Source organism: Micrasema longulum, unplaced genomic scaffold (genome assembly GCF_059751315.1).
Source record: "Micrasema longulum isolate JH-2025_06_02 unplaced genomic scaffold, ASM5975131v1 h1tg000786l, whole genome shotgun sequence".
Lineage (NCBI taxonomy): Eukaryota > Metazoa > Arthropoda > Insecta > Trichoptera > Brachycentridae > Micrasema > Micrasema longulum.
Genome location: NW_028277978.1, coordinates 191,186 through 335,364, shown reverse-complemented (window position 1 = coordinate 335,364; position 144,179 = coordinate 191,186). Strand labels below are relative to the sequence as shown.

Sequence of the window (144,179 nt, the reverse complement as noted above, 5' to 3'; positions counted from 1 at the left end):
GTGTTTATATTGCTGTGTGAAGGACGCAACGCAGAGAAGCATATAGTGACCGATTTTACTTCGATACAAATGTCCACTTTATTTTATTTTTTTATACATTAAAACGACTAATTTATCTTTGGGATTGTTTCGTTCCGACTTACCGACAATCTTAGTGACTTATGGAAGTTTATATCATTTCATAAATAAATAAAAACATTTGTATGATGACCTGATCTGACCTTATAAAAATTATATCATTATCTTATTTATCAAAGTGCATTTGTTTGTTTGCTTTTTTTCAATCTAATAATGACTCATTTAATAAATATCTTGTTCGAACTTATAATACTTTATTTTTATTGGGCTTTTTTTTCATAAATTCACAGCGGAATGCCTTTGATAAAATTTTTACCCAAAATTTGGTGCTTACTTTAAAATTTGAAACCACCGACGAAAGAATACGAAGGTGTCACAATTTACATTCTTCTTTTGCAGTTTCCCAAAAACATGATTTTTTGAGTTAAATCGTTTTCGTCCTAAAAGTGTGATATGTGGACGGAATCTTTCATACTTTCCCTATCCATAGCCAATCATGCATGGGCACTGCGTGTTTGGTGATGCTTAGTGAAATTTAAATATGTAAAAGAAATAAGAAAGAATTACCTAATGTTTCTGGAACTGTCAGATGTGATTAGTTTAGTCGGCATACGATAGGCGAAATTCTCGTAATCCAAATTACTTAATATTTATTTTAAGATTAATTTAAATGAGGTTCTGAAAAAATACAAAACTCACGACGCTCGCCATACAAGTTAAGAATTTTTTTTTATGTAAAATAGATCGATATACCATGAAATTAATTAAAAATATCATGGCTACTTAAAGATAATATTTAAGAATATTAACAAATAATAGTATACACACCCCTTGTGTGGACTTCAAAAACATAGATATGACTCATACAAAGTTAAAAAGTTGGTCAAATCATAAAATCAGACGAAGAATGGGAAACATTTAAAAAATTAGAAATGCAGTATGTCTGACTATAATAACTTACAATATATTTATTTTTTTATCTATCAACGGTTTAAAGAACATTTTACAATAAAAAGTTTAACAAGAATAATCACATCAGTGAACAATTCATTATGTTATATATATACTTTGAAATATTACTATATAGTTCAACTGAATAATTTAAAACCAAACAAATCAGTCAATGTAAAATATTAAAAAAAAAAACTGCAAAAAAGTAAAAAAGAAACATAACATATCTAAGATGACAAATAAAAGATAACAATTAAAGTGAGAATATCTTATGTTCTAAATATAAATATAACAAAGTAAAATAAGAATAATTTAACATAAACATAAAGTGACTAGGATTTAGCTAGGTAATAATAAAAGAGAAATGATGCTACAATAATACTTGATAAATAATACGTTTTTTAGATCAATATGAAAGCTTAAATAATTTTAATAACACCTTTATTTTATCAGTTGGTTGGAAGAAGTTGGAATTCGGCCATAAATCCACTAATTTAAAATTTATATTTAAAGAAATAAACAAAAATACGTATTAAAAAAAACAAAGTTAAATTCAATAATATTTTTTAAAATAAATTCATTCTTTTTCTAAAAAATAACGAGTGAGATTACGTTTAACGGCATTAACAGAGTTTGTATTGAAAATATAAAATATTTTTATAACTTATTTCCATACCCATGTATTTTGGATATAGGTGAATGCATTTCGAAGTAGGTACGAGAATTGTTACAATACAATACTTCTTTACTTCTAGTGCACCTACCAGGTATTGTTATTTGAATTAGTTCAAGTAAAGCAAGGCTGTCAATTATTGATTTCATTATTTTAAATAAAAAAAACAAATCACCCATAACTCTTCGGTCTAATAATTCAAGTAGTCTCATTTCACTTCTAAGAAAATCATAATTTAAGGCTTCAACAGGAATTTTAATTTATAGTTTATAAAGTGCAAGAATTTATTTTGGACCCTTTCAATAGCGTACGAATGAATTTCATAATAGGGTGACCAAACTGAAAAATTGTATTCAAGTCTACTCCTTACTAAAGTGCATTACAATTGTTTAACAGTAAACACATTTGTAAAATTTGACGCTTCTCCCAAAACAAACCCAAGCAGCTTCATTCCATCATTAGCAATCTAATTAATATGAAAGTTAAACTGTAGTTTTTCATCAAGCAAAATAGCTAGATCTTTTATTTGAGATCAGTCTTATTAAATCTATACTATTTAAAAAATAAGTGAATTTAATCGGGTTCTTACATCTACAAAAGGTTGTATTTTGACATTTACCTATTTTTAACTGAAGTTTATTTAAACCACACCAATTGTACAATCTATTTATATAATATAATATATTATCAGAAACATAAAAATAGATTGTACTTTATTTTTTTATAGTTTTATATATTTATTAGTCATCAGCAAACACTAGAATATTAACATCTACGAAAACTTTTATTACGTCATTTACTAAAATACTAAACAAAATCGGTTCTAAGTGGGATCCTTGAGGAACCCCACTTATAGCCAAAATCGGCTGTGACATAAAATCATTAAATTTCAGTATCATATTTCTACCAGTTAAATAATTTTGAAACCAATTCAGCATATTACCTGTAACTACCAACAAATTTAACTTTTTTACCAAAACTTTATCACAAATCTTGTCAAATGCTTTACTAAAATCGGTGTAAATCAAATCTACTTGACAATCTATATGACAGTAATTGAAATGATTTTCGTACATATTGATTTTTTTAGTTGCAGAATTATACGATTTTGTACAACTGTCCAAAAAAGACAGATTACAATACAATTGGCGCTCTGTATATTTCCACAAAAAATATCATGTATTTGTAAATTTTTCAAACTGAACGGTTTGGGTAGGTTGGAAGAAATTGCGTTAAGGCAATACACCCGCCCTTATACATTATGTATATAAATTGTTTATGTAAAAAAAATCTCAATAAATATATAAATCATTATTCGCAGCGTATCTCAATAAATTTGTTACATGGAAGGTAAGGTGATCAGACTTATGCTTCAGGTGCCAGTCCAGGGACAATGAGATATTGCAATTCAATTACTCATATTAAATGACTTTTTTTTATCTACTCTGTTGTGTCAATTAATGTTTCCGCGTGCACAATACAATTTAAGAGAAATAAACAGATTGCTTTTTTTTTACCTCACATTTGTGTTATGATTTTTATTTTCCCATAAAGCAACATTGCGCGGCGACGTCACGAATGCGCGCGGCAAAAGTGAGGCGTAGTGGAGGAATTATTGGACACAGTCCGATGTCTTCAAATATAATTTTACGCTCTTTCTGGACTATTATTAATTCTATGAAAATACTCGTACCTTTTCTTTTTGAATTTCAAATTCTTTTGATAATGATAATATTTTTTAAATCTTTTACAAAGGTTGTCTTTTGTTTAGTTTTGTCTGGTAGTTCAGTCCCTTGTTTATTCGTCTCGACCGTCCTCGTCTCATTTTAGCATATTGTATATTTATGATATTGTTCTGATATCCTCGTATCGTGTCCATGTTTACTATTTTTTTTTTCAAGATTTAGTTCTTCGTCTACTATTTATTTATTTATTTATTTAAATCTTAAAGTAGGGCACACATATCATACATATTGTTATGTGTGTTCTAATAATAACATTGCAAATATATTTAATTTATAAATTGTTTATCACATATGTCTTGACCATTATTTTAAATTTTGATATGTTTTTTTCTTCATAAATATTTTTTTCCGTTTCGTAATACTTTTTAATTGCTTTAAATAAAATTGAATTTTGTGACTTTGCCTTTTTCCTAAATGGAAGTCTAATTTTGTTCTTTTCTCTAGTGTTGTGATCGTGTTCATGCTGGTTCCGATCAATTTTTTTCCAAATTCTGTTTTTTTATTAGAGTTTATAATTTTATGAACAAATATCATTGTATTGTAAAATATTCTTTGTTTATATGTTAATAATTTCATTTCATTTACCATCGACTTTACCCTCGTATATCTGTTTTTTTTCAAAATTATTCTATAGGCTTTATATTGTAATACAGTTAGTTTATCTATGTTTTCTTTGTTTGATAAAAATAAAATGCTACTACATCAGTAACTTATTTATGAATACATTTTATGGATTCTAGTTAAAAGAGTTCAGTTATATTTCATTGTTTCGTTTGTTGAAAGAGTTTTTTAGTTACTGTTAGACACAGGAGGTCATAAACTAACATTGATTTTTAATTTTGCTATCTTTGTAGTCTGTTTATGTCATTTTAATTTCGTGTTCCCCATAATAGTTGCATAACACATAATCTAGCTTTTCCATACATTTATTGTTTTAACCAACATTCCCTTTATTAATCGTATAATTCATACAAGTATAATGGAATGAGATTATATTCCCAGGCGTTCATACAACTTAATTCAGGACTAAAGTAAATGTAATAATTTTTAAGTACATTTTGAGAACAATTAATAAATGAACCAAGTGAAACATCTTTAGTGTTTCCTGGTAGGTGAAATAATTTAGCAGAAAAATCTCACTCACATCAATACTAACAAGGTTTTCACTCTTTAATAAATAAATAAATCACAAAAAACAACGGATGTTTAATTATGTTTATGAGTAAGCCGGTGAACGCTAGGCGCATGTATTTTTATTTTTTTATTTTCTTTTATTTAGGAAACATACAGTACAGTTACAAAGTTTAATATTTTACACAATTAGACTTAATTCTAATGGACCAGTGAAGTTTCCATATTATAGAGCAATTATGTGTAAGGTTAATTATGAAAGTATAAAAAAGAGAAGGAAAAAGAAAAACATAAATGAAACTTGTTTAAAAATTCAAATTTAAGTGAAAAAAAAATATTTTGAAGTTTGTAGTTTGTAGTGAGTATTTACAAATGGAAATAATATTAAAAATGAAGAAAATTTGTAAGAGTAATTAAAAATTAAGAATTGAAATAAAGAATGAAAAACATGCTCAGATGTAAAAATAAAATAAAATAGTAATTACATTTTTAAAAAAAAAAGGAAAAACATAAATATACACATATTTATTTTAAGGGATTCAAAGAAACGATGAGAAGAATATTTAAGTGAAATATAAGACAATAAATTTAAGTCAATTTAAAAAAAACATCTTCAAAATTAATGACACATTATAGTAAGAGCAGCAATATATTGATTTTATTTACATAAATAATATAAGTAATTAAAAGTAGTTTAAAAGTATAAAAACATGCTAATGCAGCAGAAAAAAAAGAAAAAATAAATAGTGGCCAATCAAATCAACCAACGACGCGCGATGGGTTGAAAACAATGTAAATGCGTAGCATTTCTTATTCGAAAATATTAAAATGTGTCAAAGGGTCGGAAAATTATTAAATACGATTAAATTTATTACCTACCGTTACCAGTAGATTTCTTGTTCCAAATTGACTAGAAAATCAATTACATGTAGTGAATTCACATGAACATACGTGTTTACATTTGTGACGAAAATTAATTATGTTTATTTTATTTCGTTAGCATGCTAAAGAAAATAGCTAAGCGTGTTTATTGCTATTGCTAAATGCGTAATGGGGTTTTAGGAAGGTTTGCTAGATTTTGCAAAAAAGTCAACAGATGGAAGAGTTGAGGAAATGTAGATGTTTAAACATGTGGAATCATCTTCCATCCACCATCAAAGATGTTACTACATTATCTTTGTTTAAATCACGTCTGAAGAAACCTCTCCTTTCTCTTTTTTAATCGTTCCTCCTTTCCTCCTTTCTTCTATCTCCGTTTTTTCCTTTTTCCCATTGAGTAATAGTTTTTGATTTAAGGTTATTTATAACGTTTATTTCTATTTTAATATATCTTTGGCTTTTTAATATTTTTTCCTATTGAATATGTTCTGTAACTTGAATTGTAAAAATAAAACTTTTATTTTATTGGTTGGTTGGAAGAAATTGCCATTTGGCAATAAGCCCGCCAATGTTCAAATAACATTACGTACAAAAAGTTAAATAAATGAACATGGGCAGAATGGTGAATGTTACACAGTGTGTAAAGTGGTCACTTAAACCATGAAATAAGCCCTGTTAATCCTAGACTCTTAAATTCCCTTCTCAATAATATTTTCCTTCTCTGTTGCAATAAATTTAAATATGAATAACTCCCTAAGGAAGAAATCCAGCCAGTCTGCAAGCATTTGGACATACTCAGACATTGTTCAAATAGTTTATTTAGTACGCAAATGCTAATTATTTCATTCCTCGTATTATATGTAAATGTATATATTATATACGCGTACATAATGCATAAACTTCCTGATAAATTATGTTTGTGGCTCTGTGCTTACTCTCCCTTTCGTCACACTAAAATATATTAATTGATATGTATACATAGTCGTGAGAGAACCGACACAAGTTTGTAATATTATGATTGCCTATAATATGTTTAATCTACAGGATTACCCAAAAATTGATAACACTGTATCTTGAATTTGAAAATCACGTTTTTAAAAATATATTATTTTACTCTAAGGCTAGCGTCTCATTCATTTACACCATACGCCACTATTCCGTCGCGGTAAATCCGCAACCAAATGAGCACCCACACTACATTTTCCGTGGTGGATTATCAGTCGACTACCGGTTATATGCTTTATACATTCAAAAGTGACGAGGGCAAAATAATAGACTGGCTATTCGATCAGGAGTTTATTTATTAATAAAATTGAATATTTGTAAATATTGATATATATAAAATAGAATTTATGACTATGTAATATTCCCATGAATGTTTATATATGTATGTGCATATGTATGTATATATATATATATATATATATAGTTGGATAATTTATAAAGCTCCATTTTTGTGAAAATCACCTCAAGGGCGCTGTACAATTAATAAATATCCCAGTACGTCTTGCAGCTACAGAGCGCATGGACGGTTGGGATTCTAGTTCCTCGTTTTCAATTAAGATCAATCAAAAATTATAATAGATAGGAGCTAGATTACAGGACGTCTTGCAGCTACAGAGCGCATAGACAGTTAGAAATTTAGCCCCCATTTACACATTTTAAAAATTTACAAATAAATTTAGTGTATTACAAAATAATAATAATATGAATAGTAAAAAGGAGTAAGATTACAACACGCCTTGCTGCTACTAAGCGCATAGACGATTGGAATTCTAGACCCCGTTTACAAAATTAAGGTATTTTAAAGTTGATATATTAAAGCTAGATAACCAATCATCGTGCAGCTACAAAGCGCATGGATGAGAGGAATTCCAGCAAAGTTAAAACAATATCAATAAATTTATAAAAAATAGAGTATAGTAGTAAATTGGTCAAGTGTTCATACCAAGAAGTAAGCAATAAAAAACTAAATAAATCAAACACTGTTTCAACTCCATGGTTAACAAAGGGAGATAGATGTCCGAAGAGAAGCTTTTGTAGACAGTAGGTAGATATCGTCGCCATGTGGCCCGCTGGCTAGTAGATAGTTTCTGGAAACGCACGTGTATAGTACTATTATGCCTTTTGTTCCAATGACTTGGTGTCCATTTTGGTCCGTATTATTTCGTTTTATGAGACGCAACATTCCTGTTCAAATTCACTTCTTTACATGAATATTACACAAACGCGTGTATAAGCGGTTTGATTTATAATTTTGTATATTATTAGAAGGTATGTATGTGTATATGTGTGTATATATGTATGTATGGATATGTATGTGTGCATGTACAGGTATATACATGAATGAATATGGATGAGGATGTGATATAGATATAGACTTAGATATAGATATGGATATGTTAATAAATAATGTTTTTAATAAAATGCTTTGTGCCTATTAAATATGTACACACTTTACACACTGTTTTAAATTTTGGTACTCCGGTTCTGTATTTATTTATTTTTTATCTTATAATTGCGTTATCATTCACTTATTTGTTGCTTTTTTTAAAAAAAATTCTAAATATATTTTTTGAAAGCATAAATTATATATACTTTTTTTCACTCTTTATATTTCAGTTAGTAGTTATTATTATTATACAACTATGTAAGACTATCATACGATTTGATGTAAAGGATCTTTACCGATAAGCCATATTAATTTCCTTGGTGAGTCCTGTAAAAAAAAAAAAAATCTAAAAATGTTTTAAAATAACTAAAATGGAATATTGTATGTAAATAATAAAAAAATAAAATAAATAAATGGTTTCAGTGCTGCAGAACAGCGTTTATTAAATAATTTAAAATACATTTAACAATTTGTTACCCACTAGTTTAAAGACTTTTCGGTGGGACACATTTTTTTTAATGACATGTTTATTTAAAATTATTTTATTTATCTTTGTATATATAATTCCCCTGTTCGTTTGATGTCGCTGAACTCCTTCTAAACGGCTTAACCGATTTACGTGTGGTTTTCAAAGAAGTATAGATCTTTGCGCTGTGCGTGTTCCCAGATATTAAAATCTTCAATATAATGTTTAAAAAAGAAGTAAACAGCATAGATGTTTTATTCATCGATCTACCAGGGTTGCATTCGAGGAGAATGCATTTACAAAAAAAAATAAAGATGTTGTTTTTTTGTTTGTAAAAAAATATTGTTTTTGAATGTTTAAACAACATTTGTTTTTTGTGGATCTCAATTAGATTATTTCCTTAAATTCTCTATAATTTCTACCCATTTATTTCTTTTTACTGGATTTTTGGTAATACTAAAGTGATATAAAATTGAATAAATTTGTAAAAATCGTATTCCTACATAAGTACACCCCTCCGTTGGTGAAAAGACCGGAGTTTGACGTTTGCAAAAAAAATGCTATTTTGAAAAATATTTATTTAATGTTTTGGAACTCAGCCATAAACAAGTACCTACTTAAATTTAAAATTTGAATATTTGAATATTAACAACTTAAAATTTTGGAATTTATTCAAAAGCAAGTACCTAGGCACCTATTTATCAATAAATAGTATTTTTTCAAGGCAAGCCAACGTTTGGGCAGGACAACGTCTGTGGGGTCAGGTAGTATTATATAAAAAAAATTATTAACAGGCACAAAAGTATTTAAAATATGTTTCTTCAGATCTTTTTTTTCATTTGAAGATATTTCATGTTAATGATGATTTGTGGGAGATCATTCAACAACCTTGGATTAACGCAATTTAATGTTCGCTCTCCGAAGTTATTTGTAATTTGAGGAATGATCAAAGAGCCCTTTGTTTTTAATCTAGTGTTGTGAGTGTGGGAAACTCTTTTTTATATTCCGGTTCAACAAAGTGATCTACAATCAATTTGTAGTCGAAAATTTGTTTTCCCGGCAGGACATTACAGCGTTAAAAATATACACTTTCTCCCATATGTTTCGCTTAACGGTTTATTCTATAAGGTACAATTTCCTTTAACAGTCTCACTTGAATATCATAAAGTTTACCCAGATGAGACTGGAAGGTGAGACCCCAAACACGCATTCCGTAAGATATAATTGATTTGATGAGAAAGGTATCTTAACGTTTTGAAAGGTAGAGTGCTTTTGATTTCATAAATCACCTTAAGCCAGTACCTTAATCTGTCGCAGATTTCATCAATATGAACACCCCAGCTAAATTTAGAACCAATAATTAATCCTAGATATTTATGATTATTTACAACATCTATAAAAGGACAATAACATTTATCTGATTTAATATTTGAATTTGAATGAAGGTTAAAAAATTATATGAGCTATTGTGTAAACATTAATAATAATAATGAAAAAAAACTTTTCTGAGCATAATTTATATAATGTGAGAAATACAAAAAAAGGAATTTCTTACAGTCTGACAATCTGAAAACAAATAAAAAATACAATAATAAAAAGAGAAAAAATAAACAGTTGAAAAAAAAAGTTAAGAAAAAAAATTGACGTTGGAATGTTCGCCAAATGATGTGCATCTCATTAGAAAACATGCAATCCAGCTTTGCCGATCGGACGCTGAGGGGAAATCCGCGCAGAATGGAACGGACGCTAAAAGCGAGCGGTCTGACCATGTCTGCCGACGGAACAACCCAACATCCACGTAGTGTGATAACGTCAAAAATATCAATGCAATAAAATGTGTTGGCGTTCCGCAGCGAAAGATCGGCAACGGAATTTCCGCTGCGTTTAGCGCTATCTATAAACACAAAAGTTAATCTTAGTACGAGTATACACATAGAGAAACCCACAAAATTCAAATTTATGTGCCTTATACTCGTAACGATTGTAGATTGACCAATTAAGACAAACGATATATCATGGTGTTTCCATGTAAAAGTAAACAGAGAGTATAGAACACCAAATTACTCTGTTTTTTCACACAGACCTTAATTTTTCGGTATCTATAAGGACAATGTCTGTTTTAAGGAACCGATATGTTGCGGTAAATAATCAATCACTATTTGAGAAAAATAAAATAAATGAATATGAAATTATGATTCTTAATTGTTTTTAGGAACTTGATGAATTTAAGTTACATATTACAACAGATATGAAGATTATTTTAAACGAATTAATGTTTTATTTTTTATTTGTTTTTTTATCGTTTGTAAACCACGAAATACAATGTATTTAAGAAAGTATATAACAAATGAATCACATTGCCAGAAGTTTCTATAACTCAATTTGGGATATAAATATGAACATTTTTTTAAAGTACATATTCAAAACAACAAAAAAACAAAGCAATTAAAACACCGTTTATTTTTTTCTATGTAATTAATATGTTATACCAAAAATATTATTCATTTAAAATCAAATAAAGAAATTGCTGAGAGACGTCATTCCCTATAATGTACACAAGAATTGTTTTTTATTTTTACCTAATGGGAAACGTTAATGTAAATATATGTATTAGTTTTAATTAAAAAAATATATTTATAACCAAATATATCACAACAATAGATAAACCAAAAAAACTTTTCTTACACGGATAAAATAAATACATAAATTGCTTTCAAGAACAAAGAAAGTGGTAAATCTGAAACTAAGGGAGATAAGGTCGTTAACATCACATGCGGTAGACGATGCAAAGACGGTGGCAGAATCAGAAGATGAATTAGAACATAAGTTTTATATAGCATAGTAGATTGGAACATTAAAAAACACATAAAACATTTACTCGTATGTCTTAAATTTCTGTTGAAGTATATTTTTTCTTATTATTTTATAATTCATGTCGAATCTGTGATCGTAGTAAATAAATAAAAAAAGTAAAATTATAAAAAGGTCTAGAATTTTTTTTCGATAGCGATAAAAATAGCTTAGGATTTCTCCCCTTGCCTACAAAAGCTTTTACTTTCAGTGTAATGACGTCATTAGGGCGAGTAAAATTTACGTTTCTTTCTTAAAAAGATTTTCAATAAGTGCTTCCAAAATTTTCCTTATTAAATTGGGAATTATTTTATACTCCAGGATAATCGTTGGGAAAATTCTCTGAAATAAATTTGTTTCATTATTTTAACATATTAGTGAGAATAATTAAGAGTAATTATAGAATGTATGTAGTGACCTGTCAGTGTCTATGTAGATTAAAAATACAGTTTTGGGTGTAAAACATAATCAGAACCCTGAAAACATTTTAGAAAAATCAATCAAACGGAGATTTTCTGCATAGTTGCGTACTAATTAGTACTCGCTGAAGCTTGACGTTCCGGCTTCGGTTCCCAGCAAGGTTAAAGATAAATATATTATACTTATGTTTGTAAATATTAGTATTTAATTACTTATCGACTTTTTATATATTCCGTACTTGAGGCGTACTCATCTCTTCGTCAGGACACTCACAACACAAACATACAAATACTAAAATTCAGTTTCGTCTTTATCGCAGTATACATAGTATTTACTAAAAAATACATAAATTTCATGCATAGTTAACGGGTATGCTAACACCGCCGTGTTTGAACATGCACTAAAAATTCATCGTCGTTCTCTTTCTGCACCTAATGGTACATATGGCACTTCAAACAACAAACGTACATAGGGCACTGAAAACACCCTTTTAAATAAATATTTAATTTCAATTATGTCGGAATTCAAACCTGAGACCTCCTGCATGATAGGCAAACACGCTGACCATTACATCACAAAAGCATCAAAGCCGAAGTCTTATTTGTATATTTTCCCACATGTAAAAAAAAGTAAATTAAGTTTTCTCAGCATGGTTAACGGTGAGGTCGGATTATTTTTTAAATTTATTGTTGTTAATAATGTGAAAAAAATAAAAATAAATAGTATCGGTATTTATAAAAAATATGTAGTGCTTGTCACAAGCCACTTGGCCAAATTATTAGCTGGCGCAGGCAAGTGAAGGCAAGTCAAATGTCAGTGTCTGCTGTAATACCAATATTTAAATGTAAATATACTTTTTTACAATTTGTGTTTTATATAAAATTGTTTTTATTTACTTAAAATAAATGAATAAGTAGCTCAAAAGATCATCATAAAACATCTGCATTGCCAGAAGCACGAAATTAATCCCCTCAAACTGACACTTTTTAAATCAGCTCATCATTTTCATCAGTCAAAACTTATGTCCCCCATAGAAAAATGACAGAATACTCATTACGAAGTCATGATCTATTATAACTCATTATTTGGTAATGAATCAAAACCCATTATTTGCCAGCAGATAATTTAGCATATTTTTTGTTTTGTTTAATACAGCTTTTTTGCAATTCCTTTTTTTAAATCTAACTGGAAAACACGTACTTTTATTTGACGGTAACTTTAACAAAGCGCAAATCATTAGTTAATACTGTGTTTAGTGGTTTTATTTTTTATTTTATTCCGAAAACGTACAGCCATACATAATAAGTTAAAAAAACAAAAATTTTCAATCGTAAAAAAGACCAATAATTAAGTTTTCATAAATTATGTAAATGATATAAACATTAAATGAGTAAAAAAAAACCCAAGCGAGTAAAGAATGATTTAACAATTAACATTTGGGATTTCTATGGAGGTTATTATTGGTAACAAATAGAAATACCGAATGCACACATATATGAACGCATACATATACACACATGCATACGCACATCTACATTCATCTACATAGACTCGTAGAACATGCACAAACACATAAATTACTTGCGATACATATATATAGCATAAACCGCTCAGGATGTACACTCAGCAACTATCCTAAATAATCAATTCTATGAAAAAAAAATTGTAAAAATGTAAAATACATTTAAAAATATCTACATTAATACTGAGTTCATCATATTTTTTACAGGTTCGTCTAATAAATGAATTTGAGGTTAAATTGTTTTTACAATTTGGTACAAAAAAAAGGTAATTTAATCTAGTAAAAGGAAGACGACTACGGAAACAAATATTTTGTAAAAGGTGCGTTGAATAAACCATATTATTTTGAATATTGAAAAGAAAAAAATAATTCACATGTAAGAACCCTTTTTTGTAATTATTCTATATCAAATTTAAGATTCGCCGCAAAAATTTTCAGTGTTTTCAGTGTTTTCGATTTGATTAATATATACATTATACTGAGGAGACAATACTAGTGAAGCGAATTCGAGTTGACCACGTACATAAGTATAGTAGAAAAGTTTGAGTGTATCTGGTGATGAGAATGGCTTAGAGGTTTGTAAGATAAACCCTAGAAGTCCATACGCCTTAGCTGCTATTGTATTTATGTGATCTCTAAATAAAAGCTTATTATCCATCAGTACAGCCAAATTTTTCGGTTATTTGCTAATTTCAATACTGATTATTTTATTTAAAATCTTGTGGTTTAAATATCATAACAAAGAAATGAAATGAAAATAATGACTTGAAAAACAAATATTCACATATATGTCTTTATTACAATTATTTTGGACTTCATTTTTGAAAAACATGAGTTTGCTTTATTATCTTAACTAATAATATCTATGATTCAACACACTTTTAAAAAAAATGTTTTAGCCAATAGACAGGCTTAAGTAAGTCCTAATTGATTGACATGATTGAGTAAAACTTAATCTAAACATTCTTAAAATCTACTTAAATTCACAAAGTCTATAATTCACAAAAGGTATGTATATAGCATAATCTAGGCGGAAATGGCAAGTGTGACATCGCGAGTCAGGAGAGACAACACCACTTGCTTCTTAAATGCCTGCCTTTGCTGTAGGAACACATCGACAGTACCGTTTAGTGAGATTTCGTTCACTGTTCTGAGGATTCCTGGCAGAGGGGAAAATAATCCGATGTTAGTTTTATACTTTCCCACAGCAAAAACAGGATTGGTACGCAAGTTACGGCGAGGTACATTAAGGTTTATCTGAGCAAGGATATCATGGGCATCTATACAGTAAGATACTAATTTATTCAAGAATAACAAACCAGCCAAAATCCCTCTGAATTTTAAACTAAATATATGAAAGTACTCTAGACGATCACGATAGCTGAGTATGAAAGTATTTGATCCGATTCTAAATATTAACGATTTTAAAAATTTATGTTGCATCGATTCAATGCGCGTTATATGAATTTTATAATAAGAAAAACATATTACACAATTAACCTCAAGTACACTTATTGTACAAGTGAAAAAAAACTAGATTGTATCATTTTATTTTAAAACAATATTTAATGTAAGGATTGTGGATAACATTAACTTGTCAAAAATCACGTATTCATGAAGTATGGTAGAGTTTTCTTTAAAGACTAACGCGATAAAAAACACGAAAACCCTTCTGTTTTGAATAATAAAGTAATTAAAACGAAAGAGTCCATCTTTTCCGGGTACCCTGTACCGCTACCGGGTACAAGTAGTGTGAGATTAAGCTATAATGAAGCGAAATTTGTTCAGGCGGATTAAATTTAAATTATACACCCCTTTGACGGAGAAATCCCGCTGAAATATTTCATATTAATGGGCAAGAAGTCCCATAATTATGTTACTTTTGTAACTTAATTAAACCCTCATCATTTATCCTTTCTTTACGATGGCTTTCAGTGATTTTTCTTGATACTTAGGAACCTCGTGGTTGATTTACGATATAAATCTCGCGCACGGGCGTACAGTGACTTTTCACCCTTGTACACAAAGTTTATAAAAATACACAGCTCATTTTACGCTTCGCATTAAAGAATCAAAAAAAAGAAAAGAAAAGAAAAAATGAACATGAAAATAGTATTGTTTAAAATAACTCGCTTTTTAACGCTTGATTATTTATTCCATTATAACTCGGTTTCAAAACTAATCCTTCCTTCTCAAGGTTTAAATAATATCATTTAAATATTTTATTTTTTTTTTATTAAAAAAAAAAAAAGAAATATTTGCGTTTATATAACTAACCCAAATATTTCAATTTTGGGGCTATTTTCAACGAGTTGAAAATAGCTCACTATTAGAAAATGGGAACCAAGTTGATGTAGAGCGGGGTGCGAACCTTGGACCTCTGATCCGTGAGTCTGCGACACTAGGCACGGGATCACAACCCGGTTCAATAATTATAAATGAGAATGGAATAGACTTTAATAAAACAACAATATTTTTTTGTTTTTTCGCAAGTATTATGCACGTAAAACCTGTATTGTACACGTATTATTTTTAATGTATTAAATTGTTATTTTTTCTGAAAATCTTTAAAATTTAACATTTTACGCTGCATTTTCTGGTGAAAAACGTATTTGAAGAATAATGTTGAGTTTATAACTGAGAAACACAAACTAAGTAAATAATGCTGGATTGTCTTAGGACGAAACAAAAGATCTAGAAGTTGAATTAAAAGAGTGGTAGCCATATACCTTACTAGAGGAAGAACTATTTATTGCAGGGTAAAAAGTATTATACAATGGACTGTTCAATGACTTCCTTGACTACTTAGAAAATTGTATTGAACATAAATAAAAAAGTACATGATCTATCAACCAGACGAGACGTTATATGCCTTGCCTTTATTACATGTATCTTTACATAACTTGGGATTTTATTAAATAAACAAATAAATACAAATGAGAAGAAAAATGATTAAAAGAGAAGAATGCACGTTTTAATATAAAACACGATTTTTCGTTTTGACAGCTTTTAATTTCAAAACTAAAAACCGCAGAGTCAAAATGCGATGTCAAACGCGAGGTTAAATCTCCTTAATATAGGCACGCCTTTGGTTACAGGTTAAACCCCCTAAAACTAATGTTTAATGAAATGACAAAGTTAAATTATTCTAAGAAGAAATGTCCTTAACGATTAAATAAATCAAACGCATGAATAACTCACTGAAAGCATTGTAAAGTGATTTTTAATTTACTTATTTATTTTCCCATTTATTTATTAAATAATAGCTTAATCAATAATTTTTTGAGTATGTCCAAATGTTTATTGCTGAATTTCATCCTCTGGGAGTTATTAAGATATAAATTTGTTGCAACAGAGAGGGAAAACATTTTTTAAAAGGGAATATGGAAGTGAACATAAATGCCTAGACTTCCATGTTCCATTATCAAAAATATTTGTCTTATCTGTTGCAACAAATAAAGAATTATTGATTGTTGAATTTTTATTTCCTTTTAATATTATTTTATTTAGTTTTTTCGTAATACGGGAATACGTGTTAATGAAGAAAAATCAGACTACGTTTAACCCTGAGCCTTCTAACATTATGATACTCAACTCATGCTCAACGCGAATTTAGTCATTCTTCAACCACCAGCCGTGTTTTGACGTGAGCTTGACATTCAATTTGAAACCAAAATAAATGAAAAGAAAAATGCCTGATTGTGTCGTGAAAGCGTGCAAAAACTATTTAGACAAAAGGAAAAAGTTTTTTCATCGATAATAAGGTACCTTGGTACTTGTCATAAATATTTAAATATTTTTTTATGATAAGTAAGATCTTACTTGAATAAAAAAAAATGGTATTAAAAATAATTTTTTTTGTATGTTCTTCAGAGTGATATTTTTAACGGATTTGACCCGTAAATTAGAGTGGTTAATGAATATTTAGATGGGTTTTAGGTTTGATTCAGAATTGGTTTAAAAATGTTAATTAGTATCATTGAGTTACGAAATATGCTCATGTAAATATATCGTTATCTAGTTTGCATATTTAAGGTTTTGTGGTTTATTTTACATGGTATTTGTTATCAAATTGTTTGTGTGTATTTCCAATATCCAAATTTTAATATACACTCAAATATATGGTACATGTATACAAACCATCAAACATATTCATGTACCTACAAATACACACACGCATATATTATGTAAACTGCAGTAAAATGTAAAGCGCATAACTTTACTTTAATATAATAAATAAAAGACTCCGTAAATTATGCTGAAACATAAAATAACAAAACTTTCACACACTCATTTTAAGATTATAACTTAAACGTAATAATCAAAATAAAAGGCTACAAACAGAATCATTCCTCTTGATTTGATTCTTCAAATTGTATTATCACGTTATTTATTTTCAAAAACTTATATGGGATTTCAAAACACGTGAAAAGTTCATATTTTCTCAAACGTTTGTAGTAAGGCGATAAAAATGACACCCTAAAGCTGAGTCTCTTTAAATTTATGGAATTTATTAAAACTTATATCGTCGCTACAAGACAAAAAATCTCCCTTTTTGACGGGGCGATATTCCAGGAAAAGAAAATAAAAATTTTCATTTTCCGTTTTGAATATAACGAAGGGTAATTGATGATAGCCTATTTAAGTCAGAGAAGTTGACAACTAAACATGCATGTTTAAATTTCAAATTCCTGGGAGATGAGAATGAACTTATATTAATATTAAAGTAACAAGCATTGCACAAACTACTGATTTGTTTTTAGAGGATATGTTGAGTAGTCTTGCAGTTTTATTAGATTCCCACGTTTTAACAAAGAGATGGAAAGTTGGTTTTGTGCAACTGCTGTGGAGAAGGTGAATAGTGGAATTTGCATGAAGCTTAATTAGTTATCTGACAAAGAGACGTCTACGTCTTGAAACCAGCAGACATATAACAGTCAGTAGGTAGCAGTGGCGAACGGTGGTTTTATTTACAGGTAAGCTATTAAAAATATCATAAATTTATAATATAATATAAAATATATTATTAGTAATACACACATACTATAAATTGCTATTTTTTTGTGGTTCTGTGTAATGTACAACAACATCTCTCTTCTATAAAATCAACTCAAACGGCGGTTATGATTAAATTCGTGATTTATTATATTTTGTAGATAGATTAACTTATATTTAATATGATTGAAAAGGCAACGGACCGATTTGTTCTACAAATGAATAATGTCAAAACAGCTGCGTCAAGCACCACATGTCCTACGATGTGACTGCATGAAAAGAATGGTGGTCATATGCCAACTGTATCATCTCAAAATAAAATAGCTCTTAAAATATGATGTTCGAAAAACTGTTTTACGAATCACGAATCTTCAAATAATGTATGTAATTAACAAGCATACTCTAGGACAAAAATACCAGGATAGGTTTAAGATGATCAAAATGAAGTATACTTATTTTTATGAAAAATTAAGCTGGAACAATCGGCTAGTTTTTTAACTTCCTGCTGGCGCTAAGCACGTTTTATTAATTTTTTTATTTGTGTTTTGAGAAAAATACAAACGGTGGCAATGATTTAATTAAGAAAAAAAAATATTTATCTGTTTTTCTGAAAATGATGTTACCATAAATTGAACTGGATAGGAATAAAGAAAAGACTATTGTATAATGTATTTGTATTTATATATAAAGTGTTAAATAATCTCATGCCAAAGTATTTTATAAGTGAAATTATATTAAATAGAAATGTACATAAATATAGGACAAGAAATAGAAATAGGATAAGACTACCACTTAAGAAAAAAACAAAATCACAAAATAGCTTAATGTATAAAGGGTTAAAACTGTATAATGAGATGCCTGAAAGTATGAAGAATGAAAGAAAACTTACGGATTTAAAAAAAAAATGTTATGTTTATTGTAATAATGTAGTTATGTAAGAAATATTTAATAAGTATTTGTTATAATTGTAAATATATTAGTTAATATACAATGTTATATTAACTAACTTAAGTAAATAAATAAAAATAAAAATAAATAAAACATTATTATTAATGTTTGAGCACAAAATTCATCCTTTAAATTTTAATTATATCCCATATTCAATTTATGTATTGAATCAGTAAACAATGAACTTGTAAAATTCCAAATTATTTATAAAATCCAAAAGATCTTGCTTTTGTCAGACAAAATCGCCGTTACATAATCTAAAATATATCTAGAGAATATTTATTTTGTACATAATGTATATGTAAATTTCCATTTTTCTATAATTTATGAAATATTTCATAATGCAGTTTTTTAAGGTCAATTATTAGTTTCATACTTTGAACGCTTATGGTGCAATTATGGGACAGTTGCATAAAAAAAAGTAAAATTATACTATGTTTTTGTTTTATATGGTAGAATTGGCTCTGCACTTTTTAGTCATTTTAATGGAATAAAAATATATGTATTTTTTTTTTAATGTTCACATTATAGTACATTCCATACGAGTATATGACTGTTTATTTAAACCGGAAAATCCCAGACAGGCATGGCATGGACATTTTACTAATCATTACTTGCATTTGGAAGCAATGAGTCAAGTTTTTGTGTCTTGTAGTATTTTGTCTTTGCGCAATATCTGTTCAGTAACATTTTGAAAATTGATAAGAAGAATAATAAAAAATAAACCCTTTGATAATGAAGTTTTTTATAGCATGTTTTTTTATTAATAACAAAAAGCAAAAATAATTTGATTGATTTGTATTTTGTTAAAACAAAATTGGGTTATCTTAATGAAAAATAAAAAATACATTTAAAAAAGAAAAATCATTATAAATATTGTCTGTGGTATAGATTAAGGAGTAGTAGGGAAGATTAAAATTTGATCATTTGCACTGCTAAAACTAGACAGTAGTGGGCTTTTATTAATTTTATTGTTTAAATGCAAACAAAATTATATCATTAATATTGTCAGCATTTAAATGTCAATTTCTAAAACGTATTTCAATAATTTTTCGTGTCGTTTTTACACTTGAAGCGTAGTCTCGTTATAAATTGCTGTCAAACTAATTAACTATCATCACGCTATTTCCCTAGGGAGGTAAGTAGACAAAGGGAAGAGCAAAATTTGGCGAGTATGCGGCATTCCACCCCCGAACAAGGGTGGTAAAACATTGAGCTACAATAATTGATTTCTGGCGTATTTCATGATAGCTTTTATATTACATTGTCTATTTTTCATATAAGAAACATTGAAAAGAAACTCTTTTTATTATTTTTTTTCAATTTGTTGCAACAGAGAAGGAAATCATTTTTGAGATGGGAATATGGGAGTCTAGGCATTTACAGGGCTTATGACCTCTCATTAGCTGGTTTAAGTGGACACTTTACACACTGTTAGACAGTTTGTAAAGACTTGAAGAAATATAAATGTTCAAACATAGGCAAAATAGTGAATGTTACACAGTGTGTAAAGTGGCCACTTAAACCAGCCAATGATATCATAAGCCCTATAAATGCCTAGACTCCCATGTTCCCATCTCAAAAATGTTTTCGCTCTCTGTTGCAACAAATTAAAATATGAACAACTCCCTAGGGAGAAAATCCAGCCAGTCTGCAAGCGTTTGGGCATACTCAAAATATTGCTGACCTTTTTTTCTATTTGAAAAATAATATTTTAAGACCATTAATTAAAATTGTAATGTTTAAATTAAGTTTTCCAATTACAAACCACATATGTAAAAAAAAAGTAAAAAAGTAAAATATAAAACGTGTACATTAGGGATATCGTTTATAGGAACAATTATATAGGTTGGGATAGTGTCAAAGACATAAAATTTTCAATGTACGAACCCTGCTCTATATATTTTAAAATACTGTATTTTAAGAGAATAGCCAAATATTTTAAACATCTGTTTTTGTATTTGGGACTGGCATTTTTACACACGGTGTTTAAGGGCCAGAACGCGAAACTTAAGAGGAATATTTCTCATGGTAAACGAAAAAACAACCAAATACAAGCTTTAAAAAAATTATCTATATCATAATTTGAAAATGGAGACATTTCTTAATGTCTCGGACATGCACCCTTGTACAAACTCCTTCCCCTATCGCTCTATTGGTCAAATACGTTTTTAATCTCAAGTTTTAAAAAATATGTAAAACAAATGATTATCCACAAAAATCAGTAGGATATTTTTTTAAATACCTATATTAAAAAAAATGAGCCGTACCGTGTATATGGATAATTTTTTAACAATTGTGTTCATGAATATATACATTATGCCTTATACATTATTGTTATAAGAAGTTCATTTCCACCAACGAAAAACAGAGTGTTGTTAGTTGGTTGAGGTTACTACTTCCTGTTTTTTATAGAGAGCAGATAGTGATTGAACATGGAATTGATGATTCACAAATACCCTTTTAACATTTCATAAAATGATATTTTTTATTAAAATAGTTCTTTATCGGATGAAATATTTATACTACGGGTTTTTTTAGGAACCTTTTTGGATTTGATCTAACGTCGATAGTCCACCATGGCATGACCAAATCCAACAAATACTTAAAGATGGACATGTCAAAAGTCGGAATAATCGGCGCGCGTGCATGAGAAGATGTATGAATGTAGAGGAAGCGAGATCTGTATGCAAAGATAGAGTGTTGTGGCGTTCTATCCTCTCTGCCTACCCTTACGGGGAAACGGCGTGATGGTTTGTTTTCGATAGTCCACCAGGAGAAGGCGGACTACTTACGTTAGATCTAGTTTTAAAATGCCAACATTGTAGGATTTCCCAACTTTTTGTCACACTTCAGCCTTCAACGAATTAACCATCATATTTTTACAAAACACCACCTTGCAATGATTCCTTACTTGGATTTAATTTGAAAAGGTTTGTCCTTTTAATAAATTGTCATGTTTGCATGCCAAGATGCCTTCCAGATTCAGTTAAATAAAAAATAAATAAATAATATTTTAGGATTATCTTTTAAAATAAATAAATCTACCTTTTAAAAAACAGATAAATGACTGTATTGAAAAGTACCTACCCTGTCTTTAAAGTTTGAAAAATGAAATCACGTGGACAAAATAAAGGGTAGTCATGCTGTTCACCGGTTGGCAATGCAGTTTTCTGTTTATACAGCTGACATTTCCCGCCGGGGATAACCTCGATCGTAAATTCTCAATGTTTATTTTGGCGGTATATTATCTAACAAATCTGGTTTGGTAACTATTATATACCATTATATTTGACTTTCAATAAAAATGTTTTAGAGTAGTTTTAAATATGGGAAAATAAATAAAATAATCTATATCTATTGTAAAATAACGTCACGGTTTATATATTCCTCAAAAAATAAATATAAACACATAAAAGCGCACCCAACAATAGCCCGTTTCCAGTGGGAGAATAAAATGGCCGATTACTGCAGCTTATTTCTCTGTACAAAATGTATACTGTATTTTGACATCTCAAAACCCAGTAGGTATATTTAGGCATTTCGAACAATGTTTCCAAAATAAAATTCATTAACAATATTTTGAGTTTGTCCAATTTTTTGTAGACAAGGACTAGATTCAACTAACTTAACCAACCAACTTAACTAAACTAACTTAACTAACTTAACTTAACTAACTTAATTTCACAAACATCAACAGATGAAAGAATTGAAGGAATATAGATGTTCAAATATAGGAAGAATGGTGAATGTTACACAGTGTGTAAAGTGGCTACTTAAACCAGTCATTGACAGGTCATAAGCCCTGTAGATGCCTAGACTTCTATATTACCTTCTCTTAAATGTTCTTCATCTCCGTTGTAATATGTTAATATAAACAGCTCCACAGGGAGATGAATCCAGTCCTTGTCTACAAAAAAAATTGGACAAACTCAAAATATTGTTGATAAATTACCTGGTGCATGAAGAAGTATAGAAATTGAAAAAATAATATTTTCAGGCGTTGCCTAGTATGTAGGTGAAATAATTCAATTAGATGAATCTCACCCGCATAAATAAAGGTTTCAGCTCTTTAACTTTACAAACATCAACAGATGAAAGAATTGAAGCAATATAGATGTTCAAATATAGGCAGAATGGTGAATGTTACACAGTGTGTAGAGTGGCCACTTATACCAGCCATTGACAGGTCATAAGCCTTGTAGATGCCTAGACTTCCATACTACTTTCTCTTAAATGTTCTTCATCTCTGTTGTAATATGTTAAAATTTTCATTTGAAAGTATTCAGTTGACATAATATGACGCCAGTTCTTTCGTCTTCCCGCCTTAGTAAGTAGCGCTCCACCCGGTGCTGTGTCAATTGTTGGCATTATTCACTTTTAAATTAAACAAAACGGACGGCGACTGTCACGTTACATTTTGCATTGTTGCAATATTATAGCTAATGTGTCTAATGAATGACAATGTTTTTTAAAAAGTTATTCAGAAAAAAAATATATGTGTCAACGTTTTACATAAAATTGAATTTAATATTCTGTTTATATTGTATTTTAAAACATTATAAACCTAGCTGCTTTAAACCTTTAAACTCCATTTCTTTGATATGTTTGTATTTTATTTGTTTATCTATTTTTACAAAAAATATTTAGCTTCTACATCTTTTTATATATATTTTTTAAACCAACCATACTTCTAAATACAGTTCTGTATTTTATTTCTTCATATTGTATTGTTTTATATTTATGTTGTTTATACAATAAATCTTTATATTTTTATTTTTATACCAAATAAACTTCTTAACACTGTTGCTACCTTTTATTTCTTTTAATTGTATTTTTTAAAATTTGTGTTATTTATATACTCATGTATTTTATAACTTCCAAGTATGGAAAAGCCTTATTGGCGTGAAAAATTAATAATAAAAAAAAAATTACGGAAAAGAAAAAAACAATTTTTGTATAGGTACATAATGAGGAGTGACGTTATAAAATATGTTTATTTTATTTTTAATTAGTAAATAATTTTAGTATATAATGTAAATTACAAAAAAAAAATATACGTGTTTTCAACCAGTGCTACACAAAAATAAATTATAAATATATTTTATACTTATTTTTTAATACATTTTGTGAAAATCCTTTGCATTTATGTACTGTATTAAAATAGTGGAGAATATACCAACATATCTCGCAAAGTTACGATTTCTTTTTTAAGTTAAATTAGTGGATTATTGGTAATAAGTATTTTCATAAAGAATAAGTAGGTATTCCGTCTTCTGTTGTCAGTAGGTAAAGCTGGAGCTGAAGAGATAAAGTTGTTTTCACAGAAAGCCGTATCCATACCTTATTACTTTTATGTATGTATGTATGTACAAATGTACATGCTGTACAAATTATGAAAAAAAAATTGAGCTTATTTATAAAAAAAGTCACCGTTCTTAACTGATCCCTACCCAATAGCGTACGATGCACTGCATTAGTACTTCAGTAGTAGCGTATTTTGATCATTCTGTGGCTTGGTTGACAAATGTCAGATTTCATTTCATAATTTTCGCCACCATTTTGTAGAGGGTCGATGTCAATTAAAAAACTCGTATATTTAACTATTTTATACAAACTTACTCTTACATACATGGGTAGTGATGTTTTTTTATCAAAGACGTCAAATTTTAATGCCACGAAATAGCTATATAATGGCTTTCCTGTTAAGATCCAGTCCAGATTCAAGCCACATATTTTTTTACTTTGAATATTTTTGATGTTTAAAGCACGTACTTTGTGGCACATTATTATTTAATATATTAAAATAAAATCACTTTATGTACCACTTATATTTTTATAATTTGACAACCAACTAGTTTTGGCAATACCATGGCTTCTTCAGGGTTAATTACAAACTAACATAACACATATAAAATCTGTACATAAAAAGTGGTAAATAAAAACAAAGTGATTTTATTTTGATTTAGTTTATTTCGAATCTTAAAATAATTTTTTTCTTCTTAAATTTTTTTATCCTATATTGGAGTATTTTTTTAGTGCCTTAGATAACATTTAATTTTGTGACTTCTCATTTTTTAAATAGGAGTATAATTTTTAAGTTTTCTCTAGTATTGTGATGATGTTCATTTTTGATATGTTTTTTTCAAAATTGTGTTTTTTTTGTTGATAATATTAAACACAAATATTTTCGTATTATAAAGTACTATTTGCTTGAATGTTAGTTCTTTTAATTCATTTTACACCTTATTTGTGTTTTTTTCAAATTAATTCTTAAAGATTTATTTTGTCATATTAACTGGGTGGGATTCCATTGAACTATTTCAGCTACTAAGAGACACCTGCATACGCTTAACTTGTTTGATGGCGTATATACGAGCATGCTAAAATGTTTATTGACCTGTAGTAAATTTTACCTCTATTCATGGTGGTAAAATTTGTATCTACTTGCTTTCAGGCATTCCAAAGTAGCCAGATAAACATAGACGACAGCATTCGGTTCAACGAACTACCCTCAATTACTATCTAAGCTCTCTATTAATGTTCCTCCGAAAGTTCATAAAAATAGCCCTCTATTTCAAACTTCTCCTTTTTCATCTAATTATTGGCAAAAATCAAATATGTAGTAATCTATCACTAATTCTAATACAATCATAAAATAATAACCCAAATTTATTTGAAAATATTCATAATAACGTGACGCGTTTGCTTTCAAAGTAATATGACTTTTTTTTCAATATTGGATTTAGTTTACCCTTTGCTCCCAGACATAATTTATAATTTTATATTTTTTTTTATTAATTTATTAATAAATTAATTGATATTGTTTTAACTTTGCTGGAATTTCACTCGTCCATGCGCTTTGTAGCTGCACGATGGTTGGTTATCTAGCTTTCATATATCAACTTTAAAAATACCTAAATTTTGTAAAAGGGGTCTAGAATTTCAATCGTCTATGCGTTTAGTAGCTGCAGGACGTGTTGTTTCATATTTGTTATTTTTTAAAATATCATTAATACACTAAATTTATTTGTCAATTTTTAAAATGTGTAAATGGGGGCTAAATTTCTAACTGTCTATGCGCTCTGTAGCTGCAAGACGTACTGGGATATTTATTGATTGTACAGCGCCCCTGAGGTGATTTTCACAAAAATGGCGCTGTATAAATTATCCAACTATATATATATATATATAATTTAGTTCCAAAAAGTAGCTTTTGGGAGGTGTTACTTGTAAAGTTGCTGAAAATTACTACTTCTTTAGAACCCTTAATATTAAACTTATGATGCAAGGTAAGTTATTTATTTTGGTAATATTTTTGTTGTTTGATTATGATGTTGGTTTTCTATTTATTTTTGTAAATATATCGTATTGTTAAAATTAAAAATTTTCATATTACAAATCCCCGAGGGCATGAAGTTTAAAAACTAAAAAATCATTATATCATTATTGAAAAATAAAAAGTTCAAATACTCTAAATCTGTGTTTACAGTTTATCATTTTTATGTTCGAGAATATACAATTATTTTTCTGTGGTGATACTCATAAGAAGTAAAATGTGGTTTTTTATACGAGAATACAGTTTTGTATGTGAAATTGAACCAGATCGCTGGACGAGTTTTTCCGACTCGATGGTTGCTCTTAAGTAAAAATTTTAAGAAATCAAGTGCAGATTAGTCCACCTCGTTACGATTTTTTTTTGTGATAAATACTTGCGTTTTTATGATTTACCCAAACAAAACAATTTTGGGGGGCATTTTCAACGAGTTCTTGAGGTCTTGGGTCCGATTCCTGGTAAGGTAGACGTGAAAAACTGATTTTCAAAGTTTTTCAAATTGCGATGATTCATTGTTTCTAAACTGGCGCCTGAAGCATAGGATCAACTTACCCTCATGTAACATATGATTTAAATACACTGCATTTGGTTTAGAAATCCAGTACCATATGGACCACTGGATGTGGAAAGGGGAATAATGAAGATGATAATATAATATATCATTAAAGAAGCTGTCGGTTGTCTAAATAAATCATCTAAAAAAAACAAAAAAAGCCTATATGGGCGTTTCCTAGTTGGTTAAATAGATCGATAAAATAGTTTACTGAATTCATTATTTTATTAACTCAATAATTTGGTTACTAACATAAAAACACAAAAAATAAATAACGTACCAATATCAGTTTTTGTAATAGGAATAACGTGGGTACGTTATATTGAAATATAAAAAAAAGCATACATTTTGTGAAAAACACTTATTTTTATATCAGGATTCAGGTTGTCACCAGTCAGTGTTATTACTACCCCTTCATGAGTGGGTTTTTAAGTTGAAAACCTTTGTTTTTATACGCTCGAACAATATTTTTTCAAAATTAAAAAATACAAGACGGTTGCTTTAATACTTCACCAAATGATCGACAGATGCTACCATGAGAAAGACTTTATTAATGTGAAAGCACGCATACTTTAACCAGACGAAAGAGTAGAGGAAGCGTAAGATTGATCACCTTAATCAACAATCTTTTGAGTATCCGTGAAAGTAAGGTGATCAATCTCAATTTGTTGCAACAGAGAATTTTTTTTTCTTTATTTTGTCATATTAATATAAAGATACATATTACAAAAACAATAAAAGTAACGTATCTCTAACTATGAGGCCAAGAGCATTGTGTTGAGTTGGCATACAACATTATGGAAAATTGAAGCATACATATTATTAAAGAATACTGAAAACAAAAATTATAAACATAAATTTTAATAAACATCCGGACAAAATGCCTAATAGTTTATTAATATATGCAATGTTTCGCAGCAGTCTCCTGAAATGGTCTCTTCCCTTAGGCAAAATCCAAATTTGTACACCTCTCCTGAAAATGTTAGTTTTGGAGAACTTTATATGTTCATCCAAGAATTTAAACACTCGTGGGGCCATAAAAGAGGAAAACCTCGTACAGGCATTCAGCTGAGATTTCTAATTGTGACCGCATGATCAGAAATGTGCCAGTGACTCTTTTAAAAAAAATGTCTAATGTCCAGTACTTTCATAAATTCAAATAAGTCTTACAAGGGAAAGTTAGAGGACATCGAAGCATCGCTCTAAGTATCAATTTTTATATACTTACTATGAGGTTTTTGATAGACGTCGTGCAACCTCCCCAGCCCGCTAAACCGTAGGTTGCTACTGACTGGAAACGAGGAAATACACAGTTTCGAGAGTGTTTTTGTCCAGGATGTTCCTAAGTGAGCAGAATACCTGACACAGAAAGTAATATGGAAGTCTTGGCATTGACAGGGCTCATAACCTGTCCTCGGCTGGTTTATGTGGCCACTTTACACACTGTGTAACATTTACTATTTTGTTTAAGTTAAAGCATCCACATTTTCTGAACTCTTCCATTTGTCGACTTTTTTTAAATGAAAGAGTTGAAACCCTTATCACGTGGGTGAGATTCATCCAGCTGAACCATTTTACCTACTAGGCAACGCCTAAAAAAAATTTCACACCAACTATAAGCGACGTTTTGAGTATGGATTAATGTCAATAAACTGGCTTAATTTCCTCCCTAGGTAGTTATTTGGTGAATTTTACACAGCGTGTAATGTGGCCATTTAAACCAGCCAATGAAAGGTCATAAGTTTTGTTAATGCATATACTTCCTTATCACCTTCTCTAAATGTTTTTCTTTTCTCTTGCAACAAATAAAGATTGATCGCCTCCATACAACAAATGAATGAGATTCGGTGCATTTGGTGTTTTAATTCAGTGCCCTTTGCACCATCAAGTGCGGATAGTGGTTCGATGATGATGATCCATACGTATTTATAAACGTAGGTTTGTATTTATTAAATGTGTTCAGACGTTCGTGCTTACTTAATAAATCTATACCCACGCACAGGCTAGTCTAGGTGTTTTTTTTCCTTTATCTGTACTAAGAATTGGGTGTTACATTTTATGTCCGTTTTTACCTAATAAAGAGTAGAAGATGACACATAAAAATATAATTCCATCAAAATTAGTCATTAATGAGTTTTCTTTTAATATTTAGGAAGTAAGACAATAATTCATAGCATCTTTACCATACACTGCGCAAGTATTGAGAGCTGCATGGGCGGCTCTATTTCCTCAATTATACGCAAACAGAAGAAAGTGTCGATTATGCTTATGTTTGTCTACACGACGTTTCATTTTAAAGGGTAAAATATAAATAAACATATTTATATTTGGATGATTATTATAGTGCCATTTTTGTCAAAATCGTCTCAAAGGCGCTGTATAATAAATCAATATCCCAGCACGTCTTGTAGCTCTGAGTTGACGGACAATTGAAAGTATAGATCTTCGTCTCCACTTATGATAAATTATAATTATAAAAGATACAAGATATATTATATCACGTCTTGCAGCTACAGAGCGCATGGGCGGTTGGGAGTACAGATCCTCGTATTCAATTACGATACATTTCAATTATAAGAGACAGGAGCTAGATTATAACACGTCTTGCAGCTATAAAGCGCATGAACGATAAGAAATATAACCAGCATTTACAATATTTTTTTATCTGTCAAAAAAAATCTCGCAGCTACTGATTGCACGGGTGGTTGCAATTTTAGACTACATTTACAAAATTGAGATATTTGATAGTTAATTTTATATTAAAACTAGATTACATATCGTCTTGTAGTAACAAAGCGCACGAATGAGTGGAATTCTAACAACTAAAAATTAAATCAACAAATTTACAAAAATAAACATTATTGAGCATAAAAGAAAATTTATCAAGTTTTTCATGCTAGAAAGTAAACAATGAAAAAAGTAAACAAATAAAGCATTGTTTCAACTCTATAGTTAACAAACAAAGAAAAATATAGTTTTCGTAGATTTTAGGCAGTTATACCGCACATGCGGCTAACAGGCTGCTTAATAATTCCTGGAAGATGGTAGATGCCCATGAGATGTTACCAAAGGGAGGGATGATGCCTATTGTTCAAATAACTTGGTGTCCATTTACATCTGCATTTTTTCGTTTTACGATGGGTGCGCTAAATTCTCGTAGTTTTTTTTTTTTTTAATTTTTTTTTTCAAACGGGTGTATAAGAGTGGTATAAGGATTGATGTATTATTTTGTATTTTATAAGACAATAGATTTTTATTGTGTTTTTTTATTGGATTGTTGTAATTTTTTGGGGGAGATATGATGTTCCAGATATTGTTATCAAATAAAATAATATATGTAACGCAAAAACAAACACCTAAAAACCTGACTTGGGAGGACGCACAGGAGTTGGCAGCCAACATAGATGCTCGGAGGCTCTTTGTGGACACCATATTCTCCATGATGAAAAACAAACGCACTTTCATCTTGTGGGGCAAAAAAAATTCATTTGGCTGACGTTTGAGCTTTTATTTTTTTAAATTATTTTTTTTACTTTGGGTGCTTATTTTTACATTTGAAAAAAAGCGGACTCAACTTGTGTTTGCACTTAATATAAGAAAAAAAATCAACGAATAAAAAAAATCTACAAATGCTTGGACAGACTAAAATATTCAACCTGAAATGTGCCAGCGAGGAGTGCAAATTGCATATTATTTCGAGATAAAACAATATGGTTCTACACAAATTCCAACTTATTATTCATGCTGCTGTATACGTAATTCCTGGATAGTAATTTCCATTTATAATGGCCAGACTGGGTTGTAATATGTTCCATCTCGCCAGGGGGAGATGGAACATAAAACAGTGTGCGGGAGTTGCATCTTGGTGGAACTTGATGTTAATTAATAAAGACGAGTAGTTGAGAAGCGAAAGGCGGTAAGAGAAGCTGGTTCATCATCATCATATTAGTGACATATGGCAATTGAAAAGAGGAATGTTGAACAAATGATAAGAAAAAAATTACTAAATATATTTAATCTTTTCATGTCGAGTATTCATTCAACTATACGTGGAATTTAAGATTTATTTACTTCCGCACCTACCTAAATTAAAAAGCGGTGAGATAATTTTTTACTTACTGGTATCCCTAAGCTAAGTATATTTAATTTTTTTTCTATCTATGTTGGTACTCGGGATCACACAAAAAATTTGTACACACCGTAAAATACACAATTCTGCTTGCACAATTTTCTCCAATATCGTGTATACTGTGATCATGGTGAAATTAAATTGTATTTTTTATTGATTTATTTGCGAAATAAAACAACACTGTTTACATACAATACATATGAGAAAGTTGGAATGATTGCAGAATGTTTGTATACGTTATATTTTTTATCTTCTCAAATCCGACCACATAGACGAATATCGCACGCATCTACGTTGGCTCAGTATTCGGCATAGAAGAAACATTTACATTCTATCACATATTCGCAATAAATAAAATAATCCCATTTCGCATATTTATCCGAGAGAGCTCTTCTAACCTCTATTGCAGCATGGGCTATCTTTTCGTTCTAGCAAAGAGAGAACACTTTTAATACCCATTCACCGCTCTAATTTTTTTGCTCCCTTTTTCACATTATTAGCTGCTCGATGGAATAATCTACCCACTAATGTTAGAGACGCCCCCTTCTTTATTGACATTCAAATCAAGTATGAAATAAATAAGCTTTTCCTTTCTCCTCCATCTTTTCTTCCCTCTTTACCCCTTCATCTCTTCATAGTATAGTGGAGATTTTAAGAATATTTAAAAAAATATATGTATATAAATATAAATATTGTAATGTACTAACAATATGTTCATATTTAAATTTATTGCAACAGAGTGGGAAAACATTTTTTGAAGGAAATCCAGCCAGTCTGCAAGCATTTGGACATACTCAAAATATTTTTGAATATGTTCATATACCACTGATTTTCTCAAATTGAACGGTTTGGGTAGGTAGAAAGAAATTGTCTTAAGGCAATGTGCCCGCCCTTATGCATATGTTTGTAAACTGTATACATATATAAAGCGTTTAAATAAGTATATTAAATGGGAAAAAACAGAAAACAAAATTGTGAAAACAGTCAATATACATTTTTTCATCATCATCATTTCATTTCCGCACCAAATAGTGCATAGAGCACTGCATTGGTTCACCAATCGCAGCGTATCTTGATCATTTTTATTACACGAATGAAAGATGATCAGTCTTACGCTTCAGATACCAGTCCAGGGACTATGAAATATTGTGTGTAAAAAAAACGCATTTTAAATTAATATTTCATACCAATCATATCAGGAATCGAACTCATGACCTCTTACATAGCAGGCTAATGCGCTAACCGTCATACCACGAGGCCGGTAAACGCGCTGACAATCACACCACATTTTTTACAAAGGTATGAGTTACTAATTACGCCCATTTTAAGTAATAACACAGTAATAATTAAAGATAACTCAGTAAATTTAAAAATTATGAATAAACAATATTTTGAGTTTGTCCAAATTTTTGTAGACAAGGACTGGATTCAACTCCCTGGGGTTACACAGTAATGTTACACAGTGTGTAAAGTGGCCACTTAAACCAGCCTTTGACAGGTCATAAGCCCTGTAGATGCCTAGACTTCTATATTACCTTTTCTTAAATGTTCTTCATCTCTGTTGTAATATGTTAATTATGAATAAGTAAATAAAAATTAGAAATAAATTTGTTGAGTACTAAATTTACATTTTTTCATTTTTGCAACTCATATACTCGTGAGGCTGTAAATATTTTGTTCATCCTTCCTTATTCAAATTGTTATTATTCTACCGTCCTGTGAGCAAGTCACATTATGAAAAGTGTTATTCTGATAAATTATATACCTGCATTTGCATGCTTCTGACAAAGTGCAATTAGTTCTACATAAACAGTTTAAAATATACGTCTTAGCAACATTTACACGATACCGGTATGCGTACAAAACAAGTGAGGTGCTTCATAAAAGAAACAATCGGAAAAATTTAAAGTGAGTAAATAATTTCTATACAGTCCACAAAACTCCTGCTGTTATCAGTATACAGAGCCTCAAGGGTGACGAAATGACCAAAAAATAATAAAGTAAGTGAAAGTAATAAATATATTTACATGTTGATGCTGTGGGTGTCCTGGTGAAAGAACGCATAGGTACGTATCCAAACAGTTAAAAGCAAGTTGAAAGTAGTTATAGGTATATTGATATTAATAATAATTATAATTTTTTGTATTAATTATACTGCTCATAACAAAAAAAACTATAAGATATGTAGCTAAATAGCGAATTTATTGCCTCTGTCTAATCTCTAACATTCAAACCAAACTACTAGCCGTTTTAACAAAAGGGTAAAGGTGTTTATTTTTAATTCTGTAATGTCTTGCCAGTAAAACAATTTTGTGACTACAAATTTATTGTAGATCACTTAGTTGATCCGAAATATAAAAAAAGAGTTTCCCACACTCACAACACTAGATTAAAAACTAAGGGCTCTCTGTTTGTTCCCCGAATTACAAATTACTTCGGAGAGCGAACATTAAATTGCGTTATTCCAAGGTTGTTCAATGATCTTACACAAACCATCATAAACATAAAAGATCTTCAAACGAAAAAAAAGAACTGAAGAAATATCTTCTAGATACTTTATAGTGCCTGTTTATGAATAAATTTGTCAAATATAAATAAAATAAATGTAATACAAACCTGTCATAAAAAAAAATTGTGTTCCAACAAAAAGTCTTTAGACTAAGTGGGTAATCTTCATTCTTGTATGTATTTTTTAATTATTAAATAAACGCTGCTCTGCAGCACTGAAACTGAAACTGTACACAGGACTTTGGTTCTATGGAGTTGGGATTTATGTCTCAATAAATGCAAAGTAAGTTAATTATAAATAAAATGAATAAATTAATAAAAAAATAAACACGCACACCCTTCTTTATTTACATTTAAGTCAAGATTGAAATGTCACTATCTAAATATTTAGATTGTTCTTTTATCCTCCTTTTTTCCGTTACATCTCTTCTCCTCTCTTCATTTAAAAGTGTTATTTTTTTTAAATATTTTTATTTTGTTAATCTTCGTTTTAAATTTTTGTATAAAATTGTAAGATTCAATAAGTCCATGTATTTGTAATTTTCTCAAACTGATCGGTTTGGTTAGGTAGGAAGAAATTACCTTAAGGCAATTTGCCTGCCCATATATTGTATATGTATATAAAGTGTCAAATGAAAATGAAATATTTTCAGTTTTATAAAATAAATATTGGCGAATTATACAAAAATCAATTGGAATAACCCTGCAATAATTAGTACACAGGTACATATTTAAAAGTATTTACAATGCAAATTAATATCCATTTGGCAATTCTCGACCTGAGTACAGCCTATTGTTTTGCTGTGAACTGTAGCTAACTTAAAACCCAATAGTCAAATGGTTTTCCTGCGTTTGGGCTCTTCTATAGCTTAGGGCATTATTACTCTGAGTAATTTTCCTTTATTTTTTGCATACTCTGTTTTACCTCTTATGTACATTATAAAAAAACAGAAAAAACATCATAATAAATAAAAAAAAAAAAAAAATAATAATGAAATACAGTTACGTCTTCCAAATATCCATTTTCAGATAGTATAATAACATGTTTCAATGCGCTTATAAACACTTTTTTTTGTTAGCTTGTTTTATACTTTTATTTTCTGACGGATAATTAAATCTACAAATTTCTAGCCCTAAGAAAATGGCACTGTAATTTGTGGGTTTCGTGTCTTCTAACGGACTTTCATAATGTTACGCAGGAGTATACCACTGTTTGATTAAAAAAATGCCTCATTGAAAAAGTTGAGCACAACGGGAAACAGGAAACAAAAAATGTTTTCTTGCGCGCGGTAAAAATTAGTGCATTAAATTGTACAGCGAAGTCTCTTAAAAATGTAGTAACAATGTAATAAAAATGATTTTAATAAAAAAAAAAACACTTTGCACAACATTAATTGTTCTTCCGGATCAACTAATGATAGGCGAGTTCTGATAGGTATCCGGTTTACGGTAAACCAACTGACAAATCAGCAAAACTCATCAAGAATAACGGGAAGAGAACTGAAAACGTCTCACGCGAAGTAATTTTAAAAATTCAAAACTTTAAAAAATCATTGTGCTGACAATAGTTGAGCTTGGCTGTTAAGTTTAATAAATTAAAAGTACGAAATATATAAAAAAACGGTGATACAATTTTTGTATTCATTGTCTTTTAATATGAAAATTAAGCAAAAAAGGGGGAAAACCCTTTTTAACAGAAGAAATATATAACTTTAATCGTTTTAATAAGAATAACGCCAAAATCTTTTAAAAATGTTACTTAAAAAAAAAAAAGGTATGTCGATATTTTTTTTGAATGTATAATTATCAATAGCGTGTATTTTTCTGTGGTAGAAAATTTTAAGCAAAAAATTTAAATAAAAGCTTCATGTTCTCAATGAGACGTCAAAAATACATTGGGATTTACTATCAATATGAATCCCCAAATTACAAAAAAGTTTGCTGCCGTTTGTAACAAACAAAACTTGTTGGCAATTCTGACAAAGAAAGCACCTTTTGCGGTGTTAACATATTTTTGCAATATTGTTATCATGTTAGCCATCTATTGATCTTAATTCGCCACAATACGTTAAGCTTTTTAAAATAGCGTTACACTGCTTTCATTCCAGTTGCACTGTTTTTGTTAACACATCTATTAGGAAAAATTTGTAAGTTCATCAAACAATTTTTTCAAAGTAAGAATATCACTTTTGGATTTGACACTTTTTTTCGATTTTGGCTTCATAAATTTTTGTACAACACCATCGATATATTTATGTGTTATTTTTTCGGCTTAAAAATTGAATTAACGTGTCATCTTTTGATTAATGTAACACGACGTTTCAGCGTCGTCTCTAAAGGGATTTTTCAGAACAGCTGTTTTTTATATAATTAATTTACTAATATTATTTAAAATATTTGACAACGATTAAAGAGCTTTAAACATAAATGTACATATATTGCACTAGTACATATTTTTATTAAAACTAGTAAAAATATGTAAGTGTAAATGAATAACCACAAAGTTTTATTGTATACCTTTGTAAATAAAAACCGAAACTAATGTTTTTTCCTGTAATCTGTGACTTATAAAATGCTTCAGAAGGGTAATAAAAAATGGAAAAGAAACCGGATGTGGAGAGGAAGTTGTTTTACGAAATGCGAATTCTCGATCTGTATCGGTACCGGAAGTACCCACTAGAGGCACATCTGTATTGGTTCTTGTGGTGGCGTCAATTTACTCTGTCAGGTTGTACGAATATAATAGTATTATCCATTTTCCTTGCTATAATGACAAAAATATTACGGTCGTTTGTCCAAAAAAATATTTGATCATTAAAATAATTAGCTGTCAAACGCAAGCAACAACTATTAATAATATATATTTTGATATATTCGACATTTCTATGCCTTTCGGTACGTCTCTAAACCGGTTGACATTGAAATTAAGATTATTAATCGAAATCTTTTTCTGAAAAATCAATGCTTCAAATATTATTAAAATAATAAATATGAATATTTAATATTACTTACGCAGATTTAACTAAAGACTTCCCTTCAAATGGTAAATTGGCTTATTCCCTGTACCCCTGACGTGAGGACGGGAGTTTTAAACAGCGCTGGTATTAAAATTACCATGAAGTTCAAATGATTTATTTTTCTCGGGTAAATTTACCTATTTATTAATAATTATTTTTGTTTATCGGCTTCGTGGTGTAAGGGTCAGCGCGTTAGCCTGCCATGCAAGAGGTTTCGGGTTCGATTCCTGACATGGTTGATATGAAATATTTATTTAAAGGGGTGTTTTCACACTAAAATATTTCATAATCCCTGGACTGGTACCTGAAGCGTAAGACTGATCATCTTATTTTCATGTAACAAAAACGATCAAGATACGCTGAGATTTTTGTACAAATGCAGTGCCCTATATACCATAAGGTGCGGAAAGGGAATGATGATGATGATCATTTATGTAAATCTTGTTTCGGTTGGTCACTATTTATTTTACTTTTTCGACTCTTTTGTTCATTTTGACGAAAACGCAACAATTATTTAACTGACTTTTTTTATGCAACTGGCCCTAAAAGGCAAAGCGAGGCAAAACAAAAGTTAAGTTAGAAAAAAAAGTGTTTTGGTCAAAAGGGGCAATATTTTTTGATTAATCTTACTTTTTTTATTTTATCTATTTTTCATTCCGTTTTTTATTTGCATTTTTTGTCTACTATGACAAAACGTTTCAAATTAATACGAAATATTGAATTAAAAATGTGTTATTTCATCACTATGTTGTTTATGGATATTTCATTGAGATTCAATAATATTATTTTATTTATGACAACGTAAGATGAAGATGAAGAAAATAATAAGACATACCCTTAAGCGGGTTGTCTTTTCCGCAGTCGCGCAGCGCGAATGTCAAAGCATACCTTGTCAGGTCCTGAAACAAGCTTACCTTTTGTTATCAACCGTTTGTTCACCCTCTCACTATTTCCTTGTTCCGCTGACACGGTCTATCTTTTGTGCTCCTGATCCTCGGTCAACAATAGATCTGAGAACTTCGTAGTAATATTCAGCCCATGAACTTCAAAGAACTGGTATTACCGTCAAAAGGCAAACACGCAAAGAAAGCTAAAGATTTTCTGACGCTTCAAGACTTAATAGGTTATAATTTTGTTTAAAGTTTGAATTTGGCGGGGAGTAATCGATAATTTAATTAATGAGTCTAATTTGATTTTGAAGGTATGTGAGTATGGTAATTTTTTTAATAAATAAACAAGTATTAGTATAATAATAATAATAAAAAACAATTATTAGTTCAACTATTACTAAAGTAGATTATAAAAATAAACAGGTATTGTAAGAAGGAATGTAATATACAAATACTTACATGGTATTTTCAACGAAGGTGTGATAGAATTTTAAAAATAGGCTTGCATTTCATATTATAAATGAAGATTTTTAAACTGCATTTTATACATCACATCAAGATCACCCATTATAAATAATACGGAGTTCATTTTAAGATAAAAATGAATTAATATGTTGTATTTAAAAACGTAAAATATTAATATTTTTACATATTCTTCTTTTTCATTCCCTTTCTACACCAAATGGTGCATAAGTCACTACATTGGTACACCAATAGCAGCATATTTTGATCATTTTTGTTACATAAAGGAAATATATGATTAGTCTTATGCTTCAGGTGCCAGCCCAGGGACTATGAAATATTCTAGTGTCGAAACACCGTTTAAAATAAATATTTCACATATTTTTTTTATATTCAATAATATAATTCAATGAAATGACATTATTTGAATTGTCTGATCGTAGAATAGAAGCTGATTTGTTATTCTTATTTAAAATAATGAAATCGATAATTGACAGCCCTACTTTGCTTGAACTAATTCAATTTCGAATACCTGGTAGGTGCACCAGAAGTAAGGAATTATTTTTTTGCAACAATTCACGGACCAACTTCAAAATCCACTCTCCTACACCCAGGTTACATAAGTATGGAAATGATTTAGAACAAATATTCGATATTTTCAGTACAAATTTAGTTCATAAATTCAAACTTATTCTCACTTGTTATTTTTTAGAAAAGTAATGGATTTATTTTTAAATATTTTATAAAATATTTTTTTTTTCCTGGAATACGTCATTTTTTATTTCTTTATTTTAAAATTTTAGACATAATTTAAATTGGACATTGGTGGATTTATTGTTAAATGGAAACTTCTTCCAACTAACTGATGATGATGATTTTACTAAATAAAGGTGTTTAAGTTAATTAATTTTTAATTTAAGTTTTTTAATTTTTAAAATTTTATTTCTCGAAAAACTTATAATTTTATACGTATTAGTACTAATGTTGTAATATTTTTTTTAATTATTATTATCTGGTTATTCTCAACTTTACTTTATTATATTAATATTTAGAACATAAGAATTTTTCATGGTTATTGTTATCTTTTATATAGAAACGTTATGTTTCCTTTTTTACTTTTTTGTTTTTTTGTATCAGTTCACTAATTTTTTTAGTATTATTTATTCTATTATTTTATACCATGTACTTCATAGTTATTGTGCACTGCTGTGATTATTTCTGTAAATTAATATTTTTTTGTAAAAGGTTCTTTGAACCGTTTATGTATGAACAAACAAGTAAACATTCAAAGCATTTACTTTCAAAAATTTAAATGAACATTACTAAATATTTGTGAATAACTAACTACTTGCCAACTTTTTCATCTCTATTGGTTTCGAGACATACCCGGGTTTTTGTCAAGACACTTATTATACTAACTGGCAAATTTCAACAGTTATTTTCTCAAGGGAAAATATTTTACAGGAAGAACGAAAATCAATACATTTTTCCATATTAAGCTGAACGTGTATTTTGTCCATCACATTTTAATATGAAAAAGATAACACGTATGGCCAAAAAGCATTTTTTTAATAAACGTTTTTAAATAAAAATATTTCTTAAATAAAATTAAAGGAATATTTTATCACGTGTTTTTGAAACTGAACGATTTAAAAACAAATATTGTAAATTAATTTAATAAAATGGAAGAACATTTTAAATTGACCAAAATGAAAAAAAAAATAATAACTGGAAGTAGTAGAATTATATTCTTTTAAAACTTGATAGTAAAAATATTAAAAAATCGTACCGCAAATGAAAAATGATGTGTAAATGTTTAAATTTTGGCCATTTATTCAATTTTATATATCTTTGCAAGAATTGGTAAGGAACCCACGTAAATATTACATTTGGTATTTTTCATTATTCTTCCTTTCGCGTCGAGCATTTAAATGACTAGGATTAACATAAAAAACAGTGGGTGGAACAAAAAAATTAAGTATGTCTGCAAAGTGTAAATAAGGATTTAAGGGTTGAACCTCCAGTAAATGGGAAGGGTTAGGGTGAATTATTAAAATCTTTGGCTTTGTTTTGGTAGCAAAACAGCCGTTCCATTTGTATTATGAATTCATAGGCACCTGTACCGCGGTGTTTTATAATATTTCACACAACTTGCCAAACTAAATAATTAGTTTTCGGTTTCCGGTGACGTCAGTACTATTTTTATTGAATTATTTCTGAAAGAAATTAAGCCTGTCTGCAAACATTAAGACATACTCAAAACATTGTTTAATTAACTAACTGGTAAAAGAAGAAGTAAAAAAGAAAAGGTCCCTAGGAGGTGAATTGGTTCAGCCGGATGAATCTTATCCACATGATAAATGTTTCAGCACTTCTATGTCACAAAAGTCAACCGATGGAAGAGTAAGGGAAATGTGAACGTTCAAACATATGCAGAATGGTGAGTGTTACACAGTGTGTTATGTGGCTACTCAATCCAGTTAATGACTGGTCATAAGCCTTTTCAATGCCTCAACTTCCATATTCCCTTCTCAAAAATGTTTTCTCTCCCTTTCGCAACAAATTCAAAATGTTATTTATGTTTAAATCAGTCACTTTAACCAACTGATCATAAGCCCTATTAATACGTAAACGCCCATTTTTTATTTAAAATTGTTTTTGGTCTTGAATCTGAATCAGTTTGTGGTGGCTAGTGTCGTAGATTCATAGATCAGAGATTCGAGATTCAAACCCCTCTCAACTATAAATTGATTCCCATGAACGAGTTGTGAGTTATTTACCAAACATTAAAAAAAAATATTAAAAAAAAATATCTGAGTAAATCATTAGAACGCAAACATTTCTTTAAAAAAAAGATTTTGTCTATTTATTAATAAATTACACTGTACAATCTTCAGAAGAACAAAGAACTTTCCCTTAAATTAATTTCATTTGTAAATATTTTCATGCAGTAGAGTAAAAAATATTATGGTTTATTAAAAATGTGTTACTGGAATTATACATAAATATAAAAGCAATTTTAACGCTTTATTCAGAGAATTATTTTCAGATATCCGTGACCCAAAAATTAAAAGGAAAATAATAAGTCCACCTGACCTAAAAAGCAGCATAAAAAGGTTTTAGAAAATATGTTACACGCTTACAAAACACTCTCGTCAAAATAACAAATATCCCTTAAAAACCAAATCTCTACACACAATAATGAACTGAGAAATTTTTATTTCTCTTTTTAATTACTATAAAAAAAATACCATATTATCTTTTACAGAATATTTTATTTTTTACTTCTTATGCCATACAAAAATATAATAACTGTCCTTTATTTATTAAAGGAGCAGAAATTCATTAACATTTTCTTGTATACCCACAAACAGGCCATGCCTTTGTGGGATTTTTTTGCTTACTATTTTTTTTATTAATATGTATTTTATTGATATGTAATTATGCTTTATTTTTTAAAACTCTGTTTTATTATTATGTTTATTGTAAAAAAAATTAAAAAATTAAATTAAAAAAATAATAATAAAATAAAATAATATGCATATGTACTCTATTAAGTACAACTGTATTGGTGCTCGAGTTTTTGATCAAAAAATATTTTGTATGAAGCCGAAGACGAAAGCAAATGTGTCTTTGTTTCTCAAATGTGTCTTTTTATATGTATTTCATTGTTTTTATAAATGTAAATAATATTATTAAGTCAGTATAAATATAATCTTCACCAACAAGCTACAAAAAGTGGCTTGGTGGGATTTTAGTTTTAGTAAAAATATAACAAGTGAATTTTTTTTTAATTGTAAAAATGTATAATTATGCTATTAAATCAAATAAATAAAAAAAAATAAAAAAAAATATTCACAAGTTTGTTTGCGTTTCAAAACAATGAATATCATAAATTATTATATAGCGTACTTGACCAGTCGCTTAAGACATTAATGGTTCACTAGCAAATGCTATGGAAAAATCGTTTGACTGGACCTGTGTAAGGTGTCAACATTTAGGTAGAAATAATATTTTGTTTTCTTTTTTGTAATGAATGTTGGTACTTTATATATTATAAACAAAAATAAAGTCAATCCAATTTATTGAAAAAGCAGAGTACAACGGTTTTTTTGGAATGAATACTTATATGGGTTTTAGATTTTTCGATTTTTTTGATTTTCAAGTTTTGTTTCAAGGATGAGTGTATTAAATAAAAGATTTAACTTATCGTTTTTACTTAAGGTTTTATTATTGACATACTTGACTATCCAAAAGAAAAATTCAAAAAAGTAAATGCCGACAAGATTGGCTGAACTAACTGTGATACATGAATTTAATTTACGATAAATATTAAAAGTTGTTTTTTTATAATTTAATTAAATCTTTTTTTTTTGTACTCCCAGGAGTTACAACAAACTAATTTTGGCACAAAATAATATTTACATAAAGGTTTGGTTATGATAATAATAATATAGTAACAAGTAATAATACGTACATAAAACTGAAATAAGATAGCAAGTTAAGTATATAATACAAAGAAATCAAAACAAATCAAAATATAAATTAATATTAAACATTTAAATACAGTAAGAAAGAAATATCCGAGGAAAAAGAAGAACTTAAAACTAAATTTCACTTTCCACGTACTTCCTCAAGTAGTAATTTTTAAAATTAATATAATCATTTTTTGGCATTCTATAGGACTCCGGTAGGCTGTTGTACTCACTACAAGCAAGGTACAGAAGAGACCTTAGACCATACTTTGTCGTGCGTGATCCAGGTTTGTGAATATTTTGACTATGTCGCGTATTATACTTTGATTGAAGGTATAGCCAATATTAGTGAGAGAGTCTTTATTTACGCCTTGAAGCACCGTTTTTGCAATCTCATTATACGGTATGACCAAAATTGGGACAATGTCAGTAAATTTATAAATATCTTTGACATGCGTTTCCATTGGTATGCCGTATATGTTTCTTATAGCTCTATTTTGTATTACTTGTATTTCTGATCCACACTTTTTTGTGGCAAATCCCCAGATGCACGACAAATATACAAATGAGAGTGTATCATTGAATAGTACACTGCACGGCGTAATTACGTCGTGTTAAAGCAATCGAAATCAGTGTGGGGCGAGGATCTGAATTAGGCTTTGTAGCTGCTGGTATCGTGTTGTGTTGCGTATTGGTAGGCCTGGCACTTGCAAGTGTTACTAGTGTCCATAGTTAAAATCATTGAGTTTGCAATAAAATAACTTTGATAAAGTGTGTTATGTAATAAGAACACATCGGCACAAAATAATTAGTTAATTTTTTCAAACGTGAAAAAAACAAGGAAATCTCACATATGCACGGTCTGTGCGTGATTTTTATGTTCTTACTATGAAGTGGACATTTAGAAAATTACGTTACGAAAATAAAACCCGAAAATGTACTATCTTTCCATGTACAACTGTTTGTATTGACGATCGCAAAAACGTTCGTTTAATTCAATTAAATCATAGAAGGAGCCTTGTGGTAAATATTTCTGCCATAAATCCATGTAATATCAACTTACAGCTTTCTCTTATATCGTATATACAAAGAAATTTGTGCTAGGATAATCGTGGGTTTCTCGATAATAATCTAGCCACTATTAAAGCGATCCTACATTCTGCCCGACAGTATTACTATTTTGTAGGAACTACCAAATCTATCACATCACGCCCATAATAAACAAACAACACGTTATAATAATGAAGCAGGTCGCTTAGTCAATACCCTAGCACAATGTATTTATGTGGCGAATACATTAGGTAATATATTTCAATACTGACTCATTTGATTAACAGGTCGTATTAAAACAAAACAAGATGTGTAGACGGATTTTTATTTATGAAAGAACTTTATGGTGTAAGAATAGGAGCAAAAATGGGAGATTTAACTGTCAATTTTCTTTTGTATGCTGATGACACCGTGTTTTTTGTTAGCAACAAAGAGAACCTGCAATTTTTGGTAACAAAAATCTGCTATGTATGTAATAAAAGCAATTCGCTGTTGAATGTCGTTGAATTGAATGTGATGGATTTTGAAAGAAATGAAAGTACGAATAAATGTAAAAGCGCCTTGAATGGGGTTAAACTAAAATAGGAAGACGAATTTGTGTATCTGGGAAGTGTGTTAATTAGGGATGGACGGACTTAGAAATATATTGAAAGAAGGGTGAGTGCCGGGAACAGAGTGAACAGTGCACTTAAATCAACCTGCGCAAATATTTTTTTGTTGCAAGAGCTAAAATTAGCAGTTCACAATGGAATCCAGCTGTCGACTCTGATGTATGAGTGCGAAGTATGGACTTGGAAAAACAGGGATAAAAGTAGGCTAAATGCTGGTGTAATGCGATTTCTAAGACAAATAAGTGGTAAAACTATATACGATAGATGCGCATATGTCGAGATTTGTACATTATGTAAGACTGAAATACGCATTATAAACGAAATCAAGAAAAGGGTTCTGCGTTGGTTAGAACAGCTAGAACGAATGAACAGTGAAAGGACGGCTAAATATATTTACAATGCGAATGTTGATGGGTGCAAAAGTAATGAAAGACCGAAAAAGACATGGCATTACCAAATCTAACAAATATTAGAAGATGGACATGTCAAAAGTCAGAATAATCGGCACACGTGCGTGAGAAGATGCATGAATATATGAGAAGTGATATCTGTAGGCATGCAAAGACAGAGTGATATAGCGTTTGATCCTCTCGGCCTACCCTTACGGGGAAACGACGTGATGGCTTGTTGTTGTTATTTTATTTCTAAGTACTGTTTTTTTTGTATTGGTAACATCGAATTTGCGATGATGTTTATAGTAAATTATCTAAATTTATTTCAACAGAGAGGGAAAACGTTTTTGAGAAGGGAATATGGAAATCTAGGCATTTACAGAGTTATGAACTGTCATTGGCTGGTTTAAGTAGCCACTTTACACACTATGTAACATTCACCATTCTGCCCATGTTTGAACATCCACATTTCCTCAACTCTTCCATCTGTTGACTTTTGTGAAGTAAAGGAGCTGAAACCTTTATGATGTTGGTGAGATTCATCCGGCTGAACCAAATCACCTACTAGGCAACGCCTGAAAACAATTTTCCAATTTTTATACTTGGACATACTCAAACATTAGTAATTTATCTTTGTGCAAATTCTCTTATAAGTTTGAAGTTCCTCGATTTTAACTATTGCGCCAGACAAAGTAAACCACTATTTTTAATTGTATTTTAACTATACCTACCAAGAATTAAAGTCAAATTTCTCACTAAATCATTATAACGTTACAAATCGTAAATTCAAACATTAAGAATTCGAATCAAAATGATAGGCGTATTTATTTTAGCAAAATCAAGCAGTTCACACTTCACCAATGTGTTTAGAGAAATCATAAAAAAAACTAACATAATTTTATAGTATCGTGTTAGTTGTTTTTTAAGCAACATCAAATATTCGTTTTTTTATTTGTAGACTATGATTTCACGATTACTAATTGGAATCCAAAAGCTCCACATTTTCGTAAAAAAATCAATTTTACTTGATAGACAATATTGAAGATAACTCTCCAAAAACACAAACTTCTTAAATATTATATCTTTAAATTTCCGACAAGGTTAAGATGAAATTTTAACAAAACAATATTATTTTTATGCCCTAGGCTCATATTACGGTAAAAAGTTAACAGAGTTATCCCCAATTATCCATAAAGTAAAATTGAATTTTCTGTACGAAAAATATAATATTCATATAAAACTGTATATTTAACACGTTACATTACAGGTTATCGACAAAAGTATTTAAAAGTTTCATAAAAATATTTACATAAGAACATAAAATTTGATTTTTCTTTAGAGAAAAAGGAATAAAAATGTTGACTTCCTATCGAAATATGGGCCCTGACGTCACTACGACAAATAAAATTCTATTGTGAAGTATGTTAACATTAAAAACGCTTAATTTGACAATTAATCATTCTTAATCAAAAAAACAGTCACTCACAAAAAAATTTCTTGATTCTTGAGATTCGACTTTTTTACTACGATTTGACAAAAGCATAGGTTTTTTTTCGAATTATTTTTTTTTTCACTTTTGAACTCTTGCAAAATAAACTTGTATTTATTGTAAAAGACATATTAAGAACAAATGTTATATTTTTATTTATTAAATGCGTTAGACTACAAGATTTATTTTTAAAAACTGGTAATAATATCAATAAATAACATTTTACAAACCTTCTGAAATACGGAATACATTAAGTAAAGCGTGTATAACAGACATTACATTGTAGTATAAAATATTTAATGTTTTAATTTAAAAAACGCACAACGCAAAGTGTTTTTGATTTTAGATCCAATTGGAAAAGATGAAATAAATAAAGGTATTTTTTACTGAAATTCTTTTATTCACCCGGTGACGCGGCGTTCGATCAATATTCTCAATTTTCTGCCAAAACTCAACGTTATTTGATTAGTATTTTTCCATGTTTTCTTAAACTCTTTTTGAAGGGCTCTTGTAAACGAAAATATAGACTCTTAATTTATGTTAATAATTTAAGCATATCGGTTCGTTTCTTTGGTAAAAACCTCGAGAAAAAAATGTAAATAAAGCTAAAATTAAAATAATCTGGAATTAATGAAAAGTTTTTCTATGATTACATTCGGAGTTTGGATAAAAAAAAATATTTCATGGTCGGTTGAAAGTAAGGGACTAAAAAAATGGTTTATTTTTTGTAACATTAAACCTTTTTTGGATAGAGCTCAGCTACGTATTATGATGTTATCTTTTTTCTCATAAGAGACCTTTCGAATCTGACGCAACAAGGATCGGGGGAGGGTTTGAGATTACCCGGAGGTGAAATATGTTTGTAAGGGATGAATGATAAGCATTACTTACCTTGGATATGAAGAAGCGGGGTTATTTTCATATTTATGCGTGGTTTCAGCAAAATGGTACTTATATTAGGAGGTTAATGAAATAAAAATGCGCTATCATGTAACTTATGAACATATTAGGATAAAAAAGGTGAATGTACGGCAAAAAACACACTTTTACTACAGTTTTAAAAAATGAAACGTATTTATTTATCTCTGGTTTAGAATAATAACACTTTTATCTTGTGCCTTATCAGGTATCACCAACGCATAGTGAGCTCAAGATCGCAAAACACGAAATAAATGTTTTCTTGATAATTTATTGCTGAAAATATATTTAAAATATTATTTTGATCATTTTTAGTTTCTGTCATAAAAATAGGCTACAAGTGTAAGTATAAATGAATTATTTTTGGTTTATTAATTAAGCGTTATTGATATTGTTTCAAATTGTTTTTTATTCAATTTCTGTTACATCAGATTCAACACTAGTCTCCATTATTTATCATTTACATATATTGTTACCTCCATTTTGCGCTTCTTCTTCACAACTCCGTAATATGTGAAATATTAGGAAGCACAAGCAACTCTGGCGCTTCCGATGATAACTCTTCCTTTTTTTACTTTGGTAAGTTTTAGAGTTAATTTTTGAACTTTGTTCTTAGCCATGAAAATTTTTATAAAACATCGTCACGAATTTTGACGTCACAATTATCAATGCCATGCAGGCCGCGTTTTTCTAGTGACATATTTTTAAAAAAAATATTTTTTTGTAATTTATAATTTATTTTTTAATATACAATTAATTTTTCTTAATTCGTTTCATATATTTTTATCTGTATTCGTAGTATGTGATATTTACCTATTTTTTGACAATATTTTTCACTTTTATCTTCAAAATTAGGAACAAAGTTCAAAATTAACATGTTTTTGCCGGAATTCCAAATTCCAAATTTGAAAATATTTTTTTCTGCTCCTTAGTAGCAAAACATTTTGTAAAGGAATGTTATTCTTTTATCATCATCATTACTTATTTATTTCTTGTAAACCTCGTGGTGTTATGGTCAGTGCGCTAGCCTGCCATGCAAGAGGTCTCGGGTTTAATTGATATGAAATATTTATTTAAAAGGGTGTTTTCACACTAAAATATTTCATAGTCCCTGGACTGGTACCTGAAGCGAAAAACTGATCATCTTACCTGAATGTAGCAAAAATAATCGAGATACGCTGCGATTGGTGTACCAATGCAGTATCCTATGCACTAGCAGGTGCGGAAAGGGAATGTTGAAGTTTTGCAGTTAAGAAACATAGAGATCAGAACGTCCATGAAACGTTTGGCGTCTTTATTTATTGCATCTTACTTGCTTCTTCCGAAAGTTCTCCATTAGGTAACAAAGTAATTTTATGACTTCGGGACTATGAGAAAATATGAATAAAATATAAAAATAAAAAGCTGTATAAATGAAGAAGAAAAATTCCATAATAACCGATTATGTAAACACATCGTTCATAGGAAAACTGGTGAATGTTACACAAACCAGCCAATGACAGGTCATAAGCCTTGTGAATGCATAAACCTACACATTTTCTTCTCTAAAATGTTCTCAATCTAAATTACTTCCTAGGGGTAGAAAGAAATCTTTGTTTGAAAAAATTTGGATAGACTAAAAATGTCAACAATATTTTGAGTTTTTTCTAATGTTTGTAGACAAGAAATAAATTTGACTCCTTGGGGAGCTGTTAATATTAACATATTACAACAAAGATGAAGAACGTTTTAGAGAATGTAATATTAAAGTCTAGAAATTCTAAAAGTCTAAAAATTCTAAAAAATTAAAAATATTCCATATTCTTTTCTAAATATGTTCTCAAAAATTTATTAAAAAAATCACAAAATTCGAAAAAGTCTAAAAATTAAGCTCTTTAACTTCACAAACATTAATATTGAAAGCCTCCACATACCCAAATTCGTTTTAAAAACTAAATGTCTTTCTTCATACTCACTCTTACAAGCAAGCAATTTTTATAACGAATTGATTATATTTCATCCTTTACTTTAACCAAATTCAGTAAGGAAAAGCGCGAACAAATATTTACATTTACAACTTTCAATGTCCCTTTCACTGTCGCTCTAACCCCCCCCCCCTTATCGTCTACGTAAACATCAACAGATGAAAGAATTGAAAGAATATATATGTTTAAATATGAGCAGAATGGTGTATGTTACACAGAGTTTAAAGTGGCTACTTAAACCAGCCAATGATAGGTCATAAGCCCTGTAGATGCCCAGACTTCTATATTACAATCAAAACCCTTTATTGCTCAACTGTTCGCCCTCTTCTAGAATATGCCTCCGTGGTCTGATCTCCATTCTATGTCAATCGCATAAATCACATTGAATCAGTCCAACATTGCTTGTTTCGAAAAATAGCGTGGATGCTTGGACTAGAGAGAGATAACTATTCTTATCCTGACATAGAGTCAATGTTAAATATTCCTAGTCTACAAAAACGTAGAACTAATATTGACTCCATATATAAGTTCGGCATACTAAATGGTATAATCGATGTTCCATTTTTACTGGGACAAGTAAAATTTCATATTTCGACTCGTAGGTTAAGAAACAATGAAGTACTGTTCATCAATCAGCATAGAACAAACTATGGCCTTAATTCTCCAATGTCTTTGTCGTAATGTTAACTCAAGACAAGATCTGTTTTTTTTGGTTTAAGTTTACAACGATTTAAACGAGCACTAAATAAATAGTCCAGATCTTGTCTTGTTGTCCCTTATGTTTGTCAATGCTTTTTTAAAAAATGTTTTAAACTTTTATTTTATTGTAATATTTAAACCCTATAAATTTTATATATGAACAACGTCCGTTAATAAATAAATTACCTTCACTTAAATATTCTTTATATTTGTTGTAATATGTTAAGACTAAAAATATTGAAGATAAATTTTCGTTTAAGTATATCGACGGATCTATCCGTGTTAGCTTACCCCTTGGGTAATATTGCTGAAGTAACGGAGGTGTTAGTGTTGTGTAGAATGTTCACGTGGTTCAGGACCGAACTGGGATAATGTGCCCTTATAAGTCACGCCTGGTACCCGAGAGACATTCATTACTTCTGACGCCCCGTTGGTACTGATTGCCATGCGATACGTTACGGTTTTCATCCTTAAACCCGTTTCATCAAACTATCGGCCTGATCGCGCAAGCTGAATGAAATTTATTTCGCCAGATATTACGAATGAGACTGATAACATCATTGAGAAAGGATTTAAATGACTTATCATTTACGGGGCTTTTAATAAAATACCGTATGGTAACAAAAGTCTTCGATGTACGCGAGAAAAGTTGTTTTGTAATTACAGTTGAAAAATCGAATGTAATGATTATTAAAATCGATGAAAGTATAACTTAATGTGAAATCAGTGTGAACAAAAATATTCTAAATCAGGTAGAAGGGTTTGTATAAAATATAAGAATGTTTACAAGGGATGGAAAGACTAAGGAGGATATTGTAAGGTAAACTATAATCCTAACCGTCCATGCGCTCTGTAGCTGCAAGCCGTGCTGAGATATTTATCTATTGTACAGCGCCCTTGAGATGATTGAAGTGATTGAGGTGATATAAAGAGAATGAGTGCCGGAAATAGGGTGAACGAAGCACTTAAATCAATTTTAGCAAGAAAATGTTCGTCGCTGGAGGCAAAACTAGCAGTTCACAATAGAGTTCCGGTGCCAACCCTAATGTATAGAAGCAAAGTATAGAATTCGAAAAATTATGACGAAAAGAGGTAGAGTGCTGCCGAATTGCGATCTCTCAGGCAAATGTGTGGTAAAATGATTTATGATAGGTGCACAAATGTCGAGATCCGTGCACTTTGTAAGGTTGAGACAAGCATTATCGATTGGTTTGGTCACGTAAAACGAATAGACAGCGGAAGAACGGCTTAAAGAATTTACGATGCGAATGTTGATGAATGTAGAAAACGAGGAAGGCCCAGAAAGACAAGGTACTATAAAATCCAACTTATACTTGCAGATGGGGGCAGCGTGATATGGCGTTTTATTTTCTCTGCTTACTCCTACAGGGAAACGTTGGGATGGTTTGTTTGTTTTGAGACCTTTTATAGGTATATGTTCACACAAACACTAATTTTGCGATTTTATTTTTCTCTAATAAATCACCTAATCATGTCGGCTTTTTGTTTTATTTTATTCCTGGCCATTTTCTCTTTGGCATTTTGGCATTCACATTTTGCAGTTCAACTCTTGTTAGAACATCTGATTCCTCGCGTTATTATTTGCATTCTTTTAAATAACTATTCGTCTGTGACCTAAAATGCTTAAATTTATTTATGTTATATGTCTTTTCTTTGTATTTCTTATTGATTATTTAATAAAATGGATTCTGGCCACTATTTACTTATCTCACTGATAAAAAAAAAACCCTTTAAAACCAAATGTACCTTCAAACCAATATATAAATAATTTCTAAACTATAAGAAAAAAAACAACGAGTATTTTCAATTAATTCTCTTATATTTTGTATTTTTTTATTTTTGAATTTTTTTTTATTATTATTATTATTTTTTTATATATTTTTTTTGCACCACAACAGGCCAGGAAGCCCAATTACAGTGGTGAATTACATCACAGAACACCCAGGCTTGAGAAAAATCACATTTTATTTTTGTGTTTGCCAGATTTAATTCAGGTTTCAGAGGGTTATCAGTAGAAATAAGATTGCACAATGAAGTTTTAGTCCCAACACTTGTGTATGGAAGTGAAACATGGTATTGGCAAAGGGAAGGTGAAAGTAGATTGAACGCGGTTGAAATGTAAATGTGTAAAAAGTAAATGTACTACAGGGTCACGAATGATAAAATCTCTACGAAAGTGCAAATCTGAGACAGGCATAATTGATAGAATCAAAAAAAGGTCACTGAGCAAAGTTTTCCTTTTGAGCAAGTAAAGCTCAGCCGAAATCAAGTGAGGGTTATCACTAGAGCCCGCCCAGGTTACTGCAAATTTAACAAACACCGCGCTAGAATGAACCTTTCCGAAATTTCTAGATGTAGGTTCTGCAGTGCATACGAAGAAACATCTTTAAACATTTTATATAAATGGAAAGTTTTATATCATTAAAAGAGTCTCATTCTCGGGAGACCACTGGTGAAACTTCAGGGTGTAAAAGAACTCGCCTTTCACCAAATAGCCAGATACTTTACGGATCTGGACTTGGAGGGGAAGATTTAGCAAAACTTAAACTCTCGCCTTTCACTCAGTAGCCAGGCTCTTTATTGATCTGGGCTTGAAAGGCGAGACCTTTTCACGGGGACCCGTCACAATAGATCTTCACAGGTCCCAGTGACATCAGGAGCTTGCATAGTATTGACCGCTACCACTAAGAATGAGAATAAGGGTCACTGAAATGGTATGTTCATGCAAAATTGATGAATAACGATAGAATTGTAAAAATGGTCACTTTAAACTATGTCTTTGTAAAAAACTAATGAATGTTTAATTTTTTAAATAAATAATAAATATTTATAAAGCGAGAATAAATAGTAGCGTAGAATGACTACTAAAAAAGACGTGGCTTGGTCAGATAAACTTAAATTACAAATCTGGTCATGTTGTATGGATGGGTGTGCGTGAATTGATTTGAGGTTAAATGAGAAAGATGGATTACAATTGAAGTTATTTATTGAGTAGATAAAAGCGAGTTACATCCTTACAATTTTCGTACAGAAGAAATTTATAAAAGTGCACACTGGACGGAGATTTTTGGTGAGCGGCACAAAATGTCAAGACCAAATATGAAATGTTCTTCCTGTGCACGACGTTTAATATCTTGTCCGGGCTGACGTTGTAGTGGATTACGCGTTGCGGATCAAAGCGGGATTTGGGTTTCGCCTACCACACGGCTTTTGATGTTGCTCTCCACAGTGTCAAAGGCATGATTTTCTTTGCCCAAGGGTCTGGACACATCAGTACGGCGCGGCAGCGCACCCTGTTACGACGCCGTGTACGGTACGCCATGACACCGATTTTAATATTTAGGTAAATTATAAGAACTCTTTTAAATACCTTTTTTTTAAAAAAAAAATAGAAATATTATATTTTTGATAAATGTAGATATAATTAAAACATCAAACATTTATTTGCATACGATATTTTGTTAGGTACTGCACTGTTAAATTTACACAGCGAATCCCGATCAATGATTACAAGAGTTCAAGGAAATCAGTCTTTTTTTGTATGTTAGTGAGATATTTTAGTGTAAAACCGCCCTTCGAACTGATATATCGACCTTTGCAGGAATCGAATCCAGACCCGGAAAGCGAATGCGCTAGTCACTTCTTAACGAGGTGGACTTTTCTCCTCTTGATTTCGAGTCGAAAACACTCGTCTAGGTTTTTTTTTATTCGGGAAAAAACTACAGTTATTACATATTATTCAAATAGAAGATAAAGGTACATTGGAACTTTAAAAAAATATATATTTAAGAAGGTAAACACGAACAGAAGATATAAAGGAAAAATAATGAAACCCACATAAATTGTAAAGCCAGTCCATTATAAGTTTTCACAGCTATGTAAGTTATTTATCAAGGGTACATATTAAAATAACCCAGTAATAAAATAAAATAAATTCAAAAGTTAAGAAATGTTAGTAATGTAGAAACTGTAAATAAAATATGTAAATATTATTTAACAAATTATAATAAAAAAGTAAACAAAAGTAAAAAAAAATAAAATAAATACAATAAACGAGTACATTTATAAATTTATTTTAAAAGTAAGAAAATAAAAAAACAAAATAACAACTAATGTTGTAATATTGAAGAAGATACTAAACATAAACATGAATAAACGTGACTACATACAGTGTCCTTATGCTGTAACTAATTCGTTTCGTAAATTCATTCGTATTGTATGAGAGGGAACGAGAGCGAAATATGGTTTGGATTATGTTAGAATAAGATGGATATATGGCGAACGAAAAAACTTACGAATCGAAATTGTGACAAAATAAGGCTGGTGTATTTGTAAATGAATCAATAAAACAGTTCTTCACAAAACGTATTTAACGTGTTGTCGAATGACAATTTTCTTTATGAAATCACTTAAAATATTCAATACTCGGCGATATGGGTCAATGGTTATTTGGGTCCATTTTATTTTCAACTTGGTAATTGGAACTTTGTTGGACACTTCAAACTGTTTCAGAAATTTGACCATTACTTTGTTTTAATAATTAAACACACCGCAGACAGGTGTCGTAATACACATATGGACATTTGGAGACAAAAAGACGTTTATATTTATCTATAACTTTAACTTCACAAACATCAACAAATGAAAGAATTGAAGGAATATAGATGTGAAAATATGGGCAAAATGGTGAATGTTACACAGTGTGTAAAGTGGACACTTAAACCAGCCATTAACAGGTCATAAGCCCTGTAGATGCCTAGACTTCTATATTACCTTCTCTTAAATGTTCTTCATATATGTTGTAATATGTTAATATAATAATATATTCTAGAAAAATGTTTCACAAACTTTTTATGCCCATGGACCCCTCTTAAACCAAAAACCTGACCATGGAAGCAATAGGGAAATATCCTTAGAATATATACATCTTAGAGTCCGTACTACTCCAAAGTTTGTAAGAATTTTTGAAAAGGGGGCGTGGTCGTTTGTTTAGTGAAGACGTTTTTCGTTTCTAGATGTTTATAAAACAGGGTTGTCACAAATGCACGACTTGAGGCAATTTTTACAGAGATAGGTGGAAGGGAGTATTTAGTACAATAAAAACGTTTATTTTAATTTAGTAACAAGTTTACTAAAAACATTTTTAATAAATAAAAGTAAGCAACAATAAACATTACAAACGACATTTTTGGGTACATAAAGTAATTTAATTAACAGATTTGTATTTACATAGATTAAAAAAGTAAAACTGCAATAAAGTAAATTTATTGAGTTTTTAAATTAACCAATTGGTTAAAATGTTGTGTTACTCTGACGGCAGGTTGTAACTTACATCTTTAAAAACTAGTTAAACGGGGTCTCTAATATTAAAATATTTTCCGAATTCGTTGTTTGATTTGAGAACTGAAAACAGAAATAGAAATGAAATTTTAGATTTAAACTTGTATATTTGGATAGAGTGAAGATGCCACTTTCAATTTGGCGATTTGGAGAAATAACGCCATTTCACCGAAGAGGTAGACAGAGAGGATAGATCGCCATATCCCTCTGTCTTTGCATGTTGACCTAGCTTCCTCTACATTTATTAATCTTCTTATGCACGTACACTGATTTTTCCGACTTTATGGTATATAAATATGAAATAAATGTATATTTAACCATAGCGAGTTAGGTTTTTGATGTAATTAGTACTAAATACGTTAAACAATATTATTTATTTGTATACATATCTCGCTTCCTCTACATTCATACATCTTCTCAAGCACGCGCGCCGATAATTCCGACTTTTGACATGTCCATCTTCAAGTATTTGTTGAATTTTGTCATGCCATGTCTTTCTCAGTCTCTCTCTATTTCTGCATTCATCAACATTAGCGTTATAAATATTCTAAGCCGTTCTTTCGCGGTCTATTTGTTCTACATGTCCAAACCAGCGCAGAGCTCCTTTCTTGATTTTGTCGATAGTGCTTGCCTCAACCTTACATAATGTACAATTTGTTTAAAACAACACTGAAATTTGTGATATATCTCTGAAACATATGTTATTGTTATGATATCCAATAATTAGATTTATGATAGTGTACTTCTGCGGGTACGAAATATTCTGATCTCGAACACCCTAAAAAAATATGAAAATAATGTATTATTTATTACGGCGTGACACGGGCACAGCCTAAAAACCCTTAATAAGTTTATTTAAACAAGTGTAATTTTAAATGAATGAATAAATAAATAAAACAAATTTGGCTGAGGCATATTCTTATGAAAAACATACAATAAAAAATGTAAGGTGAACGATTTTGTATTCGAGAACACAAAAGGTAGATTCATAAATACATTACGCGATGATGTAAGAAAAACATTTCTCTATTTTTATAAGTGATTTTGTGAAAGCGAAGCAGTAATGGACTTTGTGAAACAATATTGTGTTTAGTTGTAGTTTGAACGATTAACGGTACCTTGTTTCTAAAGTGGCCCAAGCTTTAAACAAGAACAAGTTAGTTGTTTATACGAAAACATTGTTACTTACAAAATACGAGCTAAATTAGATTGTATCCCATGCTAGTAAACAAATTATGGCCACCATTTGAAACTATTAAAATCTTTGAATGAAATTCGCATAATTTATTTTGTATTTTTGAGGTGTTGTCAACATAAGTTGCGTCCGTTTTTTTCCAAATTTAAAGATGAGCATCGAAAAAAACAAAATGATGATAGTCATTCAAATGCAAATTTTCAGCCATACAATATTTCATATTTGCTTTTATGTTATTTATTTTAATTTGTTTTGTTTTAAGCTTTTAAAATGGAATGTCAAATTTGCGTTCAATCAATTCAATCAATTCGTGGGAATAAAAATGCTCAAGATGCTTACAACATTTGTGAAGTGTACGATGAAGATGCTATGGATTGTTGACTATTTTTTTTGTTTTTGGGTCATCTTGTGTTCTTGATTTGGAGAACAACAAGACTGAATTTATGTTAAAATCCAAAAACATATGCAAAAAAAATAATATTTGACATAAAATTCATCGAAATTATATTTACAGTTTTTATCAAGTTTGTGCTTAAATTGCAAGAAAACCCTATTTTATTTTTTTACGGTAAATCAAATAAATTTTTGATTTCATCGTTTCCTTTACACCTAATGGCGGTTAGGGGATAGGAATGATCTCATCTTACCGAAATCTTTTTTGTTACATGAAAGTAAGATGATCAGTCTTACTCTTCAGGTTTCAGTCCAGAGACTGTGTAATATTTTAGTGTAAAAACATTTTTTCAGATATACGTATAAATAAATTATAAACAATCTTTGCAAAAAAATTATTTCAACAGTCATGAAATTTAATAAATACTGATTTATTTTTCAGGGTGGCATGAACGAAAAAAACATTTTTATTGTATATAATACAATTGCAATGATATTAAGTAGTAATATTAAATAAAAAATATTATAAAATTTACGCTGTGTAAATAGAGGGAGAAAAAAATAGTTATAATAAATCAATTAAGAAAGAAATACACTGAAAAATATTACAAAATTAAGAAATGGTAGAAACTCTAAATAACTTTAAAAAAATATGTTAACAAAAATTTGTTCAAAAACAAATCAAATTAAAGCATTGTAAAAAGTAACAAAACGTAATTATAAACATTCGTTAAACACTTCTTGGAACGCGGTTTCCATAATACGCGTTTTTCGTACAAGACAATTTTTCAACAACGTAAACGACTTATAAATTTTATCTAATACCCTATATAAAGAGGTTTTGGCAGAATTACAAAATAAAATTGCTTTTGAAAAACCAAGATGAAAATTTCGAAAGTAAATTGGATTTTCAGCCTTTTAGAAAAAAAAAAACGGGTGGGCCGATCTGAATCAATTAAATTAATTAATAATCCTACCGTAAAAAATGTAAAATGAATAATATTAATTGCTAGTTGAATTATGTTTTAATACAGTTTTATTTTTTGCACGTAATATTGCACTAGAAAATGACACGACAATGACATAAAATTAACCAACAATGCTGACGTACACAAGTATAATATCTGACAACAACAATACTACCACTTTTGAAAAGCAATGACAAACTTAGGGCACTCAAAAATACTACACAATGGACTTAAACACAACAGCGTCTTACTTTACCACTTGAAATATTAAAGTGCATACAAATTTAAACAGTACATAAATAATTTACTTTGTTTTCAAGGGCTTGTGCCTTGTGCAAAAGCCACATCGCCACAGCTTTTGAAAATCTCTATAGTGATTTTATATCTCAAATTGATGAAAGTATTATGTTATTCAATTTGGTTCTAATAGAGCAATGAACAACAAATCGGTCTGATTTATGAACAATTATTTCTGAAATTCACTTAACGTGGTTACTATATAACGCGGTACGAATTAATCGCGTTATAAGAGGGTTGACCGTATTTATCATAAATATATAAGTAGAAGGCGCCCCCATCAAAACTCATGAAAAATCTTTTATATTTAGTATGGAAAAAACGAAAACGTGACCGTAGTAAGCGGTATAAAGATAATTTATAAAATTAAATAAATTTTAAGAACTGTCCTTTTTATATTTGTCGTGAGTTTCCGCGGTGTAATAAAACGCTTGTCTCAGGCTCAGAAGTTTTGAATATACTCTCTGTGGCTAACAATAATTAATTTAATTGTGCACTTTCACTTAATAATTAATTAATTAACCAGTATATCTACATTTTTTTAGTCACGATTTAAAAGTTGTCTGCACCTAGGCAGATGCAAAGTACAATTCTGTCTGTGAAATAGAACCTGAATCATGGAAACGTGACGCAAATGCCCAACCACTACACTACGAGATGAACGTTTCTCCGTTTGATTGACTTCTTCAAGATGGCTAAGAGTAGTTCGAGTCGAAAATACTCGTCCAGAGTTCTTATTCTATTTTACACTCTGTACTGTATTCTTCATACACTCGGAAACGGGGTGAAATACTGAAATACACTATCCTTAGATTGGAACGTGTGACATACATGTATTTAATTACGAATATTCTTACCTACTTTTGGACATTAAGGCATTCTTTAAACTCAATCTTCCATATAGAGCTGATGCGTAATTAAATCATTACCTTATGTATAATAACATTGATATATTGGGATTAGAGTACTTATGCAATACTCTATGCACAAAGAAATTGGCTTGCTTACAGTAATACAACAAATTAAATATAATGTGGCAATTTTCAAACATAAAATAATTAAGGGGATAAATAAAATAAAAACAATAATAAAATTTAACCAACAATGTCACACATATGAAACAAGGGGTAAAAAAAAGATAAGATTACCAATGAGGAAAAAAACAGAATCCCAAAACTCACTGTACAAGGGATCGAAGCTGTATGAGTTACCTGAAGAAATAAAGGAAATAGAAAAATTATAAATATTTAAAATTAATTTGAAAAAATATATTATTGAGAAAAGTTTATATTAATTCTTAAGATGTTATGAGCTTACTTAAAAAAAGCATAAATAAATAAATAAACAGGTTTGGAAAAAGAAGTGACGAATATGATTAATTTATTTATCATTCTATTTTTACAATGGGCATGGGTTATTATTTGTTTTTAATAGCTATGAATTTCTTGTGTTAAGGCAGGACCTTTTGAGCTTGCTGGCAGTTCGTTTTTTAATTGTATGATGCTAAAACAATTAAAATCGGTATGAATAATAATAAAAAATCTTGCAGTTCAAAATTTTTTATCAAACAACATGCCTCAAACAAAACAATCCAAAAGAGACACGCATGGGACGTTTATTCTTTTTTACATCTACACCTGAGTTGTTTTATTTTTACTGTAACAGCCAACATTACTCCTACGCAATATACTTTCCTTTACATTGGCAACCCACGTGAGTAAGCAATTTACCAAAGGGATACTTCATTCTGCCGTCTTGGCTATTTGGTGTCATGTTGTGCCAGGAGAGGAGGTATTTATATACATTTTTAATATTTTCCGGACCGTTTTGATGACCGGAATCGAACAGGAAACCGATGGCATTCCGGAACATATACTGCATATTTTATCTGATAGCTTGTAATAGGTGAAATACGTTTATATTGAAAAGCACGACCTCAAAATACACGAATATGGGGGAAAAACACCCATCCTCGGATATCTTATAATATCTTAAAAATAATATCTCTCAACCATAGATTTGTCGATAAAAACAATCAATAAATGCTAAGAAAGCCATAAGGAGACACAATCGATTTTATTTCATTTCTTTCCTGTACTCATTCATTTTTTTTTCCTTTTCTTAATGCTTGGTCATAGTGGAGAGCGTTTTGCGGCACGACACGGCACGGTAAACCAACAGTAAAATAAATTATTCATTCATGCATTTCTTCTTTTTTTCTTGTCTCTATTATACAAACACTGGCCATAGAACAGCGTCTCTGTCTTCTTTGTTATAAGTTATATTCTTGTACTGTTTTTTACACAGTAAAACAGATGTATTGTGGTATTGTGATCACTTTCATTCGTATAATTGAACGTAGTTATGCAGAAAGCAGCCAGATATAGAAAAATGAAACAGAGATAATTGTACTTTTTAAGAGAGTGAATATACAAATTTACACAACAGTTGGAATGTTTTTGACTCTAACCAATGATAGACAATGAAAAAAATAGTTTTTTTTTTATTTAACAAACAAGAATCTAATTATATAATTGACCTGTTTTAATGTTTTTTAAAGTACCGTAAAATTTTTCTTGTGCTGTGGGTGTTTTTTGCAAATTGAAAAATACCGCTTTTGTGATCGACATCATTTTCAAAAGGAGATTAATACAGTTTCGTGTATGAAAACGATCTGCCTGTTTTTAGCAGAACATAGAATTGACTTTACTACACCCGATAATATCAATATTTTTTTTTTTCAATTGTGGACTGCATAACTACGTTTAATTATTTTTCGTATAGTAAGGATAAATATTTTTTTATTAAAATTCAGCAAATTTACAAAACAAATCATTTTACAAGTTCGATATAAAAATGTCTATTTGTATATTACAAATAAATACAGCTTTATCATTTTAATAAAAAAGAAAGATATATCAAGTCATGTGTTCTATGTAGACTCGTGTTACATTATAGCCACACAAGAGTTAAAAGCCTATGTTAATGTGTTAGTTAACATACGCAAACCAAGTAAACATACATTTTTTGCTTGTGTAAGTATGCATGCTTTAATTTTTTTATATTTTTTATGTCTACTTAGTTCATTAATAGGTATTAATAGGTACTCGCACAATAATATAGGCCATTCAAAATTCGATCTAATTGAAATTGCATTTTTAATTTTACATGATTAAATATTATTTGAATATGCCAAAATTTCATACTAAACATTTTGAAAAAAGTTATGTATATCAGGCAATAAAATTCTGCACCAATTTGCCTGACGAAATAAAAATTAATAATGTCTTTACACAATTCAAACTAAAGGTAAAAATATTTGTTTATCAACCCCCTGAATTAAATGTTGCTTTTTTACATTGAAATCTTATTTATGTTTTTTATTTTAAAATTAAGGATATATGTTTTTTTTTGTTTTTTTTTTCAATGTATTTGTTTACAGTACTTAAAGTTCTTCTGTTAAACAACTGTAAAACTTTATTTTATAATTTTCTTCACCATGTTATAATATGTATGTGGGTGAATGTGTATGTGCGTGTGAGTTAGTTTGCGTGCACGTTTTCACAAACTGATTAACCTTGAAAAAAGGAGAACATTAATAGAACTCACATTCCTCTGTAAAATTATTAACAGTCTAGCTGATTCGTCCTAGCTCCTAAATAAAATTCAAATTAACTGTCCATCACGTGCCCTACGAAATCACCCAACCTTTAGAATACCTAGTGTCAATACGAACTATTGCCAGAATTCGTTTTTACACAGATTGTGTTCCACTTTAAACAGCTTTTTTAACCATATCTATCATACTGGATTACAATTATTTAAAAATAGTGTATTGAAAACTTTTGAATAAAACTCCCGTTGGTCCATTATTCTCTTATATCACTCAAATTACATACATTAATATTATTATAAATCAAATTTCTCTTTTGAAATTTGTATTACTACTAAAATCGCTTTAATGAAATTTTATCGACTTCTCTTGGTTTAAAATCTTCTCCTTATATTGATTTTTCAAATTTTAAAGATTACTTGCTATACTTGTTATTCCTATTTTATTTTTTCTTTTTTCTCTGCTGCATTGGCATGTTTTTATACTTTTTAATTACTTTTAATTACTTTTATTATATATGTAAATAAAATCAATATATTGCTGCTCTTACTATAATGTGTCATTAATTTTGAAGATGTTTTTTAAATTGACCTAAATTTATTGTCTTATATTTCACTTAAAGATTCTTCTCATCGTTTCTTTGAATCCCTTAAAATAAGTATGTGTATATTTATGTTTTTCCTTTTCTTTACAATATGTTATTACTATTTTTTTAAATTTTTACATCTGAGCATGTTTTTCATTCTTTATTTCAATTCTTAATTTTAAATTACTCTTACAAATTTTCTTCATCTTTAATATTATACCCATTTGTAAATACTCACTATAAACTACAAACTTTAAAATATCTTTTTCCACTTAAATTTTAATTTTTAAACAACTTTCATTTATGTTTTTCTTTTTCCTTCTCTTTTTTATACTTTCATAATTAGCCTTACATATAATTGCTTTATAATATGGAAACTTCTAAAGTCTAGTTGTGTAAAATATTAAACTTTGTAACTGTACTGTATGTTTCCTGAATAAAAGAAAAAAATAAATATATTTATTTATTTATATATATATATATATATATATATATATATGTGTGTGGATATTTATACATGCGTGCGCACGCATGCGCATTTGCATGCATATGTACATGCACTTATTTTTTTAAAATGTTTTAAAAACCTTCATTTATTTTTTGAAATATATGTTAATTGCGTACTAAAATTATTAATATTGTAATCCCACAGCAAGCACAAGAGGTTGTTTTTTTTTTTGGTGAGGTATTTCATTTCGTTTTTTTGTTTCTGTACTTTTGCTTTATTATGTATTTCTTTTTGTTAACATGTTGTAACTTTTTAATTTTATTAAAAAATAAATAAAGAAATATTTTCACGAAGACACAAATCATCAGTTTATTCATCGTAAAGATTCTTATATGAACAACGAACTTAAAATTATAACAATATCATAATATTTTCCAAATATTTGACAAACTACAGCACACGGGCTCATAGTCTAAAGAGGGTGCTAATTTACTATGCCTTTCATGAAATGCAGCAGAATCCCGCAGTGTAGGGTATCTGCAGTTACGAACCATTCACAGGCTCTATCTTCCGCCTCCCTTCAATGCACATTGACAATGGAAAGCTAAGACGTTAATTAGACGCATTCACAGGTAGAAGGCTGAAGAATATTCAGGAGTGGTAAACGTGAACCAAAAAGGATAAAATTGAGGATCTCCTTTTACTAAAGTGAATTCCATGACCTGGAATTGCAACGTCTTTAATTAAACAATATTCAATATTTGTCCAAATGTTTATATTTATATTTTTTATTATTTTTTTTAATTCATACATTTCATAAAAAGTACATGTTTTTGTAAAATTCTAAACATATCTACTTTTACAAATTTAGTAAATGTTATCACTGTAACTCTCCAAAAAAAGAGACTAACTCTTGTGCTTGGAGAGTGACTTACACTGTTTTAGTTGTTTATTTATAAAAGTTTATATAATTTTAAATACGAGTACATGAAAAGAAAAATGAAAACATAGGATATTTAAAGAAAAAACATTTAAAAAAATTACATTCATACTTATTAAAATTAAATGTTGTTTTTACACGAGTTCCCAAAATTTCTTTAGATTAACTTTAAATTTATTGATATATTAATTTTAATTGTTTTTAGTTCATTAGAAAGATTATTATATTTTTTTTACACCTTTATATACAAAGTTATTTTGACAATGACTTGTATGGAATTTAGGGATTTTAAAATTATGTTGGTATCTGAGTGACTTATTAATTTCAAAATCTTTTTTTTTTTTTAAATTTATTTTATAAAGAGTGTCCACTGTATGAACCTTAAATATTTTATGTAGACTTTCCATATTTATATCTGTATTTTCTCTCCAGGGAGTTATCAAGTTTGAAATGCAATTGTACCATATAAAAATATATGTGTATTTTCAGGCATTGCCTAGTAGGTGAAATAATTCACCATCATAATTCCCTCAACCCACATAAAAGTGCATAGGGCATAGCATTGGTACACCAACCTCAGAGTGTCTTGATTCTTTTTTGTAACATGAAGGTAAAGTGATCAGTCTTACGCTTCAGTTCCCAATCTAGGGACTATACATTATTCAAGTGTAAAGACGACCTTTCCAATAATATTTTATATCTAATATGTCGGGAATCGAACCCGATACCTCTTGCATGGTAGACAAATGCCTCGATCTTTATATCACGAGGCCGACTGAAATAATTCAGCTAAATGATTGTCACCTACATCAATAAAGGTTTTAGCTCACATACACATTTTTTAAATCACGCGTTGCCTACTATTTATTTATTTATTTGGTTTTCAAAAAACAAAATATAATCACTTTGTACAGAAATATTAAAATAGTTTTTTAAATGACACTATCTATTTTTCATCAAATACACGTGAACACAAATAAAACACATATTATTTTTTTTTTTTTATTTAAATTAAATAATTGTAAAGATTAATTCATAATTAATTAATCAATTCAAATAAATTAGTTGTAAGTAGAATGATTCGGTCAAATGAATTTCACAAATGAGTTTTGGCTCAATATCTCCAAAATAATTAAAAGACGGAATAATTTAAGAAATACGTATTTTCAAACAGTGGCGAAGTGATAAATTTTACTCAGTGTGTATTGTGGCTACTTATAAAAGCCAATAAAGCCATGTAAATGTCTACATTTTCATGTTCCCTTTTATTCTTAAATCTGTTTCCCCACTGGCACTGTTGAGATAAATTTCGGTCCGTAATTCAATTGTATGTATTATTTATTGAAATTGCTATACCTACTTAAAAATTTAGATGCGTTTTTTTATATTTACTTTTTTATTACATTGTATTGAGTAATATACCTGATATTTTTTGTTCAATTTACCAGTCTTGAAGATGCCTATTGAAGTGAAAGCGCTCGTTGGTCAATACAAACATTGGTAATACTTAAAAACATTGGTAATACGAAAGTCACAAATAACCTATGTACAGCAGGCATTTGACGTTGGGTCACACCAACTAGACAATGTCAACTCCTTTAAATATTTAAGTACTGAAATGATAAATGATAACAATTATGGAACCGAGATTAGAACACGGCTATCGGCAGCAAACGTATGTTATTATGGCTTGTTTAAACATCTGGGATCCAAATTACTCACTAGAAAAACTAAGACCATTATTTACAAAGTTATTCTCAAGCCGGTCATTGTATATGGTGCTGAATGCTGGGTTATGACCAAAAAATATGAAAATATGGTATTAGTATTTTTAAAAAAAATATAAAGAAATATATTTGGTGCTGTCAGCTGAAAGAAAGTGTGGAGAAGACGGTTAAATCATGAATTAGAGGCACTTTATGGCGAACTCAACATTGCTCAATTCATCAATTAAATAAGAAGATTACAATAGTTGGGTCATGTGCCCAGAATGAATGATAAACGCACCCCAAAAAAGATTCTTTATACCACTCCGGAAGGCAGACAAAGCAGAGGCAGACCAAAATTAAGATGGCTGGATAATGTGGAAAGTGATATGAGAGCAATTGGCTTGACGAACTGGAGAAGAGCCGCAGGGCGCAGGAAGGAATGGAGACATATTCTGGAGAAGACCAGGGCCCACAAAGGACTGTAGCGCCATTGATGATGATAAATACTAAACCAATAAGTTTGATTAACATTTTTTTTAGTACGTTAAATCTTCATAATACAATTACGAGTATACTGGAACCTGGTTTTACACATTCATTTTTTAACGGTTTCAAAGTAAGACACTCAAAAAATAAAATAATAGAATTTATCATTAATTTGACAATGTGTAATAGTAACATAATAGAGAAACAAGACTTTAAATATTTTAAAATAATAAGAGTCTCTGAAATACTGTCAAGTAAAAAAATTAATTTGTCGGCCACGTGGTGTAATGGTCAGCGCATTAGCCTGCCATGCAAGAGGTCTCGGGTTCGATTTCCGACATGGTTGATATTAGATATTTGTTTATATAGGGTGTTTTCACAGTAGAATATTTCATTGTCCCTGAACTCGTAACTGAGGCGTAAGACTGATCACCTTACCTTCATGTAACAAAAATGATCAAGAAACGCTGCGATTGGTGTACCAATGCAGAGTCCTATGCACCATTAGATGCGGAAAGGAAATGATGATGATGAAAAAAAAAAAAAAATAGTACTAATTAGTGGCATAAAAAAATATTTATCGATTTAACTTTTCATTCCCGTGAAAACAGTAAATTGCATTGGCTACGCCCCTAATACATCAATATTTGGCCAAATGATGTGCTTTGTTTGTGACAGTTTAAATTTAAATAGAACATCGTCACGAATATTGACGTCACAATTTTCAAGGCAAAAAATGACGCGTTTTAGTAAAGACATTTTTAAAATTAATTTTATCTTTAAAACAATGCATAAAAACATTTATTTTCAATATCCATATTGATTTTGAAAGTACAATAATTTTTCTAAATCTATTTCGTATGTTTCAATCGGTATTCGTAGTATGTGATATTTCCCTATTATACTATTTGATCTTGGAATGTCCTACATCACTCTTTCATTTACTTGACAAATAATATATATTAGTGATTGGGAATAATTTATTTAACGACTTTTAAACCATTTTGATATCTTGTTATAATTGAGTTGAAAAAATGGTACGGTAAAAAAGAAACAGTTATTTAAAAAAAAAAATCGAATTAATTTTTATACAAGGAAACCAATTTAGCGTTGTTCTCTTTTTAGTCTACTTTTTTTATACGTTACTGTATAAAACGTATCAGGAAATTTCAAATCATAAATAAAATTTTTAAGATAATATTCATAATACCGTTCAAACATTTTTTAATCAGAAGATAAATTGAAAAAAATAATTGTTTTTAAAGTTAAAGATGACAGTGAATTTGTTCGTAATATTTATTTTGCACCACTTTAGGAAACTCCTTTCACCCTGCATTACCTAAAAGGACATGCGATGCTAGATAATTTTGATAAACCGGTATTTGAACATTGTTTTTCCGTCACTCTCTCCCAAATGCCTTGCCGATACTGCGTGAAAAAGAAAACTACATGTCGAGCTAATTTTTCCTAGCTGAAATCGACAAAATCGATGTATAGCTGTTTCGTTTTCCGCACCCCATTGCTGAACTGATCTGGTTATTTTTTTAAGTAAAGTATTATAATAAAATTTCCTGTGTTGGTATTTTCCCCGTCACTTTTTTATTTTATTATATTTGTACACCGTACGTCCGAAGACGATAGATAAAACTAAGCGCCTTTTTCGGTTATCGGATTGTTCTGGTTCTCAAAAGAAACAATGTATCAAAAAAAGCAAAACGATAGAGACACGCATTGGTGTTGTATCATTGGGTAATTATCCATACTACAAAAATAAATCATTGGCCTTATGCCCTAATCCAGGGAGAAAATACTGAAATGTTAAGTATACAGAAAAATGATACTGCATTTTCTCTTAATTTATTTTAAAACATGTTATTTTACAATCGTGTCTGTTTGTATAAAAAAAAATATTAACGTACTTTTTTATTTTTATGTGTGTTACAAAAACGAGGAACGTTATCAATGTTCCTCTAGGCCCCGACGAGATTCGAACTCGTGATCTCCTGTTTACTAGACAGGCGCTTTAACCAACTAAGCCACGGCGCCTCTTTTATGGTCTGTAAAATAAACAATGTGTTGCAAATCAGTATTTTTATCGATATTTACGTGAGGTGAAGTAGTGCAGAGCTAATTTTATTGAAGCGCGTAAATTCTTATCTTCTTGGCGATAAAACATTATGCCGAAACAATACATGTATTTTTACAATCGGAAAATATTTTTTAATTGATATATTTATTTACAGTAGCGAAATATTACATGATACGAATGAAATGGGTTTTAGAAAAAATAATCCAAAATCATAACTTTGAAAAAATATATTAAAAAAATATGTCCCGAAAATTTCTTCATTGAGTTAATTATTTGGGATAGTCGCTAAATGTGCATCTTGAGTGGTTTGTGCTATGTATAAGTGCCGCATGTAATGTATGTATATTTATGTTTGTGTATGTTTTATATGTGCGTTCATGTGTGTGCGTGGATAACTCGGGTGTACATTCGGTATTTTTATTTATTACCAATGAAAAAAAGATAATAAAACATATGAAATAAAACTCTATGAAAAAAAAAAGGTAAACAATTATTCTTTTCTCACTTGAATTTCTTATTAATTAATTTTTTTGTTACATTTAGTGTATAAATCTTTTGCTTAATTTATGAAAACTAAATTGGTCTTTTTATGTAAGAAAATCGTTGTTTTTAATACTTTTTATGTATGACTGTATGTTTTCTGAATAAAATAAAAGTTTTAAAAAATCCACAGAAAATTGTTTTCACGCGATGCGTAGAAGGTGAATTGGTTAAGCTGGATGAATTTCACCCTCCATGATAAAGCTTTCAGATCTTCAGAAAAGTCAACAGAACAAAATTGCCTTAAGGCAATATGCCCGCCCTTATATTTTGATAAATTGTACTATAAAGAGACGGCCTCCATAGTGTGGTGGTTAAGATACTCGAGTCACGCACGGATGGTTCCGGGTTCGATTCCCAACCATAACACAAAAATTTAAAAGTGGGTTTTCTCAATCTTGGGTGTTCTGCACTGTAATTCACCACTGTAATTGGGCTTTCTGGCCTATTGTGGTGCTAAAAAGATGTTGAGTCAAAATTAAGTGTGAAATGAATAAACAGATGCAAGAGTTGAGGAAATGTGGGTTATTTAACATTGGCAGAATGGTGAAAGTTACACGGTGTGTAAAATGGCCACTTAAACCTGCCAATTACAGGTCACAAGCCCTGCAAATGCCTAGACTTCCATATTGCCTTCTAGAAATGTTTTTCTTCTCTGTTGCAACAAATTTAGAAAAAAAAGTTTAACTCGCAGGCTAAACAAGCACATAAAAATATTATGGTAAAACAACGAATGAATTAAAATAATATTTATTTATTAATTATCATTATATAACATACACAAAATTATAATTTATGCAAAGTTGCTTTGACTGTCTAACTAGGGTTATTTAACCCGTTCTAAGACAGTCAACAAAATATAAAAAAACAGTAATCAATATATAGAAACAGTTATAAAGATACAGGACAAAGTGAAAAACAAAGAAAAAAATGCAGTAAAAACATAGTAAAATGTAATAAAAACATAGTAAAATTGTAGTAAAAACAAAGTAAAAATGTAGTTAAAACATAATTAAAATGTAGTAAAAACATGGTAAAAATGTATCAAAAAAATAATAAAAACAAAGTAATAAATGCAGTAAAAACAAAGTAAAAACCACTTTAACCAGCTATTGATAGGTCATCATGCCTAAACTATATATTACCTTATCTAAAATGTTTTTCATCTCTGTTGTAATATGTTAATATTAACAGCTCCCCAGGGTATTAAATCCAGTCCTTGTCTACGAAAATTCGGACAAACTCAAAATATTGTTGATAAATTACCTGGTCCATGAAGAAGTATAGAAATTTAAAAAATAATATTTTCAGGCGTTGCCTAGTATGTAGGTGAAATAATTCAATTAGATGAATCTCACCCGCATAAATAAAGGTTTCAGCTCTTTAACTTCACAAACATCAACATATGAAAAAATTGAAGCAATATAGATGTTCAAATATAGGCGGAATGGTGAATGTTACACAGTGTGTAGAGTGGCCACTTAAACCAGCCATTGACAGGTCATAAGCTCTGTAGATGCCTAGACTTATGTATTACCTTATCTTAAATGTTCTTCATCTCTGTTGTAATATGTTAGTAGTAAAAACCATTAAAATATATAAATATTTCAATGAAAATATTTTGAAACTCAGTAAAATGCAAAATAAAAAATATGAACTCTCATTCAATACCAACTATTCAGTTGTGAAGTAGTCAGTTTTGCCTTAAACCATCAATTTAAATTAGTTCTTGGATATAAGTTATGAGAAGATTAATTTAAATCTCATTTAAATTCGCGGCTTGAGCAAAGTTCGACGTCAATTAATGTTCGAGTTGGTTCCTCTACCTGCCGAGTGGAGTTGGGTGAAGATTTGCCCCTAGTTACGTGTACTCCCTCAACTCGAGAAGCTCTATGAAAACTCAATCAGAGCTGTGCTGTGCTATGTTGTGCTGTTGTCTCCTAGCGCAAGATGTGTCGTGTACTCAATGTACTGTACAGCTATTTGAAGCCTAGCAAACATTACACTTCAGTTCAAGCGTTGAAAACATGCCACTTAAACGACGTATTTAGATCGACACGCATTTTAACAGAGATGGGAAAGGGGGAATTTTAACAAAATACAGCCTAAACAATGTTTTGAGTATGTGCAAATGCTTGCAGACAGGCTAGATTTCCTCCCTAGGGAGTTATTTAGATCTAAATTTGTCGCAACAGAGAAAAAAAACATTTTTTAGGAGGTAGTATGAAAGTCTAGGCATTTACAGGGCTTATGACCTTTCATTGGCTGGTCTAAGTAGCCACTCACCATTCTGCCTATGTTTTAACATCCACATTTCCCTAACTCTTCCATCTGTTGACTTAAGTGAAAAAAAAGAGCTGAAACCTTTATTATGTGGGTGCGATTCATCCGGCTGAACCATTTCACCTACTAGGCAACGCTTGAAAATATTTTTTCAATTTATTAAATTATTTTTCCGGTTAGTTTAATCAAGAAGAAGAATTAGGTAAATGTGGATGTTTAAACATAGGCAGAATGGTAAATGTTACACTGTGTGTAAAGTGGTCACTTAAACAAACCAATGACGGGTCATGAGCCCTTAAAATGCGTTGATTTATTTATTACCATCTCAAAAATGTTTTCTCTTTCTGTTGCAACAAATTTAAGTCTGAATAACTACCAAGGTAGAAAATCCATCCTGTCTACATACATTTGGACATACTCAAAACATTGTCGATGGAATTTGTAGATTAGACTATTTCATATAATCCGATCGGTATGCTCCAAGGCTCTAAGCAATAAACACTCAGATTTAGGAGACCTGCAATTTCAATTATATAAACAATTGCTAATAAAATATTTTAATGCTACTATAGAATTGTTTTTCTGTTATTTTACTTGTATTTTTTTTTCTTTGCATTATTCATTTGGTATACATTAGTTACAAATACAAAAAAAATTGTTACATAAGCACAAAAAAAACATACCATAACGGCATGGCATGTGTGTGGGTACATATTTTATTAATTTTAAATTTAAATAAAGGCTACTGGAAGAATACGATAGATATAAAAAAATAAGTGCAAGAACACAAGTTTTTGTCAATAAAAAGGAGAAAACTAAAGTTAAACTATATGCTAACAACTAAAAAATTAACATTTTTAATTTTTGTAAGTTTTTTTATAAGTTTATCGAAACAAATCCAAATAATTCATCTCTCTTATATTGTCTTTATGAAATGCATTGAACAGTTTTGCACCTATAAAACATCTTCAAATTAAGTGTGCCAGAGTCTTGATTTAGAATAAGAGATTTTAATTTAACTATGTAATCTTTTAATAGATCTTTTACATTTTTTAGAAAAAACATGTTTTAAACATAGCTTGTAATAATGTGATGGTGAATATCGTAGGCAACTGAAATGGCTCAAAATTAGACAGCGGAGAGACCATCACTCCCTCTCACCTCTGTTCAATGTACTTCATAGTCCTAACGCTCCTATATACCTGCGTGAACAATTTCAACGCTTATCAGTTCATGGTTTACCTCTTCGTTCTTATTCTCAAGGCACTCTCTTAATACCCATCCACAACTCCTCTTTCTTCTCTAACTCATATAGTGTCCATGCGGCTCGACTGTGGTATCATCTCTCATCCACCATCAAAGATGTTACTACATTATCTCTGTTTAAATCACATCTGAAGAAACATCTCCTTTCTCTTCCTTAATCTCTCCTCCTTTCCTTTTCCCTCTTTTTTTCTTTTTACACTAAGTAATAGTTCTGATTGAAGTTAATTTATAAACAAATACGTTAATTTCTATTTTTATATATCTTTGGCTTTTTAATATTTTTTTTTCTATTGAATGGTCTGTAATTTGAATTATAAAAATGAAACTTTTTTTTTATTGGTTGGTTGGAAGAAATTACCATTTGGCAATAAGCTCGCCAATGTACAAATAACATTATGTACAAAAGTCAAATAAATATTAGATTTCTCGTAGCTTTAAAAGTTTAGCTTCTTGAAATAATTGGTTGGAGGGAAAACTTGAAATTTTATAAAGTATAATTTTAATAATTAGTTTTTGTATGGTTTCTAACGGTTGAGTTATTTTAGGCTCCTTACCATGCCATTATTTAATAAAAAAGATAAGACTCTACAAGAGCATGTTTTACCAGTTTTCTACTGTTTGGATGAACATAACTAGTATAACGTTTGAACACATAGGTCAAATATCTCAATTCGTTAACAATTATTTCAATATGATTAGTCCATTTAAGTCTAGCGTTACTCCCAAAATACTGTTTCAACTTTTCAGTTTTAATTTTTTCACATTAATAATATAAATCAAGGTAACAGTATTTATTATAAAGCAAAGTTAAGGTCTGATTTGAAGTACGTTCATAAAATCAATATTTGAAGTACATTCTCAGTAAGTCTTTAATGTTTTATGGTAGTACCGTTTATTCCAGAGCGTATTTTTTATTATTATTATCTATTACCGTAGAATTAAGAATAATCTAGAAACCGCATACGCACATCAAATACAAGGCGACTAAACTACTCATAAATGAGTAGGTTTACGTTTTGACCCATTAGTTTCTTTGTAGACGTCGCTCAGTACGTAACTCCTGATTTGAATTCAACTATGCCGTGTTGTGTCCTTTTCAAATGTAGAAATACTGCAAGGATGTTAAAAAAACAGGATGGTAGCATATTCTGTATTTAGCGGACGAATGTTTAAGTAGCAAATGCACTACTTAAAAATTGAATTATTTTTTTAAAGTTTTTTTGGCCCTGAAAAACCGTGTATATCAATCTGTCGATTTCACAAACTAAATTACACTCTTCTCATTTTAAAGAAGTATAAAAAACTTAAAAGAAATACGAAAATACTTTCCATTGAAGACATATATATATATATATATATATATATATAAAGAACATTGATTCCCCAAAAAAGAAAATCTTCTCGTATGAAAACTAAAATTTCATGATTTTCCGAAAAAAATATTTCCAAATAATTACCGTGAGTAAAGCTTGCTTCTTTTCAAATCTCAATCAAGAAGAAATAACGAATAAAAGTTATCAAATCAGATTTTTAACTCAAATTGGCTCTATTCATCCAGAAAAATAATATTTCTTCCTTCGTTAGAAATACAAGGGAAGTTGAATAATAAAAGACGTACATTTCTCTCCGAGAAAAATGACTGTTATTTTGTATCTGTTCTAGCGCAGGTTAAGCATCTTACAAAAGTTCAACCGTCCTACTCGCCCTTCTTTATCTTTCTTCAAGGATTCTAATGTCTTTGAATATAATATTTAAGGAAATCCCGTAGATTTTGGAATACCGAGAAATTTCCGTTACAAAACTAAGGTTTAATTATCGCCTGATTTATGTGAAATTATTTCCATATCCGGGCTGATTAAGGGTAAAAATCTATAAATAAAACCAGCATGAGCGTTTTTTTCTGAAAAAAAACTCACAAAAGATAATCGAGTAAAGTCCACCTCGTAATCGTCAGTTGGCGCGTTCACCTACCATGTTTAATAAAAACATAAATATAGTTCTTTTGATTCCTTTTCTTTTTGTACCCATCAGATGTATCTGACGTTGGTAATCACTTCTCTCTGGAATGCTTGTAAGAGCGGCAAAACCAACATGGGGGTGCTCTCCTGCGTTAATGCATCAAATATATTATGGTGCTATTGAACCTCTTGTTACCTATGCGGACAGCTTATGGGGTGAAGCGGTAAAAAAGAAATGCAATAAGAAAAAACTTGACAGCTTACAAAGACAATTTGCTATAAGATCTTGTAGAGGGTACATAACCATTTCACTCATCTCTGCTCAAACTCTAACAGGGTTTACACCGTTAGACCTTAAAATTCAAGAAAGGAAGGACATTTATAATGTCAAGAAATTTGGTAAGCTGTATTCCATTCCAGATGATCGCAAGTATTAAGGAACTGCAAACTATTTCGATTTACCTCACCCGACTATTGCATGATCTAGTTTCTATATTGATCACTGCACAACGTTCAATTACAAAGATCAAACATTGGTATTTAAGTAAATTGTTTTTAGTATTGTAAGCATTATTTATGAACACCCTTGTGAAAGAATTCCCGAAAGTATTCTTTAACTTGACAAAGATATACCTCCTTATGCTCCCAATGAAATTAGAATCTTTGTGGATGGTAGCCTGCTCGACGGCAAAGTGGGAGTGGCATTCGTTCCTTTTGAGAGTGGTAAAAATTAACAGGCAGAACATTTAAATTAGATAATTTCTGCTCAGTTTTCCAGGCTGAACTACTTGCAATACCAAAAGCTCTCAAATGGTTGTTAAAAAAACCATCAGAGAGATGGGTTGTGGCAAAAATATTATCAGATTGTCGTTCGGGCGTTCAAGCTATAACGGATACTCGGTCGATAAATCCATTCATTGTAGATATTCAGAATAAAATTAAGCATCTAAAAATAAGAAGGATGAACATTCAAATATGCTGGATAAAAGGACATGCTGGTATCAAAGGAAATGAGAGAGCGAAAGAACGAGCAAGAGCCGCAACTTGTAAAAGAACGTCACATTTCTTCTCAGAATTCCCCTTAGTTTTGCTAAACGCTGTTTAAAACAAAATACGCAGCAGCGTTGGTAGGATCATTACCGCGTTTCTTCTACAGGTAAAATCACTAAAATATTTTTCCCAACGCTGGCTGATGCAACAAACTTCCGTCATCATCACCAAAGTACTTTCGAAACGACCCAAATTTTTACCGGACACGGAGCTATGAGAAGTTATCTATATAGGTTTAAATTAAGGAATGATGACTATTGTCCATGCGATGATATTTTTTCACAGAGTATCAAACATCTGTTATTTCAATGCCCATTTTTCAGTTTGCAACGCCATAATCTTGAAGCAGAATGCAGAAAAGATGGAATATCCTTAACAGATATCCACACTGTAGTTAAAAGTAGTTATCACGCGCCATTGTTCTTGAACTTTGCAACAATGGTGATTGGACTCATAAAGGTAATAAACCAAAATCAGTAATCGAACATCCCATTTCCAAGACAAACAAAAACGATTTTTCCGATTACTTTAGCCCTGTACATGACACGTAAGGCTACTAAATACAAGAGTCCAAATATATAATAAAAAAATAAAAAAATAAAAATCGCTTCTAAAAAGGCCTGTTTTGCGCTGGCCGGAACAACTCTTCCACACGTCTCATTTCGGCCTAGTCTTTTATGTTGCGCAGCCAAGACGTTTGCCTTTTGTCAGGTTCACGTTGTTCCTCAATCTTGCCCATAAGTATATGTTGAATGATTTTATATTTGTCACCGCGCGGGATGTGACCCAAATAAGAGATCTTAAAGACCTCAATACATTTTAATAATTGTCCGTTGTCATTAGCTCTCCTCAGGACCTCTATAGTGTTGACCAAGTTTGTCAGCGGCAGGCGGAACATTCTTCTGTAAATCTACATCTAGAATGCCCCCAACCAGTTCATAGTGTGTTCTTTCAAAGTCCAGGTTTCTGAGCCATACAATAGAACAGATCAAATATAACACATCAACGTTTTTTTGATGAAGGTACTTTAATAGTTAAATTTTAAAGACCATTTTCAAGGAGTTGTTAAAAACAAAGTGTGTTTCGAACTTAGGAACTCTAATCTGTGGGTCCACGACACTGGAGCCACGTGACCCCAATCCAATTCTTAAATTTGATCTTGACCTCCCGGGTTTTGATTCATTGCAAAGTTGATTTATTTGTTTTGAAGGTGGTTTAACACTACAATATTTCATTGTCCCTGGACTAGAACCTGGGGTGTAAGACTAATCATCTCGCCTTTACGCAACAGATAATCGAGATATGTTGCATTTGGTTTAAAATTGGTTTTAAGGTTTTTAATGGTTCTTTTTGCCTATGCCAAGAATCTTCAGAACAGTTAACAAAATCTCAAATTTATTTCAAATGAAACATTTTGTAATTTTTGCCACTTACAAATTTAATATATTATAACACAACTAGTTTCAGGTATTCTGAATTACCCATCATCAGGTGTAAGTATAAACTTGACTAAAAAATATATACACAGATTAGTACTTAAGTACTGATAGGATCGAGTGGAAGGAGCAAAGCAATGTGAGGTGGAGGGTGTGGGGTTTTTTAATTATGGGGAATATTGATAGCAGGGGTAAAGAATTTTAGAATATTCCCCCCTGCTATCAATATTCCCCATAATAAAAAAAAACCCACACCCTCCACCACACATTGCCTTGCTCCTTTCACCCGACCCTATCAGTACCTTAGTTAAGTTTATATATATTTAAGTTAAGTTTATATTTACACCTGATGATGGGTAATTCAGAATACCTGAAATTAGTTGTGTTTTAATGTATGAAACTCTTATGTGGTAAAAGTTACAAAGTGTTTTATTTTAAATAAATCCAAAATGTTTTTCCAAAAAACAAATGCTGAAACAATAAATTATATAACAAAATCTCACTTTACAGTATTGTTAATGTTTTGCCACAGCAAGGGCAAGTACTTGAAAAGCAAGCGATGTTATCGCTCCTTTCTTAAAGATGACACGCTTTCCAAGTCTGTCAAGATCTTGCCATGACCATGCCTACTGTATTTTAAAATCTTTTCTCTGATAGTTTCTACGATTCCAAGATTGTAAAGATTGTTTAGGTAGAGATTCTTTAAATTATTTAGGCTTAGTTTAATTGAACACGTTTTTTGTGAATAATTGCAATCTATAAGAGGCTCTCTATGTCTGTTGATAGGCTCGATTAAAAAATGCATCAGATGTGCAAAGGTGTTTGATAATGATGCATCAAAAAATCATCATGGATCATCATTCATATTAGTTAGACTGCAAATTAGTAAATATATTGTACGACAATAATGTTAATTTACAAAATTATTATGATAGAGATGCACTGCATGTCACTGCCCTAGTTCTTGTATGTTAAATATACCATTTTTATAAAATTGAGTTATGAATGCCAACATGTTCATTATCATATCACGCGTCCATGCGGCAAAATAATTATTATTAATTCCGCAACTAAATAGTATTTTTAGCATTTTTTGAGTGCTAATCTCCTCTTACTGAATTTACTTATTTGACTTTGAACACAAATAAAATGCCTTTTGTAAAATTTTCAAAATGGTCTATTGAACATACAAACGTTAAACATTTGCGCAAGAACAATAATAATTATTAAAATCGTGTTGTAGTAGAGTGGAATTCGAACCTCAGACGTTGAATCTGTAAGCCCTAATACTACAACGAGACCACAGCGTAGTTCGTACACAATATTAAATATCATTTATTTTGTGTTATCATTGAATAAATCCATTATATTTGAAATTTAAATAGTGAAAATATTAAAATTTATTTCAACAGAGAGGGAAAAACTTTCTGAGAAGGGAATATGGAAGTTTAGGCTTTTACAGGGCTTATGACCTGTCATTGGCTGGTTTAAGTGGCCACTTTACACCCTGTGTAACATTCACCATTCTGCTTGTTTGTTTTCAGGCGTTGCCTAGTAGGTGATTTGGTTCAGCCGGATGAATCTCACCCACGTGATAAAGGTTTCAGCTCTTTTACTTTACAAAAGTCAACAGATGGAAGAGTTTAGGAAATGTGGATGTTCAAACATGGGCAGAATGGTGAATGTTACACAAGGTGTAAAGTGGCCACTTAAACCAGCCAATGACTGGTCATAAGCTCTGTATATGCCTAGACTTCTATATTCCCTTCTCAGAATTTTTTTCCCTCTCTGTTGAAATAAATTTAAATATGAACAACTTCCTAGGGAGGAAACCCAGCCAGTCTGCAAGCTTTTGGACATAATCAAACATTGTAGTAAGAATATATTATTTTTTAATACAATTTTAAAAACATACAATAAACGTTTATGAACAAAATTATGCTGAATTCGAAACCTTTTCAGAATTATCGAAGTTAACGGTTTTGGCATAAAGCTTACCAAGTCCTTGAAGAAAAAGGTTTCTTGTGATATAACTACTGTTGAAATACTATTATCATCTTATAAATCTAAGAATGGCTTAATATTCCAATCACGTGGCCACAGGACGATAAAATCAATAATCTGTTTTGTAAAGTTATGTTCCAAGTGCTTTTACAAATTGCCAACTTCTTAACTGCGAGTTATATTAAAGAGCAAAATTCAAACTGTGAAAAACATATGCTTAACATTTTAAAGCAGAATAAATTTTGCTCATTTAATTAACTTAAATATTACAATTCGAAATATTTTTACAGCACGAAATGAAAAACTTATCATACTCCAAAAATTGTAAAATTAATGTACACTAGATTAAAAACTAAGGGCTCCCTGTCTGTTCCCCGAATAACAAATTACTTCGGAGAGCGAAGATTGAATTGCAATATTCCAAGATTGTTCAATGATCTCCCACAAACCATCATTAACATGAAAAATCTTCAAATGAAAAAAAAAGAACTGAAGAAATATCTTCTAGATACTTTATAGTGCCTGTTTTTAAATAAATCGGTAAAATATAAATAAAATAAATGTAATATAAACCTGTCATAAAAACAATGTGTCCCACCGAAAAGTCTTTAGACTTAGTGGGTAAAGAATTATTATATGTATTTTTTAATTATAAAATAAACGCTGCTCTGCAGCATTGAAACTGAAAAGTTTTTTTAGACAAATGAAAATACATACAATAAATTATACTGAAAAACATCCCTGACACGTATTAATGCATATTTATTTTCACAATTTCATATCTAAAGGGTAATGAATATAAAAGAAGGGCGTCAATTTTTATGTGTTAAACTAATAGTGTCATTGATCTATATACGTTATACCCACAAATACACTCAACACTATCCTATGAAATTGCCATGCTTCGATTGATTCAAGAGCTTTTCTTTAAAAACTTTTAACAATCCCTTCTTTTGTACTTACGCTTTTAGTATTTTTAACATTATAAATAACAAAAAAATGATATGCATTTGATGTATGGAAAACAAAACCTCGCCAAAAATAAAAATACAACACAATTTGCTTTATAATAAAGACGTCGACAGCAATAAAAACCATGTTTGTGCACTAAATCACTCGAAAACAAAATACGTAACATTTAAAATTAGTAATAAAACTATATGTAATTTAAATTTTTCCTTAATTATTCACAGCTGTAATTAAATTGACCAAATTTTGAATATTGAACGTATTTTTCAATCGTTGAGAAGATTCAATTAAATATTTAGGAATTTATATAGATGGGAATTTAAGATGGACTTATCAAATTGATCATATTATAAATAAATTGAAAAAGCAAATTTACTTTTTTAAAACTATGAGAAATATAATAAGCCTAAAAGAACTTGTAAAAATGGATAACGCAATAACTCAATCAGTTTAGGAATATGGGATAATTGGATGGGGATGTGCAAATGACACACTGATCAAGCAAATAATAATTGCACAAAAACCTTTAATAAAAAATATCTTTTGAGTCGCAATCAGAACTAGTTCCCTCGGTATATTTGAAAATGTTAATGTAAAATCTATAAAACAACTTTATGTAAAGCTTTGTTACTATACGCACGTAAATATTATTCTCTACCTTCCGTTACAAATACAAGATTTACTAGATACTCCACCCTGATGCTGCAAAAAATAAATAAATAAATACAACCTTCGGTCAAAGAGGATTGGCCTACTATTCTGTTAAAGTGTACAATCTATTTCCATTATCCATAAGGAAAACTAGTTAGTTCTCACAAAATGAAATTGCTATTAAGAAATGGATAGTAGAGGTGGGTTGCGCATGGATCGATGTGTGGATCAAGCCAAATAGGTAAAACGTGTGTACTGTTTATAAAATTTGTTCTATTTGTCTATATAAATTGGTTATGATTTTTAAGATTTTTTTAGTTTTTATTGTTTATTATGTTAATGATAATTTGATTAATTGGATTGATTACGTTTTATTTATTGTTATTTTTATGTTAAATGTGTTTAATAGCTAATCTAAGGCATGTTTCACATTTTTTTTAAATGTTTCCCTCGGCACGGGACACCCCAGTGAGGGAACATTATTCTGGATAAAAAAAAGAATACAAGCAATGTAAAAGTAAAAATTAATAAATAAATAAGGAAATATTTCTAAGCTATGACAAGTTCCCTACGACCCACCAAACTAAAATAATAAACACACCAGAGTATTGTTGCTTTAGAGGGTACTCTTTGTATAGTAAGACTTTGTATAGTAAGATTAGATAGCGCAAAGGCTATAATGGTCTTTCTATTTCGATTTTTCTCAAAGTCTTCGGTCGTTGCTGAGCGCAGTTATACAGTCCACTAGTTACACAGATCCTTTATTTAGTAGACATCGACAGCCTTAATTTTATTGAATTGGCTGCAGCACCAGCACACATTTTTCCAATTATTTTTGCACAGACCTAATATTTTTTTTATTTTTTTTTATTTTATTTTTTTTATTTTATTTTTAATTTTTTTTTTATTTCAGTAAAATGGCTATAAAGTGCAGAGCCAATTCTACAATATAAACATAAAAACATGAACATAAATATAAATATAAACAAAAATATAACAATAAACATAAATATAACAATAAACATAAATATAACAATAAACATAAATATTAACATTAAAAAAAATATATATATTGCAGCACTTATGGTGGTCTTAACATATCGCGCCATCCCTTGAACAAGGGTGATTGGATCCACTCTGCAGTGGCTTGGAGAATTTCGTTATTAGACTTTTTTAGGCGTTCCCATAGGCTCCAGGCTCTTTGGCGAAGCAGGGCAGCGAAGGTGTTTATTCGTCCAGCTGTAAACATTTCAGAGGCACTGCAGTACCTAGGCAATCCGAATAATTGTCGGTATGAGTTGTTATACGTGATCCTTAATTTATTCCACGCTCCTTGCGTATAGTTGTTCCAAAGTTCCGCTGTATACATGGACGTCAAATACGAAGTAAAAATGATTTTCTTCACTTCGTCACTGCATTGAAAGAAGCGTCTCGCTAGCATAGAGGCCCTGACATTAATGGCTCTTCTCTGTCTCTCTATGTCCTGATCGTCTTTACAATTATCAGTCAGTATGTGCCCTAGATATTTGACTTTTGCAGTTACCGTTAAACTGTTGTTGTCTAGGAATACAGGTGGTGATGGGTGCACGAACTCAGAACGTGACGTCTTGTGTTTAAATATAAGTACGGCAGATTTTTTTGCATTGTATATCATATTATGGTCAATTGCATACTTTTCGCAAATATTGAGCAACGATCTCATACTATTAATAGATGGAGTCAATAATACCATATCATCTGCATAACTAATATTGTTAGCGCAGACGCCGTTAACATGACATCCGACTTTGGATAAATTAAGAAGCACGGTGAGATCATCCATGTATAAATTAAAAAGTGCCGGAGACAGACAACCTCCTTCTAATGTTATATGCCTTATTATGCCTTAGTTATAAAACACGAATCTACGACTCTATGCCAAAGAGTTATCCACAAATTCTTCCGAGAGACCAGCGATTGTATCCAAATTTAATCATACCCTATCATAAATTCGCACCCCCGGAACGTAAAAAACTATACCTAAATTTATCTGCGTACGGAAAGGATTCACAGGGTCCTTGACATGTTTGAAAATATTAAAACATATTCCAGTCACTTGCTACGTGACGCCAAGATGATTCTTCCGACGCTTTGCTGATTTGCGATCTGCAAGTCCAGGGGCTTGCAGGAATCACAAATTAAATATACTTAACCAACAAACAACAAACAAACAAACCATCACGCCGTTTCTCCAAAAGGGTAGGCAGAGAGGATAGAACGCCATATCACTCTATCTTTGTTTCTATTCCTACTTTTGACATGTCCGTCTTCAAGTATTTGACAGACTTGATCGTGCCAGTTCTTTCTCGGCCTTCCTCGTTTTCTGCATCCATCGAAATTCGCATCGTAGATCCTTTTATTAGTAAGGATTAGTATATAACCACTTACCGACTTTTTTAGTCTACCGGTATCGAGCCGTACTCGTCTCTTCGTCGGGACACTCAATTCACCAACATGCAAATACTAATGATGTAATGGTGCAGGTATATTTAAGTATTTACATGTTGGTGTAGTGAGTGTCCTGACAAAGAGACGGGTAGGTTTTGAAACCGGTAGGCTAAAAAAGTCAAGAAAAAGGCAAGAAGTCATATACTTATATTTACTAACATTACTTAAAATGTTTCACCGCAAAGTGAATATAAATAATAAATATAATTAAATCAATGAATATTTGCTCTTCCAGTATCAGAAATCAGACCCGTTTCTCATGTCGGGAGTAACACAGAGGGCTGACCTCCAGTTGTTGTTATTATTAATATTTAATGTTTTTATTGTACGTACAAATATGTTATATTTGTACTAAGGTTTATTTTATTAAGTGACTGTAAGTCAACTATAACTATTTTTGTCGTTTTGTTAGAAATAAGTTTGGATTTCAGATTGTGTGGTAATAAGGGTTGAAAATGACAATCAACCAATCGTCGCATAAGTGTGAGGGGAAAGAGAGAAGGACACGCTCGGGTAACTCCATTAAAAGGGCCGCAGCCCTTAGAATTAAGTGAGTTGTCAATCAGTTGTCAATAAGTCATTGGTAAGTAGTTATTAGGTGAGTTGTCGGTTAATTACGCCTACGTCGTTTCTACACACGCGGCGCCATACTGTGGATGAAATTTCAAAAAACCCTCAGTAATAACGCGTAACCTAGAGAGGAGCCCAAACGTAGGAAAACCATTCTATGACTATTGGGTATTAAGTAAGCTACAGTTTGCAGCAAAAAAATGGGCCGTACTCAGTTCGAAAATTGCCAAATGGATAATAATTTGCATTGTAAATACTTTTAATTATATAGATGTGTATTTATTATTGCAAGGAAATTTCAATTTATTTTTCTATAATTCGCCTGTATTTATTTTATAAAACTGAAAATACATGTTAGTGTTTATTTTTTTTATTACTCTTTTTTTTCACAATATACTTATGTTACATTTATTGATACATAAATCCCAACTCCATGGAACCAAAGTCCTGTGTTGAGTTTGTTTGTTTGTCAGTCACATCTCTGAAACGGCGAGTCATAGCGGCCTGAAATTTTAACACGTCATTTGAGATGCGATTTCAAGGTTAACGTTGCTATTTTCGAGTTAAATTTAAATCGATCTCTACTCCATAAAAACTCAAACTTTAAATAGATGCCTAGTGCGGCTCTGAATATATTGCCTCAAATCAACTGTCATTTTCAACAGTAAACATACATTCATTCAAAAATTTATCCCCTAAATTGAGAAAAAATAGTATTATAAGTAAATACGTTGATATAAGGAAAAATTTTGAGCAACATAATACACTGTCGGGACAATAAATGCCAAAAATCAATGTAAATCAATTACCTGTGAAAACTGTCTCCTTTAACACATTTGATGCTCCTACTGCTGCAACCAAACATACTGCAATTCGCCATAGTCGATTTTTATTTATTATAACGTAAATATCCAAGTTATTTACAAACAAAGCCAAGCACAGCTACAAAAGCCTCCGATCGCACCGTTATGTTTATGTTGTCAAAAAAAACAAAATGGCCACCAATTGGTTGCTAACAAACAAACCAACATCGCTTGCGTTCTATGAAACATAGTGATAGGGCGTCTCTCTAGGTTAAGCATAATTACCCTGGGAAAAAAACCGAATTAAGTGGTTTTTAAAACTTTCATTTTAAAAAAATAAAAAAGTTTTTTAGTGTAGTATTATAGCCTATGTAATTAAAAGTATATGTTTGCCTATGTGTTTATTTATTTCGGTCAATAGCGCATAATGGCAGCTTGACAGCTACGCAAAATGGGTCGTACACTAAATGTTTGGTATTGCATTTTTAGTTCGCTCTGACGCTTGGGCAAATACAGTTGTGTATTAAGTAACTTTTGGAGAAATTTACAAAAACTGGTTATGGCTGACGTTGTTCTATGTATTCTTCATTAAATTTATTTAACTATATCAAATTATCATAAGCTAGTGAGATTTAAACCTCCATTAAACGAATTTATTTGCAAGTTCAACAAAGATACATTAAAAAATTAACAAACCATCGCTTACATTCATTAAACATATCCTCAATTATAGAACTCCAGCATCTTTCATTAATTATATAAAATAAGTGTGTTGCTAAATTAAATCAATTTAAGTAATAATAAAGATTCAGTTAAAGAAAAGAAAAAAAAGGAACATATAAGATGTTATAAAATAAACTGAAATTAATTGACCTACACAAAAATTAAGACAAGCCGTTGGATTTAAGAAAAACAATTATATTTTATTAATATCATTTGCTCTATCATGATAAATGTTAATGTAAGCTTTTTTTCTATTTTGTTATAGTTATATGTTTAAAAAAAATATTATACCTGCAAATTTCTATCGTAAAAATTGTCTTCATTAAGGAATCCTTCCTTCAAACCTTATTTTATATCGCAATACCATCCATCTGTCCTATATAATTCACCAAATACAAATTTCAATTTTTTTATTTTATTTTATTTTTTTCAAATAAAATTTCACGCAATAGTTAATAAATAGACCAACTAACAGTTTAAAAACTTATAATTTGTAACAGTATACAAGTAGCCTGTTACATGAAAGTAGAAAGAACTCCGTAGAAAAAATATACAAGATGGCATTCTTCCACTTCTGCTAGTAGCTTGCGCAATAGCCACTAAGAAACTTATCCGACAGTAAGTTACACAATTACTTGGAACGTTTTCCCCCTCTTCAGAAATAAAAAACCGGATATGATTATTTCATTTCCGTCGATTGTATACAGATTTATATCCTGGCGTAAAACTTGCAATCGTTATTACGAGCTATGGGTTCCATAAAACATGACCTGAGTTATCAAAATAAATCAAAATGTTCACTTAACCACAGGCGTTTTTAAACGAACATTAAAGACATTTTTTTCTCCAAACTAGGTTGTAGTCCTGTGATAATATTGTGGACTCATAGACCAAAGGTCTAGGCTCACATCCAACCGTACCACAACTCGTACATAATAATTATATGATAATTCAAATATTTCGGAAAATAATGAGAACTCTAGCAGATTTTTCTATTTTTTAATGCGTACTGTACATCCAATAAAATATAGTCATAACTCAAAAATAAGAATTTCCAGGAGAGATAAAATCCTTAAGTAATGCGTTGTCATCATGGAGTTTTTTACGTTTATATTCTCAACGTTTAAAGCAATATTGATGTATCATATACATGTATGTAAATTTGACTTAAAAATGCTACAAACGTTGTTAAAGAAAAAAATTAAAATATAACGCTGTTCGAGAAAGGCGGCATTCAATTGCGTATTGGTAAATGTGTGTATGTCATATAGTCATCAAGCGGGTAAATTACAAAGCTAAAATTTGGTCCATTTTTCAGCGTATTTTTCTTTATCTCCTGAGGTATCAACCTTGTTGGGTCCGCGACGTTGGCGGTCACTGCTTCAAAACCATTTCTGTCCTGCTCTTCTCTTATATTCCGCAGCCAGGACGACTGCTTATTGATGTACTCAGCGTAGTGATGCGTGGTTTCCCGTTGCCTTCTCTGGTGATTTTTTTTGTCGGGGTAATCTTTCCTTAGCTGGTTAGGAGGCGTCAGAAACTCGCCTTTCATTCTCTCGTTATCTGCTGCGATCATACTTTTATAAGTGTAATCCCATTGCCTAGGATTCGCGACCTGGACGCTAATGAGTTGGACTAGTTAGTAGTGTTGCCGGTGGAATGCAACTGGGCGGTCGCAGCATTATATATAATGACATCCTCCAGCAAAATGTAACTCACTGCGATCCTACTGACAGCTCAAATCCCATGCATTTGAGATTTTTTTATCATACTTTCTATTTATCTTAAATCATTTTTATTATTTATGACTATTTTATTAGATGTTTGGTATATTTAATTTTTCTAAATATCGAAACTAAACGTCAAATCGTTTACAAGTAAGGTTTTGTTATTCAAGTAAAAATGCTTGACACCTTGAAAGTAACACGATTTGTTAGACCATAATCATTTTTTTTTTTAAATTTCATTAAAATAAATTGTTTTGGTTTGCGTAAAAAATAATTTTCTATGCGAAAAAATAATAATTTTAGTATTAAGAATCAACCTGAAATATTTGTTCATTTTTTGTACCTTACTTCAGGTTCATTGATTTTAATTAAGCCATTTCATTAATCCTTGTGTAATAATTCAAATAAGACACAATTATCGCAGGAGTTAATCTCCCTGAAGACGGAAATTGGGACTGTCATTCTATAAGATTAGACTATTAAAAGAAAGTGTTGGTTCGGGAAATTGGTTTTAATCAGCTTCATTCTCATTTCATCTTGACGTTTATATCTCTGGAATTCAAATAAGCACTTCTGCCGGACGAATATTTCAAACTTTTAATGAAAAAATATCGGGAGGCGATGAAAGAAAATGTTAATTACGCGTCAGAATTATAGATAAAAGAGATGTTATATCAGTTATGAACACAACCGAATAACTTAAAATAAATGTAACCTTGAAATAAAAACAAAATAAAGAAATTGGTCACAAATATTTAAAACAGCAATCTCATCATTTGATATTAAGGTGATTCTAAACGAAAATAGATGGCTCGGCCCTTTTATCATTTATCTTATTTTTTGTTTTGTAGACCATTTTTTAAAAAGGACCTAAATTATATTGTTATCGTATTTGTTACAATTAATATAGTGTAAAGTTTTTGCAAACTAAGTTTTGTAAAATTCCCATTGAAAATAAAGGTAAAACTGGCATTCTTCAATAAAAAAAAATTAAATGCGCCATCTATGAATAATTAAATTCTTATTTTCGTTTTAAATCACCTTTATCATTACTAGTAAAAATTCGTCACCTTTAAGTATATTTTTTACATTCAGTTAAATAAATTGTTATGATTTCAAAAGTATAATTCTCATTTATATTAAAAGAATTAAATTTGTGGTCAAATAATTTATTAAATGTAACTTAAAACTGAATTAAACCAATTATCGACATTTCTATGTCTTCCGGCTTCTAGACGTTTCCGTCTCTTTGTCAGGACACAAACTAAACTTACATGCAAATCCCATTATATACCTTTGCTATAGTAGTTTCAGAAAAATATAAAACCAACGTGCTGATATGATATATGCTTTTGGTAACTAACACTAACCTGCACCGATTATAATTTATGAAAATGATTGATATTGTTAGAGAGATAGTTCAAATGAAGAGATGGGGAGAATTGTTCCATTGTTATGGTCATTATATATCTAGTAAACTCATACTTGCCCCTTATCTCTCACAAAAAACATTTAAAACAAAAATTAATAATACATTTTTCATTAAGTCATGTATGAGTTTTTTATAGGCGTTTTCAATAACAAACGTTGAACTAAAATAATGACTTGGCTTAAGTATTTTCTTTATTTACGAAGTTCTTAACAACATGTTTATTTTCATAAACCCTTATTGTTTCAAAGTTTATTTTTTCGAAGAGAAATAATCAATTTATGAAGACAGAAACAGTATTATTAATTTATTAGTCAAACAAACAACTTACATAAAGCGATAAGCGGCGGTGATAAAGACAACTTGGTAGCAGTGACGAATGGTGGTTTTAATTACAGGCAAGCTGTAAAAAAATAAAATATTTGTACCTACATAGAAGGTACATAATATAATGTAAGTAATAGATAATATAAATTGATGTTTTTCTGTATTTCTGTGTCATACAACAACTCTCATTCATGAAACGACGTAACTTTGTGATATATTATATTATATAGATATATTATCCATTACTTTAATACATAACTAATTTCAAAATAAATAAAAAAAAGCACTGCGAATTCAGTCGATATTAAATATTAAATTGAAATGTCAACTCGCCGAATTGTTCAAAAATTAATAGTGCTAAAAATAGCCGCGTCGAGTGCCATATGTCCTGCAATATGACGCATGATAGTAAATGGTCTTATGTCGAAAATACCATCACAAAGAAAAATGGCCCTTTAGAAATAATTGAAATTCTGTTTTCCAAATCAAGAATCTTCAAATAATTTGTGTAATCTGCAAGTTTAATCTAGGAGAAAAAATCCGTACTGGGGTTAAGACATTAAAAATATAGTATACTTATTTGTGTGAAAAAATAAGCTGGAATAATCGGTTAGTTTTTTGGCTCACCGCAGGCAGTGGGCGCGTTTTATTATTATTTATATTTATATTAGGATAAAGATACAAACGGTGGAAATGATTTAAAATTACAGTAAAACATTATTATGGTTAGTCAAATATTATGGTAAGCTGCGCATAATCGCTTCTATACGCGATTTGCCCCTGCTCGGTGGTCAATTTTTAGCTAACTACTGGGGGGATAAGTACTGGTGCGGGTGAGAAAATTAATGTTAAATAAGGGTGGTAAAAATATATGTAAAATTATGAATAAAAATATACAAGTACATAACATCGGCGCAACCAATATTAGTTTTATTTGTTGCGTGAATTAACATGCCAAGCTTTCCTTTTCAATAATAAAAAAATAATAATATTTTGCTTTAAACTCAGTTTTGTACCTATATATAAACAGAATCATTTCCACAGTTTAAGGAAACCACCCCTTCTACCAAAGGGCTAAAAGCTTATTATAATGAATATGGAATCCCTACAAGACGGAGAATATGAAATTTAAGGTGAAGCCAATATTGTGAGAAAAAACAGACAATTTGCGTAATGTTGAAAATGGTAAATAAAATGGTTATAGTGGGTCAACAGGATAAAAAAAACGAAAGGAGGGTGGAATGGAAAAAGAAAATAATACAGAACGCAATATTGACGCAATCGTAAATACTGGTAAAATGATAATTATTTTTCAAATAATGAGATATTTATAGGTAAATTTAATTAAAATTATTATGACAAAAACAGCGTTTAAAGTCAAAGTTTTTTTGTTCAACATTGAGTATCAACATAAGTTTTCTCCCTTTTTTTCAAATTTAAAAATAAGTACCAAAAGGAAAACAGATTGGTAAAATGGTACACTTTTCGAAAAAAAAATTCTGCTCTACAAGAGTATCAATTTGTTTTTACGTTACATGGATTATTTTATTTGATTGTAAGCCTTCGAAATGGAATGTCATGTAGACAAATAGGGGGTTTTTGATACCCTGTCAGTTCGCGTTCAATCGAGGGAACATTTATATACATTTTTTTAAATATTAGAGTTGCTTATTTTTTGGTTTACTTTTATGCACAAGGCTTATATTAACTGCAAAAGGTATGTTCCTTCTAATTACTCTGACTGTAGTGTGAGGATCTGGTGGAATAATGAGTTGTGGCATTGTTAAGGAACTTCTTTGCATTTGTTTAAGAAGAGAAAATCACAGAATACTCATTTAAAAGAAGCCGGACTATTGACAGGCATCAACAGACCTTCCGTTCCACTTTGAGAGCGTCCGGCATTTTGTGTCCTATTTTTATTTATTCCAACAATTACCTTTGCTATTTTTACCAGGTATGATATAACCTAATGCGATAAGTCCTTATTGCTGTTACCATATCTTCTAGGTCCTTATCCAGACTTCTACATTGCGCCTCTAGCTGCATTCGCTCTAAGCTGAAAATGGGACATCAACAAATGAGGGACATCTTGGGGTATCTCGTCATCACAAAGATAGCTATTATAATCAAAGGAATAAAGGAGACAGCGAACAAGGAGACAAAATTAGAATAGATTAATGACTGATATTTTGTAAAATGATGAAAGAGAATTATCGGGGTTAGAATTAAATAAGAATGCCTTTCTCGAAAATCACCAGGAAAGTTTTATTATAAAACTTTAACCCAGGTATAGAAGTGAACATTAGTTGCGTCTGTTTTGAGAACAAGATGACAGATTACAACAATTTCTTCAATCAAATATTCTACGTGAAAAAATTTGTAAGTTATTGTTTACGTTTATTTAAAACGCCGTGAGTAAAGACTCTCATATACATATTTATGGAAACAGGTGGTTACAGCGCAGCGTTTCGAAATATTTCAAAAATTTGATCGAATTAGAGTAAAAAATTAATAACGATGTGATTTAACTTATTTTAAGACATTATTTCATCTGGGATTACGAAATATTTTTTTAATGAAAAGTATGTAACAGGCGCACGGAACAAGATAAGAAGGCGAGTTTTTACCAAAGTTTTTGCATTTATTTCTCATGGAATTTTAAAGGTTTTAATTTGAGGTATCAATAGTTAGGCACCATGGCGCAGTTGATTAGAAGGCTTACTGTAAAACTGGCGTCACGAGATTCCCTGCTAGTTGCAAGATAAAAAATTCAAAAAAGATTTTTTTCTCAATTGGTCTGGGTGTTGTGGTCTATTTTTTATAGATATATATTTCCTCACTTTAAACAAATTTAAAGAAAATGTTAGAACCCTAATTAAAAATAATAAACATAATTCAATCTAACTGTACCCAACAAATATAATTTTTGTACACTTTATAACTGTAATTATTTTCTCTTGTTTGAAAGAAGAAAAAAGGGAGGACTGATAGCTCTGTATTACTCTGTACGGATCCGCCGGCGAAAAGATTTTTAAGTCAAGTAAACAAAAAACTTTTTCTTTAATTTTTTATATTATTCAATTATTATTGTAATATTTTATTTATTTTTTAGGTGTGGAATGATGCGGAGTGCCTATTTCAATGTACGCTTTTTTTATTTTGTGATGTAAAGAAAACTATAATTGCCCTATAATTTTGGTTTATTTGAAAATATTTATTTTTTGTTGTAATGGTTGTTGTTTTATATCAATAAATAAAATAAATAAATAACCTCCTTCCATATTCCCTCTTTCCCACCTGCTAACAAGCCTCTGAATAAAGACTTATTGGGTTAATTCTTTAAAATTAAAAAAAAACATTTAATGTTTTAGGAATTTACCTAACTCTCCGCTTAAATAATTAAAAGTTCAATCATCGGTAATATTGCTTCTGTCGAAATTATTCTGAGTGATGTTTTTGACTAAGATGGTGCATGAATTATAATAAAAAAAACGAAATGGGATACTCAACGTGAATGCTTATATGATAAGTGAGTAACATAAAAAAAATTCACGACGTTTGAATTAAATGTTAAGTTTTATATCGACTGTAAAAGCGGTATCTTCTTTACGTTTCATAAGCAAAATTAAGGTAGTATAATATATGTATGTTTTGGGTAAGTGGTTCGTAAAGCGAACCGATCGTTAACCCCCCGAGGGCGGTTTATTTAATAGTAGTTTAAAACAATTATGTGTTAAAGGTCGTTCTACATATATATGCTGAATAAGACCGTCTTTGTATTGCTCCAAGGGTGAACAATGTTCTGACAGAAAGCATGAATTTGCCAAGACGAGATCAATTTTCAAAAATAAGATTAATGGGACGATGTTTTAAAGAAACATTTTTAATTGGCTTTATGTATTTCATTTTAAAGTTATTTTATTTATTTTTTTGCCTTCGTTATGTAGTGTTCAAGAAGTATAAATTATTCACAGAAGGTTCCGGGCTTGATTTTCGGTGAGAACACAGAATTCATGTGTTTTTTTTCAATTCTAGGAGTTCTGTGCTGTAATTGTTTTTCAATACTGTTATTGGACCTCCTGATCTATTTGGTGAAAAACTATGATAGTTTATAAAGAAATATACATGTTGCATAAAAATTAAAATCAACACATGTCATTTTATAATAAACTAACGGGCCTGACAGACGTTGTCCTGCCCGGCTTGCCTTCATTCATCTTGGAAAAATAATTTTCATCTAGGTACTTTTCTGTGATTAAATTCCAAAACTAAAAATTGTTGATATTCAAAAAATATTGAATTAAAGTAGGTACTTGTTTATGGTTGAATTCCAAAACATAAAATAGATATTTTTTTCAAATATGGCATTCTTTTTGCAAACGTCAAACTCCGGTCGTCTCACCAACAAAGTGGTGTACTTATGTAGGAATACAATTTTTTTAAATGTATTGAATTTAATATTATATTAGTGTTGCCAAAAATCTAATAAAAATAAATAAATGTGAAGAAATTATAAGGAATTTAAGGAAAGAATTTGATTGAGATCCACAAAAAACAAATGCTGTTTGTAAACATTAAAAAACGAACTTTTTTTACACACAAAAAAACAACATCTTTATATTTTATCATCTTTGTATTCTCCTCGAATGCAACCTTGATAGATCGCTGAATAAAACATTTATGCTCCTAATTTTTTTTTACTTATTCGATTGAAGATTTTAATATCTACGAACACGCACAGCGCAAATATCTATATTTCTCTGAAAACCGCAAGTAAATCAGTTAAGCCGTTTAGGAGGAGTACGGCGACATTACGCGTACAGAGGAATTAAATATACAAAGATATTAAAATTACTACAGTGAGCATGGAAGTTTGCATTTATACTACTTTTCATCTTCATATTTTTAACATTAAAAAACTTCATCCAATGACGTTTAATTAAATACAGAAGTTCTAAGCGCATGATCATCAGCATTTCAATTGGTGGGGACAAACCTTTTTTATCGTCTTTTTTTGAGTACATTTTTCATGATCGGATGTAACGATACGTAAAAAAATGCCGCCGCGTCAAGGTGTTTAATTTCATGTAAGCTAGATGTAAATTTTTTTTAAAGGTCTTGAAACCCACTTGTGTTATGTAGGTATTTTTTCTTGCCATGATGTAAAATCTTGTGGAATATTGAAAAAAATAATCATATTTTAATGTCGAGAAGTTGAAATCTTCGTAAAAGTATGTGTTGAAAGCGTAAAATATTTTTTTTTAGCTAGAATTTATTCATAAGATCATACATTGCCACAGACTTATCTTGCTTCGATAAACTTTTCAAAAAATCTCTTGCCTGAAAATAATTATCATCATCATTTCAATCCACACCCAGCGGTGTAGAGGGCATTATATTGGTACACTAAGCGTAGCGTATTTTGATCACGTTTCTTATTTGAAGGTAAGATGATCAGTATTATGCTTTAGGTACTAGTCCAGAGAATATGACATATTCTAGTGAAAAAACACATTTTAAATCAATATTTCATGTCAACGATATCAAAAAGTTAACTCAAGACCTCTTGCATGGTGGCCAAGCTTACTGACAGCAAGTTTTGTAACTATGATAACGAGCTAAAAAGAAGTATGGACAAAGCTTTTTTTACAAAAATACCGAGTATCGCGATTTGTCGTATCTTTTTTTTTGGTGTTGACACTATTGCTAAATATGAGGAGCAACTTGTGAAGTTAATGTGCGGTTAACGCATCTGTTCACCGTCATAGATCTCATGGTACTTTTTTATTAATGTTATAGAAAATGTAAAAAATATTCAATTTCGGCAGCTGTTAGTAGTTATTTGAAAAACTGTGCCTAATTGAACACGCTCAGGGCGTATTTGATACTTGTCATAAATGTTCGTATAATAATGTTCGTAAATATCACACCTTAGTAAAATGTGACGCAACGTTACTTCTTAAATTTACCACCCAAGACAAATTAACAGTAGAAATGATTTCCGTGGTACAAGAACACTTCAACAAAGTTAATTTCCTTCGTAAAAACTCCAAGAGATTATTTCAAAAGCTGTAATAGATAGAAATTGTATTTTATTATTGATTTGTAAACAAATATCACTGAAAATTAATTTTTGTAACACAATTTTTTTATCGTACCATACGACATTTCTAAGGCATTCAGTTGCTGACAAGACAATTTGTTTGTCCTCACTTTGTGATATCAAAAAATATTTAAACTTATTTTACTGAGATAGATATGTTCCAATCATCAGGAGTTTCCACTTCTACTATGACTGTATCGCCTCATCCATAATGAGAAACTGAATGAAGTTGGTGATATTAAATATAAGGGGTAATGGTGGATTTAAAACGTAAATAGAAATACTTAAGGTAAGAAATTTTTATTTTTTTTTATATTGGGGAGAATAAAAAGATTTGTTCCTAAGGATTCGTACAATTTTTTTATAACACAATTATTGAACCACACATTAACTACTGTAGCAGCATATTATTTTTATTAAAACTTTGAAAATTTAAAAAAAATCCCCATATTTAAAACAAAGCGTTTAGAATCTTTTTTTAAAAAAATAATACAAAAGTGATAATTAAATGTTGAATTAATTAAAAGTACTAACATAAAAGCAAATAATATTTAACAATACGATTAAATGTGTGTATAATAATGGGGGTGGCGATTTATAATTTGCGTGGGTATTTTTATATTTTAATTCATTTATTTATTTTTGTCTTTTTACAATATACAAAGGAGGTCAAAGAGGTCAAAGGTATTCAAAGGTATACATCGAGGTCAAAGTTAATAAAAAATAAATAATAATTACACAGCAATGAAGTACAAATTTACAGTAAAAATAGGAAAAAAAACCCAAAAAGGCATGGCCTGTTTGTGGGTATACAAAAAATGTTTATTTATTTATTTATTACATATATACGGCCTAAGCCAATTACAACGGTTACATGAAGAAACACAAATGCAAGAAAATGAACAAAAAGAACATAAAACTATTTGGCAAAGACAAACAAGGGCAAAACAATAATTGTCAACAATATATTAAAAAAAACGAAAGACCAAAAACTTTGTGCTAAACCATGCCAATCCAACTTCATCCCACACTGTTTAGTCGCGAAGAGATCTACGAACAGTCAGAAGATCTATCCCAAAAAAATTTAAGTCGTGTGATGAGTTGACTAATCGACACATTCTGGACATTGGGGCATAAAAACCAAAATTGCTCTTAGAATATTTTATAAATAGCAGATTTTGACTTCTGGTGACACGGTTGGGAACATGAAAAGAAATTGATTGCAACTGAGATGGGACATCACTTAAAGCATTAAGTATTTTGAAAATAAAAATATGAATTATTATTATTATTTGAATGAAACATTTGAATGATCTGTGTTAATTTTTGCGGGGTGAGAAAAGATACGTCTGCGTGATGATGACAGATTCAAAAAAGACAAGTTTGCGGCTAAACAAACTACAGCAGATAAACATCCTACCTTTGAGAAGTCAGAAAAGGGAATCAGAGATAGTAATCTGGATGCTATCTCCAAGTCCTGGATTCTGGGAAGTGTTTTCTTTTTTTGGTGAATACAGCGCTTTCAATATAGTTATCAGGGGAATATATAGATGAATGTTGCGGCGCGGTGGTCATAATATGAAAAGGTGTGCGGATGCGGGCAGATGATTAAAAGGCGAGCGGATGCGGACAGATAAAGTATGATGCATGCCGCTTTGCCAAAACAAATTATCAAGGAGAAATAAACAATATAGTTGATGTTGGTTGCTATGGATATAAAAAAATGTTCTCATAGAAACCCTAGCTACCCATGGTCGTAGCGACGAGGAGAATAAATAACATTGAATGTTGGAAAATCTCTGGATGGGTAGGATAGGTGGATCTTCATCAACTGGCGATACATCCAGCCACAAACTAATCAATCCCACCAACCACTCGCGCAACCAATAATATTGATTTTTTAAAAAAACACTGAATTTTTGAAAAATAAATTTTAAAGCTAACATGAATATGATCACAATACTAGAGAAAATATAAAAATTATACTCTCATCTAGAAAAAATACGAAAAATTCAATTCTTTATAAAGCAATAAAAGAACTTTAGGATATGGGAAAAAATATTATTGGAAAAAAAAAACAAAATTCATATAGAAGGTAGGAAAATGTGTGTCAACCAACTTATGAATTAAATACATGTAGAATTTTATTATTAGAGCACTGATAATATTATGTTAATGTGTGCCCGCCCTTTTCAAGAATGAAAATAAAAAAATTCAAAGTGATGAGACTTACACTGTATACATTACATGAGCATAAAAAATGTCAGCATCTTACAGTCTTCCTCGTGTCAGATTTTATACTACGCGGTAATGTGGTTTTAAATAAACGAGAAAATTCAGCGGAAAAGAGATAATAATAAAAAAGAGCAAAACGTCACAAAATGATTTTTAAAACTAGAAGGAATTTTTTGGGAATTATTTAACTTAAAAAACAAAGCAAATAAAATAATGATCATGATTTAGGAAGTTAAATGTAGTGGGTGAATATCCAAATCGAAAGATAATTTATTTAGCTGGCATTTTGTAAGTAGGTGGTTTATGCCCGTATTCAGACACAAATTCAAGAAGAGTTAGGGACATTCGAATCTCGAATGCAAAGAATAACTTAAAGTTAAGGACAGGAAAATATATTTTCCTCACATTGAATTTTGTCTCTTAATTAGTGTGAAAGTCTGTTTCTTCGATTTTCAAAAGTAACTTTTTAAGCCCATTTATGTTAATAAATGAGAAGTAGTAAATATTATTTTATTAAATATTTTTTTATGATGTTAATTTATTAAGAATATAAATAGTTATAAAAAAATATCGTTTTTTTTTAAGTTTCGTTTATTTTTACATATCAGTAACATACATAATTGTATTTTTGTTTCCGCAAAGCCGAAGCTTGTCTGCGGGTTACATTACATTTAAAAAATATATTAATAAGTATGTACATAGTTTAATAATATAAAAATAATAAAATATATTTATATTCACACTTAAGTTTCACTAGCTGTTTTTAATTTTTTTTAAAAATAATTTTAGGTTTTTTTCCTCACAATTTTCAGCTTGTATTAAATTAAACAGTTTTGGTATTACACTCCCCATTTTTCTATCTTTATAGTAGTTCTTCTGTCGAGACACTGTCAGCTGCTGTGCCGATACTTGTCGGGTCACAAAATACCTAACAAAAAAATATTGGAATAATAAAACCAATGTCAGATAAACGCAATAATACAAAAAAATCTGTGTCCGGGAAGATAAATAATACACTTCTGTATTTGGATTAGAATCAGAACCCTTGACGAGTGTTTTCAACTTGATGGCTACTCACAAGTAAAAATCCAGATAAAGGAAATCGGATGAGGATAAATCCGCTTCGTAGTTGTTTCATTCACCTATCATGCTTGACGTCCCGGGTTTGATTCTTGCAAAGGTTGACATGTAATACTAATCTGCATAGTGGATTTACGCTGAAATATTTCAATGTCCCTAGACTGGTCTCTGAAGCGATAGACTATAAGACCATATTTACTTTCCCGAGAGAGAATATTATAATAGTATACACTGCATTTGGCGTACGAGTTGAGTGCCTTATACATTATCTACAACAAAACAAAAACATTAGAAAAACATAAAAATAATACAACCAATATCAGAGAAAAATTCAGCTCCATGAATTAACTGCATCGTTTTCGATCTAATGGCTACTATCAGGTAAAAATTAGGAAATGGTCATAAGCACTGTAAATACGTAGACTTTCATATTTCTTTTGCAAAAATGTTTTCACTCTCCATTTCAATAGATTAAAATATTGATAGCTCCCCAGGGAGTGAAATCCAATCTTGCCTACAAACATTTGAACATAGTCTTTTTTTGTTGAGGCGACTGGAAGATGTTTTGTGAATTATCCAACCATCAGACCACACTGGCTCGGAAACAAGTATGGTAAAATGTAAATATTTAGTTTTTCATTGTGAGTTTTTAAATTTAATATTCTTACGCAGATGAAAACAAAATAACATACATTATTTGAATGCTATGTCAATCACTTTGACTCTTCGTTTTTTGCTCTCCAACTCTTAAATAATACCAACAGTTAACTTATATGTTTTGCTTAAGAGTGTTATAATTTTTCACACATTTAATTAAATACCTATTCTTATTTTTAGAGGGGGGGTCAGTGCTATTCAAGCTCCTGATGTCACTGCGACCTGTGAATATCTATTGTGGGGTTCCCGCAAATAGTTCTAGCCCTCTTAAGCCCCGGTCTATAAAGCGCCTGGCTACTGTGTGGAAGGCGAGAGTTTACATTTTGCTAAATCTCCCTCTCCAAGCCTAAATTCGTAAAGTATCGGGCTATTAGATAGGGGGCGAGTTCTTTAACATCCTCAGGTTTAACCAGTGGTCCCCCGAGGATAAGGCTCCTTTTATGATGGAAAGCCCCTCATTCACATAGAATGTGGATAGGTGTTTCCTCATCTGCACTGCAGAACTTACATCTAGAAGTTTCGGAAAGGTTCATTCTAGCGAGATGTTTGTTTACTCTACAGTGCCCTGTTAGGGCTTTAGTGATAACTCTCACTTGAATTATTATATACCTAACTACTTTTGTGTAGTATTTTATCTTTATTTGTGTGTATTTACAAACATAATGTAATTTAATACTTTTTTTGTAAAAACGGATAATTTTGTCTTTTGAATAATCAGAGTTGCAACGGTGGTTGGAGTTTTAAAAAAAACTGTGTACCGCTAGCAATCAGCTTAAAAAATAACATGTTTATACGTAAAATGTCTCTTCAAATAGCGTTAAAAAACTTAACTTAACTTAACGAATATCGACATGAATTCCCAACTTCCCATAACAGTAAGCGAAGTTTTCAACTAAGAGCTAAATTATTGATGATTGGGCTCGCCACTGTTAGTTGAACCCAACTTTTAAATGTGATTTCTTTCGGCGTCCTTCAAACAAGAAATAAAAACGGTTGCTGAGAAGCCGGGATTGAAAAAACTTTGAAAAATATTTGAACAAATACACCATCAAATATTTTTCCTCTAACAAATTAGTTTTTTTTTTAAAAATAATCTTTAAAAAAATAATAAAATATGACAAAAAATAAAGACAAAAATACTAAATCTATTATAACATCTAAAACAAACACCACATTTAACATAAATTAAGCCACCCCCCCATACTCCATATTTCACAACAATAGAGATACCAACACAAATTGAGTCACGTGTTATACAATTGTGTTCTCGTTACATTTTGTTGTGCTGTTAGAAAATTGTATTGTGTTGTGTGCGTAATTGGCGCTGTTCGGTTTATATATACTTTAAAAATATATATATTAAAACAAATAATAAAAAAAGTATATATTATACTCCCAGAATTTATTAAAAAAAACTCATTTGGGACCGTACATGAAAAAAAAACATTTTTGTGACAGTACAAACAAACAAAGTTAATACATCCGAAAGAGTAAGAAAACATTATTTAAAAAACATAAAACACAGTACTTTACACCATCTATACAAATTACATTAATAGCTATTACTATCAAAAAGATTTAAGTTGTATTTTTTAATTACGACACTTTTGGATTTTCTTTTCGAATTTTTGTGTTTTAGCGCATCGGGCAGTAAATTATTATTGGAATGGCCTAAATTTTCCTGAAACCTTTTGCCAAACTTTGTTGAGCGAAACTTAGACACATGAAGAATCCCTGAGTAACGCGTATTGTAATTGTGAATATCATGACCAAATTTGTATTTTAAATTTGTATGAGCAGAAAAGTTTATGATATTTAAAGTACTAATGGTTATGTCATGTCAAAATTATCGTTTATTGTTAAACACTAAATATACATATAAGGGCGGGCATATTTCCTTAAGGCAATTTTTTCCTACATACCCAAACCGTTCAGTTTGAGAAAATTTCAAGTAAATGGACATGTTCTAGGTAATTATGCAGAATCTTATAATTTTATGCAAAAATTTAAAACAAAAATTAGCTCAAAATGTACACTTTACTATGAATAGCGGAAAGGAGAGGTGATGAGAAGGAAAGAAAAAGGATGAAGACACAACTCAAACATTTAGATAGTGACATTTCAATTGATTTCAATGTCTCTAACATCAGTAGGTAGATTATTCTACAATCGAGCAGCTACTTCTGTGAAAGAGGAGGCAAGAAAATAAGGGCTGTAAATTGTATTTAAAGGATTCTCTCGTTATTAGAGCGAAGAGATAGCCCATGTTGTGATAGAAGTTGAAAGAGTTCTCTCAGATAAACAAGCGAAGTGGGATTATTCAAAATATTGTGCAAAAGTGATAGAATGTGAATGTTTTTTTCTATTATACCAACATAGCATTGTGTGCACAGCAATAAATATAAATAAATGAATAAAAAAATACAACAATATCCCTAAAAGTGCAGTCCAGTATAATGTATTACATATAGTTTCGGATGTTTGTTTTTGTTGTATCTATCTATGTAGGTAAACCCGTGTCAATATAAATGCAAGTTGTATGTGTATGGTGTGGAATAGGTAGGGTATCTCATCCGTAGGCAACAAAGTAAGGCAATCCACATTCACTCGCTCAAATATTTTTATATTCGGTCTTATGACAGTGGTCCATACCGCTATCACCACTCACCATGTCTCCTACAAGTACATAAATATGTATACATATTACTAGCAAAAAAAAGAATAATAAAGAAATAACATCACCAACATTTTTCAATTTTCAAGGGCATTGTTCCATGTTTGAATCATGTCTGGTCTTTTCTTATATAGTAGAACTACGTTTATCCGGATTCCAGTCATGTGGAATGTCTAAATATCAGGATCGTTATTAGAAATTAAAGAAACAGAGATGATGTAATAACTAATATAATAGGGCGCGTTCTTTCGTCAAAGCAATTAACTTTGCTAGATGAACTGAAGTTAGTTTTTGTATGATGACTTCTTGCTCTCATTATTCCGGATAATTGGAGTTTTACTGTATGTAAACAAAGTTTTTTTTAAAAATTTATTTAATTTTCCCCTTTTGTTTTTATTTTTGCTTTAAGTAAAGTTATTGAATTTTTAATGATTCAAAATATTGTGAATATATTTATTACTTTTTTATTTCATTCGCATTTTGTTTTGTAAAACAATTTTTTTACTGCACATTTATGTTTATTTATATATTTATATGTTTATATAAATATTTACATATATATATATATATATATATATATATATATATATATATATATATACGCTCAATGGGCATTTTTATGAACACATTTACACATAGACAATTATTTTTAAAAAATTAGATAGACTCAATGGTTTATAGTAGACTTTGTGGGAGTGAAAGAGGGAGAGGGGTGTTTATAATTGAATTTGATTCAGTGATCGTTTGAAAGAAGACAACTTGTTTTCAAAGAAATCAAGACTGGTATGTTTGTTGGCAGACCTAAGAATTCTGGGCACAGGGGAATGAAAACCATAGTTAGTTCTATGGTTATCGGGATAAAAGAGTAAGTTTAAATGTGTGTGCTTTATGTGTAAAACATGTTAAAGCATACAGTGTGCTTAAATATATAAAATAAATGACTGGAGAAACATTTTTTTTATACACATACACTCCTCTCTTCCATTCCTTGAATTTTTTATTTTTTTTTTATTTTAAAAAAAGGTTTATCATTAATTTATTTTTATTTTAAAACTTATAGTGAGATTTTAGTTTCTTATCTATTAGTATTTTTATCACGTGCGTATTGAAACTCGAAAATAAATACCTTTTAATCTATTGGTTGGAGGGTTTGGGTAAAGAGGTGTTTGAAGAATTATTATATGTTGATAAATAATAACATGGATAATTAAACTTGTAAGTTCAATAAATGTACTACGTGGTTACATTATTATTTATACAAAAAAATCCTGGAAAATCGGGTGTACCTAGTGAGGTAGACTACACAATCCAGAAAAAAATATAGTTGCATAAAAACAACAATAAAAAAACAATTTAAAGTTAACACAGTTATAATTATCCCTTAAAATAGCGTTTTAACTTACTATACAATATTCTGTTGTCACTGCATTGTCACCTGAAGCAAAAGACGGATCACCTTACCTTTGTGTAACTAGATCTAGATACCAGAGGCAAACCGAAATATATAGTGATTGCGCAGTTTACCATTATATTTGACTATGCATAATAATGTTTTACCGTAACTTTATTTGCAGAAAAACAAACAAATAATTAGCATTTCTTATAAATCATTACCACCATTTGTATTTTTCGCCAAATATAAACAAAAATATAAATAAAGCGCGCCTAGCGCAAGCAATGAGCCAAGAAACTAGCAGATTACTCCAGCTTATTTCCTAATGTACTTTATTTTGAACATTTTAAACCCAGTGGCGGGATTTTTTTCGTTGAATAAACTTTCAGATTGCACAAATTCGTTGAAGATTCTCGATTTTGAAAACAGTGTTTCATACATTATTTCTTAAGGACTATTTTTCTTTTATATGATATTTTTGACATACGACTCGCAACACATGTGGCGCTCGACGCGGCCGTTTTTGGCATTATTTATTTCTAGAACAAATCAACCAGTTGGCATTTCAATCGTTATGAGAATACCCTATACTGACTGAATTCATTGTGCTATCATTTATAAACTTTTATATAAGTTATGTGTTAAATTAATGGGTAATATGGCTGCACAATATTGTGTTATCTAATATATCACGAAGTTGCGTCGTTTGAGATGATTTCATAGATGAGCAATATAGTATTCATAACTTACATTCTGTTATGAACCTACTAGGTAGGTACAAATAAATAATATTTTTTTATAACTTACCTGTAAATAAATTCAAAGTTCACCACTGCTAGATGATAACATTTAACTTACCAATACAGTGCTTTATGCACCATTTATTACGGATATAGAAATAGTTATGACAATTTACAAACTTAAGTAACGAGGGTGTTTAAAACAGGAAGGTTATTCATTTTTTAATAAAATATTTCGTTCAGAGATAATATCTTCGGCGTGTAAAACCGAAACTCAAATTTAATATGTATCACAAAAGAAAGACAGTGTGTTATTGTTCAATTTACTATCAAAAACAGCAAAATATTTATGAGGTTACTTTTCTACATACTTTTCCACGAAACATCGAAATACATTACTTTATAACATTTTGTGGAGCCTAAATTTTTTAATCAAAAGGTTTAACAAGGTGCTGATAAAGCATTACTAAAATAGTTTTTTTTTAAATGACATAAATTTGTACATTTTATTTTAGCCTAGAGAAATAAATATTGTTTTTATTATTCAAAATATTTTTTTAACTTACATTGTTAAAAAAAAACTGTGATTTAAGGACCCAACAGTAAAGTATCTCCTGTCATTTTTAAACTTTGTTTTAAATCATTAAATATTTTTGGCTAGCTTCAGTAACACGGCCTGAATCCGTATTTATGTATTTTATCATTCCCTTTTCGCACCTAATGGTGCATAGGGCACTGCATAGGCATACAAATCGCAGCGTATCTTGATCATGAAGGTTGTTACATGAAGGTAAGATGATCAGATGTAAGATGATCAAATCGCAGCGTATCTTGATCATGAAGGTTGTTACATGAAGGTAAGATGATCAGTTGCACGCTTCAGATACCAGTCCAGGGACCATGAAATATTTTAAGTGCAAAAACACCATTTAAAATATTTCATTACAACCATGTCGGGAAACAAACTCGAGACCTTTTGCATGGTAGGCAAACGCGAACAAACTATTACACCACGAGGCTGAAATTTTACTGTATTTAGTTGGTAAGTAATTTACTTTACTGACAAAGTCGATAAATATTTTTTAACAATCTTCTTTTGCCTACGTTTATACAAATTACGTTGTTTAAAAAAGGAGTTTTTTATTATCGTAAAAAAATAATTATTAAATCGGCAGTGATATTGAAGAATAAAATTATTGAATTTATAACACTTTAATAAAATGGCAATTTCTTCCATTAGTAGCAATGAAACAAAAGTTTTAATTATTTAATTTAAGTTTAATTTATGTATAAATGCATCAGAACTATGAAGTACAGTGAACAGAAGTGACAAGGAGTGATAGGCTTTCCGCTGCGTCATGTTGAGCTATTTTAGTTGCCTCCTTGTGACGCAGTTCATTGCTTTAAGTTTTACCGCGTGTAAGAAATAATATTCTATATCCAGTTTCACGCAACACTGAACCTTTTCATTTTATACACAGCACATACGTATTTCGAACGAGAACAATAAGATGTAATGACAATATGTAATAGGTCAATATGATCTTATTTGAGATAGTGGTGTTTTTATCTTTTGAGTTTGGAGTATGATGTGTGGAGTGTGGTATGCGGAATGAAGTTTGAGGAATGTGGTGTGTGTATATTGTGCATGTTATGTGTGCTATAGGAAGGAGATATAGATCAAAAAATCAAAAAGACTGAATAACTACTGGACCAATAACGGGCGGTTTCCAGCGAAATGTAGATCATTGTTATGAGAGAAATATAAATTTTCAATTTATTAAGTAGAAAAAAGTAAGGCGCGTAAATGTTTTTTTTTTTTTTTTTTAATAAACTGTAATTAAAAGCAATAATTGCTATGTGGAATATTTTTTTTGCCACATTTATTGAGTAGATACGTGTACCATGAGGTACTTCCCTTCTGTACATACCGACGCACCTACCTCAAAAGTTGAAGGTAAAGGGTCGGTCTTGTATCTTCGTGATCGCTTGAGAGAATTTATCTTCAACTATGACGTCGTAATAAAGGTATTTCACTTAAGTGCTTAGGTTTGTGTACCGTGGCGTATGCGTCTCTTAAGTACGTATCGATGTACCTAGCCAAAACTTGAAAACAGAGCGTCGGTAGTGTATCTTCCTAATTGCTCTGAATTTTTTTTCCTTCAACTATGATGTCATGGTGAAGATATGATGTCCTTACCTTCGATTGTAAACGCGGCCCAGGTGTCGCATATTATGCTGTCATTCAATAATGTAGTATGACGAGTGAAGGGGAATGTAGAAATTTATTTTAGAGAGTAATTTCATTCGCAACGTTAATTTACGATGTGTTATCAAAACAATTTGATAAGGATGTTAATTGGTTTTATATGTCTTAAATTATACCGCCATTATTTCTCTCGCATTCGTGAAGACAAGCAATACTGGCGCCATCAGCTAGAAATGGCGAACTACTGAACTCGATAAGTTAGAGAGCAGGGGTAGCCAACTTGATCAGACTCGAGATGTACTTTTCACTGTCCAGAGCCCGTGTGATCTACCAATAATTTAATCAGAGATTTATAATAAATTGACTTGAGAAATATTGATATTATAATCCGTACAATATGTATTTATTTATTTATGCTTTATTAAGTAAGTTTATAACATCTTAAGAACTAAATAAACTTAAACTAACATTACTCCTTTTCTCCAAATTTTTCAAGAACACATTTTTTAAATGACTTTCAAATAATTCAATTCCTTCTATTTTTTTTATCTCTTGAAGTTACTCTTTGTATAGCATTTTTTTTCCTCATTAGTAATCTTTTTTATCCCTTGTTTCATATGTATGACATTGTTGGTTAAATTGATTTATTTTATTATTATTATTATTATTTTTATTTTTTTAAAGAAAAGAAATATTTGCGTTCTTATGATTTACCAAAATATTTAATTTAGAGGGCTATTTTCAACGAGTTGGAAATAACTCACTATTAGAAGTTGGGGTAGAGTGGGATTCGAACCACAGACCTTTGGTCCGTGAGTCCGAGACACTAGCCACAGGACCACAACCATATTATTAACAATTATATTTTATTATTCCCTTAATTATTTATGCATAAAAATTTCAGCAAGCCAATTTATTTGTGCAGTTTTTCGTCATTAGAATAGATATTTATTTTGAGTATAATCTTCATCGCCTTATTTTGAAGAAGTTGTGTATTTTTAATTTCTTCTTCATTACATAAAAAAAGAAAAGAACTTAATTCATCATACAGATAGTGTTTTTCTGGGTTATTATGCCGCGTTTGTGGGCTTTGTATTGGCAATACAAAGCCCACAAACACGGCATAATAACCCAGAAAAACACTATCTGTATTCTGAAGGCCGTGAAAACCTACGAACCATAATTCATCATCATCATCATCATTCCCTTTCTGCACCTAATGGTGCATGGAGCACTGCATTGGTACACCAATCGCAGCGTATCTTGATCATTTTTGTTGCATGAAGGTACGATGATCAGTCTTACCTTTCAGGTACTATTCCAGGAACTATGAAATATTATACTGTAAAAACAAACTTTTAAATGAATATTTCATACCATGTCGGGAATCGAACCCGAGACCTTTTGCATGCTAGGCAAACGCGCTAACCATTACACCACGAGGCCGACAATAAGATAAGATAAATACGCATTTTTTTAAAGTCAATTAATGAACAGAAAAACATAGGACAAACTTTTAATTTATTTAATTTAACAAATTTACCAACAATGTCTAATTTAAACATATCATGTAACGAAAAAAAATCAATAATAATACAGTAACAAATAAACGAAGCTATGCAACAAAGTAAAGCAAGGATATGTTTATACATTAGACGGGCATTATAGAATCTAGGTTTATTCAACAAATATGCAGTAAATTTATTGGGAATATTTTATCAGTAAAATGGTAAAAAAATTCAATTTACAAGAAAAATAATTAAGATTCATTTACAAATGTAATCAATCTGCTTAGAGGCGCATGGAAATTACAATTAGTCTTATGATGACCGAGGAACATAATTTTATTATTTCCGAGTCTACGTGAAGGAATATTAAGAGATATTTGATGGAGAATAGTCGGGACATCAAATAAACTAATTAGTATTTTAAACATGCAAATTAAATCAAAATTAAATCGACGTTGTGAAAGACTAGATAAATAAAAGAAAAGTTCCATGTCGGTATAGTTATAGTAAAGTTATCTCTTGTGATCCCTAGTTTGTATGCATTTTTTCTTATAAATTTATGCTGAACTGATTTGATGCAATTTATATGAGTAACATATGAAGGAGACCATATTACGGAGGCGTATTGAAGAATGGGACGAATCAAAGAGCAGTAAAGTAATTTTAGAGTTAATTTATTTTTCAAAATCGAATGTAGTTCTATTAACAAATCCAAAGAATTTAAGAGATTTGTTAATGATATTTTGTAGGCCCAAAAATGTTTAATTTCTTTTCAACTGATAATATTTCATTGATTCCAAACTTTCAAAATTTTCCTTCTTTTAAAAAACATTCACTATTCTAGGTTCAAACTAAAAATATGAACTCTTTTTTCTATGATATATTTTGTTGCCCTTTAATAATAAGGAATATTTTTGTGTTTTTTAAATTTTTGTTATTTCTTTTTTTAATTACTATAAAAAAAACATATTATCTTCTTCAGAATAAATTATTTTTTCTTTATTATGTTACACAAAAATATTATAACTGTCCTTTATTATAGGAGCAAAAATTCATTAACATTTTTTTGTATACCCACGAACAGGCCATGCCTTTATGGGATCTTTTTGTTTACTATTTTTACTATCAATATGTATTTCATTGCTATGATTTTATGTTTTATTTTTTAAATACCCTTTTTTATCACTTATGTCCATTGTAAAAAAACAAAAAAATAAATTTAAAAAAATATAGTCAATGTGTTCATAAAAATTTAATTTGTTGTCTAGAATCACCCCAAAATCTCCTATTAAAGTCACAACGGATAGACTTTGGTCATTACAATAAAAAATAATAGTAACAACCTAGTGTTAGCATCATTACGAGTATTTAAGCTGAGAATTTAACGTATGAGCGTTTGTCATTTGATAACAATCCTTACTTTTCGTTTGTTTTAAGTAAGAAAATGCCTATTTACATAAATATGCTGAACCAAAACAGGAGTGTAATTGTTCAGCACATTTTGTTAAATAAGGATATTCCTCGTTAGAAACCAATGATCATAAATCAAGATCAGAGCCTGGCCTCGCTTTCAGAAATATATTGCTGAGCAGAGTAAATATTTCATTTTCCAGTGAAAAATGGTCCACCGTGAGTAAAGTGGCCACTTGAACCAGCAATAACAGATCGTGAGCTCTGTAAATTCCTAAACGTCAATATTCCCTTCTCTAAAATGTTTTCCATCCCAGTTGTAGTTTGTTTATCTTAATGACTGCCTTAGGGGTGAAATTTCGTATTTTGTCTACAAGCATTTGGGCAAACTCAAAGTATTGTAATAAAACCGACTAGTCGAAGAAGTTTAAAAAAAATAAATGATTTTAAGGCGTTGCCTAGTATGCGAAACAATGCGATCAGATAAATCTCTTCACAGCAATAAAGGTTTTAGATTTTTAACTTAACTAAGGGATGGAAAACACTTTAGAGAAGGGAATCTGGAAGTCCAGGCATTTACAGGGTTTATAACCTATGATCGGCAGGTCAATTGGGCCAACACTTGATTACAATTTTCCAATAAAACTAACTGGTCCAAGAAAAAGTAAAAAATTTGGAAAATTGTTTTCAGTTGTTGCTTAGTATGTAAAATATTTCGATCAGACGATCTCTTCACTAAAATAAAGTTTTCAGTTTTTTGAATTCACTAAAATCAACTGAAGGAAGAATTGCAGGAATATGGATGTTCAAACCCTGACAAAATACTGAATGTTACACAGTTTGTAAAGTGGCTACTTAAACTAGCTAATGACAGGTCATAAGCCCTGTAAATGCCTAGACTTCAATATTCCCTTCTCTAAAATGTTTTCCGACCCCCTTGTAGTTAGTTTATAGAAAAATGGTCGTTTGAAACATCTTTTTTTTGCGGAACATTTCGTAAGGGTACTCAATTTCATTATTGAATGAACACCTTTCTGATTAATTCGATCAGCCGCTTAATTTCTTAGCCGAGTCGCTATCGACAGGCCTAGTACCCGCGATCGACCGGTCGATCGCGATCGATCGATTGGCCACCGCTGTAACATAGGGTTCACGTCTATTTTAGCGCCCCCTCAAGCAAGTTCAATTAAAACGTGTACAAATTTAATTTTCGTTTTGGGATATAAATTATACAATTTACGCTAGCCACGCGAAGCGAGACATTTTGGTCTGAGAAAATAATTAAAATATGTGTTTAAGAAGATAACGTAGCCAGGCGTTTATTTTCTTAATTTTTGTTTTAATCTAGCTTCATAATCACTCTCTTTCCGCAACTTATGGTACTTAGGGCATTACATTGGTACACCAACCGAAGCGTATCTTTTTAATTTAATGGAAATTTTAAAAAATGAACCAATCTATTTTTTTTACTACCGATATAAGACAGTTGAGTTTGCCTGTAGCTTATATTTATGTGTAATTTTTTTTAAACATGTCATCTTACCTAGGTAAAAAATTATTGCTGCATTTGCTCTAAATTTTTTTAGATTTTTTTTTTTAAAAAATTAAATTTATATTTTTTGACTCCCAACTCCATGAGACTGTTGAGTTGAGTCGAATAATAAAGGTCAGTTCCATAGTAAAATAGTTTATTTTTCTAGGGTGCTATATAATGTAATTGCTCCAAAAATATTAAATGATTTATTGCCAAATATAAAAGACTCAAAATGTAAAACAAATTATAAAATAAAAATAACTGCACATATAAATAGTAAAGAGAGAGATTCTTTTGAAAAATATATGTAAATCAAAAAACGTACTTTATATAATTGGTACACATATTATTTATATTTTGATGTATTTCATTGCTTTATGTTTGTTTGATTATATATTATACTATATTATTTATGTTTAAGTAACATGTATTCTTGGCACATAAATATACTTTATATATGTATAATAATGATTTTTAACTTCTTACATTTGATTAGCTAGGCATTTATAATTAAGTAGTTTTAGTTTTTCTTTTTTAGGTTATTGTTTTATTAGTATAAGACTACTTACGCTCCAAAGATAAAAAATCTCCATCTTAGAACAGGCTGTGCCATGTTAGATGGAGATTATCATAAACAGAGAAAACTCCGTTTTCATTTTACATTAATTGGTTTTATATAGATTCCCTGTTATTAGGTATTTATATTATTTTTTTGCAATAAATCCATAAATAAATATACAAATACTGAACATGCTACAGTAATTGGACATTTTTAAGCTATTTGGTCATTTTTTTATAAATGTAATGCAATTATTTTTTTAAAAACTACGGGAAAAGTGTCTATTTTATGGTATCGATAAATTCTTTCGTAAACTGAAATATGACCATTAAATTTAGAGTGTCTAATTACAGTAGCGCCCAATCTACGCTTCAAATGCTAGTTCAGGGATAGTAAAATATAAAATATAAACAAATTAACTATTTGAAAGATCGTATTAATGTCAATGTATCAGAGTGTTTGCATATTTTTTTTTCGCGAGATCGACATCCCATCCCATATCATTATATTAGAAAACCAACCTGTTCAGAGAGTTGATACCGTACGCGATCTGGGTGTTATTCTTGATAGCAAACTTACATTTGAGAGTCACTTCGATGACATACTGACCCGTGCACATAGAAACTTTGGTTTTGTACTTCGTACATGTCAGGTGTTTAAAGATATCGCGTGTATTAAAATGGTCTACTTTGCTCATGTTCGCAGTTTGCTCGAGTATGCCTCTTCTGTTTGATCTCCACAATATGTCACACATAAAGAAAAGTTCGAGAAAATTCAATGGACATTTCTAAGACATCTTAACTGGAGATGCAGGTATACCGATCTCAATTATATGTCTTCCTGCAAAAAACACCACTTGCTTACTTTAGAAGATCGCCGTCTACTGTTGGACATGGGGGTGCTTCATGACATACTTTGTGGACGCCTTGATAGCTCGGCTCTTTTGTCGGTATCATTAAATGTCCCCAGCTACCGCACCCGTCACACGTCTAGCTCTCTATTTCATGTGCCAGCAGTTCGTACAAACTATGCCCAGAACTCTCCACTTATACGTTTTGCTCGTGAATACAATTTGAACTTTCCCCTTATTGATCCATTTGATTGTAAAAAAATAACATTTAAAATGCGCGTCTTAAAACATACTTTTTTGTCTTATACTTAGTTTCAATAATAAAGTCTTATTTTATCTTAATTTATTTTATTTGATTATATTTTATCTCTAATTCTTAATATTTTAAATATATTTATATTTTCGACACTTGACACTTGTACAATATTTACACACATGTCCACCCTCATTCCAATATAACACCCACCCTCTCACTCACTTACACTGACACAAACACACTAGTATGTGTTGTACGTGTATTTAATGTATTTCTGTGGATATCTGTCATTGGTTTTATTATCTGTATATTTTATTTGTTGTATTTTTGTTTCATGTATTACTGTTGATATCCCCAATAAATAAAAAAAAAAAACTTTAAATATATTTCATGTCAACCTTTGTAAAAATCGTACCCGGGACTTCAAATATGGTCAGCGAACACGCTAACCACTACAATATCGGGTTGACTGTAATTAAATAACCAACGCAGGGTTCGATGCACTACTAATTGGGTGCGAATAGGGAAAAGATTTCCATAATCTAATTTTTTTTTCTCGCACTAAACATTGAGCCTTAAAAAAATACACCAATTATGTTCGTCAGCCTCGCGATGTAGTGGTCAGCGTTTGCCTACCAAGCAAGAGGTCTTGAGTTAGATTCTCAGAATAGTTTACATGAAATGTTTATTCAAATAGGTGTTTTTGCGGTACAATTTTTTATGGTCCTTGATAGTAATACTGATCATTATACCTTCATGTAACAAAAAAATATCAAATTAAACTATGATTGTTGTACCAACGCAGTGTCCTATTCACCATTAGGTGCAGAAAGGACAATGATGATTAATTTTAAAATAAGGTGGCTGAAAGAAATTGCAATTGACAATAAAGCCGCTACTACTACTTCTACTTGAGAGTAGATAGAGAAGATGGACCGCCAGTCACGTAAATCCTGGAATACATTCCTAACGTCTTCCACATTCATACATCTTGTCATACATGTCCTTCGGTTTTACCTGCTTTTGACATGACCAAACTTAAGACTTTGGTTGATCTGATTATGTCACTCCTTTTTTGGTCGTTCTTGTCTCACGTTACCGTTCATTTTCACAATATATACCTGTTTTACCATTTTTTGCCCGCCAATTTTGAAATGAAATTTAACAAGACATCAAAATGCTTATCAAAAAGGCTTATAATTTAAATGAAAAGGCAACGGCTGTAATTTTTTACCTCGAGCTAAAAAAATTCTCGGGGAATCATAATATTTATTTACGACATACATTATTTTTGTATATTGCTGCTTAAAAAAAACACCGCTTTCAATATTCACCGCAAATCGTTTTCTGCTGAAATTGTTTTCAGTATTTTTACCGGATGAAGGGATATGTTTCATTCCAATTAATCTGCCTTTGTTTATTTGAACCGCCCTAAAATTATTTCGAAAGAAAGCAAAACGTTGGAATCAGATTAAGGAAATCCTGTTTCCATAAATTGCGGGCTGCAATGCAAAGGTGACTACTACAATTTTAATTAAAAATTTCACTTCATTGATTCATCGATAATAAAGGTCTATTGGAAAACGTTTAAGTTTTTAAAAACCCCACTCAATAAACGCCTTAACTGAAAAATTAACAAGATTTACCCAAATTTAACTGTCTTTAACTCTACCTGTCACAACGAATTATTATAACAGTTCTAACATATCAAGAACAAACATACGTTTAAATTAATAACAAACAAAATGATCAAAATATCAAACCTAATTCAAATTTTCGGCAAAAATGTAAAAAATACATTTTGAAATTTTGAGCGGGTCCAGAGCGTCCTTAGTTATGTATATTATACTCTAAAGTTGCGTCTTAAAATGGACACGAAGCTGATGGAATCAAATGCATCATTTTTTGGTACACATGGATATCGTATCTACCAGGAATTAATCGAAAAGATGTGGCTTATATGTTTTTGGTTAGCAGATCCTTCGGACATCGATAGTCGCTTTCATCTTGTGGACAATAATATTTAAAAAAAAAAGTTTTCTATTTATTTTGTTGTTAATTTTTTACTTTTTATCATGCACACTTGATTAACTAACTACACTGCGCAATGTATATTTTGTCTTTAAATTATTGTTAGGTTCTTTGAATTCTATTCGTCAGTGCGCTTTGTAGCTGCAAAAAGTTCATCAAAGTAAATGTCACTAACCATCAAATAATTTTAAACTAAAAATTATTCAAAAAATACCAAAACTGAAAGGAAGTTATGTCACTTATGCCAAGGCGAAAATAAATACCAACCAAAGCCGAATCCATAATAAGTACAAAATTATTATTCGAAAACTAATTGATTGTGTCTATCATGGATGGGCCTGTTTCACATTTATCGTGTTAATCCACTCGGTCCGGTAAAATTAAGGTACGTAGATACTTATTTTTTATTTTCTGTTCTGGTTTAATTTATTTAGTTATTACTCGCGTAAGAAAATTTTCCTTAAAGAAATTGAGTGAAGATAAGTCGGCCTCATTGTGTACTATTTTATTTGTTTACCTACTTATTGATAAATGAAATAATTTAAAAAAGTAAATTTCTACCCTATGTTATTTCATTGTGCCGTGCTATGTTGAACGTTAGACCAAATCGGCGGATAAAAATTTGCGCTTCTATTATTTAAATAAATTGGATTCATTTAGGTCTGTTACAATTCTAAATTTAAAGTTTGGGTTGAAGTGATCCAAAACTGTAGGAATACACATGCGTCCTAAAGCAGTCTCTCCCAGTAATTCATTAATTATTTTCCAGTGGACTGGTGCGACAAAGATAACGTTCTACAAAGTTGGCAGTGTCTTTCGTTTTTTATGTAATTTATCAACTATCGACGCGTATACGCACGGAAGGCGCTCTCAAATATTTTAAGGTTATTTTTATGCGCCTAGTGAGTACAAAAACCGATAAAAATCAAAACCGTACCGAAAAAAAAAGCTAAAACCGAACAGAACTGAAACCGAACTTAAATAAAACCGAACCAAAAACCGAACCGAAATCAAAAGTGAAAGCGAAATCTTTACTTAGAGACTAAATTTTTAAGCGAAGCCGAAACGAAAACCAAACTCAAATCAAAAAACTAATATCAAATGTACACAAAAATAAATTCATGTGTGGTCGGTCCATAAGTTACACAGTACATCTATTTTTACTGCGAAAAAGCCTTCTACATGGGTCAGTAATAAATTTTAAAATAAAATATTAACTCTTTAAATGTCCAAATCGCGCAATAGCCACGTGGTTGTGACTTAGTCAGGATGTGTAAAAAATATCTTCTAAATAAATTTGAGGTCGTTCGCCCGACTCAACCGAATATGTCAACGTAAATAATCTACGAGATTTATGAAGCGTTGTAAAATAATACCCAAAGAAAAAACATTAATCCCAATAATAAAAACCAGCAGTGGTTAAATATTTATATTTTTGTTCCAACGAGCATTGAAAAATTTAATATGATATTCCTATTGTGTGTATTTCAACGTAAAGGGTTGACTTTTAAGTCAAAATTTTTAGGACGTCCATAATGAAAATAATTATTTTTATAATTTCTTATGGCCGTTGTTTTTTTTGTGTACATTAGTATGAAGCACTTTATTTTTCGGTAGTTAGAATGATTGTGGTGACCTATATATCTTTTTATTCCTTCCTATTTAAAAAAATCAATATAATTGGAGGTTGTTGACTGCTGACCAGTCTGACAATATCGGTCACGACAAAACCTTGTCACAAGTAAAAATTGAAATTAAATTCAAATGCAAATAATTTTAACCCACTCAGGATCTATTTTAGAGGCTTGTCAGCAGGTACAAAATAGAGGATTTGTAAGGAATTGATGAAAAAAACACTTCAACTTCCAAATTAGTTATTAAGAACAAAACCTTTCTTCTTACTACTGACTAGAATCGAACCCGCGAGGCCAGTTTCACAGTTGGCCGTCCAATCAACAACGCCATGGCAGCTGTGTAGCAGGGGCGTGCGGTCAGGTTTTTAATTATGGAAGCTATTCATTTTGTTACATGAAGATCAGTCAAATGCTTTAGGTACCAGTCTAGGAACTACGGAATATTCTAGTGTGAAAACATCCTTTTAAATATATATTTCATATCAACCATGTCGGGATTCGAACCGGAGACCTCTTGCATAGTAGGAAAACGCACTGATCTTTACACCTCGAGGCAGATGAGTTGATAAATGTAAGTGCATATACGTAATTAATAATGTTGGATATTTTTTTTTTCACTAGGAGAAATATTAAGTTATTTATTGATTTGACATTTATTTTATCAAACACCGTATTATAATTTTATTCAAAAACGTTTTTAGTTTGTCCAAATATTTGTAGAGAAAGACTGGATTCAATCCCCTAGGGAGCTGTTTATATTAACATATTACAACAGACATGAATGAAATTTTACAGAAGGGAATATCCACATGGGTTATGACCTGTCATTGGCTATATTTGCAGGTGTTAAAAATATTTTCTGACGATGCGTAGTATGTAGGTGAAATAATTTAATCAAATGAATCTCACCCGCAAAAATAAAGTTTCAGCTCTTAAACTTCACAAACGTCAAAAGATAGAAGAGCCGAAGGAATGAAGATGCTCAAATATAGGCAGATGGTGAATGTTACACAGGGTGTAAAATGGCCACTTCACCAGCCAATGACATGCAGATGCCAATGACATGCCAATGTGGATGCCTAAACTTCTTTATTTCCTTCTATAAAATGTTCTTTATGTATGTTGTAATATACTACAATATATAGAGTATAACTCTACAATATGGACTCCTTACTAAAACTGTCACCAAAATTCTCTTGAAAGAGTCCAAAAAAAATTCTGACGGTATATAAACTTTAAACTTAGAATCGGTTATGAATTTTTAAATTACGATTTTTTACTAAAAACATTATTTTTTTTTAAACGATAGAAAAAAAATTATAGACCTTTTTAATTTATTCCAAATTGCAAATTCAAAATGGGATTGCCCTGAACTATTATCTCTCATCAACTTCAGGGTGCCTGGAAGAATGACTAGACAGGTGCCACCGTTTTGTAGCGACAATTCACGGACAGTGTATACTTGTAATGCCGTATTAAATAGACTTCATGAACTCGGCAATAGTTATTCCCACGTATCTGAAATATTTAGTGTAGGGTATTGTTCCTATAGAACAAACCTTTTGAACTTTTTCAAAGATGGTGAATGGTAATTATATTTATTTATTCATGCATTTTATAATACATACAGTTTTTTGTTCACTTTGCCTAGCTGTGTAAAACAGTACTTATGATTTTCTTATTGTTTTCTTAATGCTCTATTATTTAAACTTTCTACTGAATATAAGTATAATTTTTAGGTTAATTTTTTAAATATAAATCTTGTATAATTTTTGGTTTAATTTTTTTTTATATAAATCTTGAGTATAAGGAAATATATGTTTATAAAAAAAAATAAAATATTAATCCAAATATGTTAATATACTACAACAACAACAACAACAAACCATCACGCCGTTTCCCCGTAGGGGTAGGCAGAGAGGATAGAACGCCATAACATTCTTTCTTGGCATACAGACCTCGCTTCCTCTACATTCATACATCTTCTCATGCACGCACGCCGATTATTCCTACTTTTGGCATGTTCATCTTCAAGTATTTGATGGACTTGATCGTGCCATGTCTTTCTCGGTCTTCCTCGTTTTCTGCATCTATCAACATTTGCATCGTAGATCCTTTTAGCCGTTGTTTTGCTGTCCATTCGCTCTACATGTCCAAACCAACGCAGCACCCCTTTCCTGATTCTGTCAATAATGCATGTCTCAGCCTAACAAACTTCACGGATCTCGACATTTGTGCACCTATCATACATCGTTTTACGAGGAATCGCATTTCGACAGCATTCAACCTACTTTCATCATTATTTTTCCAATTCCATACTTCGCTCCCATACTTGTAAAAGGTTTGTTTTGTAAAAGGCAGATTTGCCGTTTATGTTTATAAAATATAAAATAAATAAAAATAAAATATTATGTTAATCATAATACCTCCCTGGGGGTGAGATCCAGTATTTTGTCTGCAAGCATTCGGATAAATTGAAAAAATAAATATATATAAATATTTTTTTCAAAAATATTGACAAAATAGTCTTAAATTAAAGTCATGCCTAGTTGCATACATACAACTCGTCAGCAGGTTCTTATTGATTGCTTCAATTATTCATACTTAATAAAAATTGTGGAAAAAACCAACTGGGCCATGAAAACCTTTAAAATTGGAAAATTGTTTTCAAGCATTGCCTAGCATGTGAAATAATTTAAATGAATCTTTAATATCATATAAAAATCAAACACCATTTGAGTATTACCAACTAATTTAGTTGCTTATATTTTTAAAAAAAAACCATCAGTTTTTTTACATTGTATTTGTTTGGAAATGCCGTAAAAAGGACTCAAATCAGTCTTTTATTTTAATATTAATAAAATAATTACGTTTACTTAAATATGATACCTGCTAAATGTTTTACAGTTTCATAAAACTAAATAAATTTGTAGAATTAAATTATTCAAAAAACTAGCGAACTTTTTTTGATTCGCTTTCGCGTACTTAAGTAAAGTTACATGGCACTGGCAACTTAGAGTCACGTGTAGTAAAAAAGTCTTAAATAAATAAATCTACATTATACAATGAACCCTCTCAGTCACCATAAAACCTATACTAACAAAAGTTTCATTTAAGGTGACCCAAGTTTTCCAATTTGACCAAAGCAATAACGTAGAGCTCTAGTGGATGCCTGTGTGTCCTTCAGTTTCCAGGTATCTACATACCTTTACACCGAAATAGTCCTTCATTTGCATGGAAATGACATGCCACCGATTGCAAAGGCTTCGATTTCTCGTCCTTAGAGCCACATAGACTGGCTTTAATACATTTCTGGAGAAATGGGCTGATTTGGCCAGAGATGGGGCGGTATAATGAGGTAGTTTTGGTAAAACATATGACTAAACAAGCATTCATTATTCATAGAATAACGAAAACAATATATGTTTTCTAAAATTCAAGGTAGCATTGCAAAATTGAGTTTTGAAATATGTTTAACCAAATGTTACAGCTTTCTGTATTTTCAAGAATAAATGATTAAATAAATTAATCGTCCAGAGATATACATACGTAATGGAACGATTTCTAACATTTACTGAAATGAATAATTTTGACACATTTTCTCCCAGTAACACCTCGGTGACGCGTTGTGACATTTATCTATTGGAAAGCGTTTTTCATAATAACATTAATAAAACAACTTTGTTTTTAACCACAAACTTTTTTTTTTCTACCAACCGGTTTCAAAGCAAACAAGCTTCTTCTGAAAAAAAAAATCAAAATAAGACAGATTAGAAATCTAAGAAATTAAAAAAGTGATTCATAATAAGAAAAAAATGATTATTAACCAAACAATCAATATTTTTTTTAGTCCTTCGTTGCCTAGTATGTAGGTGAAATAATTCAATTAGATGAATCTCACCTGCTTAAATAAAGGTTTCAGCTCTTTTACTTCACAAACATCAACAGATGAAAAAATTGAAGGAATATAGATGTTCAAATATAGGCAGAATGGTGAATGTTACACAGTGTGTAGAGTGGCCACTTAAACCAGCCATAGACAGGTCATAAGCCTTGTAGATGCCTAGACTTCTATATTACTTTATCTTAAATGTTCTTCATCTCTGTTGTAATATGTTAAAATTTTCATTTGAAAGTATTCTGTTGACATAATATGACGCCAGTTCTTTCGTCTTCCCGCCTTAGTAAGTAGCGCTCCACCCGGTGCTGTGTCAATTGTTGGCATTATTCACTTTTTTACATAATATTATCATTAAATTTTTTGAAAATATTTATCAGATAACTCATTTAAATGTTATCAATTTTATCTGCTGCCTGTTATAACATGAAATTAAATTATTCTTCAGGATCGTTCTCTGGTTAGGATAGTTTCCATCTAACATGGCTCAGCCTATTATAAGATGGAGACTTTATATAAGTAGTTTATACTAATATATCAAAAATAAAAATAAAAAAAACAAAAATGTGTTATGTGTAACACGTTTATTTAATTTAAAGAATACGACATTTTTTTCGGGAAAGCTCTCTTCCTATCGACGAGTGATACAAAAAAAATGAGAAGAGTGCTCTCTCGAAACTATAGTTGACGTGTTCTTTTATTTTATTTTATTTTATTTTTATTTGTTAAGGAAAAACAACAGTTGTTATATAAGAATACAAAATATAAAAATGGTACATACATCCAGTTTTTCACAAATATAACGAGAGAACATACACAGTAAAGAGGAAAATAATATATTATATGAGACATGAGAAAAAAAAAAGCTCGTTAGAAGGTTAAGGGATAAGGAAATAGAGTGGAGGAATGGAGGAGAGGGATTTTCATCACATAGTTGACCAATTCAAAACTTTGATATTATAATAAAATAAACATAATTGATGGAATATAAACTTATTACACACTGACAAATGTTTTATTTTACAGTGTTTCAAAAAGTTTTTTTTTTAAGTCACAAAATTTTGTAATAAAAATATCTGAATGGGGACAAAGTCAATTAAACTTGGAGCAGCTAAGATAAATAAACACGATTTGAACATAATTTTTTTTGGGCAATGAATTGTAAATAAAATGAACTTGTGTTGACTTTTTCACAGAATATATGTGCAACACCAACTTTTTAACAAAAGTTTTTGTTTTCCTAACAGTGAATGCTGATTCAATCAAAAGAAGAAAATAATTTATGTTCTTCATCTTTGTGGAAATATAAATATTAAGTTTATTGATTACTTAAAATATTTTAAGTAAAAAATCATTCCGAAAAAACTGTTGAAAAATTTCAAATTTATAACTCAATATTAAATGGATTATTCGATCTGATAAAGTTCTCATAAAAGTCGAGCGGTTACCTGCGATAAAAGATATGACGTCTGATGGCGGTAAGAAAACCATCGAAACTTTGGTTTGAAAAAGTTTTTTAATCCTAAGTTGTGGTGTAAAATTACATTTTTGTATACTCGGCTGGGGAGATTTTCCGGAGATGATTTACCAAAAATATTGAGTTTTAATTCACTTTTTTATGTGTTTGATGCTCGGAAAGACGTGATCGAAATTAAATCTACGATTTGAAAAGATGAATTCCTATAAAAATAAATGTCCTCGTTCGTTTGAGAAAGATATTCAAATGCCCCCCTGAAAGAAGGTATTTTTTAACATTTCCGCTGGTTTATTTTTTTATCATATTTAAAAAATGTATAATTTCTTATTATAATTTGCATAAAAAGAACCAAAAAAAAAAAAATTAACCAGAACGTAGAGAAACTATAGCTGATTTTGATAATTTAGCATAGGAGATAAATTTTACAATCTATTCAATCTATTTAATTAAGTTTATTATTACCCTGTAGTCCACAAAATCATCCGTTACATTGTTTCTGGTTTGCATGTAATGTTACAATATCTTGTTTTTACGACTGTTGATCGTGTAACTCTGTTCCCTTTCCCTTGACAGGTTTTATTAAGCTTTTATTTACTTTATTTACACTTTTGTGTTGGGATCTTTATTGACTACGATTTGATCCATTAAAAAATAATGGTTGTGATTAGAATAACAAAACCAACGTTTATATTGATATGTAAATCTTTAAAAACGTTGATGCAGTATTGTCACAATAAAAGAAGCAACAGTGTTCATAATCATAATGTAATATTTCAGAGTGTCGCAATTTTAATTCTGGTTTAAAATATTATTTTTATTATTTTTATCTTTGATGGGAGAAAGTTAAAGTCTACTCAATACAATTTCAGGACACAGGTACATCAATATTTGATAAAACCTTGCATACAACAAAATCAAGGTACAAATATTTTTCAAATCAAAAAAAACCTTTGTAGTGGATTTGTCTAAATTTTTAAGGTTGCTGGCACCTAAAGCATTAGATTTATCATTTTTCATCCGTTTATTTTATTTTTAATACTTTTAAAGTTATATTTATTACGGTGATACCCGTGATATAGGACGGTGGGGTGGAACAAAGAGAAGATACTGGATCACATCGATCTAATGGATAGCTAAAAAATCTCCTTTACCGTGAGCCATGAAATCTCAGCTGGTCGCCGTCTGCCCGGAAGACCACCAAATAGATGGATAGACAGCTGGAATTCAGCGTTTCAGGAATCACTCTCCAGCCAATAACATATCAACCGATCTTAACATAGAAGAAGAAGAAAATAATAATGAGCATGAACATAAAATTGATAAAACTTAAAATTCAAAATCTGTCTCTATTGTGTTTAGATAGAAAAAACATATTTTTTATTAAAAAAATAAAAATTAGTATTCTCATGATTTATCTTTAACTATTTCCATTTTGGGGGGCATTTTCATCGACTTGTACAAAAATCACTTTTATAAAATGGGAACTTGTTGGAAAAAGTTGTGGTAGAGTGGGGTTTGAACCTTTGATCTCTGAAACGCGAATCCAATTATTGTTTTTACCCGCCCGTTCCACTGATGTAACTGGCGCGGCTTTGCAAATTGCTCTTAATTAATACCATGGCAACTACCATGAATAATACAACGTTATCTTCAAGAAAACCTAAGTTTTAAAAATTTAATTAATATGAAGGTATATTAGATAATTTTAAATAAAATATTTTGTCTATCAGGATCTCCAAAAATGACAAAATGTCACAATATACGCTATGTTTCATGACTAGACCTCAAAACTTAAAAGAAGCATTCCTCAGTGTAAACATTAAAAAAGCTTTATATTTTTCTTTCTAAAGCTGTTTTTTTAATGATTTGAAAATGAAGTTAATTTTTAATTTCTCGGACAAGATTTAGATCTTTAGATCTCTTACATAAACTTTTAGACCTCCCCTACAAAAAATCGGAAAAAAAACATATTTTACCAACGAAGCGATATGCACCGGACGCGGACAAGGGAAGCGGCCGGGTAAGGGAGGGGAAAGAGTTTGTGGAAGGGATGCTAGTCCAAGAAATGAAGAATTTAGAAAATACGAATAAAAAGAAAGATTTTTTAGAAAAAAAAAATTGTTTTTTTTAAAATAAAATTTATGAAGACAGTTTATCTGTAGTTTTGCAATTTGACCCTGAAACACTGTGTATAAAATATTAATTCAGAAACCAACAAAAAGAGGCGTAATCTAATTGGATTACCAAGCAAGACACGTATAATTTTAGTGAGATGAAAAGAGACACTGATTATCAAGCAATCATTTCCTAACCTCAGGTTACCGCACAGTGAGTCGAGGGAGTTTTTTAACTTAATATGTTAAAGGTTAATATGTTTCTCAAATAAATAAAAATGTAAGAATTTTTTTTCGAAAGCCTCTGCATTGACAATCCAATATAATACCCTATGCACCATTAGGTGTTGATAGAGGAATGGAGATGATAATAAGTCAACAATGTTTTGAGTTTGTCCAAATACTTGCAGGCTGGCTGTGTTTCCTCCCTAGGGAGTTATTTATATTTTAATTTGTTGCAACAGAGAGAAAAAACATTTTTAAGAAGGAAATATAGAAGTCTAGGTATTTACAGCGAGAGCTCAAACACAGGCAGACTGGTGAATGTTCCAAAGCGTGTGAAGTAGGCAGTCAAACCAGCCAATGACATGTCATAAGCCCTGTAAGTACATAGACTTCCATATTCCCTTCTCGAAAATGTTTTCCCTCTCTGTTGGAACAAATTTTAATATGATAAAAAGTGTTTTTCGTAAATGTTAAAGAAAGAAAGAATAATAATTGTTATCTGAGCTTTAAAATATTTCAGTCAACGCCAACGCTAAGGCGTGGTCCAATAACTTCAAACGAATAAAATTTGATTAAGTTGTGAAAATATCACGATTCGACCCCTTTCACCATTGCCAATAAATCAGAGATTTGGTAAAATATTACCTAGCGTAATTAGAATTGATAGTACGGCCCAAACAACGTATAATAAACAGTAATGACGAATTACTGGCAGGTACCTAATCCGCGCTGTGTAGATACGGTAAATTTGACGCCAATGATGTCAAATTAGGGTACAAGTAATTCAGATACTAAATTCGATTCAGGCAGAATGAATAAATGTGGGTCTTAAATAATATGACTTAAGAGTGCAGAGAAAACAAGGTGTCTTCTTTATGCAAAAAAATGAATGATTATTTTCGTAAATTCTAAGGATTAAAATATTTTTTGCAGATTAACAAAGATTAATTAGACCTTTTTTTAAAAAATCACATTGTACATGCTTAGTTCATTTAAATTAATTATTGACAATTATTGATGGAATTCCATTATAATGATGTAATAACTTATATTTAAGTTATTAATTTAAAATATACTTGGTACACTTCTACTTATTTATTTTGAGCAATTAACGCTTTCACCCTCTAATGGGCATCTTCAGACTGATGAATATTATACAGTGTATGGATAATTTATAAAAAACCAAATATTATCTTAAGTGAAGGTACATTTAAAAATAAATTGAAAAAAATACAATACGCAATATTGCAATGGAGCAGAGTGAGACAAATGATCAAAACACGTGTTGGCGGTGTACTTTAAGAGGATATTTTATGTTATGAAAAATATTTATTGTTTTATTACAATGTACAGGGTCTAACTAAGGGGGCTTACAAGGGTGAGTTTTTAAATTCTATCTGCTGATTTATTAAACTTCTATCGCTATTATTTTTTATCCTATTTTTAGTATATTTAGAAAGCCCACATTCAGCGATAACATAATCCATAATTCTTTACGTCATCATATTTCGCACAAAATGTCCACATTTCATTCGTTAATTCATAGATTATTAAATGTACCAATGTTAACTTTTAAAAAAATAATATCGATAGAATTTTAATAAATCAGCAGAAAGAATTTAAAAACTCACCCTTATTAGCCCCCTTAGTTAGACCCTTTACATTGTAATAAAACAATAAATATTTTTCATAACATAGAATATCCTCTTAAAGTACACCGCCAACACGTGTTTCGATCATTTGTCTCACTATGTTCCATTGCAATATTGCGTATTGTATTTTTTTTTAACCTATTTTTAAATGTACCTACACTTAAGATAATATTTAGTTTTATATAAATTATCCATACACTGTATAATATTCACCAGTCTGAAGATGCCCATTAGAGGGTGAAAGCACTAATTGGTCAAAATAAATAAGTGGAACCAAGTATTTTTTAAATGAATAACTTATATGTAAATATAAGTTATTACATCATTACATTGTACATACATTTGATAAACAAACAAACAATTTTTCGTTAAACCGATATATAAATAGGAGGATCAGATTTCATTCTAACATGAATAAAATTTTCAAAAAAGTTGTCAAAAAAGGAACCAAAAGTTTTATAAATAAATTTAAAATCATAAACAGAAATCAGATTTGGTTTATACAGAACTAAAGTACCTATGATGCTATGGCAAAAACAACTTTACTTTTCAATGACGCTTTAATGATAATAACAATCTATTTTGACGTTGTTAAATTTATGTTTTTACTACCATGGACAAAGGCTATTGTGATACAAGTTAACATAGTTTTAAGTATCATTTGTGTTTGTAATATGTAATATTGATCATGAGGATGAATGATAATATCCGACAAAGGTCCTCCATACAATTTGCTAAGCACACAGTAAAAGGGGTAGTGAAAATAGTCGAGTAAAATTCAATTAAAATTGAGATACATAAAATTTAAAATATAAACACTGTTACTCGTTTATTAACTAATATTCTTTTTTTAATGAGTTTTTATGAATGAAACCGATAAAAAGATCCACGGTCTTCAAAACAGTTATAGGCACGTGGAGAAATGTGATTTTTTGTTGACTTCTGTGCAGTAAAAGAGTTGAAACTATTATTGATGTGGGTAGGATTCACCCGACTGAAATATTTCGTCTAGTAGGCAACGCCTTAAAACACTTATTGATTTTTATATTTCTTTTCATAATGCCAAAATGTTTATAGACAGGCTAGAGCTGCAAACATTTTGACATACTAATAAAAAGCAATTGGCCTTCAACAGGGCCTTTTTATACAATGTTACGGGGTTGTTATATTAAGTGGTTAGCAACAAAGTGTTTTGTCAAAAATAGCTAACACTGAACGAGCTTTACAAGCAAAACGTTTGTATTAAAATAAGTTTTTTCTAAGATAAGCTCTTTTTTTGGTAACTGTTCATATTTAATCAAACTCTGCGCACCAATTGGACTATTTGCCTTTTTATAAGGGATGTTTATAGCTTATTTGATTGAATGAATTGTCTTCTTTTTAACACAATGTTGAAAATATATGGAAAACCGTTTTTATGAAAGCACCAAATTTGACAACAATGGTTTGAGTATATATGTCCAAACGATTGTAGACACAGTGGATTTTCTCCCAAAAGACTTATTTAGTAATCAATTTGTTGCAACAGAGAAGGAAAACCTTTTTGAGAAGGGAATATGGAAGTCTAGAGAGGTAGAAACGGACATATGACTTGTCATTGGCTGATTTAAGTGGCCACTTTACATACTGGGTAACATTTACCATTCTGCCTATGTTTAAACATCCACATTTTCTGAACTCTTTTATCTGTTGACTTTTGTGAAGAGAAAAGCTGAAACCTTTATCATGTGGGTGAGTTTCGTCCAGCTATACAATTTTACCTCTTACGCGATGGACAAACTTTTAACAAAATTTAGTGACTAACTGTGTTTTTAATTTTATTTCAACAGAGAGGGAAAACATTATTGAGAAGGGAATATGGAAGTCTAGGCATTTACAGGGCTTATGACCTGTCATTGGCTGGTTTAAGAGGCCACTTTACACACAGGGTCTTAGACCCTGTAAATGCCTAGACTTCCATATTTACTTCTCAAAAATGTTTTCCCTCTCTGTTGAAATAAATTTGAATATGAACAACTCCCTAGGGAGAAAATCCAGCAAGTCTGCACGCATTTGGACAAACTCAAACATTGTTGGACTAACTTTGTAATTAGTCATTATAATTAAAATAAAACATTTTCATTAAACCATTAAGTTTATATTACCGACCGGTTTCGAAGCCATACAAGCTTCTTTATCAAATAGTTGACTAATGAGTATTTGAACAATTTTTGCTCATATTTTTCTTTTTTTATTTGATTTTTAACGGTGTCTACTAAATCCTAAATCTAAACATGCAAATATAATTAGATAGATACTTACATTTTAAAGTAATGCCAACTTTCTCATCAGGGTATAATTCTGAAACTAAATTATACCCCGGTAAAGAAGCTTGTGTAGTTTCAAAACTGGTAAGTAAAAAAAATAAATATGATTAACCATAAAACTGGAATGCACCTCAATCGAAACTGTCAAACCTGAAAATAGCGCTGAATTCGTTGTACCGAGAGTGTATAATAAATAATATATATAGGATGAGAATATAATTAAATGTGAGATCAGTGTGAACGGAGATATTCTGAATGAGGTAGAAGAATTTATGTACCTGGGAAGTATGTTTACTAGGGACGGAAAGACCGAGAAAGATATTGAAAGGAGGGTGAGTGCCGGGAACAGGGTGAACGGCTCACTGTAATCTACTTTGGCAAACAAATGTTTATCGCAGGAGGCTAAACTAGCAGTTCACAACGGAGTTCTAGTGCCAACTCTAATGTATGGGAGCGAAGTATGGAATCGGAAAAATGATGAAGAAAGTAGGTTGAATTCTGTCGAAATGCGATCCCTCAGGCGAATGTGTGGTAAAACGATGTATGATGTGGTGCACAGATGTCGAGATACGTTAAGTGTGTAAGGCTGAGACATGCATTTTCGACAGAATCAAGAACGGGGTGCTGGGTTGGTTTGGACATGTATAGCGAATGGACAGCGAAACAACGGCTAAAAGGATCTACGATGCTAATGTTGATGGATGCAGAAAACGAGGAAGACCGAGAAAGACATGGCACGATCAAGTCCATCAAATACTAGAAGATGGGCATGTCAAAAGCAGGAATAATCGGCGTGCGTGCATGAGAAGATGTAAGAATGTAGAGGAAGCGAGGTCTGTATGCCAAGATTTAGTGTTATGGCGTTCTATCATCTCTGACTAACCCTACGGGAAAACGGCGTGATGGCTTGTTTGTTTGTTTGTTTGTTTGTTATATATATTTATGTTTAAGTTATTATTAGAACATTCATATTTATTTTGTTTTATTTCAAATTTTAAAATAGGGCGCACCTTTTCTAATATTTATACTATTCAAAAACCAAATACAAAAAAAATAAAATGAAACTAAATTGTTGATCTCTTATAACAAAAAAATATAAAATGTAAAAACCTGTCATTGGCTGGTTCAAATTATTACTTCAAATAATTTCTAACATTATCATTTTTCTTTTACTTGATAAATATCAACAAATGGAAGTTATTTAAAGAATGTTTAAAAATAATATGACTTTGTTTTATTTGTGTCTTCACAATCAGATCACGTCACCAATCAGTAATTAAAATGCACGAAGACGTAATAACAAAACTTGCTCAAGCTCTACCTTTAATTAAGTAAATTAAATTTTATGAATTTCTATTTCTTAATAAATGCATTTGATTTAAACATCAAAGGTTCTATATTTGCATAAATGACTGTGAACTTTGAGCGATTAATTATAAGGACTAAAAATGCCAAAAAAATCAGTAGATTTAAAATAAATTACAACTAAAGGTTAGTGGTTAATTATTTAAAGTAAAATATTTTTTAGAAAACATCGTCATATCATACCCATGTTTGCACCTAATGGTGAATAGGGCACTGCATTGATCATCCGTTTCATGAAAGTAAGATGATCAGCCACTAGCTTCAGGTGCTTGTCCAGGAACATAAAATATAGCGTTGAGGGAATCCTTAACTCCTCCATCCGTCCGCAGCTGTAATAGAGTCCTTGGGGACACTCAGTCATCTGCACAAAGATGAAAGTTGCACTTACAATAGAATATGAATTTAATTTACAATATACTTAAACAAGAAAAGGACAGTCGAGATCAACAAATCAGGGACTGAAATTATAATACAAAACTAAACAAAAGACTCAGACAAACTTTTCAAAAGGCGTAAAAAATAATTTTTTCAACAACAGAGTATGAATAAAAAATAATGAATTATTTTTATTAAATAATTGAGAAAATTCGTAAGGGCTTGTAAAAAAAATCTAATTAAAAAATGCTGTTTTTGTGAGAAAATTAGAAAACGTGTTAAAAAAGTTTATAAATAAATTATTTATAATTATTTAGCATCATTACTCTTTTTCAGTCATCTTCGTTGAAGTTTATGTATATTTTTAGTCATTCCATACGTTTTTTACCATTGTGACTTGAGTTTATGTGCGGGGTCAAGAAGGTAACCCAAATTTGGTTTGGTTACTAAATTTACAAAATGTTTTCTATTTTGCAATCATATCTTATATTTATATTTGTTCTTGGAGTTATCCGTTTTCTACCTAAAGCTCCTTTACAGGCAGGTTTTAAAGGTTTACCTAAATCCAATTATCTTTTGACTTTTTTAACTGTACGAGAATGAAATTTTAGTATAATGAAGTATTTTTAATAACCTACAAATTTCCTCATACATACGCCAAAAAATATCAGCAGTTTTTCCCACGACGAATAAAGATTTACATTTTATTATATTATTGAACACGGTTGTCAGTGCCAAACAAGCTCCTGACGTCACTGCAACTTGTTTAAATCTATTGTGACGGGTCCCCGCAAATTAATTCTTGCTTTGCAAGCCTTTGAAGAGTCGGGCCACTGGATGAAGGACCACATAAATAAAATTATATTTATTGCTGAAGCTTCTCTTAAGTTCTTAAAGAAACTGGCTATGAGGTACAAGGCAAGAGCTCTAATATCTTCAGGTTCGATTCTCCTTTTTTTTATATAAAACTTCATATTTACATAACATGTGTAAATGCGTTTATCTGCACTACAGAACCTACATCTAGAAGATTCAGAATGATTTCATTCTACTAAGGGGTTTATTCAATCTGCAGTGGCCTGTAAACTTTCTAGTGATGACCCTCACATGATTTCAACCTAGTTTTATTAGGTCAAAAGCAGACCCAATTAAAGATTACCTGTCTAATTATAAATGTGATTATCAATATTTATTATTTATTTATTTATTTATTTATTTACGGACAAAGTCCATTATAAACATTACAATTAAAAGAAATTTTTACAAAGGAATAAAAAAATATAAGGAACAGAAATAAGCAGCAAAGACAGATGATAGATTTTTTAGATTAAGTAAAAAGCATAGGCTAACTATACAGATTCTTTAGCTGATTTGTAAAGAAAGACATCCTTACACCATAATAATCAAGATCTTGATGATCGTTCACCCGCCTGATCATTCTGGGCAAAGGCGACTGTGCACCATAATTGGTCCTGTAGTGACCGAGGAAAAGCATTTCATTATTTCTTAGTCTACGGGTGGGAACGTTAAAAAGAATCTTTTGCAAAATTTCAGGGGCATCAATGAGACAGTTCATAATTTTATACATGCAGATTATATCTGCAATGCATCTGCGTTTTTCAAGACTTGATATGCTTAAAAACCTCTCCATATCAGAATATGAATAGTCTCCTCTTTCCAATCCCATCTTCCATGCAATTTTTCTTATAAAACGATGTTGAACTGATTCAAGGCGCTTGATATGAACAGCATAATGAGGGGACCAGATTACAGATGCATATTCAAGAATAGGGCGAACTAAAGAGCAATAAAGTGTTTTAAGTGTAAGCATACTTTGGAAATCAGACGTAGTTCTATTAATAAAGCCTAAAATTTTTAAGGATCTGTTTACTATATTATCAAAGTGTTCCAGAAAAGTTAGTTTATTATCTAGGATCACTCCAAGATCTCTTATAGAGGTGACAATCGAAAGAACTTGGCCATTAAGTTTATAATCAAAAATAAAAGGATGTTTACATTTATGGTATGAAATAATTTTGCATTTATCGATGTTAAGTTCCATGTTATTAGTTTTGCACCAAGTATGAAATGCATTTATGTCTTCTTGGAGTCTGACACAGTCATTTATATGTCCTTTTGGATCATGCAAGTTTGTTCAAGGACTTATACTATAAAATTACTAATAACTGTTGATTTATAAAAATAAGGAAGATGAAACAAATAAAGCCGATGAAAAAATAATCTTTATTAAATATGTGATAAAATAAAAAGTTTTCAGTTTTTCAGATGAAGAGAAAATGATAGTACAAATTTCAATAAAATTATTCATAAATGTATTCTCCTTCATTATTTTACAGCAAATAAAAAGATTATTTGTCTTTATATGAATAAATAAAATAATAATGTATTCTTCTTGTTTTTTTTATTTTTTATTCCTTCCATTGAACGCAAAACATTGATATTCCACAACAATTGACATTCCATTTTGAAGGCTTGTTATCAAATAAAATAATAAACGAGTATGTAAGAAAAAAACAAACACAATATCTTTTTTTAAATTTAGAAATAAACAGAAACAATTTATGTTAACACCTTTTACAATAATTAAGAAAATAAATGTAGCTACATACGAGTACATATTTTTTTGCATGTTGTATTAGATTTAAAATTATTTTTCGAAAATAAATGTTATTTATTTATTAATTACCTGTGGAATATTTTATATTTTATAATTTTTTTTTCAGGTTTTCTCAAACGTAATAAATGTCCAATTTCCTCAAACTAAACAACTTTCCTTGCTCAGTAATATCATTACAAAGAAATTAGAAAAAGGGTTCTAAGTATCAAGTTAACCAATCGGATAAATGGGTTCTTATTGAGTTGTAAGTACAGGAGTTTCAGCTTGGGCGAAGGTAAATTAAATGTAATGATAATAGTTCCGTTTCTTACATGTAAAAATGGCATACTGTTGAAGAAAAACGTTAATCTAACGAGAAGAAAAGGAGAAAAGATATTTGATTAAAGCATAACGATAGTTGATATATATATTTGTCATATTTTGCACAGTTTTCCGTTTATATTATAAAAGATAAGAAGAGTTAAATAAGAGGGTGGCTACTCTATTAGAAGATACATATAAAAAGTTGAACAATAATACAGTCAATTAAATGCTGTATATTTTTTAAATAAATTTGTGGTAATCGTTTGATATAAAATTCTTCTGTTCGTGTGATGTCACGTAATTCCCCCTGAACGGCTTAACCGATTTACTTGCAGTTTTTTGCATATTAATAAATTTTGCGCTGCGCATGTTTTTAGATCTCAAAATAATCTTATATGTAAAAAAAAGTAAGGAGCACAAATGTTTTATTCATCGACCTACCAAGGTTGCATTCGACGAGAATGCAGATAAAAACTAAAACACTGGAAAGATGTTATTTTTTGGCATATGAAAAAAGTTTGTATTAGAATGTTTAAAAACGGCATTTGTTTTTAGCGCATCTCATTTACATTCTTTCTTTTAATTCATTTTTATTTCTACCCATTTATTTATTTTTTGGTATAACTAAAATAATAATAACTGGCATTCAATACATTTTTGAAAATTGCAATCTTAAATAAAGTGCGCCCCTGTTGTTAAAAGAGCATAGTGTGACATTTTCCAAAACAATTTTGTATTTAAAACATGTTTATTTTATGTTTTGGAACTCAAACATAAAAAAGTACCTAGGTACCTACAGAAATTCAATATTAGAGTATTAATAATTTTAAGTTTTGGAATTCAATCATTAACAAATATCTACATACTCATCAACAAAAACTCTTTTCACAAGCTAATAGCAAGCAAGCCGACGTTTGGGCAGGACAACGTCTGTTGGGTCCGCTAGTTTATTATAATAAAATAAATATAAAATAACTATGTTTTTAACCATTTATTTTTTCTTTTTCCTACCTACCGGTTTCAAAGCTTCACAAGCTTCATTATCAAGATATACTTAACCAATAAATTTTCTATATTTTGTCCATTCCTGTCTAAAGATCTTATTCATCTCACTTCACACATTCCGTCAAAAAAATAACATTTCAAAAACACTTGACTTATTAGCGTCATCATTTAGTAATCACTGTTAATATGAAATAAGATTAATTTGTTAAGAAAGCCTTGATTGAGGAGCTTGTGTAGCTTGCTTTAAAACTGGAAGGTAGAAAAAAAAACAAGTGCTTAAAAACAATGCTGTTTTAAATATATATTATTTATGAAACATACTATGCATAAGATATAAGTTTTAGCTAGTAAATGTCATAAAAAGGATTGAAATATTTAAGAAATATAGACGTTCAAACAATGACTAGTCATAACTTCAATGATACCTAGACTTCCATTTTCTTTTTTGTAAATTACTTCCTTGTAGTAAAAGACAAGTAAATAATGTTTCCTTCAACGTTCACTATTAACTCTTCCTTTCCGGTTATGGTGATATATAGCTAGTACACATTGCATCTTTTAATTTTAAAATCTAAATAAAATAAATTCTAGGTAAAAATTTTGGTATTTTTTTGTTACATATTTACGTATCGGTTAAAATATCATTTTATTAAATAACTTATATTTATTAGGAACAGAAAAAACATTTTATCAGAAATTGGAGATAAATTTACAATATAATCGAAAGTTCACCAATGTGTCGCATATCGCGTAGTAAAAAGTTAAAAAGTACCAAATATATATAATCTCACAACAATCTTTACTTTTAACGTGTCACTCTCGATACTACAGATACATTCAGTACCAAAAGATACGATTTCACGCGCCAGACGCTAGTCGACCGATTAGTACTTCTCCGGATTTTGTTAGGGCTGGTTCTTTGCTTACGCTGCGAGCATGAGCTAATGTTTTTTTCATGTTTTTAGCAATTAGATTGAAAATATTGTCACTTTTGACTTCTCTCATTTTTTGCATGTGTAGTCCTCACACATCACCGTAACACAAGTATGTTTTTGGCACAATAAGGGAAGGTTTAAACATTTAATATTAAATGCATAATAACTTTGTGGTAAAAAAATTGTTTTTGCATAAATATGGAAATTTATTGATATTTTTTTCTTCATCTAATACTTTCAACAATGTTTCTCAAAGATAAATATTTGCGAGAAAAATTGACAGAAATGTATGGAAAACGAGAAAATATCCCACGGCGACTTTTCGACTCTTTGACTGAATGGATAAAGAATATACTTCTGTGATTGAAAAAGTATTTTTAACTCGACGGTTACTCCCAGGAAAGACTCCCGAAAATGAAAATCGAATGAAGATAAATAAGTCCCCCTCGTAGTCTTATGGTTGGAAAATCTGCCTAGAAGGTTTATTGTGAATTGTTTCAAAGAAAATTTTAAAAAGCGATGTTTTGCTGTTTATAGACTAGCACCCGAAGAGTAAGAGTGATAAACTTGCATTCACATAACATATAATTAAGATACGTTTCCCCTTATACCACATGGTACGTATAATGTATTAGGTGTTTGCAAAAGTTGCGTCCGTTTTTTCCAAATTTAAAAATTAGCACGAAAAGTATGAAAAAAATTCCAAATTTCTACTCTACAAGATTGTTTGCTTTTGCGTTCAATAAACTATTTTAAGTGATAACAAATCTTTAAAATAGAATGTCAAGTAGACAAAAGTGAGCATTTTCAGCACCTTTTTCTGTTGCTTCCGCTGTCAAAGCTTCTTACGATATTTGTGCAGTGCACGGTGAAGAAGCTATAATTGAACGTAGTTATGCAGAAAGCAGCCAGTCCACAATTTCGGAAAAATGAGATATTGATGTTATCGGGTGCAGTAAGGTCGATTCTATGATCTGCTAAAAACAGCCAGACCGCTTTCTTATAAAAAACTGTATTAATCACCTCCGGAAAAAGGTGACGCTCACAAAACTGGTGGGTAAGAAACGCTGTTTTAACAGTGATCACAGTGTTGAATTAGATGGAGAAGTTCTTGAGAATGTTGAAAGCATAAAATATCTAGGAGTTTGGATTGACTCTAAATTATCTTTTTCAAAAAATGCAGACTATACGAGTAAGATAATCGCAAAGAAGGTATCCCTGTTAGGAAGGATAAGGAATAAATTAGACATTAAAATCTCTCTACTGATATTTAAAAGTATTATCGTTCCCCACATTGATTATTGCTCCAGTATTTTATATTTAAGTAATGAAGGAGATCTAAAGAGACTTCAAATAATACAAAACAAAGCGATGAGGATAATATTAAGATGTGGGAGACGAACAAATGTTAAGAAAATGATTCAACTTCTAGATATCATGACAATTGATCAAAGAATCAAATTAAATGTTGCCAATGAAATAAACAAAATTATTAAAGGAATAGTTCCAAGATATTTTCAAAATAAACTAAAAAATAATGAGTTCTTTCATAACTATGCAACAAGAGGATCTAAAAATATAAGACTGGAAAAGAAATCAAAAGCAATGTCCCAGAACTGCCTTATGTACAAGGGAAAACAACTATTTGAAGAAATGCCAGAAAGCATAAAAAATGAAATTAATGTAAATATATTTAAAATTAAATGTAAAAAGTATATATGTGAAAAATATTAGGTAGTAAATAGTGTAAATAGTGAATACAATTAATGAAAATGTACATATGAAAAAGTTAATATTATAAATTAGGATATTAAGTGTATAATAGTGATAAATAATGTTACAATAAGTATAAATGTAAATATTGTGTTGTAAATATATATTAGACTGTGTTACAGAGAACTAAATAAATAAATAAATAAATAATAAAAATGGCATTTCTCAGTTTGCAGAAAACACTCACAAAACTAGAAAAATCTTATGGTACTTTATAAATCTTTTAAACTGGTCAAATACAGAATAAGATTTTTGTTAGTAATATATAAAAAAAACTTATTTATTCATTGTTCATCGTTTGTTAAAGTCATAAACATTCAAACTATTGTGTAGATTTTATAATTCACTCTTTTCACAAAATGGCTATTATCTTAGTTTCACTTTTTTATGGCTGCCTGCTTTCTGTATAACTACGTTCAATTGTTGATTAGTTTGTTGTAAAATATTGAAAGATAATACAATATTAATAAATTTGCTGTAAAATAATGAAAAACCATACATTATTTACTAATTTATTGTTAAATAATGGCAGATAATACGTTATTGACTAATTTGTGGTAAAATAATGAAAGAGAACACAAGATTGATTAATTTGTTGTAAAATAATAAAAGATAATTCATTATTGACAATGTAAGGTGAGCTCAGTGCCTTTCAGGTATTGTACACTGATAACAGAAGAAATTAAAATTTAGTGGACTGTACGGAAATTGTTACTCACTTTTAAAGTTTTACCGATTGTTTCTAATATAGAGCACTTCACTATTTCTGTAGCACGAATACCGGTATCGTGTAGATGATTTTCACATGTGACTTGCTCACAGGACAATAGAAGCACAAGAGTTTGAATTTGGAAGGATTTGGGTAGGAACGGGATATTTACAGTCTTATATGAGTTGCTAGTATAAAAAATGTAAAATCAGTACTTACCAGATAAATTTGTTAAAAAATGATGTGAGGGAATATATTTTGGACTAGTTTGTTGTAAAATAACGAAGAAAAGTACATTGTTGACTAATTTGTAGCAAAAAAACTAAACAAAATAATTTATAAACTAATTTTCTGTGTTTTGCCGATTTTTATTCAAATGGCGGAAAACAAGAGGACACAGCAAAAAAAACGGAACATTTCATAGTCCTTGGACGGGCGTCTGAAGTGTATGACTGTTCATCTTACTTTTATGTAACAAAAAAAGGGATCAAGATACGCTGTGGGTTATGTTTCAATGTAGTACCCTGCGCATCATTAGTTGCAGAAGAGGAACGGTGCGTATGCCGAAGATCCTCATCAACGCTTCTGCATGCGCGCTTCTTTCGACTAATCCTTATATTCGCATAGCTTTGCATTGACTGCGTTCAGAATGTGTTCAATAAAACTTGTTGGGAACACTCATTGTCAAAATCCATTCTGAGATCTTTTACATTTTCCAACTTCTGGTTAGTTTAAGTTTAAGGACTTCTGGTTTGAGACAACAAAGAAATACTGAAAACAGGCAACATAGAGTTGTTTAGAAGGCGAATAACGTATCAAGTTAATGTCATCACATGTGATGGAACGGGGAGGATTTTTCCTTATTACGCAGTACGGGTATGGAAATTTATACCCACATTTCCTCACAAAGAACGAAAAAATCAAGACACTGGAAAATTTCAAAGGAAATCTTTTATTGTTATTTTACTTCTAGACGCGTTCGAAATTCTCTGAATAACAATATGTTCTCAAAATGTACGATACAAATTTTTACTAAAATAAAAATGTCATAAAAAAAATATTTCACAAGATTTTTGATCTGTGATATTTTTTATATGATGCAGTGTCATTTTTTAGTTTTGTTTTTCTTTTTTATTTTTGAACAATATGTTTGCGTATTGTTTTATTTATTTTTGAATAATTCAGGGAGTTTTTGATTTTTCAAAAATAATTATATTCGTTAATAGATCATCAAAATCAGCCAAATTAATAAAAAACTTTATCGTATTGTCAGCGTTAAGATTTTTTAGAGTTTTGTAATTTTGACATTACTTCGCATGTGACGTCACAAGTTCTCTTTGGTCACGAGTTCTGTTGATTGGTCAGTTTGCTTTCGCAAACCATAAATCTATCACCACACTCTGATTCGGAAGAACTAGTGACGTCATTCAAAGAAGAAGAGTTTTTATTAATTTTTTTTTTTTTTTCATACATTTTCAAGAAACTTCGCTCAACTATTTGATGCTATGATACTTACCGCGCGTAAGAAAACATTTAAAGTATCTGATTTCCCATAGCACTGAACTTCTTCATTATATATAAGCATGCAACCTACACATTTGAAACATATTACAAGAGGGATGAATAAGGTCTAGGCATTTATAGGGCTTACGATTTGTCTTCGGCTAGTTTGTGATTGTTTTACAAACTGTATAATTATTTCCTCAAAGAAAACCAAATGCCACCTATATAATGTCTGCAGCACACCTATTCTTCTTTACAAATGCGAATCGTGGCACCTCAATAGGGCTTTAAACAGCAAAATTTTGAGTTTTTAGAATAGGTGTCTCAGAAGAATCTCGGATGTGCGGTGGTTTGAATTTTTAAGAAAAAAAAATAACAAGAGAACGGACGCTGCAAGCTCCGGTGACAACTGTCATCAAGCGGAGGCAATACGGTTGGCTAGGCCATATACTGAAGATGCCTTCTGAGAGCTTTAACCACGATAGCCTACTTTACAAGACATAAGGTTCTAGACGTCCTGGACGTCTACTGCTAATCATCCGTCGGCAGTTAGTGTCAGAACTACGGGACGCAATCTTGACTATGGGAAGAGATGCTTGGCGGATCTTTGTGGACACTATATGCTCCAACTAGGGAGCGGACATGAAATATCAATAATTATTTACTACTTATTTCCAATAGGTGAGATAGTAAAAATAAAAGTTACAGATATTTTATTTAACAAAAATAAAGAGATGGTAGATTTGAAATAATTATCATCATTGTACCTCTATTTACACTTACTGGTGCATAGGGCTATGCGTTTATAAACCAAATGCGTTTTTCGATTATCTTTGCCAGTTCAGGGACTCAATTGCAGTGTAAAATCATATTTTTGCACTACAACGAGCCAAGAAGCCCAATCACTGTGGTGAATCACAGCACAGAATAGCCAGGTTTAATATTTGTAAAATTTTAAAATTTTGTGATCTCATAATAATAATAATTAACATTTTTTATACATATATTGTTTATACAGGGGAGCACGAGTAGAAATGACCACTTTTTGTTAATACAGTTGTCCGGGGGAAGGAAAAAGGATAAATCAGAAGAGTAAATTGCTTGTGTTGGCCAAGTTTATTGCATTTGTAAAAATATTAAAACGAATTTCGTCTTGCGTATATGGTATGGGTTATTTATTATTTTAGTAAATAAGGCAAAATACCAACTGTCTTACATTTACTCATGCTCGGGTAGCTTTGAAAATGCATGTTATCCATAACAAAGTATGTTATCATCACTCAACTGGACCGTCTTTCGGTAATGACAGATATTCCATTTTTTATTTTTTTTCAATAAAATATAAATGTTAGCAAAAGAAAATATGTTAGCAAAAGAAATCAATAGTAAAGCAAAAGTACAGAGAAAAAAAACGAAACGAATTATTACACCAATAAAGAGGCAACCTGCGTGCTGTGGAATTATAATATTAAACAATTAAGTTCAAAATACATTTGGAATATTATATTTTTTGCTGCTTTAATACTTTTTCTTGTCTTCATTTCACTCAGTGGGTTATTTTATTTTATTTTCAGTAGTTCTTGCATTATCTGTTTTATTTTTCTATTGTCAAGATATTTTTGTTATCCGCAAATAAAGACAATATATAAAATACTTACTTTTAATCGAAATCACTGCGGGGTAGGAATTTACTATGATTTGATCCTGCCCAATCGAAATTTATTCAGTCATCCCTTAGCACCCAAAATCGTTTTTTAAATATAAATAAATAAATGTAATTAATGATAGTTTTTGTCTAATTTATATAGTGGCTGTAATGTGGAAATTGCCTAAAGCGCTCTTTACAATTTTATTTTTTTATTTTCTTTTATTTAGGAAACATACAGTACAGTTACAAAATTTTATATTTTAAACAGTTAGACATAAATCTAATGAACCAGCGAAGTTTCCATGTTATAAAGTAATTATATGTAAGGTTATTATTAATTAAAGTACAAAAAATAGATGGAAAAAAAACATAAATAGAAGTTAACAAATTACAACAGGGATGGAGAATACCTTAAAAAAGGGAATATGCAAGTCTAGGCATTGACAGGGCTTCTGACCTGTCATTGGCTGGTTTAAGTGGCCACTTTACACACTGTGTAACATTCACCATTTTGCCTATGTTTTAACATCCAGATTTCTTCAATTCTTCCATCTGTTGATTTTAGTGAAGTTAAAGAGCTGAAACCTTTATTGTTGTGAAGAGATTCATCTGACTGAATAATTTCACATACTAGGCAACGCCTAAAAAAAAATTTCCAATTTTTAAACTTCTTCTTGGACCAGTTGGTTTCATTACAATATTTGAGTTTGTCCAAATGTTCGCAGACAAAAGACTGGATCTCACCCCCTCGTGAGTCGTTAAGATTAACAAATTACAACAGGGATGAAGAATACCTTAAAAAAGGGAATATTGAAGTCTAGGCATTTACAGGGCTTATGACCTGTCATTGGCTGGTTTAAGTGGCCACTTTACACACTGTGTAACATTCACCGATCAGGTGAGGAGCTCTGTAAATGACTTAACTTCCAGATTCCTTTCAATAAAAAAATTTCGTCTCTGCTGGAACAAATTCTGAATATCTTCCTAAGGACAAAATCCAGCCAGTCTGCAAACATTTGGACATACTCAAGACATTTTTACCTAAATATTTATTCATATAGGTAATTGAACTGACGTTATTGCGTTGTTTCTGTTTTATGAGTAGTTGGAGAAAGATGATAGAATGATCAAAAGACATCCATTATGAGATGTAATATATAGTATTACATTATGAGTAAAGTTCTAAAAAGGTGTTTCTAATTATTTGTTTCTATTGAAATTATTTCCGGTTCACAGAAAATATGTTCAGTGTATCAAGTTATTAATGAGGCATCTAGTTTCTGTAAGTTGACTGAAGCATAATGTTTTTTGCTTATATCATCTCCTTAATATTCTTAAATATTATGAATATAAGAACTTTTTAATAAAAAATTTTACCGGTTCAAAATATTTCCATGACCAAATATTTTATTTTTTAAGTATTTTTATAACGGGTAATATAACTTGTATCTTATATGTACTTTGACTCCTTTATTTGTAAATAACTGTTTAGTTATAAATTGATTTTACTACTATGTTTTATTTATAATTTCACTTACATGATTGTATTTTATTGTATATGCAACCAATACGTTAAAGGCACTGAGTGCCGTTTATTTAAATTAAATAAAAAAATATATACGAGTACGCCAACATAAACAATAAATTATAAATGAATTGATTACGAGAAATTATTTGATGTGTATGTACTGACATATATTTAAAAAAAATAAATAATACTCTCTGTAAAAAGATTAATAATTATAATGGTTAATTAACAAAGGTTACAATTTCTTTATCTACTACATACATACTTAGGTAATAGATTTCTCTGGATTGTGTCTAGTCTACCTAACAAGGTACAATCTGTTTTAAGGCAGACATTTTTATGCAACAATAAACAATAAAACGACTACCTACTAGTTAATTTATTATTTAGTTCTACAATATATATACCATTGACTATTTTAGAATATTTTATTGTAAGTTTTCCGATTTTTCTCTACCTAAATCCAGTAACCATTTTATTACAAATTTATTTAATTGAGTTCGGGTCATGGTTTTGTAATTTTTGAGTAACATATTGAATATTTGCATGTATTTTATTCAAAAATGGATATTTTTTTATTGTTATTTTTTTTATCCAATAACGTTATTGGAGCACATTTTATACATTATGTTCGATGTAGTTAATTAAACGTGTTTTGAGTATGTGCAAATGTTTGCAGACATGCTGGAGTTATGTATAAATATTCAGACATATTATAAGCCGTGTAAATACCTTGATTTCATATTTCCTTTTTTCCCTCCCTGTTGCAAAACATTTTAACAAAAATGTTAAACATATTACACCTTTTCTCTTATGGCATTTAGTATTTCTGCCGAGAAAATAAATTAATGCAACTAAATGTTATTCAATATTTGTATATAATCTCTTACCGACTTTTCTATGTCTACCAGTTTCGAGACGTTCCCGTCTCTTCATCAAAATAACAATAAAATCAACATGAAAAACCCACTATACACCTTTATAGTTGTACTCCAATATACGATGGTAATGATCACCCTGTACCAATTGGATTCACACCCGTCCCTTCATCCCCTTCAACTCTTTCTCTTACCACATTCATAAATACTTACTGGTGCATGTAAGGGTTGCCTACTAAAAGCATGGGTTTCAAATCGGCATGTTGGTTTTTTATTTTTGAGCAATAATTATGGTGTATATTGTGTTTTGTATGTTAGTTTAATCGGTGTCCTGACGAAAATACGGATATGTCTTGAAACCGGTAGACATATAGAAGTCGGTAATTGGTTGTATGATGATTTATAAATATTTTTTAAAATTTTGCAAATTGTTAGACCACAAAGTTAAGCATTAATATCAATAATAAATTAATTAAATTTTAATCATGGGTTTTCTAGCTAGGAAACTTTCAACAATTAATAACAAAGTGAAATTAAATATTGTATGGGGAAAACCAAAATTAAACTTTTACTTGTGTAGAGGTAAGATGTATTATGCGAGGGAGATAGAGGCCTAATCTATCACTCCAAGTTAGACAAGGTAGAAGACAGTCTGTCAGTTTCCCTAATTCCCTTACAGACGTAAAAATTTGCTGGGTAAATGTATTTATTTGTACCTCTTCTCTTGATTGTTTCTGTGCAAAAGCTACAAATCTTCATCATCACGTCCCTTTCCGCACCCAGTGGTGCATTGGGCACTGCGTTAGTGAATCAAATACAACGTATTTTGATTGACTGTTACATGAAGGTAACATTCTCTGTATCACGCCTCTAGTGCCAGTCTAGAAACAATGATTTTCCAGTTCTAACAACAGAATTGTATAGAATTAGATTTTGTCTAAGGGAAGATACCATTGCAGGAGACTACTACGAGATATTGCATAGATTTATACATAGTAATATTAAGCGAGTGTTCGTATTACTTTTATAATCCCTTTTAATTGAAGATAATATATGAAAACAATATTAGGAAGTTTCTATAAAGATAAAAATACTATTCTCAAACTATGCATTGTGCATAAAAAACAACTAAATTAAAAATTGGAAAATTTCTTCTTCCCTATGTGTTTTCTCAGTGAGAATATATTATTCATTAAATAATCTAATATACTCTTAGGAAGTATTAAATAAATTAAATAAATGTTGTCATTCAAAATGGATATTTTTTATGTTTATTTATTTATACAAAGATACATACTATAAATAAAAACGTTTCCCTAACTCTATGAGGCCACGATGTGTTGAGTTGGCAAACAACATGATGGAAAATGGAAGCATGCATGTTATAATACAATACCAAAAAAATATATCACTCATTTTAATAAACATCTGGAAAACACGATTAATAGTATACAAATCTATGCAATGTCTCGCAACAGTCTACTGTAATGATCTCTTTCCTTAGACAAAATCCAAACTTGTACACCTCTCCTGAAAATGGTTTTTATTTTGGAGAACTTAATACGTTTATCTTGATCTAGGAAATTGAAAACTTTTGGGGCCATAAAAGTGAAAATTCTCTGAGTCAAAGTCAAACGTGTTTTTGATATTAAATTACCGGAAAATCTCATTCGAGAATTCTGCCGGGATCTCCGCGTAAGCGCGTGGCCAAATGTGTCAATGGCTCTATAAATAAAAAAAATCTAATATCCAATACCTCCATAAATTGAAACAATGTCTCAGATGGGAATGTTAGGGGATATCGAAGCATCACTCCAAGTATTAAATTTTGTACATTTATGAAAGAGTTCATGGTAAACGACGTGCAACCTCCCCAACCCACTACAGCATGGGTAGCTATTGTCTGAAAAAATAGCTTTCTTCATTTTAAAACCAGCGATTGGACTTGAACCTCTTATCGTAGGTTCCCGTAAATAATTATTCCCCAATTTTTAATTTAGTCAAATAGTTTAAAAAACTGTTACGAACAATCAGATTTTATTTCCAGATTCAAATGAGATTAAAGTGATGACCCTTTACTGAATGTGGTATATTTAGTTGTATCCACATTCAGATACGCAGATTATTGTCCAGCCAGCTTTAACCGCTCTCATACCATAAAAAAAATGAAATGCTGAATTATTGGATTTATGAAACCACAAAATATTATAACATCGAGAAAAAAAAACAACAATAATTAAGTGCAAAATATTCTAAAATTTAAAAGAAAAATATTACAAGTAGTAGGTTGCGTCTTTGTTAAAATTTATACACCAAACCAATCTATATATATATATACATTTTTGTGTTTCGTCTATTTACAATATTATAAAGGCGTTTATTGAATCAATATGACAACAAATGTTTTAAAGCTTTAATCATGATGTCATCAAAAGTAAAATTTAATATTGCAGAGATGTAATGGCCATGAAAAGTAATATTAAACTTCCGTCTCTTTTTACCGATTTTACTTATAATCTCTGCTGAATTCAAAATTTACGGCGGAATAAATTACTCTGTTCCTAAACTGGAACCATTAACTTGGCAATTAATTAGAACTATCAAGACATTTACATTTTCATACCAACTGATCATTTTATTCTAAATTGTAAAATTACAGTTATAAAACCCTCGTAACTATTTTACAATAAAATTTTTGGTATTATTTTTTTATACAAAAGTAAATGTAAAAACAAAGTAACATATCCCAAACTATATGAGCCCAAAAGCCCTGTGCTGCAACCTACTAGGCCCATTTAAAAAAAGTATATAAATACACATGCACATACTTTAAACAATAACTTTGTTTATCTAATGTTAATTCAAAGAATAGCAAGCAGGTAGCTGCTAAACTTCCAATATATACAGATAAATTGATTCATATTGTCCGCAATATGCTCGCCTTTAGATGTATATAAAATGTACATGTATACAAAGTGCTAAATGAATAAATTGTCGGTATAGTGGCGTAATGGTCAGGGCGTTTGCTTACCACGCAAGAGGTCTCAGTTTCGATTCATGACATGTTTTTTTTTTTTTTTTAATTTATTTATCAAAAGCATGCAAAAATAAACCTATAAATTA

At 30.3% G+C, this 144,179-nt stretch overlaps 1 non-coding gene across 1 annotated transcript; it reads right to left on the bottom strand.

Annotated features, from left to right (window-relative positions):
- Nucleotides 1–67,511: 67,511 nt before the first annotated feature.
- TRNAT-AGU (transfer RNA threonine (anticodon AGU)) lies at nucleotides 67,512–67,585 on the bottom strand. The gene has a single exon. It is a non-coding gene; the product is annotated as a tRNA-Thr (tRNA).
- Nucleotides 67,586–144,179: the final 76,594 nt, after the last annotated feature.